This window comes from Hyperolius riggenbachi, chromosome 11, assembly GCF_040937935.1.
Source record: "Hyperolius riggenbachi isolate aHypRig1 chromosome 11, aHypRig1.pri, whole genome shotgun sequence".
Taxonomy (NCBI): Eukaryota; Metazoa; Chordata; class Amphibia; order Anura; family Hyperoliidae; genus Hyperolius; species Hyperolius riggenbachi.
This window is the reverse complement of record NC_090656.1, coordinates 127,886,410-128,030,588: the sequence shown is the minus strand read 5'-3', so window position 1 is coordinate 128,030,588 and position 144,179 is coordinate 127,886,410. Positions and strand designations below refer to the sequence as shown.

The following is a 144,179-nucleotide window of genomic DNA, read 5'->3' as shown; positions in this document are numbered from 1 at the left end:
CAGCTGATTAGCTGGAACGCTGAGCATCTATTTGTTGTTTTCAGTTCTCTTGCTTCTGATTGGTTGGTCCTTGTATTTAAATTTTGTGAGCACGAAGGCGCGTGATAGCATTTAGTTTTGGCTTGTGCTGGGGTATGCGCTCACTCATTGCTCTGATCTCTATTGCCGATTGTGCCTGTATCTTGACCAAGCTTATTTCCAGATTGATCTCCTGTTGACGACTTCTGCCTGTTCCTGACCACACTCTCTAATTAGATAACCCATTGCCGACTCTGCTTGTTCCTGGATATCCCTGATTGCTGCCTGATCAACCCCTGCTTGTTTAAAGGATTATTCCTATGAACCCTGCCTGGACTGAATCGGATTGTACTGACCACGTCTTCTGGAAAGTGTTTAACTACCTACAACCTATCTACCACCAGCCTGTCATCCCCTGGCTATCATCTGGACTGCCTCCAAACACCAGGCCTCAAGTGACTATATCTGAGTTTACACTGCTTTACTCTTAATCCTTGTTTGGTGAATACTGTCTGTAAATCTGTATGCTACATCTGCCTGCAGGGTATTGTAGAATTGTATTAATAGGAGTTTTGTGCAGGTGTTACAGGCTGGGCTATAGGTCAGTCACTTGAGCATACAGCTTGACCTATAGTAATTGTCCAAGCAAGCCTGACAGCTGCGCATTTAAAGTTTGCAAAAGAGGACCTGGATGCACCACAGCAATACTGGCAAAATATTCTGTAGACAGATGAAAACAAAGTAAAGTTGTTTGGAAGAAACACACAACACTATGTGAGGAGAAAAAGGCACAGCACACCAACATCAAAACCTCATCCCAACTGTGAAGTATGGTGGTGGGGGCATCATGGTTTGGGGATGCTTTGCTGCGTCAGGTCCTGGATGGATTGCGATCATCGATAGAAAAAGGAATTCAAAAGATTATCAATACATTTTGCAGGAGAACTTAAGGCCATCTGTCCACCAGCTGAAGCTCTGCAGAAAATGGGTGTTGAAACAGGACAACGACCCAAAGCAACAGAATGGCTTAGACAGAAGAAAATACGCCTTCTGGAGTGGCCCAGTCCTGACCTCAACCAGATTGAGATGCTGTGGCATGACCTCAAGAAAGCGATTTACACCATACATCCCAACAATATTGCTGAACTGAACGGTTCTGTAAAGAGGAATGGTCAAGAATTACTCTTGACTTTGTCTATTGTCGAGAGGTCTAAAGAAAAGGTATTGGCTAAGGGTAGGGCTGCACTGCTGGCTGGTAATGCTCTGGGGGTGCGGGGTGGGGCTGGTGACACCATTACGTTTTCTACAGCATTCAGTATGCAATATTCCTCTGTGATTAAAATTCTTAAAACCCATTTACCTATTCTCCTTGCGGATCCGGAGTTATCATCGATAGTGGAGGGTAAGTGTAGGTTTGTTAGAAAACGGGCACCCACATTGAGAGATACATTGTCCCCTGGTCTATATGAGGATCGGAGTCATGGGGAAGCTTGGCTGAGGTATCAGGGCTCCTATAATTGTGGGGTCAGAACATGTAGGTATTGCAGGGTGCACTCCACCTGAGATACAGCTGTTTCATTTAGTAATGGCAAGACCTTTAGTCTCAAACAATATATTAACTGCAGTACTAAAGGTGTAGTGTACCTAGTGAACTGCAATGCTTGCAGGAAGCAATACGTTGGATGCACTACTAGACCCTTCAGGGCCAGGATTGCTGAGCATTATTGTGGTGCATCCAATTTGAATTGTTTGAATCCCTCCAACGTAGCTAGACACTTTCACTCCTGTCATAGCGGGGATTTGAGTCACTTTTTATTTCAGAGTTTGGAAAGGGTGTATTTAGACAGCAGAGGTGGAGACTTAGAAATTACTAGAACATGAAGTGAGATGGATTTTTGATTTGGGTACTAGAGAGCCTAAAGGGTTGAATTATAGATGGGATGTAAATTTATTTGTGTGAACCGTATGTGGGGACCCGAATTAGAGTCTGAGGAATGGTCTCTCTGGTACTTGAATAATATATATATATATATATATATTTTTTCTTTTCTCCCCTTTCCTTCCCTGTACTTATCCTTTCATCTATTCCCCTCCTCCTCTTGAAACAACTCTCTGAGTAATTCGTCTCCCTGCTCTTTCTTTCCGCCCCCTTCCTTTCCCTTCTCTTTCCCCTTTTGGGGTGTTGTAATAATGGTAATTACAGTTGGGAAATCGTCCCATCAGTTTTTGCTGTTTCAATACAATTTATAGGTTTTAAGATACGTTTGTACGTAAACTATTGTGTAATATGCTGGAGTCCACTCTCCCTCCTCCAGGGGTATTCCCCTTTAAGATTATTAGTCACCTGTGTAGGTGGAGGTAGGTGTGGTCTCTGGGTATTAAAAGACTGCTGGAATCATGTCATATCAGCTACAACTAAGGACCCGGCAGGATCAGAAACGCGTCAGCTTGCATGCTGCTCTATTTTTGCTATTTCTCTACGATTATGTAATAAAGGATTTGGTTTTAATACATGGAAGGTATGCGGAAGAATTTTTGAACATGTGATTGTCTATTGTTGTGATGTAGATGAAGATCAGATCACATTTTATGACCAATTTGTGCTGAATTCCATATAATTCCAAAGGGTTCACATACTTTTTCTTGTTACTGTATGTTGGTCTCCCCCTAGAACCACAAACCTTCCTTTCCTTTTCGGGAGCTCCTACAGAGAGGGGGGGAGAGGCTTATCAGCTCCCAGCATGACTAGCACTGCACCTGCTACTTTAGTGGCTAAATACAGGAAAATTAATACTTGCCTATCGGAAATTTTCCTTTCCTGGTGCATTTCCATGGCAGCATACTATGGGTTTCCTGCCCCGCCCCTGAACCCTATTTGACAACTATAAATTTGTGAGAGTATCACCCACCAGTATTCTAGTAACTATAGTCCTCCCCGTTTTGAGGGTGGGTTCATATGCTGCCATGGAAATGCACCAGGAAAGGAAAATGTATTAATTTTTCTGTTTCCTTGGTGCTTCCATGGCAGCATACTATGGGATTTAACTAGCAAGAACAAACAGGGAGGGTAAATTAGCACTATTTTTTAACATTGGTAGGATCAGAAATTATTGATTTTCCCACATTTGAAGAGCTAAGGACTGAAGGGTCAACAATAATATTCAACAAAAGTATATGTTGAGGACCATCCTGCTATCACGTACCTCTACCGAAGGAGACCAATGTGCTGAGGACAGCAACCCTTGCAAGTTATCAACTGGAGGCCCTGAAATGGGTGCAGTGGCAAGCAGTTGACAAAGGGCAGGAGCGCTAGCAGGACTGATAGCGTGAAGCTGAAGCGCGTGACCAAATTAGCTCTGGAGCGCCCCCACGGGTCAAGTCTGGTAGTGCAAGGACTTGACCAACCGGCAGGAACTTGGTTCTGGAACAATCCGGTAGACAGGTGAGTAGACAGGCAACAGGATACTAGCAACGGAGCAGAGGTTCGGTAATAGAGTGTACGTCAGAATCACTACCATTAAAATTGCCCAAATAGACAGGTTTTTGTGACCCTAGGCTATGACGTCTTCGGCCTAGGGGCCCGAAACTCACCAGTTATGATCCCCCTAACAGTTCCTACAATGCTAGAAAATTTGGTACTGCTGAGCAATTGCCCTTTGAAAAGATGTGAGATTTTGGAAAGTGAAATAGGGAGCCAATGAAAGCCTATGGGGGAGTTTACTACTTTTGCACCCCTGTAACTCTGGTTTGCAGAGATGTAGGGACTCCATCTTTGGAATCCAAGTCTAACAATATGTCTTCTACCTGCATCAGACATTTCTTGAAATTCAGACGTTGCTAACGGCCATGGCTGCGATTTATGTACGTCAGAATCACTACCATTGAAATTGCCCCAAAAAACAGGTTTTTGTGACCCTAGGATATGACCTCTTCGGCCTAGGGGCTTGAAACTCACCAGTTATGATGCCCCTAACAGTTCCTACAATGCTAGAAAATTTGCCACTGCTGAGCAATTGCCCTTTGAAAAGATTTGAGATTTTTGAAAGTGAAATAGGGAGCATAATGGAAGCCTATGGCAGAATTCAGCACTTTTGCACCCCTATAATTCTGGTTGGTTATCATCACCCGCCGACTTTAGCAGTTAATAGCAAAGGCCCCTTACATCCTAGCAACACCAAATTTGCAGGATATGTTAAAAAGATAGCAGGAAACAATATTTAAAGGACTTCCGAGGCCACAAATGTGAAAAAAGTTAAATACCTTTTCATAATCCAGATCCATGGAGGACGCCATCCGCGCCTCCTGTTCATTCCCCCATGGCTCCCGCAGTAATACCGGCCCCGGTCGGGTCCCGACTCCCAACCCCTCCTAACAGGTCGGGTTCTCATTCCCCACTCAATATGGCCGCCACAGATTGCCGCGGCTGCGCAGTCCGCACAGCCGCGATTGCACCTGCGCAGCTCTAGGGCCTCCTCCTGCCGCATCATCAATATGCGTGCATACATCGGACGCATCGGGAGGAGGACCTAGAGCTGCGCAGCCGCAATCGCATCTATGCGGACTGCGCAGCCACGGTAATCTGTGGCGGCCATATTGAGGGGGAATGAGAACCCGACCCGTTTGGAGGGGTCGGGACCCGACCGGGGCCGGTATTACTGCGGGTGCCATGGCGGAATGAATGGGGGGCGCAGATGGCGTCCTCCATGGATCTGGATTATGAAATGGTATTTAACTTTTTTCATACTTGTGGCCTCCTTAAGTCCTTTAAAAAAAAAAAAAAAAAAAAATATGGTTACGCTTTAACGCGTTTAAGCTCACCAACTGCGCCAAAGTGTCCCCGATCTGGTGAGTCCTACTCTAACCAGGCAAAAATGCTAGTTTTTATCAGCGTTCTAGTGGGTGCGTTTTCACCAGATCGGGGACACTTTGGCGCAGTTGGTGAGCTTAAATGCGTTAAAGCGTAACCAAGAGCCCCTGTCACTGTTTTCCTGTTGTGTGCTGCAGCACCCTCTGTATTTATATATTTCTTATGGAGATTGGGGTTCTCCAGTGCTGCGTGCATGCTTTGCATAGTATTGCATAAAATTCGGTTTGTGCTGTTCATCCCTTGGCTTATGTTATTTTCCCCTGTGAGCGTGCATAACCACACCCATCTCTAGCACAGTTAAGCATATAACTGTTCCTGTTGTGTGCTGCAGCACCCTCTGTATATATATATATATATATATATATATATATATATATATATATATATATATATATATATACAGGATCTTCTCAAAAAATTAGCACCTGAGCAGTGCCACAGGCTGATTGCCTCCATGCCACGCCGCATTGAAGCAGTCATTTCTGCAAAAGGATTCCCGACCAAGTATTGAGTGCATAACTGAACATAATTATTTGAAGGTTGACTTTTTTTGTTTTAAAAAACACTTTTCTTTTATTGGTCGTATGAAATATGCTAATTTTTTGAGATAGGAATTTTGGGTTTTCATGAGCTGTATGCCAAAATCATCAAGATTAAAACAATAAAAGGCTTGAACTACTTCAGTTGTGTGTATTTGAATCTAAAATAGATGAAAGTTTAATGTTTATCAGTACACTACAAAAAATAATGAACTTTATCACAATATGCTAATTTTTTGAGAAGATCCTGTATATATATATATATATATTTTTTTTTTTAAAGGACTTAACGAGGCCACAAGTATGAAAAAAGTTAAATACCATTTCATAATCCAGATCCATGGAGAACGCCATCTGCGCCCCCCCGTTCATTTCGCCATGGCACCCGCAGTAATACCGGCCCCGGTCGGGTCCCAACACCTCCAAACGGGTCGGGTTCTCATTCCCCCCTCAATATGGCCGCCACAGATTGCCGTGCCTGCGCAGTCCGAATAGATGTGATTGCGGCTGAGCAGCTCTAGGTCCTCCTCCCGATGCGTCCGATGTATGCACGCATATTGATGACGCGGCAGGAGGAGGCCCTAGAGCTGCGCAGTCCGCACAGCCGCGGCAATCTGTGGCGGCCATATTGAGTGGGGAATGAGAACTCGACCTGTTAGGAGGAGTCAGGAGTCGGGACCTGACCGGGGCCGGTATTACTGCGGGAGCCATGGGGGAATGAACGGGAGGGCGCGGATGACGTCCTCCATGGATCTGGATTATGAAAAGGTATTTAACTTTTTCACATTTGTGGCCTCGGAAGTCCTTTAAATATTGTTTCCTGCTATCTTTTTAACATATCCTGCAAATTTGGTGTTGCTAGGATGTAAGGGGCCTTTGCTATTAACTGCTAAAGTCGGCGGGTGATGATAGCCAACCAGAATTATAGGGGTGCAAAAGTGCTGAATTCTGCCATAGGCTTCCATTATGCTCCCTATTTTACTTTCAAAAATCTCAAATCTTTTCAAAGGGCAATTGCTAAGCAGTGGCAAATTTTCTAGCATTGTAGGAACTGTTAGGGGGATCATAACTGGTGAGTTTCGAGCCCCTAGGCCGAAGAGGTCATATCCTAGGGTCACAAAAACCTGTTTATTTGGGTAATTTCAATGGTAGGGATTCTGACGTACATAAATCGCAGCCATGGCCGTTAGCAACGTCTGAATTTCACGAAATGTCTCATGCAGGTAGAAGACATATTGTTAGACTTGGATTCCAACGATGGGGTCCCTACATCTCTGCAAACCAGACTTACAGGGGTGCAAAAGTAGTAAAATCCCCCATAGGCTTTCATTGGCTCCCTATTTCACTTTCCAAAATCTCACATCTTTTTAAAGGGCAATTGCTCAGCAGGGGCAAATTTTCTAGCATTGTAGGAACTGTTAGGGGGATCATAACTGGTGAGTTTCGGGCCCCTAGGCAATTGCTCAGCAGGGGCAAATTTTCTAGCATTGTAGGAACTGTTAGGGGGATCATAACTGGTGAGTTTCGGGCCCCTAGGCCGCAGAGGTCATAGCCTAGGGTCACAAAAACCTGTTTATTTGGGCAATTTCAATGGTAGTGATTCTGACGTACACAAATCGCAGCCATGGCCGTTAGCAACGTCTGAATTTCACGAAATGTCTCATGCAGGTAGAAGACATATTGTTAGACTTGGATTCCAAAGATGGGGTCCCTACATCTCTGCAAACCAGAGTTACAGGGGTGCAAAAGTAGTAAAATCCCCTATAGGCTTTCATTGGCTCCCTATTTCACTTTCCAAAATCTCACATCTTTTCAAAGGGCAATGGCTCAGCAGTACCAAATTTTCTAGCATTGTAGGGACTCTTAGGGGGATCATGACTGGTGAGTTTTGCCACTGCTGAGACATTGCCCTTTGAAATGGTGTGAGATTTTGGAACGGTAAATAGGAGGCCCAATGAAAGCCTATGGCGGATTTTTACAAATTTTGCACCCCTGTAACTCTGGTTTGCAGAGATGTAGGGAACCCATCTTTGGAGTCCAAGTCTAACAATATGTCTTCTACCTGCATGAGACATTTCGTGAAATTCGGCCATGGCTGCGATTTATGTACGTCAGAATCACTACCATTGAAATTGCCCCAAAAAACAGGTTTTTGTGACCCTAGGATATGACCTCTTCAGCCTAGGGGCCCAAAACTCACTAGTTATGATTCACCTCACAGTACCTACAATGCTAGAAAATTTGCCACTGCTGAGCAATTGCCCTTTGAAAAGATTTGAGATTTTTGAAAGTGAAATAGGGAGCATAATGGAAGCCTATGGCAGAATTTAGCACTTTTGCACCCCTATAATTCTGGTTGGTTATCATCACCTGCCGACTTTAGCAGTTAATAGCAAAGGCCCCTTACATCCTAGCAACACCAAATTTGCAGGATATGTTAAAAAGATAGCAGGAAACAATATTTAAAGGACTTCCGAGGCCACAAATGTGAAAAAAAGTTAAATACCTTTTCATAATCCAGATCCATGGAGGACGCTGTCCGCGCCCTCCCGTTCATTCCCCCATGGCTCCCGCAGTAATACCGGCCCCGGCTCGGGAGCCGGTATTACTGCGGGTGCCATGGCGGAATGAACGGGGGGGGGCGCAGATGGCGTCCTCCATGGATCTGGATTATGAAATGGTATTTAACTTTTTTCATACTTGTGGCCTCGTAAGTCCTTTAAAAAAAATAAGAAAAATATATATATAGTGTGTATATATATATATATATATATATATATATATATATATATATATATATATATATATATATATATATATATATATATATATATATTTTTTTTTTATTATTATTTTTATGTGCTGAGTGTGGGAAATAAATGAAAAAAAAGATGTGGGGTCCCCCCTACCGAGCCTCTGTAACCCCTTGTCCCCCATGCAGGCTGGGATAGCCAGAATGCGGAGCCCCTGCCGACTGGGGCTTCGCACCCTGAGCTATACCAGCCCGCATGGTCCATGGTATGGGGGGACGCTGGGGGGGGGGAGGGGCGGCCAAGCCTTCCCCTCCTCTCCCCCCCGGAGCCCTTGTCCAATGCATGGACAAGGGGCTCTTCCCCACCTCCGGTGCCCCAGGAGGAGGTGGGGGCGACGACTCCCTGGGGGGGGGGGTTCATGGTGGCATCTGGGAGTCCCCTTTAAGAAGGGGACCCCAGATGCCCACCCCCCTCCCAGGAGAAATGAGTATAGGGGTACAAAGTACCATTTACCCATTTCCACAAAGGGTTAAATGAAATAAAAACTCAACCACGAGAAAAGTATTTTATTATTCTAAATTAACCATAAATACTTACCTGTACCTTTAAAAAAGTTTTCCCATGCCAATATGCACGGTAAACGATTCAACGAACTGTATCCTCTTATGTTGCGATCTTCAATTAAGTTGATTGAAGATCTCCGATGCCTCCCACATAGCAGAGAATGCCTCCTTTTGGACGCATAGCTGCCGGCTCCTGCTGGCTCTCCCCACTTCCTCACCTGTCACTCTCACCTAGCCTGGCACCCATGGGTGCACTGGGTGCCAGGCTAGGTGAGGGTGACAGGTGCAGGCAGGTGGGGAGAGACAGCAGCGAGCCGGCAGCTTCACGTCCTGCTCAGGACGCATTCTCTGCTATACTAACGGTTCTTGAATCATCCGGTTATTTTTAATGAATCGGTTCTTTTTTTATGAATCGGCTCATTTTACTTTGAAACTTTAAAATTGATTTTCTCAAAAAGTATAAGGTCTTTTTGAAAAAAATTGTTTTCCTCTTGTTCCCACTATTCCACTTAACATTCCCAACAATTTTGGTGTTTCTACCATGTAAGGGGACTTTGCTATTAACCGTTAAAGTCGGCGGCCATTAAAGTCTATGGGCGAACCGAACTTTGAAAAAAAGTTCCCGGTTCTCTGCGAACCAGAACCACCAAAGTTCGCCTGGAACCGTTCGCCGGCAAACCGTTCGGCCCATCTCTATTAAAGACAGAAGAGTTAACTTTAGGTTTGCCTGAGGTAAAATGTTTCCTGAATACGACATGCCTCATCACCATGGTGACCACTCTAGAAACGTTATTAAAGACAGGAGATAAGCTTAGTGAATTGAGGCCAATGCCTCCTGTGATCAGAATATCTTCATGAAGAGTGCGAATGCTGACGATGCAGGAACTTTCTTGAGAACGTCAATCTTCAGTGTTATTAGGTCAAGAGGGGCTGAAATGGAATACAATTTTGTATTTGTAACACCCAATGACCCTCCTTTTTTTTTTTTTTTAAACTTCGCCCTAGAGCCCTTTCTATGGGCTTTTGCCTGGTCTTTAAAGCTGCGTGCCATATTTCTAGCAGGAATAGGCTGAAAGAGTTAAATAATAATAAGTTATATAAAAAAATAGGTTTTTGTTTTTTTTAAGGATATTATTGTAAGATACTTTTAAAGAAAACCTATACTGAAAATTAAAAGTCAAAATAAACATACACAAGTCATACTTGCCTCCCGTGCAGTCTACTCCTCAATCTATTTTTCCTCTCCTGCGTCCTGTTTTTCCACTGTGATCAATAGAATTCTCCATCCTCCATTTTGAAAATGGCTATTACCCCATAACAGCTTCCTGGTCAGCACACTGTTAAACTGTAACATCGCCCACTTGAGCCATAGGGAAACATGGACACATCACTTCTCCTCTCAGCTGTAACTGACAGCAACTGATATATAACTGGCAGCAACTGATATATTTCAGTTCTGACAAAATGTTGTCAGAACTGGAAGGGATCACTGTAAGAAGAAAATGGTGAGCTTCTGAGAGGAACTGATGGCGAGGTAACTATGTAATGTTCATTTGAAGTTACCTCATGTGTTTATTTTAAATATTTTTACTCAGTACAGGTTCTCTTTAAGAAGAGTACATTAATCCTTTGGGAGAAAATGACTTCTCACAGGAGTATTAGCAGTGTCCTAGCAGCTTTAAAATATAAACAGTTCTCTAGGCTAGACACTCCTTAAAAATGCTGATCAGAAGCAAGCTTCCCACAAGCAAGATGGTTGTAACATCAGCCAAGTATGGGCAGAGAGGAAAAAGCTACTGGCCTATATAAGGAAGTGCACACTCGCGTGTGCTATATACGCCCGCACGCTCGTGAACAACCCCCACCAATCCACACTGTCCTGCCTCTGCTGAAGGTAGATAACCAGCGTTTACCAAACCATGAGACTACTCCAGCCAGGAGATGCTGGAAGCAGCCAGCGAGGGAGAAAGGATGGAAGGAGATAGAACCAGATAGAAAGCAGGGAAGAAAAGGACAGACAGGCAGAGGTAACTAATGCAGCCATTGCACACCTGTATGCATTTAGCACAGGAACTAATGCAGCCATAGTTCAAGTAAGGCAGCCATAGTTCATTTGTATGCATCTTGCACATGAAAGTAATGCAACCATCAGGGGCGTAGCTAGAAATGACTGGGCCCCATAGCAAAAAAAAATTATGCCCCCCCCCACGACCTTCCAACCCCACGGACTTCAGACCTCCCACCCAAACATTTTGTGGAGAAATCTGATTTCCCCACAAAATGCACCCAGATTGTCGGCAGATTTCCCCACAATATGCACCCAGATTGTCGGCAGATTTCCCTACAATATGCACCCAGATTGTCGGCAGATTTCCCCACAAAATGCACCCAGTTTGGCGGAAGATTTCCCCACAAAATGCACCTAGATTGTCGGCAGATTTCCCCACAATATGCAACCAGATTGCTGGCAGATTTCCCTACAATATCCAACCAGATTGTTGGCAGATTTCCCCAATATGCAACCAGATTGTCGGCAGATTTCCCCACAAAATGCAACCAGATTGCTGGCAGATTTCCCTACAATATCCAACCAGATTGTTGGCAGATTTCCCCAATATGCAACCAGATTGTTGGCAGATTTCCCCACAATATGCAACCATATTGTTGCCAGATTTCCCCACAATATGCAACCAGATTGTTGCCAGATTTCCCCACAATATGCAACCAGATTGTTGCCAGATTTCCCCACAATATGCAACCAGATTGTTGGCAGATTTCCCCACAAATTGCAACCAGATTGTGGGCAGATTTCCCAATAAAATGTAACCAGATTGGTGGCAGATTTCCCCACAAATTGCAATGAGATTGGTGGCAGATTTCCCCACAAATTGCAACGAGATTGGTGGCAGATTTCCCCACAAATTGCAACGACATTGGTGGCAGATTTCCCCACAAATTGCAACCAGATTGTCAGCAGATTTCCCCACAGGGTAGGCAGATAGGTAGACGGGCGGGCAGGGTAGGCAGATAGGTAGACGGATGGGAGGGAAGGCATATAGGTAGCCAGGTGGTCAGTTAGGTAGCCGGGTGGGAGGGTAGGCAGTTAGGTAGCCGGGTAGGCAGTTAGGTATCCAGGTGGGCGGGTAGGTAGCCGGGTGGGTGGGCAGTTAAGTAGCCGGGTGGACAGTTAGGTAGCCAGGTAGCCGAGTGGACAGTTAGGTAGCCAGGTAGCTGGGTGGCCAGGTGGGTGGACAGTTAAGTAGCCAGGTAGGTGGATGGACAGTTAGGTAGCCGGGTAGGTGGACAGTTAGGTAGCCAGGTATGTGGACAGTTAGGTAGCCAGGTAGCCGGGTGGGTGGGTGGACAGTTAGGTAGCTGGGTGGATGGGTGGACAGTTAGGTAGCCAGGTAGCCGGGTGGGTGGACAGGTAGGTAGTCGGGTAGGTGGGTGGATAGTTAGGTAGCCAGGTAGCCGGGTGGGTGGATAGTTAGGTAGCCAGGTAGCCGGGTGGACAGTTAGGTAGCCAGGTATGTGGACAGTTAGGTAGCCGGGGCGGGTGGGTGAGTGGGCAGACGAGTGGCTTAGTGGGGTAGGGCCTCCCTCCCTCCCTGCCTTACCTCGGGGGCCCCCCTCCTCCTATTATGAGCGGCGCGGGAGAACGGCATATAGAGCAGGCTCCAGTGGGAGGTCCAGCAGGCTCAGACGCTAGAGGTCCAGCTGCCTCCGGGCTACGGCGTCTCCTCTCTCTGTATGCTGCTCGCATTCGAGCAGCATACAGAGGAGACGCCGTAGCCCGGAGGCAGCTGGACCTCTAGCGTCTGAGCCTGCTGGACCTCCCGCCGGAGCCTGCTCTATATGCCGCTCTCCCGCGCCGCTCATAATAGGAGGAGGGGGGCCCCGAGGTGAGACAGGGAGGGGGGGGGGGGGGGCCGGGCCGGAGCGCCGGCATTATTATAATAAAAAAAAAGTCCTCTCTTAGCTGAGGGCGGCGGGCCCCCTGTGACGTAGGGTTGCCGCGGGCCCTATAGCAACGCTATGGTTGCTATAGCGATTTCTACGCCGCTGGCAACCATAGTTCATTTGTATGCATTTTGCACGTGAATGTAATGCAGTCATAGATTATTTGCATGCATCTTGCACATGAAAGAGATGCAGCCATGGTTAGTTTGCATGTATCTTGCACATGAAAGTACTGCAGACATAGTTAATTTGTATGCATTTAGTACATCAATGTAATGCAGCCATTGATCATTTGCATGTATCTTGCACATGAAAGTAATGCAGTCATAGTTCATTTGTAAGCATTTTGCACATGAAAGTAATGCAGTCATAGTTCATTAGCATGTAGCACATGAAGGTAATGCAGCCAAAGTTCATTACTATGCATGTAGCACATGAAGGTAATGCAGCCAAAGTTCATTACTATGCATGTAGCACATGAAGGTAATGCAGCCAAAGTTCATTAGTATGCATGTAGCACATGAAGGCAATGCAGCCAAAGTTCATTAGTATGCATGTAGCACATGAAGGTAATGCAGCCAAAGTTCACTAGTATGCATCTAGCACATGAAGGTAATGCAGCTGATGTTCATTAGTATGCATGTAGCAAATAAAGGTAATGCAAAGTTTATTAGTAGAGATGGCCCGAACCTCCGATTTTTGGTTCGCGAACTTCCGCCAAAAGTTCAGTTCGCGAGAACTTCCACGAACCGCAATAGACTTCAATGGGGAGGCGAACTTTGAAAAATAGAAACACTTATGCTGGCCACAAAAGTGATGGAAAAGATGTTTCAAGGGGTCTAACACCTGGAGGGGGGCATGGCGGAGTGGGATAGATGCCAAAAGTCCCGGGGAAAATCTGGATTTGACGTGAAGCAGCGTTTTAAAGGCAGAAATCACATTGAATGCTAAATTGCAGGCCTAAAGTGCTTTAAAACATCTTGCATGTGTATACATCAATCAGGGAGTGTAATTAGAGTACTGCTTCACACTGACACACCAAACTCACTGTGTAACGCACCGCAAACATCTGTTTGCGTTGTGAAGGCCGTGCTGGACTGATGCGCACCATGGCGAGTGTGCAGGCTGTGGTGGTTTTCAAGCCTATATGGTCGCCAGGCTGAGGTAGCTGAATGACAGAACAGTGACTGTCCAGCTGATCAAATTTGGTCTGTCCACAATGAAGCAATGACCTTATTATCATGGGGTGTGCTCCCCCCCCCCCCTCCGGAACACTCATATAGCCGTCGGTCATAGCTTCATTGTGATACGCAAGCCTCTTCATTGCGGCAAGGTAATGCTCACGAAGGGGAATTGGCACATGTACATGTCTTTTGATTTGTTGTTGGGGCTGCAGTGCAGCCAGAAAAATTAGACAGGCATGTACACGCACCAGAAAAACTATTATAGCAGCCTTAAAAATTCAGGAATCCGCCTGGAGTCCTGGACCCTGTTGGTGGCGGAGAAGGCAGTCAACCAGCCTGTGGGCAGAAATGCTGCGTGGGGACTGACTTAGTCTTGGGGCAGGCAGTCACACGGCGTGCAGGCAGAGATGCTGTGTGTGGGGACTGACTTAGTCTTCGGGCAGGCCTGAGCGTGCTTTGCAGACCAGGTATGCGTGGTCAGATGGACCCTTGACCCAATGCTGTGTGCCAGAGATGTCACCACTTGCCTTTCAACATCACAGTACAGTTTCGGTATCGCCTTTTTTTTAGAAAAAAATGCGGCCTGTTATCTTCCACTGCGGTGTGTGGCTTTGCTTTTGTGTGCTGCTTTTCCTCAGGTGGTCATCCCATTGCAGTTTGTGCTTTGTAATCATGTGCCTTCATAAGGTAGTTGTCCCTACGCGGGTCTTGGTTTTTCCACAGCTCAATTTTCGGTGGCAGAGAGTACAGATGTCATTGCTCTCATCTGAGGCAGACAAACACAAAAATTTCCACACCGCTGAGCCCTGGGGTGATGGCACTTTGGTGGTGGCGGCTGACTGAATGTTAAGTGGGGTGCCAGAATCAGAGCAGGAGGAGGAAGATATGTCACGTTTCCGTGCGGAAGCTGAGAAAGATGAGGTGTTCTGTGTTAAATAGTCAACTACGTCCTGACAATATTGGGGGTTGATGGCACGTGCCTTCTTCTGAACACTGTACTTTGGTCGAGGGCCGCACGAAATCACAACAGCGCAACCTCGAACAGACCTGCCAGGTGGCCTGCCTCTGCCTTTTGTTTTGTCCATATTGGTGGGGATGAAGTGAAAGGTATGCACTGACTTGACTAATACAATGTGCAGTCACACAGGTGCAGTTAACAGGTATGCACAGAGTGGTATATCGCACTGCGTGCACTCACGTAGGTAGGTGGGTGCCCTGAACACAACAGGTAGGTATATGCAGTAATGAGTATTACAATGTGCACCTGTCTCACACAGACAGGTAGCGGACAGGCACAGTGACACTGCGTGCGCTAAACTCATGTAGGTAGGTGGGTGAACTGTGAACAACAGGTAGGAAGGTAGGTATATGCAGTATGGGTATTACAATGTGCACCTGTCACACACAGACAGGTAGCGGACAGGCACAGTGACACTGCGTGCGCTCAGCTCATGTAGGTAGGTGGGTGCACTGTGAACAACAGGTAGGTAGGTATATGCAGTAAGTAATGGGTATTACAATGTGCACCTGTCACACACAGACAGGTAGCGGACAGGCACAGTGACACTGTGTGCGCTCACGTAGGTGGGTATACGAAGTGATGGGTAATGTGCACCTGTCACACACACAGGTAGTCACTGTATGTGCTGGGCCTGGCAGTGGCACACACACAGTATGAATTATCAGGGCTGTCTATGCAACACAAGTGTCAGTGGGACACACAGAAAAAAAAATATAAATCACAAGAACAAAATTAGCTTTCAAAAGAGCTGTTGTGGGGTGCTATTTTAGCAATAAGAATCAGCAAGGAGCAAGCTAAGAAGCCTACAAGAGCCTAACTAATCTCTGAGAGTCTGCAGCAGCTGTCCCTTCTCTATTTAGTGCAGGCACACGAGTGAGTAAAATGGCCGGCGATGCTTGCCTTTTATAAGGGGGAATGGCTCCAGGAGGGAGTGCAGCCTGATTGGCTACAATGTGCCTGCTGACTGTGATGTAGAGGGTCAAAGTTGACCCTAATGGTGCACTATGGGGGCGAACGAACTTCCAGTAAAGTTCGCAGTTCTCCGCGATCATGAACCCCTGGAAGTTCGCCTTGAACCGTTCACCGGCGAACCGTTCAGGCCATCTCTATTTATTAGTATGCATGTAGCACATGAAGGTAATGCAGCCAACGTTCATTAGTATGCATCTAGCACATGAAGGTAATGCAGCCAAAGTTCATTAGTATGCATGCAGCACATGAAGGTAATGCAGCCAAAGTTCATTAGTATGCATCTAGCACTTGAAGGTAATGCCGCCAAAGTTCATTAGTATGCATCTAGCACATGAAGGTAATGCAGCCGATGTTCATTCTATGCATCTTGCTCACGAATGTAATGCAGGCAGCGTTCATTTCTGTGCATCTAGCACATGAAAGTAATACAGCCATTGCTCACCTGTATGCATTTAGCACGGGATACTGATGCAGGCATTGCTCATTCGTATGCATTTAGCACACATGGATATCTCCGGGACCAGAAGACCGGGCTCTCTGTGTAAGGTACATTTAGTACTTATGCAGAGACTTCCCTGGGAAATAACATTTTGACTCTGTGGTGGGTTACTCTGGTGACTGGGGTTGTGGAGGACATGTGAAGCTTCTGGAGGATACTGTGGCTTTCCTCTTTATACTTACTTTTCCTCACGTTGTATGTCAATTCAGGTACACTTTACGACACCATTGTAATGTGCCACTATCTCCAATATTTGTAGCTATTCTCAGCAGCTTAAAGGAATTCTATCAAAGATTGCATTTATGAGAAAACATCTTTAATCAATGTAAAATAAATGTAAATAAAGAAGTCGACATATATTTTTTTGTGTGAGCTCTGTCAGAACGGAACACTTCCGCCCTCCTTTGCCTCAATGGCAAACATCCATTGACTCTGCGGGACACTGTGATCAATGCGCATATGGAAGTGCAACCTATTTTCCGGGCATAATATGAGCAGTACGGATGGCTCGTTACTGCGGCGGCCACGTGAGTAAAAAACTCCTACGAGTGGGGGAGCCAGGGAATAGCCGGCAATGCTCTGTTTCACACCTGGCATCACCTATCCGCATGGACTATTCCAGTGCCCCGTCGGCGTTAGTGTGTCCTCAAAGCTCACTGTCTTACACAAACATGTTCAAAAAAATGACAGCACACAAAAAATATATGTTGACTTCTTTATTTACAATTATTTTACATTGATTAAAGATGTTTTCTCATAAATGCAAACTTTGATAGCATTCCTTTAATGTTTTTCACATATAAAACAGCAGATTTCAAAGCTCTGATGTAAGCCAGCTTATGTTTTGGTTTCTTCCCTGGCCTGCATTGACTTCTTCCCTATGACGAGAGTGTGGCTTGGAACAGCTGGAGAATTCCCTGTGGCTTTGACTTTTACACTCTGAAGTATGGAAAAACTGAACTTATCTGTGTTCTGAAGCCTGTTACATACCAAATTTCTGGAACTGTATCCTGATTAGTGAGAAGTTCATCTGTTTTTTGAGAAAAAGTTTTGATGTGACTTTTGCATGATGAGGCCATCTGACATCCATTAAGTTCCGAGAATATTATGGGGTTCAAAACAAGTTAGGAAGGTAATTTATTCAAGATGAGCTGATAAATAATCATTTCTTAAGACTTGGATGGGATTGATGTCAGAGGTACATATGTTGAGAATGGGCCATATGATGGGGCTCGTGTGTATGTGCCCTGCTTTTCAGACGTGGATCCACAAGATCAGGCAGCAAACTCTTGTTACATGAATTTCTGATTTGTTCAACTCATTCTTATGGCATTTTCAAATGTAACTGAAGTCTACCACTATCTAAAAATACATTTATTAACTCCTTTCGGACCAACGCAGTTTAAATCTACGTCGGGCGGGTGGCGCTGCGTTTCTGACCGGACGTAAACTCTACGTCCCATTCACCGCGCGTCCCCACCCGTCCCCACCCGTTCCCACCGCTCTCGCCGTTTTGTACCCGCCGCAATGTGCTGCCCTGCCGCCTCTATGACGGCAGAGCACTGCGAGCTGGGCAGGAGCTGTTTTCATTGGCTCCTGGCCCTGTCATTATTGTAAGCCAATCCCATTGGCTTACATTGAGTGACAGGGTCAGAAGCCAATGAACGCGTCTTCGGACCGAAAGCAGCCTGCGGCGGGGACAGATCGGCGTGACCTGCGGGAGCAACGGATTATTGCGGCGATTCGTCGGTATGCGCGTTTTAGTGTACCAGAAGCCTCTGGTCCTTAAAGTAGAGTGACCATATTTTTGTGGGTCCAATTTGGGACGGGGAGGGGGGCGTGGGGGGGGGGGGGGGGGGGCGGCGCGCGTGCGCGCCACGTCGAAAAGCGAGGCATAAGAAAGCAGTGTTTACGCCATGATGTGGACAAACGAGACTTTGCATCATGGGTGTGCAGAAACTGTGTGATGCTAATAGTATACCGTAACCACAAAGCAGCAAACATAGCCATCTATGACCATTAAATAATAAATGTAGTAACAGTTACCCCGGACACCAGAAAATAAACGCAATAGGCAACATGTCAGCACAAAATAACCGCAATGCGGGCAACATGTCAGTACAAAATAAACGCAATGCGGGCAACATGTCGGTACAAAATAAACGCAATGCGGGCAAACATTTCACCAGAAAAGAAACGCACTGCGGGCAAACATTTCGCTAGAAAAGAAACAATGCGGGCAAACATTTCACCAGAAAAGAAACGCACTGCGGGCAAACATTTCGCTAGAAAAGAAACAATGCGGGCAAACATTTCACCAGAAAAGAAACGCACTGCGGGCAAACATTTCGCTAGAAAAGAAACAATGCGGGCAAACATTTCACCAGAAAAGAAACGCAATGCGGGCAAACATTTCGCTAGAAAAGAAACGCACTGCGGGCAAACATTTCGCTAGAAAAGAAACAATGCGGGCAAACATTTCACCAGAAAAGAAACGCAATGCGGGCAAACATTTCACCAGAAAAGAAACAATGCGGGCAAACATTTCGCTAGAAAAGAAACAATGCGGGCAAACATTTCACCAGAAAAGAAACAATGCGGGCAAACATTTCGCTAGAAAAGAAACAATGCGGGCAAACATTTCACTAGAAAAGAAACGCACTGCGGGCAAACATTTCACCAGAAAAGAAACAATGCGGGCAAACATTTCGCTAGAAAAGAAACCTAATGCGGGCAAACATTTCACCTGGAAAAGAAACCTAATGCGGGCAAACATTTCACCTGGAAAAGAAAGCATTTACTCACCTGGCAGAAGTGTCCGGCCTCTGGCGCGCTGCTCCGTCCCGGGACCGTCTTGTTCCTCCTGCTCTTCTCTCCCGCGCTGGCAGGGCTACGGCAAGATGGCGCCCGAAGCCCTGTACTGGAGACACAAATAGGGCTTCGGCAGCCATCTTGCCGTAGCCATGCTCGCCTGCCGGTGTCGGAACAGACACCGGAAGGAGGAGGCTGGAGCGGGGCTGCGGGCAATGAACTGGCATGGCGTCTATAGACGCCGCTGCCAGTTCATTGAGGAGAGAGTGGCCAGAGTCCTGAGGCCGGGACGTCCCGCTGCTGAAAGCGGGACGTTTCCCGGGACCTCATTAAGCCTGGGACAGCGGACCCCGAATCCGGGACGCGTCCCGGGCAATCCGGCACGTCTGGTCACTCTACTTAAAGAGAATCTGTATTGTTAAAATCGCACAAAAGTAAACATACCAGTGTGTTAGGGGACATCTCCTATTACCCTCTGTCACAATTTCACCGCTCCCCGCCGCATTAAAAATAGTCAAAAACAGTTTTAAAAAGTTTGTTTATAAACAAACAAAATGGCCACCAAAACAGGAAGTAGGTTGATGTACAGCATGTCCACACATAGAAAATACATCCATACACAAGCAGGCTGTATACAGCCTTACTTCTGAATCTCAAGAGATCACTTGTGTGTGTTTACCTTCTGTCCCCAGCTTCTCTCATGCACTGAACATTACAGGCTTCCTGCAGACAGCTCTGCCTATGTCGTTAATTCCTCAGTATTAGAGTTGGGCCGAACGGTTCGCCTGCGAACGGTTCCAGGCGAACTTTGGGGGTTCGCGTTCGCCTGCATCAGGCGAACTTTTGCGGAAGTTCGATTCGCCCCATAATGCTGTATTGAGGAAAATTTTTAACCTCTATTTCACTGTCAGCAGACATGTTATTGTCAAACACACTGCTTTCAGTGTTAGAGAACCCGCCCACCCTCTCTTCAAGCTAGTTCCTTTATACCATTTAAATCAGTTGTCTGCCTACACTAATTAATTATGGGACAGCTGGTACACACTCTGCTAGGGAGATTTTAATTCCTCCCACCTCCCACCTCCCCTTCTACCGGAGGGAGGAGGGTCTCTTCTGCCAGGGAATTATACTATTTTAAAAACCAGTATACATCATACCATAGCTGGTACATCATACCATAGCTGGGAATACATACATGAGTATACATCATACCATAGCTGGGAATCGAACCCAGATCTCACTGTGTGGTGGACACGTCACCCTAAGCACTGTACCACTACAGAAGTAAGTGAAGCTAGCCTAAAATTTAACATTTATGCTCAATGCAATAGAACCATTAGGTTGCTTAAAGGAGAACTGTAGTGAGAGGTATATGGAGGCTGCCATATTGATTTCCTTTTAAGCTATACCAGTTGCCTGGCAGCCCTGCTGATCTATTTGGCTGCAGTAGTGTGAATCACACCAGAAACAAGCATGCAGCTAATCTTGTCAGATCTTACAAAAATGTCAAACACCAGATCTGCTGCATGCTTGTTCAAGGTCTAGGGCTAAAAGTATTGGAGGCAGAGGATCTGCAGGATAGCCAGGTAACTGGTATTGCTTAAAAGGAAATCAATATGGTAGCCTCCATATACCTTTCACTACAGTTCTCCTTTAAAGGAAACCTTAAAGAGACTCTGTAACAACAAAAACCTCCCCTGGGGGGTACTCACCTCGGGTGGGGGAAGCCTCCGGATCCTAATGAGGCTTCCCACGCCGTCCTCTGTCCCACGGGAGTCTCGCCGCAGCCCTCCGAACAGCCGGCGACTGTGCCGACTGTCAGTTCAATATTTACCTTTGCTGGCTCCAGCGGGGGCGCTGTGGCGACTTTCGGCACGGAAATAGACGGAAATACCCGATCTCCGTCGGGTCCGCTCTACTGCGCAGGCGCCGGAAACTTGCGCCTGCGCAGTAGAGCAGACCCGACGGCGATCGGGTATTTCCACCTACTTCGGCGCCGAGAGGCATCAGAGCGCCTGCGCAGGAGCCAGGAAGGTAAATATTGCGTCACGGCTGTACGGAGGGCTACAGCGAGACCCCCGAGGGACGCAGGACGGCGTGGGAAGCCTCATTAGGATCCTGAGGCTTCCCCCACCCGAGGTGAGTACCCCCCAGGGGCCATTTTGTCGTTACAGTTCCTCTTTAACTGAGAGTGATATGGCTGTTTCCTGTAAACAATACCAGTTGCCTGGCAGTCCAGCTGATCTTTGTGACTGCAATAGTGGCTGAATCACACCCTGAAACAAGCATGCAGCTAATCCAGTCTGACTTCAGTCAGAGCACCTGATCTGCATGCTTGTTCAGGGGCTGTGGCTAAAAGTATTAGAGACACAGGATCAGCCGGCAATTCAGGCAACTGGTATTATTTTAAAAGGAAAAATTAGCTGCATGCTTGTTTCTGGTGTGATTCACACTACTGCAGCCAAATAGATCAGCAGGGCTGCCAGGCAACTGGTATAGCTTAAAAGGAAATCAATATGGCAGCCTCCATATACCTCTCACTACAGTTCTCCTTTAAGCAACCTAATGGTTCTATTGCATTGAGCATAAATGTTACATTTTAGGCTAGCTTCACTTACTTCTGTAGTGGTACTGTGCTTAGGGTGATGTGTCCACCACACAGTGAGATCTGGGTTCGATTCCCAGCTATGGTATGATCTGGTGTTTGACATTTTTGTAAGATCTGACAAGATTAGCTACATGCTTGTTTCTGGTGTGATTCACACTACTTCAGCCAAATAGATCAGCAGGGCTGCCAGGCAACTGGTATAGCTTAAAAGGAAATCAATATGGCAGCCTCCATATACCTCTCACTACAGTTCTCCTTTAAGCAACCTAATGGTTCTATTGCATTGAGCATAAATGTTAAATTTTAGGCTAGCTTCACTTACTTCTGTAGTGGTACTGTGCTTAGGGTGACGTGTCCACCACACAGTGAGATCTGGGTTCGATTCCCAGCTATGGTATGATGTATACTCATGTATGTATTCCCAGCTATGGTATGATGTACCAGCTATGGTATGATGTATACTGGTTTTTAAAATAGTATAATTCCCTGGCAGAAGAGACCCTCGGGAATGGGTAAAAGGGAGGTGGGAAGAATTAAAATCTCCCTAGCAGAGTGTGTAGCAGCTGTCCCATAACTAATTAGTGTAGGTAGGCAAATGGTATAAAGGACCTTGCTTGGAGGAGGGAGGATGGGTCCTCCAGCAGTGATGTGTATTTCACTCAATTAGGTGTGGATCCAGGTATTAGAGCTTTTGAAACATGTTTTCTATCATTTTTCCAGTTGATAGAATTTTTTAAAACTTTGAAAGTTCGCCTCCCCATTGAAGTCTATGGCTGTTTGCGAACTTTTTCGCGAACCGAACCTTTCGCGGAAGTTCGCGAACCTAAAATCGGAGGTTCGGCCCAACTCTACTCAGTATGTGACAGACCAGCTCCTTTCACAGCCTCCGGAGGAGGATTTTTATCCAGCTCTCTTCTATCACTGATAAGATAGCAGAGAAGCTGCTGGCTTATGTAAATAAAACACACACTGGAGTGTGCATAGAGGAACAGTTCAACACTGAAGAACTTGGCAGCCTTCCAGACACAGGCCGACAAGTCTGACAGGGGAAAGATACATTGATTTATTACAGAGCTGGTTATAGTAGAAAGAGCTGCAGTAAGCCAGAACACATTAGAATAGGTTTAGGAACTTGTAGGATGGTAGAAAAAACGTTGTGATTTTTGTTACAGAGTCACTTTAAGGGGGCAGAGGCTGCCGGTACCGAAGTGGTTAAGCTAAACATGGCACAATTGTTGTTGTGTTTTATTATAAAAGTGTTGACTGCTATTTATCCACCTTAGCCAATGAATACTTACTAGATCTCCATTTCCCTGCTCTGTAATATCTTGCTATATTTGTGTTTAGCTTCGGTCCACAAAACTCCATTACTGATCAGTGGGTTCCCAGAAAGAATAGCTGGTACATTTTTTACAATGTTTTTAAATGTGTACAGGCACCTACAGTGGCGTAGCTAAGGAGCTGTGGGCCCCGATGCAAGTTTTACAATGGGGCCCCCCAAGCACTCTATACATAACAATTGATATGGTGCACCAACACCTGCCAATGGTAACTACAGTGTCAGAGGTGCAAGAAGGGGATGGGGAACAGTTTGTTAATGATTACCACTATTCAAAGTATCTATAGAAGTGATTATTATGAGCACAGGACCAATAGAGAGCTAAAACTGTAGTTGAGGGAGGGCCCTTCGGGGCCCCTCTGGCCCAAGGGCCCCGATGCGGTCGCTACCTCTGCAACCCCTATTGCTACGCCACTGGGCACCTAAAACAGTTCACCAATTGACTTTGTGAAAAACATTGCAAACTATTGCAAACCAAAGCATGTGATTGCTAATGACCTAAAAACTACACTGCTCAAAAAAATACAGTACATAAAAATAAGACATCCTACATCTTAATGAATGAAATAGTCTTATTAAATAATTTGTTCTTTACATAGTTGAATGTGCTGATAACAAAATCACTCAAAAATTATCAATGGAAATCAAATTTATAAACCCACGGAGGTCACACACAGAATGTAAGTGGAAGAAAACACTACAGGCTGATCCAACTTGATGTAATGTCCTTAAAACAAGGCAAAATGAGGCTCAGTAGTGTGTGTGGCCTCCATGTGGCCTCCATGTGCCTGCATGACCTCCCTGCAATGCCTGGGCATGCTCCTGATAAGGGGACCTGGACTAAAGCATCCACCAACTCCTGCATGTAAGGCTTGACAGGTTATGTCCTCACTCAGTCTCTATGCCCCAATCTATTACCGTGGCTCTGAGCCTGGCCAACATCTTCTCCTATAGACAAGCCCCCGCGTGAACAGGACACGTTAGTTGTCTCCTGACTACGGTTACCCACAGGTCTTGACGTGCAAGGCATACAGACTGAAGTAGAGAGGAATAACCTGTTAGAGCCCTAATGAGGCTAGTAACACAGTTCAACAGTTCAGCAGTATCGCATAGGGTTATTACCTTGATTCAGAGGGATGAGGCTGTCAGCGTCGTTTGTCAGTAGTAGCAGAGTTGACAAGTGCAGATTTCCAGATATCAGAGAAGGGATAAAGCAAGTCCACATGCAAGATTTCAGGCAATAGGTAATCCAGGTATGACACAGTTCATGCAAGATTATTCAACAAGCAATGGATGCTCCAGGCAGTATGTGATATAGTACATATGAAACTGCATACAAAGTTGTTCAAGTACTGATAGGGATTAGTATAAGCATACTTATCGTCCAGTCCAGGTAGCATGCAAGAAGTATCCAGTAAACAGGCAAGGGTCGGTCCAGGCAGCAAGCAAAGAGTATCCAGTAAACAGGCAAGAGTCAGTCCAGGCAGCAAGCAAAGAGTATCAAGTAAACGGGCCAGGGTCGGACCAGGCAGCAGGCAAGGATATCCAGGAATCAAGCAAAGGTTAATCACAACAGACAGGGATAGTCAAATAAAAGCCAAGGTCAATATCCAGCAAATCTTAACAAGAGAGTGCGCACCCAGCAACTAGCCAAAGCTATGCTTATCACGGGCCATGACCGGGAGCACTCTGCAGGTTTTAATGCAACTCTTCATCCAATCAGTGGCCGGCCACGCACTACACATCCAATCACACAGCATTGGAAAAATTTTTTTGAGGAGGTGCCCTTGGAATATAGTAAGATATATGTCTATATATATATATATATATATATATATATATATATATATATATATATATATATATATACGCGCATTTGGTGGTTGCAGGATAGCAACCCAACATTGTGAGTATATGATCTCACAAATACAAGCACCCAACCATATTAACAATACTGCACCATCAGGCTCCTGCTCTCCCTCAAATCCACAGGTCCTGAGACACCCAATCGCAGAGAGGGATTATCAGATTGACCCAACCCGCTACCTAATCACACAGCATGCCCTACTTAGGTGTCAGACTGTAACGTCAGCTGACACCGCTCTGTCAGCTGACTGGAGTCAGATGACTATTGTTTACCTTTGCGGAGGGAGTACTGGGAACGCGCCCTCCGCCTATCAGAATGCGCGGCCTGTACACTAGAGACACTAGTGACAGCGCTATCGGCGGGGAACAAGCACCGAGACCCCGGAAGTGGTGGATTCCGCCCTGGTCTCGGCGGAATTACCAGCAAAAAAAGGCAGGTTCCTTATACTGGAAAGTCTGTGGTGCAATGTGGCATTGGTGAATAGAACGAGGCATGATGTCCCAGATGTGCTCAATAGAATTCAGGTCTGGGGAATGGACAGGACAGTCCAAAGCATCAATGCCTGCTGACACACTCTGCAGGCCAACCACACCAGCATATAGGCTCACAAGGGGTCTGAGGATCTCATCTCCTAATGGCAGTAGGGCTACCTCTGGTGAGCAAATTAAAGGCTGTGCCCCCCCTAAGAAATGCCACCCCACCATTACTAAACCACTGCCAAACCAGTCATTGTAAGGTACCTTGAGGGTTGGAGACCGATGTGCTGGAGGTAGCAGCTCTTGCAACTTACCAACGGGAAACCCTGGAGTGGAAACAGGAATCTCCAGTTGGCACGGGGCAGGAGCGCTTGCAGGAAGTCACTGTAGCGCTCCCACAGGTTGAGTCTGGTACTGCAATGACTCAAACACCAGGTAGACTTGAGGACTGAAGCAGATCCAGGAACGGGCACAGGTCTGGCAGCAAAGCGGATACTCAAACAGGCGGTGGTCGGCAGCAGAGAGGGTAGTCGTACTTGGCAGAGGTCGGCAACAGAGCGGGTAATCAGACAGGCAGTGGTTGGCAACAGAGAGGGTAGTCGTACTTGGCAAAGGTCGGCAACAGAGCGGGTAGTCAGACGAGCCAGGTTCAGTAACATCAGATCAGGGCAGAGCTTAGTCAGCACACGGGAACACACACACTCACAGAACTTGCTGCAATACTACAGCAACCAGAGTGTGGTGCTCTCCAGGCTTAAATAGGCCGTTTGGGCGTGCCCAGCGTAACGTACGACGCGCGTGCGCAGAAACGCACGGCGCCACGCAACGCCCACGTCAGAGCAACATGTACAAACAGACGCCCCTCACGCGCGCGCGCGTGCATGCGGCACTCACAACAACGCCTTCCGGCGCCATTGCCTGCGCCGCCCGACGCGACGCGCATGAGCGCACCACGCCAGGCCGCCGATTATGGAGACCGGCCGAGATGCCCCCGGACGCCTGCCGACATCCGTGCGTGCCAGCCGCCTCGCCTGGACAGGTAACTGACCGTGACAATGCCCCCTCCTTAAAGGCAGCCTCCGGATGCCCTCTGATACAGGCTTATGAGGGTATTTCCGATGAAACTCCTTAACTAGGCGATTAGCATGAATATTAACCGCTGGCTCCCAAGAGCTCTCTTCCGGACCATAGCCCTCCCATTTGACCAGATACTGGATTCTTCTACCTCTTCTCCTAGAGTCCAGAATAGCCTCCACCTCAAATTCCTCTTCTCCATCAATTTCAATAGGTGCTGGAGGGCCCACATTGCGATCTGGAAAAACATCTGCAACTGCTGGTTTAAGAAGAGACACATGGAAAACTGGGTGGATCTTGAGAGTCTTGGGAAGTGTAAGCTCATAAGCCACTTGACCAATCTTCTTTTTTACAGGGAAGGGACCGATATACTTAGGTCCCAGTTTGCGTGAAGGACCTGGCAATTTCAAATGTGCAGTAGATAAAAACACGGTATCTCCCACTGTTAATTCCAGCTCACCTCTTCTATGGACATCAGCATTTCTCTTAAACGCCTCTTGTGCTTTAGCCATGTTGTCCTGAAGAAGCTTGTTATTGTCAGAGAGGAAGTGGACTAGCTCCCCTGCAGCTGGTACAGATGCTTCTGGAATTAGATTAGGCAAGAAGGTGGGATGAAACCCGTAATTTGCAAAAAACGGGGATTGTTGAATAGCTGAATGACAGGAATTATTGTAAGCAAATTCAGCCAAAGGTAACAGATGAAGCCAATTATCCTGTGTAGTAGTCAAAAAACACCTGAGGTACTGTTCTAAAGTCTGATTTGTTCGTTCCGTTTGTCCATTTGACTGAGGGTGGTAGGCCGATGAAAAATGTAATTGTATATCCAGTAGTTTGCATAATGCTCTCCAAAACCGGGAGGTAAACTGAGTCCCTCTGTCAGAGACTATATCTCCTGGGACACCATGCAGCCGAACAATTTCTCTGATAAAGGTAGTGGCTGTTGTTTGTGCAGACGGCGTATTATGCATGGGTATGAAGTGCGCCATCTTAGACAATCGGTCTATTACCACAAGAATGGTGTTAAATCCTTCCGAAACAGGCAATTCCACAATAAAATCCATGGCAATTGAAAACCAGGGTCTTGGAGGCACTGGTAGAGGATCTAAGAGTCCCCATGGCTTCAATCTAGATCCTTTGGCACAACAACAGGTTCTACAGGCTCTCACGTACTCTTTACAATCCTTCCTTAGATTAGGCCACCAAAAGGAACGTTGCACCAGCTCCTGAGTCTTGGATACCCCAAAATGACCTGCCAGTTGATGGTCATGACACAGTTTTAACACTGATGTGCGAAGATCTTGAGGAATAAAGATTTTATCTTCATGATACCATAGACCATCCTTGAACATTAGAAATGACTCATCTGTATCAGAAAGCCCGAATTTACTCTGCTGAATTTGCTTGACCAGATCAGGTTGTAGAATCAGGAAATTATGACTTGACAGAATTGTATCTGGACAAACTGGTGACACTTCCTCCTCCGGAAACATCCGAGATAAGGCATCTGGTTTGATGTTCTTTGACCCAGGTCGATATGTTATGTGGAAAGAGAATCTAGAAAAAAAAAAGTGCCCATCTTGCTTGTCTGGGGTTCAGTCTCTTAGCAGTCTTTAGATACTCAAGATTTTGATGATCCGTGTAGATCAAAATAGGGTGACTTGCACCTTCCAGTAAGTACCTCCATTCCTCTAAAGCGTTCTTAATTGCCAACAATTCTCTATCCCCGACATCATAATTCCTCTCAGCAGGAGTCAGTTTCCTAGAGAAATATGCCACTGGATGTAGCAGGAATTTCACCCCTTGTCTCTGAGATAGAACTGCTCCCACCGCCATTTCAGATGCATCCACTTCCAATAAATAAGGCAAGGCAGGGTCAGGGTGTCTAAGAATGGGAGCAGTTGTAAACAATTCCTTGAGTCTTTCAAAAGAGGCTTGCGCTTCAGTACTCCAGACAAATCGTTCTTGCTGACGAGTAAGTTGAGTGATAGGTAAGATTATTGCTGAAAAATGTTTGATGAACCTGCGGTAAAAATTTGCAAAACCGATAAACCGTTGAACTGCCTTCTTGTTCGTAGGAGGTGGCCAATCGATGATTGCCTGAATCTTTTGTGGATCCATGGTAAATCCTTCTGCAGAGATGATAAGACCCAAGAACTGAATTGATTCTTTTTCAAACTCGCATTTTTCTGCCTTTACATAAAGTTTATGCAACCTAAGCCGAGACAGAACTTGACCTACTTGAGAGCGATGAATCTCCACTGAAGGCGAGAATACAAGGATGTCATCCAAGTAGACGATAATGAAATGATCCAAGAAGTCCTTAAGAACATCGTTAATGAAGTGTTGGAAGGTAGCTGGGGCATTACATAGCCCAAATGGCATGACCCGATATTCGAAGTGACCAAATCTAGACCTGAAGGCTGTCTTCCATTCGTCCCCAGCCCTTATTCTTTTCAAATTGTATGCACCTCTAAGATCTAATTTGGTAAAGATTTTGGCTTCTCTTAATTTTTGAAACAGCTCAGGGACCAAAGGTAACGGGTATCGATTCTTGATTGTGATCTTGTTTAATTCACGATAATCGATACATGGACGAAGAGTCTTGTCCTTCTTTTCTACAAAGAAAATCCCCGCACCCGCCGGGGAAGTGGATGGTTGTATGAATCCTTTTTTGAGATTTTCTTCTATATATTGTCTTAAGGTTTCTTGTTCAGGATCAGAAAGGGGAAACATACGACCAAAAGGAATTGGTGCTCCAGGATGTAGGTCAATTGGACAGTCGTAAGGACGATGTGGGGGTAGCTGATCAGCCCCCTTTTTATCGAAAACATCGAGATACTTATGATATTGGACTGGGATGACTTCTTGCAATGAGGAGGTGCATAATAATGATCCTGTTGGAGCAGGTACATGACATTGTCTGCAATAACTGGACTCAAATGACACAGAACCAGATGACCAATTGATGATGGGATTATGTGCCTGAAGCCAAGGTAGTCCTAGGATAACAGGGTATACTGGGGAGGATACTAGGTCAAACTTTAAAAGCTCCTGATGATCCTGGTTAATGCTGGTAAGGATGGGTAAGGATTCAACTGTAACAGGACCTGAGCTTATGCCGGAACCATCAGCAAGATGGATAAACAATGGCTCCTTGCGAGGTTGTGTCGGAAATTGGTGAGTAGTAGCATATGTAATGTCCAAAAAGCAACTGCAGGCTCCGGAATCTATGATGGCGTGTGCATTAAGGATTCTTCCTGGGAGCTGGAAAGAAACAGGTATAGACAAAAGATTAGTAAAAGCTACCGTAGGCTGGGTTGGAGAAGCTCTGATGAAAATGTCCTTACCGGAAGGTCGGACAGGGCAAGCTCTAAGGAAGTGACCAGAAGCTCCACAATACAGGCATAGGTTGCATTGACGGCGTCTCATTCTCTCTTCAGCAGATAAAGATGGGCGGATAAGACCTAATTGCATCGGTTCAGGCTGATCAGAAGCTGATGCTGTTGCAGGAGCCGGAGTTACAGAAGATGGAAACCATAGTGGCCGGGCGGTGTTTTTCCTTTCCAGAAGACGCTCTCGAAAGCGGCGATCCAGCTGGATAGCCGCCTTGACCAATTCCTCCAGAGTATCAGGGACTCCTATTCTTGCCAACTCATCCTTGAGTTGGTCTGACAACCCTATACGGTATTGGAACTTTAAGGCAGACTCGTTCCAATCCGTGTCCGCGGCCCACCTTCTAAACTCCGAGGTGTACTCCTCCACCGGTCTGCGTCCTTGACGTAAATTTTGTAAGGAAGACTCAGCAGTAGCAATACGTTGCGGATCGTCATATAATATCGCCATAGCTTCAAAGAGTGATTGTACAGAGGCAAGAGTCTGATGTTTTTGCTCCATCAAATGATGAGCCCATGATTGGGGTTCCCCTTGAAGTAATGATATAATAAATCCCACCTTTGTTTCTTCATTGGCGAAGGTCCTTGGTTGCAGAGCAAAGTAAAGTTGACAGGAGTTCCGAAAGGTACGGAATTTAGTGCGGTCACCAGAAAATCGATCAGGCAGTGGTACTCGGGGTTCAGGAGCTGGTGGCAAAACTGGAACTGAAGCTGGAGTAGGCGGAACTGGCTCTGAGGCCACAGGAGCAGAATGGCTAGGGGTGACTGCAGCTGAACCATTACTGTTAGCAAGTGTGTTGATACGTCCTTCTAGTCGAACATGTCCGGCCTGTAGTTCTTTGAAAGCATCAGTTAAAGTAGCCATTTGGGTGCAAAGAGTGCTCAGAACATTCGCTACCTCGGCCGGTCTCCATTTGGCTGTAGTATTTTGTAAGGTACCTTGAAGGTTGGAGACCGATGTGCTGGAGGTAGCAGCTCTTGCAACTTACCAACGGGAAACCCTGGAGTGGAAACAGGAATCTCCAGTTGGCACGGGGCAGGAGCGCTTGCAGGAAGTCACTGTAGCGCTCCCACAGGTTGAGTCTGGTACTGCAATGACTCAAACACCAGGTAGACTTGAGGACTGAAGCAGATCCAGGAACGGGCACAGGTCTGGCAGCAAAGCGGATACTCAAACAGGCGGTGGTCGGCAGCAGAGAGGGTAGTCGTACTTGGCAGAGGTCGGCAACAGAGCGGGTAATCAGACAGGCAGTGGTTGGCAACAGAGAGGGTAGTCGTACTTGGCAAAGGTCGGCAACAGAGCGGGTAGTCAGACGAGCCAGGTTCAGTAACATCAGATCAGGGCAGAGCTTAGTCAGCACACGGGAACACACACACTCACAGAACTTGCTGCAATACTACAGCAACCAGAGTGTGGTGCTCTCCAGGCTTAAATAGGCCGTTTGGGCGTGCCCAGCGTAACGTACGACGCGCGTGCGCAGAAACGCATGGCGCCACGCAACGCCCACGTCAGAGCAACATGTACAAACAGACGCCCCTCACGCGCGCGCGCGTGCATGCGGCACTCACAACAACGCCTTCCGGCGCCATTGCCTGCGCCGCCCGACGCGACGCGCATGAGCGCACCACGCCAGGCCGCCGATTATGGAGACCGGCCGAGATGTCCCCGGACGCCTGCCGACATCCGTGCGTGCCAGCCGCCTCGCCTGGACAGGTAACTGACCGTGACAGTCATGCTAGAGGATGTTGCAGGCAGCAGAACGTTCTCCACGGCGTCTCCAGACTCTGTCACGTCTGTCACATGTGCTCAGTGTAAACCTGCTTTCATCTGTGAAGAGCACAGGGTGCCAGTGGCAAATTTGACAATCTTGGTGTTTTATGGCAAATGCCATACGTCCTGCATGGTTTTGGGCTGTAAGCACAACCCCACCTGTGGACGTCGAGCCCTCATACCAGCCTCATGGAGTTTGTTTCTGACCATTTGAGCAGACACATGTAGTGGCGTAGCTAGATATTACTAGGTACTCTTGAGCAATACTACCTTCCCCTACCCTATGCATATGAGTTGACTGGCCAACTTACATTCCCATGCAATGTATATCGAGTGTAGTCCTTGGGTTAAAGTCAGAGGATGAAGAAACAAAGGAAAGTTAAAAGTGAACACATAAAGTACAACCCAATATTTAGCATGCTCTCCAGACCCGGACATAGCCAATAGCCACAAAATTGACCTGAGAATGCTGCTGTTGCCGAGAAACACGTTGTCACAGTGCTCATAAAATAAAGTTTATAAAAACCTTTCTATATCATTGCTCTTTGTGAGTTGTTTTTTTCATATAAGATTTTAATTTGGCTCTTTTTTCAATGTTACGCCTCCTACTTCTGTTCTATCCTGAAATACCCTACACCTGTAGGGCTGGTACCACACATTTCTATTGTGAGATATGATTTTTTTCAGAGCAACGATCAGACTTCTACATCTGAAATGCCGAGTGGGGACGGTACTTCTCCACATGCCTTTATGAGTGGTTGCATTTGTTGGCAACCCTCCTATGTGAGTATATTTCTATATCACCGTTAAACATTCATTACAACTAGACGATATCACACCAGATTGGGCTCCCAGTGTCCCCGTGTCTTTTTCTGTTTTTACCAGAGCAAGTACAACCTGGGCCCCTTTAGCTCCAGGGCCCCATAGCGGTTGCTATAGCTGCTATGGCTATTGCTACGCCCCTGGACACATGCACATTTGTGGCCCGCTGAGGTCATTTTTCAGGGCTCTGGCAGTGCTCCTCCTTGCACATAGGCAGTAGCGGTCCTGCTGGTCGGTTGTTGCCTTCCTATGGCCTCCTCCATGTCTCCTGGTGTAATGGCCTGTCTCCTGGTAGTGCCTCCATGCTCTGGACACTACTCTGACCAACACAGCAAACCTTCTTGCCACAGCTCGCAATGATGTTGCATTCTGGATGAGCTGCACTATCTGAGCCACTTGTGTGGCTTGTAGACGCCGTCTCATGCTACCACTAGAGTGAACGCACCACCAGCATTCAAAAGTGACCAAAACATCAGCCAGAACCACTGCTTTATTGTGGATGGCTTGATAAACACCATCCAGAGCCACTCCTTTATTAGGACTGTCTTGCTAATTGCTTATAATTTCCACCTGTTGTCTAGTCCATTTGCACAACATCATGTGAAATGGATTGTCAATCAGTGTTGCTACCTAAGTGGACAGCTTGATTTCACAGACGTGTGATTGACTTGGAGTTACGTTGTGTTGTTTGTGTGTTCCATTTTTTTTTAGCAGTGTACAATTCCACCTGTCATTGAGTTTAAAAATGCATTTTGTGCCAAGACCGTGTCACATGTAGTAAGATCCAGTTCCTTAGCACGAGGAGCCATATCCTGTTCGAAGTGATAAGTAGCTTGTGGCGTGTCAGCTGTTTACCACCTGGCCATCGTTCGAGGAATCCAATTGCTTGTTTCATCTGTGTGATAGCCGAGTATAAAGAGCATTACTCAGGCAAGTAGTAGCAATTCGCCTGAGCGTTGCTCCTATGTGATGTGACCATGGACCAATGGGAAACCCGGCAGGAGGTTCAAAGATGCTTTGCCGGGGCTCCATGTATTCCAGAACTACAGAGTCCCTGGGAAACAGGTGGTGACAGTGCCGGTAGCACGACTGAGCTACGGGGAGAAGTGGTACTGCTGGGGCAGAAACCAACGGGACCGGTGATTCTGGGAAAGGAGCAGTGGTAGCAACGTGCAATGGCGGTAGTCTGGTGGGAACCTTGTTATAGGAAGGGCATCTAGGGGTCTCTGTTGTAAAGGAGGCTTCCAGATGCTAATGGGGAGGCAGACAAGCAGTAGTTAAACTTACCGTAATGGTCATCTGTCTTCATGTTTGATGGGAAGAATTGCTTCCCGGCAACGTGGAAAGGGGAATAGAATGGTGGAAAAAGAACTTGTTTGCCCAAGCAGGTGTTTTTAACACCCTTCCATGTGTCATAGGACTAGGCAAATAGACAACATGATAGGGTCCCAGATGAGGTCCACTCTGTCCCCATAAATAAATGTGGCCTTATTCTATTAGATCAGGTAAACATTAGATTTGCTGCTTACCACCTTGCAACAAAAGATTCCACCAAGCATCTGCCCGAAAACCATTGCATCTCTTCTAGCTTGGAACTACAAGACCAGTACAAATCTATAAAACTATTGACTGCGTACAGCTCCGCAACTGCGCTGCCCCCCTTTAACACTACCTTCCTCTTGACTGCAGTAAGACTGGCCATTTCCAATGTTTGTTGAACTCTGTGTTTTTATCAAATCAAAGTACAATATATTAAAACTGTTTATATGTATGGGTGCTTTTACAGGACTTAAATCCCCAGATGGCAGATAGAAGAAAGAGAGCAGTCAGTGGATGCCTCTGATATCAGGTACACAGCACTGTTTATCTTAAAAAGTAATCATCTCATCATGCTGTCACTAGTCCAAGGTGAAAATGAAGGCAGCACTATTACCTTTGAAGAATCTGAAATATGAGACTGCATTATTGCCAATTCAGCATGCACTGATAACATGGGCAAACAAATTACTGATGTAGTGCTCAGTACTTGTGCTATTGGTCAGTCGTGTAAACAATTGACATATGGCATGTTTAAACCCATTATCTATGTGGCCTGCCAAATAAATACATCACTATAGACCTGAAATTTTAGACTGGAATCAGCGTTCTTGTAAAGAACACATTAATTGTCCTTAACTAAAGCAATAGTTCATTTTATGATGTGCCATCTGGTTGTGTCAGGAACCTTGTATTGTCACTTTCTGCCTGCTGGTGGCAACATGGAACAGGACTGTCCTGGACTTCTTTTATTCCACCAGCAGAGGGCTCTGAGGACTTTGCCTTATCCTGAACCTCCACCATCCACCAGCAGGTGGCCTGTTACTGCCTTCACAAAGACTTGCAGTTCCCTGTTTGGCCTCTGGATGGCTTCATGGGAGCTCTCATTAAAACTGTTCACCACCAGCTGCATCCTGTGGTTGCTGATCACTTGGACTATTTAAGGACTGCCTTTTCCCCTTGCTAATTGCCAGAACTTTATGTTCCCAGGTCTGAGTTCTGGACACCCTGGTTCCTGTTCCTTGCCCTGATTCCTATGTATGCCTTCCTGTTGCCAAACCTGTTTATGCTGTCTGAGACCTTGCTTTTGTCTAATCCCTGGTACTGTGCTTTCTGATAACCTGTTGCTGACTTTGCTCTCCTGTTTGACTCTGATATTCTGCCTGATCCCTGTCTGTACTGCGATTGATGTGAATATATTTCCTGTATATTATTATGCACTTTAGATAGATAGATAGTTAGGTGTTACACATATTTGTCACTGCTTCCCGGGTTATTTGTATATATTGTGTGCTGTACATATGTTTGTGTGATACTGCATTACGCTTGCATGTATGCGTGCTCCATTGCATTTGCAATAAATCATTATTGTTTGCACCTTAATTCCTGGTTCCAGTGTCTGTGTACTGCAAACTGTGGTCAAACCCTGTTTCTCCATTCAGGCTCCTGACAGAAAGTTCTGGCCATACATTTACTGACCACTGCAGTTATACAGGATACTGAGAATCTGTTGTCTGTCAGAATGAGTCCGCAAGATCTGGATTATTATGCATTATTGGCTGAGGATGCAGAGGATGAATGTCGTGATTTCTTTGCAAACTACCCCAGAGAAGAGTTGCTAAAGTTTATTAGCCAAGTGTATGGTTATATTAAAGATGGAGCTTTTTATGCACCTGATTTTGAATGCATAATCAAACTGTGGTATGATCTTGCATTTCCCACTCCAGGAGACCACTACCTGCCTCCATTTACCAATAAAAAGATAACAGTTCTGATTAATTTGTTTGAGAGTGACCGAGCAGGATTTCTTGATTATTATTCAAACAAAAACAAGCAGACTGTTCAAGCTTGCATAGATTCCCTCCAGACTCTGATCAATCAGGGAATATGCAAGTATGGGAAAGCCTCCTTCTTGCTGACTGCATGGCAGAGAATTGTCTCTGCATCATGTTCTGTAGCTTCTGCTTTACCTGCTCAAAACCCAGTTAATGTTGATTTCACATCTGAACAGGTAGATATGTACTATAGATATCTGAAGAGGGATAGAAGTGCTTTCTTTGAATTCTATTCCAGACAATCTACTGATTTTGTCTCAGGTTGTAAGAATAGCGTGGAAAAGTTAATGCATAAGAAAGGTTGTAAGCATGAACCAGCTGCTGCCTTAATTGCTGCCTATTCAGAGATCCTGCCCTTAGATATTCCTTCTGTTAATCCTCTGAATACCACTCACTCCCAGTCCACTGCAGTTAAACAGCTCCAATGTCAGTCTTCCAGCAAGGAAGAATTTAATTTTATTTTTGACTCTGAACTAATTGATGATTTGTTTGATTTTCTGAGAAAAGATAGAGAAGGATTTATTAATTATTACTGTGAGAAAAGTGAAGGTTTTGTGTCTGCCTGTATACATGCAACTGAGTCATTGATGCTGCATAAGCTCTGTAAGCGTGAATTTGCTTCTATGTTGGTTACTGTCTGGCGTGAGATCCTTTCTTCCTGTTTCCACTCTCCTCCTTCTGCTCACCCTCCATATATCTCCAACCATGTACAGAGCTCAGAACCTGTAAAAAGCCTGTAAAATTACAAACTGCCATCAAATCCACACCTTGGTCATGGCAATTTCCGGTTACTTCACAAGAACCTGTTCCTGTTTCCAGATTGGTTCATAAAACAAAACGCAAATACTTTCCAACAGCATCCATTACTCCAGTCAGTTCCTGTCCGGTGCAGCCTCCAGCCGACTCCTGTCCGGTGCAGCCTCCAGCCGACTCCTGTCCGGTGCAGCCTCCAGCCGACTCCTGTCCGGTGCAGCCTCCAGCCGACTCCTGTCCGGTGCAGCCTCCAGCCGACTCCTGTCCGGTGCAGCCTCCAGCCGACTCCTGTCCGGTGCAGCCTCCAGCCGACTCCTGTCCGGTGCAGCCTCCAGCCGACTCCTGTCCGGTGCAGCCTCCAGCCGACTCCTGTCCGGTGCAGCCTCCAGCCGACTCCTGTCCGGTGCAGCCTCCAGCCGACTCCTGTCCGGTGCAGCCTCCAGCCGACTCCTGTCCGGTGCAGCCTCCAGCCGACTCCTGTCCGGTGCAGCCTCCAGCCGACTCCTGTCCGGTGCAGCCTCCAGCCGACTCCTGTCCGGTGCAGCCTCCAGCCGACTCCTGTCCGGTGCAGCCTCCAGCCGACTCCTGTCCGGTGCAGCCTCCAGCCGACTCCTGTCCGGTGCAGCCTCCAGCCGACTCCTGTCCGGTGCAGCCTCCAGCCGACTCCTGTCTGGTGCAGCCTCCAGCCAATGTTCCTGTGACACAAGTTATACAGACTCTAGCCTTTATCTCACAACTCTTGCAGATTTTACATACACCAGAAACCAATCCAACCGTTTGTTCTGCAGAATCTTGCATCCAGTCTACAGAATTTTTGCTCCAGCCCGCACAGGCTCCGCTCCAGCCCGCACAGACTGTATCGGGGTCTCAGCCAACGGCCCAGCCAGGTGCTCAGCCAACGGCCCAGCCAGGTGCTCAGCCAACGGCCCAGCCAGGTGCTCAGCCAACGGCCCAGCCAGGTGCTCAGCCAACGGCCCAGCCAGGTGCTCAGCCAACGGCCCAGACCCCGGAGGTTTTCCAGCCTGTTGCCACCCTGTCTGAAGCTCTCCAGCCTGTTGCCACCCTGTCTGAAGTTACCCAGCCTGTTGCTACACGGCCTGCTACCCAGCCGTCACAGACTTTTGCTGCTGCCCAGCCATCACAGACTTTTGCTGCTGCCCAGCCGTCACAGACTTTTGCTGCTGCCCAGCCGTCACAGACTTTTGCTGCTGCCCAGCCGTCACAGACTTTTGCTGCTGCCCAGCCGTCACAGACTTTTGCTGCTGCCCAGCCGTCACAGACTTTTGCTGCTGCCCAGCCGTCACAGACTTTTGCTGCTGCCCAGCCGTCACAGACTTTTGCTGCTGCCCAGCCGTCACAGACTTTTGCTGCTGCCCAGCCGTCACAGACTTTTGCTGCTGCCCAGCCGTCACAGACTTTTGCTGCTGCCCAGCCGTCACAGACTTTTGCTGCTGCCCAGCCGTCACAGACTTTTGCTGCTGCCCAGCCGTCACAGACTTTTGCTGCTGCCCAGCCGTCACAGACTTTTGCTGCTGCCCAGCCGTCACAGACTTTTGCTGCTGCCCAGCCGTCACAGACTTTTGCTGCTGCCCAGCCGTCACAGACTTTTGCTGCTGCCCAGCCGTCACAGACTTTTGCTGCTGCCCAGCCGTCACAGACTTTTGCTGCTGCCCAGCCGTCACAGACTTTTGCTGCTGCCCAGCCGTCACAGACTTTTGCTGCTGCCCAGCCGTCACAGACTTTTGCTGCTGCCCAGCCGTCACAGACTTTTGCTGCTGCCCAGCCGTCACAGACTTTTGCTGCTGCCCAGCCGTCACAGACTTTTGCTGCTGCCCAGCCGTCACAGACTTTTGCTGCTGCCCAGCCGTCACAGACTTTTGCTGCTGCCCAGCCGTCACAGACTTTTGCTGCTGCCCAGCCGTCACAGACTTTTGCTGCTGCCCAGCCGTCACAGACTTTTGCTGCTGCCCAGCCGTCACAGACTTTTGCTGCTGCCCAGCCGTCACAGACTTTTGCTGCTGCCCAGCCGTCACAGACTTTTGCTGCTGCCCAGCCGTCACAGACTTTTGCTGCTGCCCAGCCGTCACAGACTTTTGCTGCTGCCCAGCCGTCACAGACTTTTGCTGCTGCCCAGCCGTCACAGACTTTTGCTGCTGCCCAGCCGTCACAGACTTTTGCTGCTGCCCAGCCGTCACAGACTTTTGCTGCTGCCCAGCCGTCACAGACTTTTGCTGCTGCCCAGCCGTCACAGACTTTTGCTGCTGCCCAGCCGTCACAGACTTTTGCTGCTGCCCAGCCGTCACAGACTTTTGCTGCTGCCCAGCCGTCACAGACTTTTGCTGCTGCCCAGCCGTCACAGACTTTTGCTGCTGCCCAGCCGTCACAGACTTTTGCTGCTGCCCAGCCGTCACAGACTTTTGCTGCTGCCCAGCCGTCACAGACTTTTGCTGCTGCCCAGCCTCCACAGACTTTTGCTGCTGCCCAGCCTCCACAGACTTTTGCTGCTGCCCAGCCTCCACAGACTTTTGCTGCTGCCCAGCCTCCACAGACTTTTGCTGCTGCCCAGCCTCCACAGACTTTTGCTGCTGCCCAGCCTCCACAGACTTTTGCTGCTGCCCAGCCTCCACAGACTTTTGCTGCTGCCCAGCCTCCACAGACTTTTGCTGCTGCCCAGCCTCCACAGACTTCTGCTGCTGCCCAGCCTCCACAGACTTCTGCTGCTGCCCAGCCTCCACAGACTTCTGCTGCTGCCCAGCCTCCACAGACTTCTGCTGCTGCCCAGCCTCCACAGACTTCTGCTGCTGCCCAGCCTCCACAGACTTCTGCTGCTGCCCAGCCTCCACAGACTTCTGCTGCTGCCCAGCCTCCACAGACTTCTGCTGCTGCCCAGCCTCCACAGACTTCTGCTGCTGCCCAGCCTCCACAGACTTCTGCTGCTGCCCAGCCTCCACAGACTTCTGCTCCTGTCCAGCCTTCACAGACTCTTGTTACCAACGCTCCTGATGGTGCCAAAACCGCTGTCTGCCCTGTTGGTGCCAAGCCTGTTGGTGTCTGCCAGTCTCCTGCTCAGCCTGATGATCCTCTTCAGTCGCCTGCTCAGCCTGATGATGCATGCCAGTTTCCTGCCAAGCATGTTGGTGCCTGCCAGTTTTCCGTTCAGCCTGAGCCTGTCCAGTTTTCTGCTCAGTCTGGTGATCCTGTCCAGCCTCCTGCTCAACCTGATGCTCCTGTCCAGTTTCCTGCTCAGCCTGATGATCCTCTCCAGTCTCCTGCTCAGCCTGATGATCCTCTCCAGTCTCCTGCTCAGTCTGATGATCCTCTCCAGTCTCCTGCTCAGTCTGATGATCCTCTCCAGTCTCCTGCTCATTCTGATGATCCTCTCCAGTCTCCTGCTCAGTCTGATGATCCTCTCCAGTCTCCTGCTCAGCCTGAGGATCCTCTCCAGTCTCCTGCTCAGCCTGTTGATCCTCTCCAGTCTCCTGCTCAGCCTGTTGATCCTCTCCAATCTCCTGCTCAGTCTGATGATCCTCTCCAGTCTCCTGCCAAGCCTGATGCATGCCAGTTTCCTGCTCTGCCTGAACCCTGCCAACCCGTTTTCAAGCCTGATGCCTGCCAGTCCGTTATGTTGCCTGAGACCTGCCAACCTGATACCTTGCCTGATGTCCTCCAGTCTCCTGTTTTATCTGCTTCCTTGTCTGATGATTTCCAATCCATGTTCCAGCTTCCTGAGGTCCAAGTTTTGAAACTTTTCATTGCACAGCTGGTCCAGTTCATGTTTTATTTTTTCAGATTGTTTCCCTCCCTGCCCGCCCAGTTTTGGTATCCACTATCCAGTGTTCTGTTTGCTTTTTTTTGGATCCTGCCTGATACCTACCAGCCTGCTGTTATGTTTGATATTTTCTTTTCCCAGTTTCTGTTCCAGTTTCTTGCAGACCAAGTTGCAAAGTTTTATTTTTTGTTTCCCTCCCTGCCCACCCAGCATTGGCACCTGTTATCCATTCTGCCAAGGTGTTTGCTGCCTGCCACCTCTTGGGACCCTGGTGGTAGGGTTAATAGATCATGGTGGAGCGTCCTGAGGCCGCTCCTTAAGGGGGGGGATATGTCAGGAACCTTGTATTGTCACTTTCTGCCTGCTGGTGGCAACATGGAACAGGACTGTCCTGGACTTCTTTTATTCCACCAGCAGAGGGCTCTGAGGACTTTGCCTTATCCTGAACCTCCACCATCCACCAGCAAGTGGCCTGTTACTGCCTTCACAAAGACTTGCAGTTCCCTGTTTGGCCTCTGGATGGCTTCATGGGAGCTCTCATTAAAACTGTTCACCACCAGCTGCATCCTGTGGTTGCTGATCACTTGGACTATTTAAGGACTGCCTTTTCCCCTTGCTAATTGCCAGAACTTTATGTTCCCAGGTCTGAGTTCTGGACACCCTGGTTCCTGTTCCTTGCCCTGATTCCTATGTATGCCTTCCTGTTGCCAAACCTGTTTATGCTGTCTGAGACCTTGCTTTTGTCTAATCCCTGGTACTGTGCTTTCTGATAACCTGTTGCTGACTTTGCTCTCCTGTTTGACTCTGATATTCTGCCTGATCCCTGTCTGTACTGCGATTGATGTGAATATATTTCCTGTATATATTATTGTGCACTTTAGATAGATAGATAGATAGTTAGGTGTTACACATATTTGTCACTGCTTCCCGGGTTATTTGTATATATTGTGTGCTGTACATATGTTTGTGTGATACTGCATTACGCTTGCATGTATGCGTGCTCCATTGCATTTGCAATAAATCATTATTGTTTGCACCTTAATTCCTGGTTCCAGTGTCTGTGTACTGCAAACTGTGGTCAAACCCTGTTTCTCCATTCAGGCTCCTGCCAGGTTGTTTTGCATCGCCACCTAAAAACTCAAACTTTAAACATAGAGGCCTGACAGTTGCTGAATTACTTAGGAAACACATTAGGCTAGGTTCACGTCTGCTGATTAATATCTGTGTCTCCTGCATTCTACACAGGGGAGGACTGGCCAGGGGGGGAAGGGGGAGGGAGATTTCCCCTCAGGCTGCCTCTCTCATTTAACGATTTAGGGCTTGTATAGTGCCTGGTGCACTCATGTTTTTGTATAAGGCAATGTGAACCACTAGGCTGGATGAGGGAAATAAACGCCCAATTACAGAGCAATTAGAGGGCGGGCAAACTGGTAAATATGCACAGCATGATGCAGAGCAGAGCCTTGCCTGCAGGGTCCATGGGAAAAAAATCTGTCTGGTCTTTCACCATTGTTAAAATGACTACATATTCACAGCTACATAAGGTATTGTCTAGGTTATATTTTCAACAGTCTCTAGACTCCAGAAGGTCTGCTGGCAGACAGTCCCTAGAGGGACTAGTCTCTGACAACAGTGATGGGAGGAGGGGTGCCATAACTTCAGGAATTAGCAAAGCAGAGATCATGGTGCCAGGAGGGAGGTTAGTAAAGATGTGTTGCCCTGAGGGAGATGGTGGTGTGATAAAGAGGGAGAGGGGTATCAGAGATGGAAGAGGGGCATATTTGAGGGATTAGTAGAGATGGTGGTGAAGGGGAGGACATAAATATTAGGAGCCTTGGGGAATTAAAGTGGCCATGCATCTCTCAACATTATGGCCCATCCACCAACCGTTTCGATAATTATCAAATCGGATGAAAAGCTGTGCCACCACAAGCATGCCCAATCAAAGATGTGTCTGATTTCGGGTGGAAATTGGTTGACTGTATCGATCTGAGATGCTGGTCGATCAAGTGCAGTAATCACAAACAATGAGCACGATGGAAACCCCGGCTGTTGTAACTCAAATGTAACTCAAAATGTATTATGTGCCAGTGCATTTATACTTTATCTGTCACACTGTCCCTTGAGCGTCCTTGCTGTATTTCCCACGTGACTACTGGCATGTATGTGATGTCATTTGGACTTGTGCTGCCTTGAAAATGGACCTATAGTTTTCATTTTCCCTCAAGGCTAAAAGGTCCCAGTCCTCCCCTGATTCTACATTGTGGGCCCTAAGAAGCTAGTTTATACAACCTTCTTTTAACTACCTCCCGAACGCGTCATGCCGACGGGCGTGGCCGCGGCGGCAGTACCCAGGCCTGCCTAACGCAGATCGGTGTATAATTCCTGGGGCTCTGTTTTGCAGAAGAACGTGTGCAGGCTGCGCGTGCATCTCCTGCTTGGTGGGCAGAGCGGAGCTCCGCCTTCAGTCTCTGAGCAGTGACCGCCGCTGGGGATTAGGGAGACTGTTAGACGGCGAAACCGTCTATTTACCCGTATAGCGCTGCAATCTACAACAGCGCTGTACTGGGGACACGGTTGTCCACTCCAGAGGCACAGAGGTGATCGGCTGTCATAGGCTGAAGCCTAGGACAGTTGATCACGGGGATTGGCTGGTGGGGGGAGGGAGGAAGGGGGGCGTATAGTAGTAAAAAAAGACAAACACATTTTTTATTAAAAAATACACAAATAAACATCTGGGTGGTGATCAGACCCCACCAACAGTGGTGCTCAGCAGAGCTCGAATATTCGAGCTCTTTTTCAGCTATTCGAGCTCGGTATTCGAGCTCCGAATAGCTAGAGCTATTCGAATGGGCTATTCGAGTAAACTCGAATAGCCCATTCACTATTCGAGCTATTCGAGCAAACGGCGCTATTCGAGCTCGAATACCGAGCTCGAATAGCGTCATAGCCCAGATTGATGTCCTTAGAGCCAATCAGAGGACTCCCAGGCCCTCTGACGGCAGCCAATCACAGAGGGGGACCCTGGCCAGCCCCTACCCTATAAATAGCGGCCGCCATGTTCCGTTTTTCCGTCCTTGCCTGAGACTTGTACAGAGAGAGATCTGCTCCTTTGTGCTTTGGCTTAGCAAGAGCTCTATTGTGGTCATTTACCTAGCGTTTTTGCTCACATACACCTCCTATACACACCTATATTGTTAGTTAGATAGACATTGTATTTTAGTTAGTAGCTTTTGTGTTACATAGAGACAGCTGCTGCAGGCTTACAGCTTTAGGCCTCAGGGCCTTGCCTGTGTGGGCAGCTGTTCTCTCCTGTCCTCTGTTTATTTCTCATCTATACCAGTATTTCTGCTGTCCTTTACTACTGATTGATTGTATTTTGTATTGTAGTTATATACTGTAACTGTACTAGGACAGTCACTCAGTCACTGTTCATAGGCTACTAGCTCCTGCGTGTGCGTGCACTCACTGTCTGTGTACACACACTCTATTTCCTTCTGATTACTGATTGATTATTTTAATTTCTAGTTGTACTTCCTGACTGTTACTACTTACTGTACTAGGGACACTCACTCAGTCTCTGTTCATAGGCCAGCTCCTGCGCGTGTTTGCGCGTGCGTGCACTCACTGTCTGTAGTGTACACACACTCTATTTCCTTGTGATTACTACTGATTATTGTAACTGCTAGTTGTACTTCCTGACTGTTACTACTTACTGTACTAGGGACACTCACTCAGTCTCTGTTCATAGGCCAGCTCCTGCGCGTGTGTGCGCGTGCGTGCACTCACTGTCTGTAGTGTACACACACACTCTATTTCCTTGTGATTACTACTGATTATTGTAACTGCTAGTTGTACTTCCTGACTGTTACTACTTACTGTACTAGGGACACTCACTCAGTCTCTGTTCATAGGCCAGCTCCTGTGCGTGTTTGCGCGTGCGTGCACTCACTGTCTGTAGTGTACACACACTCTATTTCCTTGTGATTACTACTGATTATTGTAACTGCTAGTTGTACTTCCTGACTGTTACTACTTACTGTACTAGACACTCACTCAGTCACCTCACCCAACAACCCACTCCATTAAAGTACCCCACTTTTCACCCGCCCTTTTAAAAAACTTTTTGTGTTTACGCCCAAAACATCGAAGATGTCTGGAAGTGGCAGCCAGCGCAGTTTGGGCAAGGGGAAGGGCAGCAAGGGAATCAGGAGGAGAGGGAGCAGCATTGTGGCAAGCCGCGGGCGCGGCCGCGCCACCATGCACAGTTCCGCAGCAGCAGCAGCAGCAGCAGCGTCAGTGGCTAACATTCCTCCTATAGCCACTGGCCGTGGACGCCTTGGGCGCCGCCCAGCAGGAGCATCTGCAACTCACGCTGCAGAGACACAGCAGCAGCAGCGTGTAGCACCTGCTCCGATTTTCCTCCAGCCGGGTCAGAAACGTCCCATTGAGGAAAAGGATGCAGACACTGTGGTGCAACTGATGACGGAGGATGAGCAGCCCGCCATCAGCTCTGCATCCGAGGCCTCCACCCTCACCACCACCACCACCACCACCACCCCTGTTCGCAGCAGCCGCCCAGCAGGGCCTGGGGAGGAGGCCAGTTCACCGTCAGTCGCCGACCTGTCACTCAGCACTCTTTTGACCCCAAGCATGATGAGTCAATTGTCTGCTGTTGTTGGCGATTTGGAGGAGGAGATGCTGATGGGCACTTTGGGGGATGAGGGATTGGACAGCAAGACTGTGGCGACAGTCAAGCAGCCCATCCATGCATCAGGAGAGGAGTTTGGGGGGTCATCATCCCAGCAGGACATGTTTCAGGAGGGGGAGGATGATGATGACACGGTGACAGACAGAGACTGGGTGCCACCAGCTCCAGGGGATGTCGTCATCAGCAGCTCAGAGGAGGAGGATGCGCTTGTGGGCCTTGCAAGGAGGCGCATCATTGCAAGCATTGGCAGCAGTAGGCAGGTCCCACAGCCTGCTGGTGTCTCAGGCTCAGCAGCAGCATCTGCCAGTACCACCACCAGCCGCACCCAAGCCCCCCCCCCAACCACCACAGGGAGACAGGCAGCAGCGGTTCCATGCCGTAGGGGGTTGTTTTTGTCACCAATCTGGCGTTTTTTCACCATGCCCACAGTGTACAGCAAGTACGCCACTTGCAACCACTGTCAGCGGAAGTTGAGCAGAGGTGCAGACCCCTTTAAGTTCAGCACGAGCTCGCTCATCAACCACCTTGCTGCGAAACATTTCCCCCAGCATGAGGAGTTCTAGAGGCTGAAGGCATCTGGTGCTGGCAGTGGCACCACACCCATCACTGTACAGCCTTCAGCAGCAGCAGCAGCAGCAGCAGCAACAGCAGCCACCCGCCCTCCTGCTCCTCCAGCAGCACCAGCAGGAGTGCGGAAACGCACTGCTCCTCCCCCCTCTGCAACTCCTGCCGCCGACACTGAGGCCTGTTCTGGCAGCCAGTCCTCAGTGGCCTCCTCTGCTGTGTCTGCTGATTCCCGTGCCAGCAAAAGGCCACGCCAGAGCCTTTTGAGCGAGTCCTTCCAGGGGGTGGTTAGGGCTCTGCCTCCCAGCAGCCGTCGCGTGCGGCAGCTGAACGGCTTGCTGGCACGGGCCATGTGCTCCCAACTCCTGCCGTACACGCTCGTGCAGGAGGGGAGCGACATGCGTGCGCTGCTTGCTTGCGCAGCCCCAGACTGGCAGCTCCCCAGCAGACACTTCTTCGCCCGCAAGACAATTCCCGCACTGCACCGCTTTGTGATGGCCAATGTGGAGCGAGGGCTGGAGCACGCGGTTGGTGAAAGGGTCCACGTCACCATGGACTCCTGGAGCAGCCGCTTCGGGACAGGCCGCTACCTGTCTTTCACTGTCCACTGGGTCAGCTTGGTGGAAGGGGGTGAGGATGGGAGAGCAGCAGCGGGCACAGCAGCAGCAGCAACACAGTGGGTGGTGCCCCCCCCCCGCAGGGTCAGGGGAACTGCAGCAGTTTCCTCCGATCCTCTGCCATCCTCCGGCACACCTGGCCAAACCCCCCGCCTCAGCAGCAGCGTGAAGGCCCGCCACTGCCAAGCGCTGCTGCAGTTGGTCAGCCTTGGGAAGACCAAGCTGACGGCAACCCATGTGTTGGCCAAACTCTGGGAGCAGGAGAGGATTTGGCTGACCCCCAGAGGCCTCAGAGTCGGAGAGGTGGTGGCCGACAATGGGGCCAATTTGGTTGCCGCAATAGACAGGGGAAACCTGACCCACATCCCCTGTCTTGCCCACGTGCTGAACCTGGTGGTGCAGAAGTTCTTGCGCACCTACCAGGGGATGGGCGAACTGCTGGAAACGGCAAGGGAGGTTGTGCGTCACTTCCGGCGCTCGGCTGCAGCCTGTGCGAGCCTGGAAGACGTGCAAAAGGAGCTAGAGCTGCCACGCCATCGGCTGATCATTGACGTTCCAACTCGCTGGAACTCCACCCTGGCGATGTTGGAGCGTCTGGTTGAACAGAAGCATGCTGTCAACCAGTACCTTGCCCTGGCCACTGTGTCCGCCGCTCAGAAAAGGGACAAGACCAGCAACATCCCGTCCATCGTCCCCGATGACAACTGGAGGCACATGCAGCAGGTGTGCTTAGTGCTGGCTCCCTTTCTGCAGGCCACCAACATGGTGAGCAGGGACCATGCTATGGTCTGCGAGTGGGTGCCCCTGGTTTGTCTGCTTAACAGGGCCCTCGATGCTTTGCTGGAACAGGGAGCGGCAGCCTTGGACCAGCAGGAGCGGCAAGCAGCTGCACAGTCCACCTCTGAGGGGGAGGAGGAGGAGGACTTGGTGGAGGTCCCTGACCTTGCTGCTGATGAGGGGGATCAGCACAGTGCAGCTGAGTTGGTGCGGGGGTGGAGAGAGGATGAGTCAGCAGAGGAGGAGGATGAGGACAGCACTGTCGTCGATGTGCCAGCACACGTGGCCCGCCTCTTCCCAATGGCAGCGCACATGCTGACGTGCCTGCGCAAGGACCCCAGGGTGATCCAGATGAAGCAGAGGGAGGACATCTGGATCAGCATGATGTTGGACCCACGCCTCAAGGGGAAGTTGAGCCAGTTCCTGCCGCCTGCAGGAGGAGACCCAGCGCAACAAATAAGGAGCTTGCAGCAGGCCCTTGTTGAGCGCTTGGAGGAAGCCTTCCCCCAGCCTTCCACCCCCACTGTCCAGCCAGCACAGAGGCAGCAGCAGGTGCCTGCATCCAGCAGCAAGTGCCCCACAGACCTGCTGTCTCTCAGCAACGAGCTCTACAGGACTGTAGAGGCTCCGGCAGCAGTGACTAGAGAGGAGGTGCATGCAGCAGCCTCCTCCTCCGGTCACAGCCAGCGCCTGACCCGCATGGTGGCTGACTACATGGGGTCCTACAGCGGGCTTGACAGCGATGCCCCTGTTGATCCCATGGAGTATTGGGTCAAGCGCCTGGAGATCTGGAGCGAGCTGGCGCAGTACGCCCTGGAAGTGCTGTCCTGTCCCCCTTCCAGCGTGCTGTCCGAGCGCTGCTTCAGTGCAGCTGGTGGCGTGGTCACCAAGAAACGCTCACGTCTGTCTCACAAGTCTGTGGACAGACTGACGTTTCTCAAGATGAACCAGGCGTGGGTGGAAGGCGAGTTCCTGGCCCCTGTTGTCAGCGAGAGGGGGACATGAACTGGCTGCCGGAACTTAGAACCATCGTTAATGTGCCTTACCACCCTTTACCACCTCCTGGCTCCTGCTCACTAAGCCAGCCTGGTTCACTTTGACTATTACGTCGCCTGCAGCCACACATTTTACACCTACAGTGGGCTGCTGTGTACTGCCCTTGTGCTGTCTGTCTGTGTTTCCCACTGCCAGGGTACACAGAATTACCTTCTGCTGCCACTCTGCCACCAGCTATTACGTCAAACAATAGCTATATCTGTAATTGGTTGTAAAACCAAAACTACAAAACCATTAAAAAAAAAAAAAGGTTTAATTTTTCTGAGGTGCCCGGGTTGAAAACTGTGTTGTCCCAGTTGTGTATTGGACACGATGTGGGCTGCACGACCGCTGTCTGGGACCTCCTGCCTGCTGTGTTTATTTACAGCCCTGGTATCACCGCTAGGTACCAGGGCTATTATGTCACGCTGCCTGCCTCATTGACTGCCTGCTGCCACACACTCATCCTCCTCCTCCTCCTGCTGCTGAATTTACCTCCTGTTGTCTGGGAGGAGGAGGAGGAGGAGGAGGAGGAGGAGGAGGAGGAGGAGGAGGAGGAGGAGGAGGAGGAGGAGGAGGAGGAGGAGGAGGAGGAGTTCTGGACACAACTTCTCTTTTCACCTTTTTTTTTTTTTTTTTTTAAAGGAACATCCCCACATAATCACTTGCTGTTGTTACTTGGAAAAAAAGATGTTTCTTGCATCATTCACCCTCAAAACAAGTGTTGGAAGCTATTTAAGGCCAATTCGAATAGTCAGCTCGAATAATGAGCTCGAATACCGACTCGAATAGTGAGCTCGAAGTCCGAGGTCGAATCGAATAGTAAAATTTATTCGACTCGAATATTCGACTGACCTCGAATAATTTACTATTCGAATTCGACCAAACTCGAATTTTAAAAAGGGGTATTTGAGCACCACTGCCCACCAACAGAGAACTCTGTTGGTGGGGAGAAAAGGGAGGGGGAATCACTTGTGTGCTGAGTTGTGCGGCCCTGCAGCTTGGCCTTCAAGCTACAGTAGCCAATTTAATGAGATATGGCCTGGTCTTTAGGGGGGTTTAACACTGCGGTCCTCAAGTGGTTAATACTCCTTAAAGAAATTGCAAGGTGGAGAAATAATATGCAGCTTTACTTACCTGGGGCTTCTTCCAGCCCCCTAGAAATCTGTGTGTTCCCTTCTGCAATTCTGCTGTGCTCCAGGGTCCCACTGTCAGCCCTGTAGATAGCTTCTGTGTGTGTGGGCACCTCTCAGCGGAACCGCGGACAGAGGAACTCTGGCGAAGGACCAATGGCGTAGCTAGAGATCACGGGACCCCATATCAAAACTTTCATGAGGCCCTCAGATGTAGGTACTCTTAAAAAAAACCTGAACTGAAAATTAAAAGTCAAAATAAGCATACACAAGTCATACTTACCTTTCATGTAGTCTACTCCTCAGTGTCTTTCTCCTGTCCCGCGTCCTGTTTGTCCACTGTGATCAAGGGAATTTTCTGTCCTCCATTTTGAAAATGGCCATTACCCCATAACAGCTTTCTGGTCAGCACACAGTTAATCTTTAACATCGCCCACTTGAGCCATAGGGAAAAATGGAATTACCTGGTACATCAGTTTTCCTCTCAGCTATAGCTGACAGCAACTGATATTTTACTCACAGCAACTGATATATTTCAGATCTGACAAAATATTGTTAGAACTAGAAGGGATTATTGTCAGAAGAAAATGGTGAGCTTCTCAGAGGAACTGATGGCAAGGTAACTATGTAATGTTCATTTGAAGTTACCTCATGTGTTTATTTTAAATATTTTTACTCAGTACAGGTTCTCTTTAAGCATTGCCACCTGCCCATACCCTATGGATATGAGTTAACTGGGCAATTTACCTTCTCATGCAATTAAAGAGACACTGAAGCGAAAAAAAATATATGATATTATGATTTGTATGTGTAGTACAGATAAGAAATAAAACATTAAGATCAGATACATCAGTCTAATTGTTTCCAGTACAGGAAGAGTTGAGAAACTCCAGTTGTTATCTCTATGCAAACAAGCCATTAAGCTCTCCGACTAAGTTAGTCGTGGAGAGGGCTGTTATCTGACTTTTATTATCTCAATTGTAAGTAAACTGTTTACTTTTTCTCTGCTAGAGGAGAGTTCATTACTTCACAGACTGCTCTGAAAGAATCATTTTGAATGCTGAGTGTTGTGTAATCTGCACATATTATAGAATAATGCAATGTTAGAAAAACCACTATATACCTGAAAATAAAAGTATGAGAATATTTTCTTTGCTGCTAATCTTCTAGTAATTATTCATAGTACACAACCAATTCATTATATCATATATATTTTTTTCGCTTCAGTGTCTCTTTAACACTACACATAGTTCATGGGCACTGAGAAAAAGTCAGAGGGTGTTGAAATGCAAGAAAGTTAATGGTGAATACATTAAGTACCAGCTGGGCCCCCTATGCTCCAGGGCCCCATAGCAGGTGCTATGGCTGCTATGGCTAGTGCTGTGCCCCTGCGAAGGACACATAAACTTATATCGGCTGGAAAATAAAGCTGCATGCTTTCATCACCTTGCAATTCCTTAAATGCCCACTAGGCACCAGGCATCTGCCTAGATTGCCTTGCAGATGATCATGCCCTGGTAAGGTGGCAGATTGCTGAAGGTGCTGATTGAAGCAGCACTGCAGAAAAAGCAAGGATACTATCACAGGTTGTGAACTAATTATTGTCATGCATGAAAGCATAGTAAAGCATGTCTCAACATCATAGCCGTCTGCAGATTCCATGGGAAGGTTTGCTTTAAATGTTTGTTTTCTCTACTCTGGCAACGGCACAATCTGGCAATGGCGCACTGTCTCTAATCTGGCAATGGCACTGTTGCTAGTTGAAAGCCTGCTTACATGACGGGGGTAAATTGATCTCCTATTTTCATGTTACTGGGAACTCTATTTTCTGTGAACATGAGAGACGGAATGTGCAGAGATCTGATGTGGGACAAAAGTTGCCGCTGCAGTGACAGCACACAGGAGACACATTAGGAAGCGCAGCGCTGTCACAGGGAGGCGCCGGTGCCCTCCCCATCTCCGCTCCTCCCTCACACGAGGGTGTTTCCACTGCGCAGCCCTGCTATTGGCCACCAACCTGTTTATCGGGCTTAGCGGGATGCCTGTGATTGGCTGCCATGCAGCGTGACCTCAGCAAGCTGCTTGTGTGGACTCGTATAATATAATAGCAAGAAAGGAATTGGAAGGAGAAATAAATACGGCGAACGTCGGAACACCGGGCACATTAACCAGCTACAGTCTTACAGCAGCCAGCACTACAACTCCCAGGAGCAGGTAGCGTGCTTCCGCTCACACTGCAGGTGTATGGCTGTCACTGCGGGGCACACATAGAGGGGACTGCGGGCAGCGCTGCGGTGGCATGGGAGGGTGACCCATGCTGGGAGGGAAGGGAGCTCTGACTGACATGTTGTCACTTTTCTCCCACAGACACTGTCGCCGGAAGGCTGAGGACAGCTGAATTATGTTCCCCCCGGACACTGACTGGAACATCTCCTTTGCCGGCTGCGGCTTCTTGGGAATATACCATGTCGGGGTCGCCAGCTGCCTGAAGGAACACGCTCCTTTCCTGGTGGAAAATGCCAGAAACATCTATGGAGCCTCTGCTGGAGCTCTGACTGCCACTGCCCTCGTCAGTGGAGCCTGCCTGGGTATGATCAGCATATGCTCCCTCCATATCTAGCCATCTCTTATCTAATCTGCTGCATCTCTCTATGCATCCTTTATCTCACCAATCTGCGGTCCTTATCTTATCTGGCTACATGTATGTTTTCCTGCCTCTTCATGTTTGAACAGTTACAGTGCAGCATTCTTGACAGCAGAACTCTGAACACTACATAAGTCATTATCTGTAGGGCAGGGGTGTCAAACTCAAATGCAAAGTGGGCTGAAATTGTACACAGGTAGTCGCGGGCCAATCTCAATGTCTACTGGCGACCTTCCTACCTTTTCAAGTTCCCTGGTCAGGGGCGTAGCAATAGGGGGTGCAGAGGTAGCGACCGAATCGGGGCCCTTGGGCCAAAGGGGCCCCGAAGGGCCCTCCCTCAATTACAGTATTAGCTCTCTTTTGGTCCTGTGATCATAATAATTACTTCTATAGATACTTTGAATAATGGTAATCATAAACCACCTTCTCCCCATCCCCTTCTTGCACCTCTGACACTGTAGTTGCCATTGGCAGGTTTTGGTGCGCCGTATCAATTGTTATGTATAGAGTGCTTGGGGGGCCCCAATGTAAAACTTGCATCGGGGCCTGCAGCTCCTTAGCTACGCCACTGTCCCTGGTGTCTTATGGCCCCCCTCCAACCCCTATACAGTTCCCTGGTGCCTAGTGGTCCTCCCTCCCCTAAACCGTTCCCTGGTGTCTCGAGACCCCAACTCTCCCCTATACATTTCCCTAGTGTTTAGTGCTTTTCCCATACCTCCCCCATATGGCTTCCCTGGTGATCTAGGGTTTCACCTCCAATATAGCTTCCCTATTGGTCCAGAGAGGGCCAGACATAATGTAAAGTGAGGAAACAACTTGGGGGCCAAATTTAATGGCTCTGACGGCCAGATTTGGCCCATGGGCCGGAGTTTGACACGTATGCTGTATGAAGAATACAGTGTAATCACCAATGTCCTAAGATCCCCTAACAACCCTTCAAGCAATCGAATTGTTCAGATTGATTTAGAAACTAGTTGTGAATCGGATGCCAAATCATTGCATTGCGCTTCTGTCGTCCCAGCAAGTTTTGGCAGGTTTCTACGTCATATTAAATAGGTTGATTGTTGACAGATAAACATTGAATAATATGCTCAACTGATTAATATTTACCATCGCATCCAGTCGCTAAACATTTTACACAGTGATTATCAGTTGTTTCTGACTTGTCTGCGGAAGCATTCACTCCCTGTTCTGATCATTTGATTGGATCATTTTGTTGGATCAGGAGTGAATATTGCCTCATGTATATTAGGCTTAAAGAAACTCTGAAGTGTGGTGGAAAATATATGAAGAGTGAAGTCTCTGGATCCCACAGAGCAGGAGTGTCAAACTCAATCACATAAGGGGCCAAATTTAGTCGTGGGCAAAAACTGTTTATTGATATTTAACATTTATTTAACAGTTTCAAGTGAAATGGTGTAACTATAGTAAACATGGAGGTCTAGTCCCTTCCCCCCCCCCCCCCCTTCTGCAGAGTAGCACAGTGGAGCAGTTCAATACTTACCTGTCCCAGTGCTGCTTTGAAGAAAAGGGACAAGATGAAATGTGGCCCAATGCAAGATGCTAGCCTTCACTTCTCCCATAGTCTTTTAAGTAATTTTAAGATTAGGAGGGGGGCGGTTACTACTTACAAGGATGCATATCTAGCTGTGGAGGGCCACATGAAATGGCAATTTCATCCTGCAGGCCATGTGTTTGCCACATGTGCCATAGATCCTCTCTCCGTACCCTCGTTTCACCACTGACCCCTGGTGAAATCATGCAATCTGCAGTTGGAATATGTCTTTGGCCCTCCTCAGGTAGCCTTTAGAAGTACTCGTGTCCTGATGTACTTTTGAAGACTGGCAGATCAGTTCTGTGCATGCGCGAGTCCAGGCTTGTGCATGGCCAGCACAGATGCGCCGGTCTTCTGAAGCACTCGGGCACACAAGTGCTTTTGTGGCACCACTTTTAAACTGGGGACAGTGGTGGAACTAGGAGTCGGAGAGAGGACTGCAAAGGCTCTATGTGATTCAGAGCCTTCTCTCTTCTTTGGTGAGTATCTGTTTAGTGTTAGGTCGCTTCAGGGTTGCTCTACAGTTAACAATGGCTTTTCTCTTCATTCAAGCCCTAGTCAAGGTTTACTATATATATATATATATATATATATATATATATATATATATATATATATATATATATATATATACTTTCAAGACTGCATGCTATTCTTCATTGTTGCCTATCCTCCCACAGCACGAGGCAGATTACCTGGACCAAGTCCACCTCCTCCTACTCCTTATTGAGATTAACTTTGTCAGTAACACTACCATTACAGTGCAGCAGTTCTTCCCTGCACACTATATGACAAGCATTTAACCCTTCAGACATCTTCCCAAGTATGTTTTAAAATCCATATGTGCCCCTTACCGCTCTGCTTGCAAAAAGAAACCACTTCTCATTGCCCTTTTAGTTAGCAGTTTTTATAAATACATTGGTGAGAGTTTGGGAAGGTTAAATGCTTTATTACACACAAAGCTGGAGTAATTAGACAGACTTAGATGATATAAGACACTGTAGTGCTGGTCAGAAAGAGTTTAGAGAGGAGATGGGCAGTGTGAGCTCTGTAACTTTACCACCAAGCACAGTTTAATCAGCTTGGTGAACAGTCTAAATTAAATCACTTATGAGGTTTAAATCGCATATGATCTGTTACAATAACATTCGTGTGAAAGTGAATCATTTTTGTTGTCCTTGACACAGCCACTGCTTGCTGGGACCCTCGTCTTCTCGGCCACGCTTTTCTCCATGTACAAGCACGGCTGCACTGCGTGAGTCCTGGCTGCACCTGCACAGTAGGACAAAGCTGCTCACACATGAGAGGCTCCATGCTGCTTTGCAGACATGGCCAGGACTTGCACAGTGTGGCCGCGCTCGTACTTCGAGGGGAGCATGGCCGCCAGGGCAAATTCGACAGGCCCATGTTGGATTTTCTTAGAGCAGGGTTGGGCAAACTATGGCCCGTAGTATTTTTTGCAGGGCTGTGGAGTCGGAGTCTAGGAGTAATTTTGGGTACCTGGAGTAGGTGATTTCAATAAACTGAGGAGTCAGTCGGGTGATTTTTGAACCAAATCCATAGCCAGTGTTCTCCCCAGGCTCTTTTAGCCGGGTGCTCCACCCGGCTAGTTTTGGTGACCACCCGGCTAGTTTTGGTGACCACCCGGCTGTAATCGGCTCACCTCCTCCTATGCTGTAAGCAGAGTTGCTCACAGAAGCACTGGCCCTGCATTCTCTCAGCTCGCCCTACCTGGCTACTTTTTCATGCCACCCGGCTACTTTTTCATAACACCCGACTGGAAAAATTTCTGGGGAGAACACTGCTTAGCCTTTGTAAAAATTAGACTTCGGAGTCGGAGCAATTTTGGGTACCTGGTGTCGGAGTCAGTGGTTTCATAAACTGAGGCGTCTGAGTCGGATGATTTTTGTACCGACTCCACAGCCCTGGTATTTTGAATCTGGCCCACCAATCGAGGGCCAGATTACTCTCCTCCCTCCCTGCAAAGTTGCCTGCGGTGCATAATAAGTTACTCACCCAATCACACTTCCCAGCCGTAATATCCATGGCAACAGTGGTGTCATGTGACCTGCCGTCCATATATGCCAGCATGTCACATGACGCTGCTGTGGCCATGGAGATTGCCGCAGGAAGATGTGATTGGACGAATTAACACCCTGTTCGCATCTCTGCAGGGAGGGAGGTATAGAGGGTCTCAGCACTGGATCTCTGGGGTTGAGGACATGACGAAGTCTTAAGGTGGCCACTAATGGTCCAATTTCTAGCGAAAAATCGTTCGAGCGATCAGAAATTCTGATCGGACGAAAAATCGTTCACTACACCATCAACTAACCAATCATTTCTTCCTATCTATCACGACCACCAAGAAAATCCAAATTTTCGTTCGACGAAAAATCATTCGGGCGACATTTTTTTAACTCGTTCATAATCGATTGTGTCCACCAATGGAGATTATTTACAACCAATCCGATCAGAATTTATGATCGCTCGAACGATTTTTCTCTAGAAATTGGACCGTTAGTGGCCAGCTTTAGGACTATGCAGAGGCCTCCCCTACTAAGGTGTCTAGCTTTTTTTTCACTTAGGTTCGCTTTAAGTTATCTTGTCTTATATTGTGACTGTATGTTTGAAAAATAATTTGTAATATGTGAATCTGATGGCTTAATTAAGACTGCTAATTATATTTCTTCAGACTGATCATAAAAATGATGAAAGGACAACTCAATTGAGAGGCATATATAGGCTGCTATATTTATTTCCAGTCAAGCAATACCAGTTGCCTGTTGTCCTGCTGATCTACTGCCTCTAATACTATTAGCCATAAGCCCCATCTACACGATATGATTCTTTGTGCGATTCGATTACGATTATATTTACGATCCGATTAAATCCGACATGTCTGATCGGGATTCGATTCAATTTGATTTGCCATTGCAGAACAATGGCAAATCAAATTGAATCGAATCCCGTTCGGACATGTCGGATTTAAACGGATCGTAAATAGAATCGTAATCGAATCGCAGAAAGAATCGTATCGTGTAGATGGGGCTTTAGACCCTGAACAAGCATGCAGCAGATCAGGTTTTTCTGACATTATTGTCAAATCTGATAAGATTAGCTACATGATTGTTTGTTTCTGGTGTGATTCAGTCGCTGGTGCAGCCAAATAGATCAGCGGACTGTCAGGCAACTGCTATTGCCTAAAAGGAAATACATATGGCAGCCTTCATATCACTCTCTCTTCAAGTGTGCTTTTGAATGCAAGTCTTTCAAGGTATGGCTAGAATTAGGTGTTCTAAGCTGAATGTTGGTGTTTTGCCTGTTTCAGTACAGAAGTAACTCTATAAGAACATTACACTACTATGAATAGTTACAAAACAAAAATACTGTTAATTTGAGGTTTTCCTTGAGAAGTGGTACCTTGCATGCATCTGTGTTTGTGTAATATATGCTATTTGGCTATTATTTGTGGAATGGCATTATGAGGCGGTTACTGATAACATTATCATTACTCATTTGCTAAACGTAGAATCATATTTCACAATACACAAGCTGTGTACTTAGCACAGGGAGTGGCATTTCAGACCTATATGGCGTGGGAGAAAAGTCAGAGTGCTCAAAAGGATGTGAATGTATAGGGGTAATATTGTAGTAATAATAATAGTACTGTTTATTTGTAATACTGCTCATGCTGTAGCATGAAGGCTACAATACACTATTAGATTATAGATCTATAATCAGTTTTTATTTTATTTTTTATCTAATGTTTATATAGTGCTGACATCTTCTGCAGCACTTTACAATGTATATGGTCTTGTCGCTAACTGTCCCTCAGAGGGGCTCACAATCTAGTCCCTACCATAGTCCTATGTCCATTGTAGTCTAAGGTCAATTTAGTAAGAAGCCAGTTAACTTATCTGTATGTTTTTGGGATGTGGGAGGAGACTGAGTGCTTGGAGAGCAGACACAGGGAGAACATACAAACTCTTTGCAGATAGTGGCCTGGCTACATAAATATTGAGTTAACACCTTGCATCCTGTCATATTCATCTGATTTTATCAGAAATCTGAATACTGATTGTAGTGAAGCTCACATTGTACCCTCTAATGCAGGACAAAGGTACGCAACTGTCCATCACACAGGGAATCCCTCCCCATTCCTGCACAGCTCCTTTCTGTCTGAATCAGTTGGGAGGGTGTTCGATTTTAGCATAAGTTATTATTTGACTAGTAAAAAGGCCTGCCCGTTCAAAAATGGGCGCTAGTTCATGGCCTACAACCCCCACCACCACCACCTGCAACGCATGCACAGACATGACCCGCTCACCTGTCCCCCACCACTATCCAAAGTACCGTATATGCACAGAGGAAGATATTGCTTGCTTGGCAGTTGGAAAAAGCTGTTATTTCCCACAATGCAATGAGGTTCACAGACATCAAACTGTCAGGTCTGGAGGCAGGGACACAGGAGGACGCAGAGACACGGGTTTTAATATATAGGATTCAATGTTTCTACCAATTAGTATTTGTAGTTATTTTTGTTATGACAGCCATAAGAGCCGCTGATACTTTCACAATGGTGCCACTACAAATGCACTATATATTAGTAAATGTCTTAAAATGTTTGTTTGGTCCCAAGATCAGCCGTTTGTTGCCCTCTTCTCTAAGATTTGAGCAGGTGTGCATCATTTTAATGTATGCAATGCATTTTTCAGTTCTACTAAAAGTATACTTACTATTAGGTGGAGTGTTCTGTATATACATGTAGATGCTAATTGTAGTAGATCAAGGTCTTAAATGTGAATTTCTAAAGAAGATGATTGGCTTGTGTTATTGGAACCCAAGCTCTGGGTTTAATAATATGTACTGATGCTAAACAACATGCATGAAGAAACCTATAGCAAAGATCTCTCTTGATTTGCACCTCCATCCTGGTTGATGTGCTGTAAAGTGCTGTGCAGGCTTATTAAAGAAGCAAATTTTGTTTAATAATGTAACAATACAAAACATTTATATGCCCTTTACTGCAGACAAAGCATAAGCTTAGCTAGCAGGTGACCTTGCTTGTCTGCCTGACGAAGCAGATCTATATGCAGCCTGCATGTGTACCATTACATACTAATTGTGTCTGCTGTCTTCCCAGCACCTACCTGCTAGAACATTCTGCTTTATAGCATACGCTGAATGAATCACAGACAATATGTATTCATAGGTTAATGTAGGCTGATCGTATAGAAGTAGCTGAGTCAGTTGTTTTACTAGAATGTCATCCTTGGAGGCTGATACATTGTCAGTATGGATGGGAGTGCAGTTTGTACAGTGTCTGACCTCAGTGTATTGATATTTGGGTTTCAATTCCTTGATTGTTTGATGACCTGTTAATTGTATGTCTCTGTATTGTATTGCATTTTGCACAGTCCTACCTACTGCCGTGAAATGTATAAAGGACAGGTCCTATAGCCAGTATGGCTTGTGAGGAAGATTTATCAGCCTCTGTATACAGCAGGCATTGCAGAGCAGGCATACTATGTTGCCATGTCTTTCACATTAGAGAGCAGCCTGATTCATAAAACTCTATCGAGGACACTGAGAAACAGTACTAGTCTAAAATTAATCTGTACAGCATGCAGTGCCAGCCAAGGTCACTGCGGGGATGTGTTATTTAACATTACAGTGCAGACTGATTCATATGCCACCGTGCCTGCCACTCACATATAGCACTATGCTAAAACTAAAGTACTCACTACACTAGATTTAGACACATATTTTCTCCTGCTTTGGCAATGCAACTCTTGTAAAGTTTACATTGTCACATGCAGATGTATCTTTTGCAGAGAGACAGCAAATCTGTTATAGATATGATGCTATAGATATGGATGAGCACCACCATTATCATGACTGTTTTCTGTATTAATGACTGTATTATGTGTTTATATAGTGCTGACAGCATTTTTACAGACTAGGGTATATAGCCATGTCACTGACTGTGCCTTAGAAGAGGTCACAGTCTAATCCTTACAATAGTAATAGTCTAAGGGCTGTTAGGGGAAAATTAAATAACTTGCCAGTAAGTATGTTTTTGGGGTGTTGGGGGTTTCCAGGGTGCCCAGAGAATACCCACACAAACACCGGGAGAACATCCCAACTCCACACAGCTATTGAATATACTCTAAGTCTAGAAATGTAGGTCTGATTCACTTCATAAAAGTATAGGGGTCGACTTATACACGAGTCACGGGCAACACTGAGCACACTGAGTAATGTGTGTACTACTAATAGTGACATTCACATTTTCAGCAATTTACCCAGTGGTAAGTGATACTTGAGGAAAGGAAATACCAAGAAAACACAGGTCTGATAGTCCTGGCCACAACAATTACCAAGGAAAGAGGCAGGGGGGAAATACTGGGCTGCATAAAAGGGAGTGAAATTTGGGTACCTGGAGTCGGTGGTTTCATAAACTAAGGGGTTGGCATCGGATGATTTTTGTACCGACTCCACAGAACTCAGGGTGCACACCATAGGTGATTTATATGCAAACACAAAATACAAACCCAGAAAAATGTCTGTTATCACCAAATTAGTAGAGAAATACTGTAGATATGCAAGCTACTTCATACATACATACATACATACATACAAATGGGATCATGGAACCCTAAAGGTGCCCCCCTCCCCCTTGCTTTACCTCCTCCTACATCCACTACCGCACAATGCGCAGACTTCTCACAAGATGATGAATTTCACTATGTATGTGGTTAAAATAGACCCAGTTGTATCTGTCAAAAACTTGGTAGAGATAAAATTCTACCTCCCATGGTTTTGGCAATGGTTACATAACTTTAGGATTACACATCTAGCAGAAGCATAGGTTTTGCATAGAGTAAGTTCAAAAACAAGTGTTACGCTGGCATGGTTAAGAAAACAGGAAGTCACATTGTTTTTAAGCTGTTAGGGAGCATTGCAGCACCCTGCATTTCACCCAACCTGACACGCTGGTCCTTGTATTCCTAGCAAGCATTCCTACTCATGGTGTTATGTGATTCTCCACCACCACATTCTGTACTCCATGAGCAGTTAGCTTCCAGTGTCTTTTTAACTATGTAAGTATAATATACTGTGCTTGCTTTTTAACAAATAAACCTGAACTTGCTCGCTGTAAACCCTGAGCCTCTGTCTGTGGTGTAATCCATAAATATATTGAATCTCTGCTGGAAGCATGACAGATACCTCTTCCAGTCATCTCTGCCGTACCCACCACCTATCATATAGTGGTCCATACCCTGGTGTGCAGTCTGGGCACTGTGTGCTGACAGATATACAGTGATGTGAAAAAAACTATTTGCCCCCTTCCTGATTTCTTTTGCATGTTTGTCACACTTAGAATGTTTCTGCTCATCAAAAAATGTTAACTATTAGTCAAAGATAACATAATTGAACACAAATGCAGTTTTAAATGACGGTTTTTATTATTTAGTGAGAAAAAAAACTCCAAATCTACATGGCCCTGTGTGAAAAAGTGATTGCCCCCCTTGTTAAAAAAATAACTTAACTGTGGTTTATCACACCTGAGATCAATTTCTGTAGTCACCCCCAGGCCCGATTACTGCCACACCTGTTTCAATCAAGAAATGACTTAAATAGGAGCTATCTGACACAGTAGACCAAAAGCACCTCAAAAGCTATACATCATGCCAAGATCCAAAGAAATTCAGAAACAAATGAGAACAAAAGTAATTGAGATCTATCAGTCTGGTAAAGGTTATAAAGCCATTTCTAAAGCTTTGGAACTCCAGCGAACCACAGTGAGAGCCATTATCCACAAATGGCAAAAACATGGAACAGTGATGAACCTTCCCAGGAGTGGCCGGCCGACCAAAATCACCCCAAGAGCGCAGAGAAAACTCATCCGAGAGGCCACAAAAGACCCCAGGACAACATCTAAAGAACTGCAGGTCTCACTTGCCTCAATTAAGGTCAGTGTTCACGACTCCAACATAAGAAAGAGACTGGGCAAAAACTGCATGGCAGATATCCAAAGCGCAAACCACTTTTAAGCAAAAAGAACATTAAGGCTCGTCTCAATTTTGCTAAAAAAACATCTCAATGATTGCCAAGACTTTTGGGAAAATACCTTGTGGACCGACAAGACAAAAGTTGAACTTTTTGGAAGGTGCGTGTCCTGTTACATCTGTAGTAGAAGTAACGCAGCATTTCAGCAAAAGAACATCATACCAACAGTAAAATATGGTGGTGGTAGTGTGATGGTCTGGGGTTGTTTTGCTGCTTCAGGACCTGGAAGGCTTGCTGTGATAGATGGAACCATGAATTCTACTGTCTACCAAAAAATCCTGAAGGAGAATGTCCGGCCATCTGTTCGTCAACTCAAGCTGAAGCGATCTTGGGTGCTGCAGCAGGACAATGACCCAAAACACACCAGCAAATCCACCTCTGAATGGCTGGAGAAAAACAAAATGAAGACTTTGGAGTGGCCTAGTCAAAGTCCTGACCTGAATCCTATTGAGATGTGGCATAACCCTAAAAAGGCGGTTTATGCTAGAAAACCCTCAAAGCTGAATTACAACAATTCTGCAAAGATGAGTGGGCCAAAATTCCTCCAGAGCGCTGTAAAAGACTTGTTGCAAGTTATCGCAAACGCTTGATTGCAGTTATTGCTGCTTAAGGGTGGCCCAACCAGTTATTAGGTTCAGGGGGCAATTTCTTTTTCACACAGGGCCATGTAGGTTTTGAGGTTTTTTTTCTCCCTAAATAATAAAAACCATCATTTAAAACTGCATCTTGTGTTCAATTATGTTATCTTTGACTAATAGTTAACGTTTTTTGATGAGCAGAAACATTTAAGTGTGACAAACATGCAAAAGAATAAGAAATCAGGAAGGGGGCAAATAGTTTTTCCCAACACTGTATAAGGAAGCATCTTGCTGGAAACATAGATTAACTTACGCATAGTAGTTGCAGCAAATCTTCTTCAAGACTGTAAGAGGTTTGTTAAACAGGACTCTTAAAGAGAATCTGTACTGTCCGATTTATACAATAAAAAACATACCAATCTAGTGACTGTGATCTCCTGGATCCCTCTTTGCAGTTTCTGCTGCTCTCCGTCATGATCCTGGCTGTATATGTGTGCAGTCTAGGATTATTCACAGTGCATGTGACAGGCAGCAGCTCCCTTCCCTCTTAGCCTCAAAAACTGGAATAAACAAAACACACACACACACACACACACACACACACACACACACACACACACACAGCCTGCAGGAGGCGTGGAGGGGGAGTGCATAACTTCTCCCTATCACAGCAGAGGCAGTACATTCCTCTCTGTTTTTACAAAGGCTTGACAAAGGAAACAAAGGAAAGAAGATTAGGTATATTACAGAGACAGTGCAACTAGAAAACGCTGCAGTAATCCAGAACACATTAGAACAGGTATAGGAATTTATAGGATAGAAGAAAAAAGGCTGAACATTTTGTTACAGAGTCTCTAACATGTAACAGACTTTTCCTGTAAGGCTGCAAGCCTTTTTAGGAATTTAAACAGACATATCTCATGCAGCACACTGTACAAATAATTAAAAAAAAAATGATTTTATGTATCAGTGACCTCTTTCGCAGCGCTATTACATAGTGTATGTAGTCACTCTTGTCACTAACTGTCCGCAGGCGGGTTATTAGACGGAACCTTGCTATCGGCTGAAGCGATCCACCAGGCTATTTGCAGGCATCAAGAGCCGCTGGTCTTTATCAGGGATGTGGTTTCGGTAAAAAAAACATCCTACCCAGACACCTCAGTTTATGAAAATTCCGACTCCAAGTACTCAAAATTGCTCTGACTTCACATCCCTGGTCTTTATCGGACCGGTTTCATCTAGCATGTGTACGAGGCTTCACAGATAATAGGCGGCTGTATGCTTAGGCTGAAAGCAGCAGAATACTCAGAGATGCCACAAGACTCCAACATAAGACACAGTAATAAGCCATATAACGCCAAGTGCACACTTTCACTTCCTAAACAATTAATTGTTTTTGAGTGGCCTTTCACTGTACAAACATGCTGTTTGGTTCTCAGCTGAGCAGTGATTTCAGCTCTATGAAAGGTGAAGGATGAGCTTGCCGGTACCTGTGGTATTCCATAACAATAATGATCAGGTATGGCTTTCCAATTTCCCTCATCACTAATGATCAAGCAGCGAGGGGGACTCCTGTACACACTAGTCAGATGTACTAACTCTTCACAAGTGTACACTGCTATAATTCTCAGTGTATAGCTTTTTATTGGATATACTTACAACACATCTGTCTTCAAAAGTAACACATAGAAACATAAGTATCTGACCCGAGTTTTGGATACGTACGTTCAGGGGTTGCTAACTCAAAACCGCCAGCAACCTGCTATATATGCTTGTACCCTTCTTCCTCCTTTTACACTAAGCTCATACTTCTTCACCTTTCTCACACAGTCGGGATACTACTGAAACCATGTCAGAGAGCATACAAACATTGACAAATCGCAATAAAATAATACAACTCATTCCTCTCTAATAAAATAACCTAGGTTGATATCGACATTCAGTCCTTGTAGGTGCAAGGGTTTTTTTTTTGTATTTAGTCTTTCTGCAGGAAAATGTTTAGTAACGATACTGGACTTGTGAACTGTAGTTTTTAGGGCGTAAGCAGGGTCTAATGAAAACTTTTTCATTATAGGCTTGTCCGTTTCAGAGCAGATGTCTGCCTGGTTCTGGTCTGAGTTTGGAGAAAGAGGTCCTTGATAAGGTGACTGGATAGTTTACTGGTTTAGGGCTCGGTCTCTGACACTGGAGACCTGGGTTTGAATCTCTGTTCTTATATAGAACGTGTCCTAGTGGCTGCAGCTCTGGCACTTTGAGTGAGCCAGGAGAAAAGCATGATATAAATGTTATTTGTTTTGTTTGTATAATGATGGGGGTTGTTGCAAATTAACTGTCATTCAGATTTGTTTGGGATCTACCGTAGTCGGTGAATATTGGGAGATGGGTGTGTCACAGGAGCCCTAGTGGCTGACCGCCCTTAGCCTTCTAAACGGTGCCAGCGCACAGATCGTGCGAACTCTGGTCGCAGTCAATGCGCAGGAACCGTTAAGAATTAGCCGCAGACAACTCAGAAGGGAGCCTGTGAGACACGGGTGATTACAACTTCACCCACTGGTTCAGAGTAAACTGCCACCACCGCGGTTATCATGGGACCGTGGAGCCCACTAACTGACTGACTAGTCCTGCGAATAAAACGGTTAAACACACGGTATTCTGTCTAGCCAACAACAAACAAACAGTAGCATATCTTCAGAGACCCGGGATCCGTTCTGCGTGTGCTGATAAGCAGGGTAGCGGATAGTGAATGACTTGAAGAAAGTTGTTTATTCACGCAATATAAATAATTAATATATACAGACAATTATTAAAATTACAATTATTGAGACAGTAATAGCCAGTATAAAAAATAAAAGAAGGGAGAAAAATACTTAGTTCCTGGAAAGATGTCCTTTTTGTGGGAAAACAGAGTTCTGGGTTTCAATTTGAGTTCAGAGTTCAGACCAGGTGGATGCCAGCATATCCTCAAGCTGGCATCTGATGAATTCAAGATGTTTCAGTGTGGAGGACACTGAGTTCGGGTCCTCAGCCATTCTTATGCCCCTGCTTCAGTAGGAGGGAGTGAGGGCGGGGAGCCATACACCCCCTTAGAAGATGAGATGAGCCCTCCCCTTATCCTGGGGGCTAGAAATCATATCTACCCATATATGGGCTCTATCTCACAGAACCGTACAGGTCAGGGCAGATTTATTAACATTTTCAGGTCTGTCTCGATTTACCCAGCGCCCTGATACCAGACATGAGGGGTGGGACCCCTGTGGTATCATCAGGGCATTTTCAAACTGCCTAACTGGCAGTCCTTACCTCAGAATGTTCTGAAACTTCCTCAGAACCAGCACCGGGGCTCATGCTACACTTCCCCCACGTTTGGTGAAGCTGCCATCTCAGGAACCCCAGAAATATTACAGATCTAGGAAGTTATGGATTATGCCATGAGACTTCAGGTTTATTCAGGGTGTGTTCTAGCTGCTAACAGCTGACTTTCCTTTGATCTTTACTAGGGAGCAAAGTGTCAAGACCTCCCGTGGATTCGTAGCCTGCCTGGCTGTACCTAGGCATCCTTTGGTTAATTAACATCTCCATGAGATCAGCTAAGTGTCACCTGGTTCCCAGAACCAAAAGGGGAATTGTGCCTTCCACAGGGAATATGTCCAAGCTAATTAACACCTTCCCCCCAGGCTGTCACTTCAGCTAAGACAGATCCCCCAGCTGTTCCTAGGCATAGGGATACTACACGTCAAATCTTGGTTCTATTGATCTGAGGCGCAATCGATGCAGGAATCGAGTGCGATCGTTCTTTTCTTCACGGGCGGTTCCAGGACGCGCCTGCGTCCCCGCAACCGTCCGTGACAGGGTGGGCCTTACACGCCTCTCCTCCAAGTCCAGACCTGAGTTCAGCAAAGTGAGGGTTAATCAGGACAGCTGCTGCAACCGCAGCTCTCAGTATGCAGTGGGCTATGTGTGGAGCAAGGAGGCTCCTGAGAGACTGTGCAGCAGTCCAAGTAACATACATTGGAGCATGTTGATTATGTGATGTGGTAAACGGTAGAAGGTTGTTGGTCTGTAAGATGGAGTGAAAATTAATTAATTTTTCGATCTCGGCTAATGATAAAAAAAAAAAAAAAAAAAAAGAAAAAAAGCTGAGTGAATGGGTACAAAGGACATTGCAGCTGGATATAAACTCAAAGTCCATCAGATGAGTAAGCCTAAATAAAAGTTACAGCCCTGCTGTCATGGTGTCATGGCAAAGTGATTAGCAGGGTTACCTGTGCAGGATCCAGGTCCTGCCAGTGGTTCTCTATTTGTATTTGTTTATTCACACAGTCCAAATATGTGTACATGAAAAAGAGGGATGATGCCCAAATGTCCTGCTTCCCCAAATACATATGTGTAGCTTAATTGCTTTGGCCTGCTCTGGCTGTCGAATTCTCTCACAGTAAAGTCCTGCTGACACACAAGTGGACATTGTTGCTGAATAGTGATGGTCAAAGAGGTGCTAATCATTTTGAGTTGATGCAGAGGTTATGTACTGTAAATGATGCAGTGTAAGTTTCTACTAATCAAATACAGTGGCTGTAAATTTTTTACAGTCCCAGTCCTACATAGAACTGTTCTGTGTTTCTTTTTCTTGTTTTCTTACTTTGAAGGTTATCAATCAAGGGCTCTAAATTACAGTTTGGCTAAGTTCACACTGTATGCATTGCGTAATGCTCACGCTACAGTTCAGGCATAATGTAATGCACGCATGAAGAATTGCCGTGTAACGTGCACATTATCTTACACGTTATCCAGTAACTTGCTGTAGAAAGTGTGTTTAGATATCCTGTTCTAGTACAATGCGGGGGTGTGAACATGCACAGTTGTATGGGCAGTGAGTTCACATGCAGAAACACAGCTCAGGGTGAACTCTCCCTATCTCTGTAGTTAGGGACGCGCGGTGACACTTCCTTGATGTGCGAGGACACAGCCAAATCCTGGAAGCCATGCCATGCACAGCTATGGGATTCGCTGCCCCCTGCACGAAAAAATACTGCAATGTCTGGCGGCACCATTATCCCCTATGGCAGAGTTTCCCTGCGCGATTTTGCCTGCGGGGAAACTCTGTGGACTCCTAATTTCCGTGCTAGTGGAAACTGTTTCAATTTGAGCCGCACACGTCTGCAAGACGCGCGGTGGCACTTCCGGGTCTACAGGGATGCAGACCAATCCCATCCGCCGTGCCATGCCATGCACAGATATGGGATTGGCAGCCTCCCGCACCATTTCGGATGGAGATGCCGGCCGAATCGCTAGCGCAAGCGATTCGGCCGGCGGCGCTATTGATCCCTATGCCAGAGTTTTCCCGCGTGATTTGCCTGCGGGGAAACTCTGCAGATTCAGAAACCGTGCTAGTGGAAACGGGCCCTTACTGATAACTAGTTACAGGTAAGCACAGGAAGTTTTGAATCGGGGTGAAACCATTTATTGGCTAACAGTCAGAAAAAGGAAAATAAAAAGGTAGATACTTGCTAACTGTAGAGGGAAGACTCTGGATGCTATAGAGGCTTCCCTGATCCTCTTGCCAGCTCGGACTCTTTTCATGTTCACAGCCTTGCTTCCTTGCCGCCATGTATGAGCACAGCCAGCTACGCAGGCTTCAGCGGGTTAGCACCGGCGCAGCAGCACGGAGCCGCTTGTGCATGGAGAAAAATGTGCACAAGTGGCTTAGTGCTACTGCAGGGTGGTACTTTATACCAGCGCAGTGTGGCCGCGCTCCTACATGGAGTGGAGCACATTATTGTTAAGAGGGTACCTGCTCAGGAACAGAGGAATGTAGGAAGAAGCCTCTTACTAAAGTATGTATGTTGGGGTGGGGGTTCTACTACAGGTACCAAGCTTTTAGCTGGGAAGCTTGCTTTTTTTAAGTTCGCAAATAAATGGTATCATCCTGATTCAAAACTTCCTGATTTTACTGATGGCTAAAACAGTACAACACTCTACTGCTTCTACTAGTTGCAGGCAATAAACCTTGTGTGTCTGAGAGCTGAGAAACTAGCATCTATGTTGAGGGAATAGATAAAAAAAAACTGATCTATAGGTCCATTGGTACCCTTAGGGTGCATACACATGCAGAATGATTATTACCTGCAGGAATTGGGACTCAATCCCTCAGGTGACAGTTTGTGTGCTGTATAAATGCTTTGCAAGCCTACAGCCTAGTGACATGTTCTGTTGATATGGAGGGGAAAGGAGGGGCAACAGCAGAGCGCCCAGCTGAGCAGCTACAGAGGGTGGAGTAAAGAGGAATACAAAGCATCTGGCAACGTGGCACAGCTGCAATTGGATGACTCCAGATGTTTAGACTAATCATCGTGCATCCATACATATGCTAGATTCTCGCTAGAGGCAACCGGTCCCAGCTTTCTCAGTAAAGTTTAGACTAACGTGTACGCACCTTTAGAAAACCGTTCATCTCCTGTTCAAAATGGTCAGCTTGGGTGGCAGTAATTTAATTCTGTACAAAGCTTGATAAACTTCTATTGAATACATTATTTTGAAATATGTTTATGTAGCCATCTGAACAGAAAACATTTCATAACAACATATGTTAGTAGAATGTGAGGTGCCAATCAGAGAATTATCAGCAGCATACGTGATTGTTGTCAAGCTTTAGGGTGCTTTTAGTATTCTATATTTATCTTTATTCCTGTATATAGCCCCCCTTATCTGCTATGCCACTGTATATTGCTCTGTGACACAGCAAGGCAAATGAGGATGCCCCAGGTGCAGACTTTGCTCTGCCTTCCAGAAAGCTCTATAGCCTTTAAGATTACATATCAGTTACATGCTAAAGTACATGGATTGTGCCCTATTCACTGTGGCTAAAGGATGAACGCCTACAAGATTAGTAGAGCAACAGGTGGTAACTGGGGACACAAACCTTGGTTGTCACCTGCTTATTGGTGTCCCAAACCGCACTTGTCACCTGCCTGTAACCAGACATGTGACGGTATCTGGAAAGCAGGTGACATGCATTGCCGGGACATTTTATAAACAAGAAAGGCAGAGCAAACAGACAATCCCTGTCACATGATTTCCCAAAGACAGATGAGTATATAGCTTGGCTTCACCAAATACCTAGAAGAATAAACTGCCTAGCAGAACAAATGTAGAAACTGCCACTAGGCTCTGAAGGAATGGTTTAACCCCAGGAGGGTGGTAGGAGATGTAATTATCTCACTGCGGCCTTCATTTTAGGCTTATCTTTGTGATTGACTTGTTATATGTGTAAGATAGGAAGTCCTGTCCTGTACATTCCATACTGTGTGTTCCCTGTTTTTGTAATTCTCAGTGAGTGAAGAATTGTTCGGTAAACCCGTTCGCTGGATCTGTAGGTATAGAGCGAGGATGTTTATCAACAAATGATCTTTACATTGACATGTATGCTAAGTCTGGCTGTGAGTGTGTGCGAGTTCTGTGTTGTGGTAGAGGCAACGTGACATTCTTCTTCCCTTCTTGTTAATCTCTGTAGGCGGCTTACAATTCAGTTTACCAGCAATCATCTAAAATAGGAAAATCATTATTGGGGCTTCGATAGCCAATATCCAAGTTGCTCTTACCCTACAGAGATAAAAGGATAAAACCACTAGGAGCCACTTCGGGCCCATTTCCACTAGGACAGGAATCACAGCTGTTTTTATTGGAGGAATAATCCAGGATGTAGAATGCCTATTTACTCAAGTTCTTAGCTTGTAGAGCACTTTTTTTTTCACCTGTCCCTACACAGAAGTATGGATTACCTCCTTACTTTCTCCCTTGTAAAATCCCGGCTCAAGGCCATTGGCCAAAACCATGCTTGCCCAGTATACTGGAACATAGAAACTTTATAAATGAAGGACGTGACACCCTCCCCCTCAAAAAAAAAAAAAAATAAAAAAAAAAAATAAAAAAGGAATGGTGGAATATAGTGTGGGGTGTAGCAAAGAGGTACTTGCCCCTTTTAAATTACAAACAATCTAATTGTTAATATATAGCTTCACTGGAAAGCACCAACCACGTATCACAGGTTTCTGCTTGCTTTTTCACACACAGGTGCAGATACCCGTCACAAGCTTCCAAATCCAATACAAGTGACTTGAGACCTCCGAGCTGCACTATTATCTATAGGAAAATGAGCCGAGACTTGTGAAACTTGTTGTGTTGATGCTTTCAGTAAAAGCTAATTTTACCAATTAGGTAGTTAGTGTATACCTTTTTGCTATTCCCCTTGCTATTTTCCTCTATTCTCCACTTTTTGTGGGCACCTCCTACCTTTTTAAGAATAAATATTTTTGTGGACAGGATTGCTGACCGTGTTTCGTTGTAAATATTTGTAATGTCTTTCAGAATGTTTTCGTTCACTCAAACAGCTACCTGGACTTGTGCCTCTGCAGGAAAGCCTAACACAGCTATTGACTGGTAAATGGCAAACAAAGACTTTGTCTTTGCATTTGAGGAAGGAAATAAGCTTTAAACTTGAGAGAGGCAATACGCTTTATAAACACTTCCCTGTCTTGATGAACTTTAGCACACTTGCCAGAGAAGGAAGGGTGGGCAAGTCTCCTCACATACAGGGCTGGAAAGGGCAATCTGCTATATGCAGTTACACACCAGCTATTTAGAATGGCTCAGGGCCTGATCTCACTTGTGTTCTTCTGCGCATTTTTTAGCAAAACACTGTTTCAGACTGGTACACGTTGTGAGAAATGCACCAAAGTGCACCCAGGCCCTTACTGCATGTTATGCTGCTGTGTTTTTAAAAAAAGGAACTAAAGTTCCCCAAACCAGTTTTCTGTCAGAGCAGTTTATAAGTATACCTCTTCAGGGGAGCTAAAAACAGGACTCCCAGGGTAGGGAGTTCCAACTGCAGTATAAGCAATAGATGCACATGGACATCACTTGGAAACAATGGTGGTGCAGTTCAGAGATTCACTGATTACAATCTATAATCTTTGTTATTGACTGCTGAGCCAGCTCACTAGAGAAAGGCAGAAAGAGTTCAAACAGCAGGGCGCAGTCAGTGCTATAGGCATGTTTATCAACACATTTTAAAACCAGGCTGAACTTGCTTGATTTTTTTTTTTCTCTGACAGAGGGCAGTCTTTGTAAATTCACTAGCTGTTCCAGCCCACCCGGTCCTGGGGCCTGTGGTGAGCCCATAGGAGGTTTCCTGTATTGTAGTGTATGTATATAATGTTATTACATGCATCAATTCAGGGGGAAAGCTGGCTTACAGTGTTAGTATGTAGGTTTTGTATCTACTTTTTCCTGGACAGGGGGGTTCAATGTTGAGGTTCATTTGGAGACTCCTTGTTTTCACCAATCATCTCCTTTTTAGATCACAGACTGCCAAGCTATTTGGGTGTATCAGCTGCTTCCTGTGCACCAATGAATAGGGTGGAAGGACTGGTCACTGGGAAGGAGAGTGTGTGGGCCTTGGGCACTAGACCCAGACACAGGAATGCATGGGGTATTTGCCGATACACCTTTGCCAGGCTTGCGGCAGATGCACTGTGAAGATGAGGGGCTGAACTGAGTAGTCATTAGGCTCCTTTCACATCACAAACGCGGGTGGCCATGCGTGCGGAACGCAACGCATGCGAACGCACGCCATCCGCGTTTGTGTGCGTTGCGTGGCTGATCCCATCACTGAAAAGTGAATGGGACAGCCACGCGTTTTTACAAAAAATACGTGCAGCATGCGTTCCCGGATCGCACAGGTCCGGAACGCATGCAGTGTGAACATCAGACTGCACTCTATGCAATGTCTGATGTCGTGCGTGTCTGCCTCCTGCACGCGTTTTCAAAACGCGGCTGGAAACGCGTGCAGTGTGAACGGGGCCTTAAGATACTGGTAGGGAAGTTTTGTTTATTGTTTATTTTTTTTTTGTACCTAACCATGTGTACTATCAGAATGATCACGGCACCATAGTAGAATATCAGTTATTTTACTAGTAGCTGTTTCAGAGACACACATATTTCCCCAATGCTCATTTGGCATGTTCACAATAATAGTGAAAGGCCTGGTGCACACCAAAAACTGCAAGCAGATCCGCAAAACGCTAGCATTTTTAGCTGCGTTTTTTTCTTATTATCTTGAAGCATTTTGCTAGCGTTTTGCGGTTTTGTGCTGCGGTTTTTGATACAGCAGATTACAGATATTGTTACAGTAAAGCTGTTACTGAACAGCTTCTGTAACAAAAACGCCTGCAAAACTGCTCTGATGTAGCATTTTTCAGAGCGGTTTGCGTTTTTCCTATACTTTACAATGAGACAGAAACGCCTCCGCAATCCAAAATCTGCAGCAGCCCAGGAGTATGCGTTTCTGCAAAACTCCTCCCGCTCTGGTGTGCACCACCCCATTGAAATACATTACCCAAGCGTTTCCACATCCGCAAACGGATCTGAAAACGCTGCCGAACCGCTCTGGTGTGCACTAGGCCTTAGTGCTGAGGTAATAGTGGCATTAGTGCTATTGCTAAGAAAAAAAACTGCATGTGTTATCTTCATCTAATCAGTATTATAAAACCATGCCCCAACAAGGCTTTCTATATTTAGAGCATGAAATGCTGCCTACAGAACTAGAAGATACACTTTGTAAAAATATAAACAACCATTAGATTTTTTTTAGCAAACAGAAAATTACATTTTATGAAGACAACCCTAGGCAAATGGCTCAGTACAGAGATATCAGTACATGAGAATACCTGCACTAATAACTACCTAACTAATAATGCTATTTTGTTGACCTATTTTCTCCACTCTGCATGTCTAGAAACCTGATTAAACGTATTCCTGCAGTGCTTGCCATTAGGCAATGAATATGATGTACAGAAGACATGCAGTGTGGGAAGCTGTGTTCACTTCAAACATCTAGTCAAGTGTGGGGAATTTTTAAAGAAAGGAAGCTCTTGGCACATTAAAACATTTGATATTGACAGTGCCTGATGATCTCCACACAGAAACAAGTACTCATTGTCTGCAAGTGCCCACTATAATTATCTTAAAGCGGACCTGAACTCGGAACTTCCTCACTGTTTTAAAAGACAGCATAATAACCTGTAAAGAAAAACATGTTAGTTACAGCTGATACAAATCCTGAAATAAATCTACTTCCTGCTTTCATGGAAGCAGACATACTGTTAACATCCTCAGGAAATAGGATCTGAAGAGACCATTGCATGGTGTGTACCAGCCTTTACACTAAGCAGTCATCCTAATGCGCAGTAAACTTCAATCCCTAATATTAGCCATTAACCCGTAAACTCTAACATTTAAAGTAGGCAGCTTAATTATCTCACTAACCTTACTTTGATAATTACCCTTATTAATTAGCTGACCCCCTCCCCCCCCCCCCCCCCCGAGTCCTACATGCATGCCAGCCAAGTTAAAAGCATGCACCGTATAACATGCAGTTCCAGTGAAGCATACATTTTACTCACTTTACATGCTAAATAGTCCAGAGGCTTCCCGTGCACATTTGCGCCAACGATTGCCATGCACGGATCATGGGAACATATACAAGAGCTTGTCGGATATGTTATAGTGTGCCCGTTCTCCTCTTCATGTAGAGTGCGGCAGTACTGTGCCTGCGCAGATACGTTCGTACTCTCGCAGGCGCAGTGCGGCCGCAATCTGCATGAACGGGAGCGTGGATGCAAACTTACAGAGAACCCCGGGCAATGGTGGTGGTGTGCAGGAGGACGTGGGAAGCCTCTGGTGACTCCAAAGACTTCCCTGTTCTTAGGTAAGTATCTAAGGGGCTGATGCACTTAACTGCTGTAATAGCGCAATGCAATATTAGGGTTTGTTCACATCATACGCACTGCCGTGTGCATTTCTGCAGCACGTATGGTGTGCGACACGCAAGAACAGAAGTGCATTCACAGCAGTTCTGCCGTTCAGATCATATGCGCTGCACAGAAGTACGATGCCCTATCGCACTGCTGGATGCATTTGTTGCCCAAGCGCAGCGCTGACCCATTCACAGTAGTGAATGGGATCAGCAGCACACAGAAGTGCAGATGGCGTGCGATCGTGCACATTGTGTCCTGATCACACAGCCAGTCTGCCTCAATGATGTGAACGGGCCCTTACCGTTACTACCAGCAGCAGTGTACTGAGAGTTACACCATTAGCGTCACCCACGGTATTCGAGTAGCATAAGCATTGCTACGGTAACGTGTGTTACTAACAAACATTACCGATAGTAATGTGTGCTACCATAACAACTCTCACGCTACTAGTGTCCCGGGGTCCCATTAATAGCGTAATTCGCAGTATACTGCTGCGGGTAGTAACAGTAATGCTGTGTGTGCACACAGCAGTATTAATGCAATTTAGGGCAACTACACCCGACTTTTTGTATTCATACACCGCCTCAGGTTCTCTTTAAGGACATTTTCATATTTGTAGATACATTCCATTCTTAATAAAGGTCTGTCAGCAGTTGCATGACTGGTAAAATGCCACAATACAAATCTTTCCTCATATATGCAAAATCCAGTAGATCAGCACTGCAGCTACTGTACTAGATTCCTGAGTACATGACTGCGCTGTTCTGCATACCCTGCCTGGGGCCCCATTGTATAACTAGCATGGTGCTCCTCTCTCTCCCCTGACCAAGGTAACTTATGGTTAATAAACTCCTGTAACCTCTCCTTTTCCTCCCCCCTCTCTCCCTATACTACTGCTACACAGAGAGACGCAGTATAACAGTACTGTGTTCTGGGCTGACCCTGATGAGCTATCTGCAGATGTTCACCTGTAACCAAAGACTGATAATTCTCTTCACTATCTACTGAAGAGCATCATGCAAATGCTATACATAACAAAGTACCGTACATGACAAATGTTTGATAAACTAATATTTGATATTAAAGATTTGCTGTAGGATCAAGATTGTAGCGGATAATAAATGTTGCGCCCTGCTGTTAATCCCTTGTGACTATTCCTGATTGCCTCTGATTTTCATCTTTACGCTCTTACATTAGTATGACCATTATTTCATAATTTATTAGCCAAATCCTCTGCATACAAGCGTTTAAAGTGCCAATACACTATGCGATATTCCTTGGCAGGCTGTGATCGGAATATCTGTCTGAAAACTACAGATCGGGCGAGGGTGTGATTGGTAGCGAGGCAGTATCCTTTTTACGCACTAGAGCCAGTGATGAAACAACCCCCCACCCCACAAATTCTCACATGCAAACCCATACTTAGCATAGCAATACACACGTAAACCCGGTAATGCATGTGCCGCTAATGGGGTAATGGGCGGTGCCCCCTGGTGTAAGTACCAGTAAAATTGGCATGCGCTGCCTACTTGTGGCTATCTTATTGCACTTTGTTGAATCAGGACCGGGTGTGTTTTGGCGTTCAAAATCTGTGTTTAATTTTTTTGTCGAAAATGGGTAACTGTGTTATTGGATAAGGAAAATGATGAAGAATGAGTAAAGAGCATTGTCTAGGATGGGTCTCACAAAATATGTACAGTAGTTGCTTCTGGTATGCATGAGTATGACCCAATGCCAAGCAACATGTGTGCCTGTCTCTATTGGAAACCACACATACAATTCTGTACGATGTACTCTCAAAATGTCCATGCTTTCACCCCGTGATTCCAGCAAATTGTCATTGCCATTTGGTTGGGTGTCAAATGCCTTAGTGGTGTCACATGTTCAGATTGGGGCATATTATAACTATCTGGGACAGCACAGACCAAACACTTTTTTTTATTGTATGTATAAAATGTAATACTAACCAAAAATGTTTTTGGAGAATAATGCCTGGTCATGTGTCTTTAAGAAAACCGTTGCTGTTCTGCCAATCTATCAGCAGGTCTGCATTCATAGTAGCAGCTGTGAGTATTTTTGTTATGATAGTGACCCTGAGCTGTTATTGGCAAAAGGTAATACATGCGTGTTGTAACACGTGAATTCTCATGTCACCCTGTGGTCAGAACACGATGTCTAGTTCATGCAAAGCGTACACACTGGATGGGACAACAAATGGAGGGCATTCACTCACACCAATTATAACTAAATGTCAGACTGACATTCTTCATTCAGTTTTTATATGGATTACAACGTAGGCCAACACACTCGCTGACAATGTGTAACGTTTTCCTACTCTCCAAAGCTAAACAAATAGCTGGGGCTCTGCTTCAATAATACAGCACTAAGGCTATAGAGTAGTGTAGTACCCCATAGCAATCAGCCACATCTGCTTTCTTCAACCTCTCCTCTGTAGCATATTGAAAAGGCTATAGAGTTGTGTAGTAACCCATAGCAATCAGCTACATCCGCTTTCTTCAACCTCTTCTCTATAGCATATTAAAAAGGCCATAGAGGTGTGTATTAACCCATAGCAACCAGCCACACATCTGGTATCTTCAGCCTCTCCTCTATAGCATATTGAAAAGGCTATAGATGTGTGTAGTAACCCATAGCAACCCGCCACACATCTGGTTTCTTTAATCTCTCCTCTATAGCATATTGTAAACTGATCTCAAAACAATTCCTGCGAGCTGCTGCATGTTGTGTACAGCGTTAATAACCCAAAACGGTTCCCCTTGACTGCCTGTCAATAAGGGTCCATTCTCTGTGTCATGATCATATGAGTTCTGTTTACATCGCTCTCACACATTCCTGAGGTAGGCGGTAGGGGAGAAGGGACATACCTCTGCAATGAGGCACTTGGCTATCATTTTTCTCTTATCTTTTTAGAAAGCCTGCTGGATGGTAGTGCCAAATACCCGTTTCTTGAACTTGCCGTACTAGTACTTCTATCAAGTGCAATGTGCAGGTCAAGCTTTTGCAGTAGCAAGCTCAGTGCATCATAAAACGCTGTTTAATCTGTCTTCTAAAGGAATCTATCTTTTTTATCACAATGATGAGCGTTGCTGAGGTTATAATACAGTAGGTCTACAGTATATTATGTAATACAGAGAGTATACAATGGGTACATTTACTAGCCCTAACCAGATAGCTGTTCTGCACTCATGTCAGCTTATAGGACAACCGAGTGAGAGGTATATGGAGGCTTCCATATTTATTTACTTTTAAACAATACCAGTTGCCTGGCAGTCATGCTGATCTATTTGGCTACACCAGAAACAAGCATGCAGCTAATCTTGTCAGATCTGACAATAATGTCAGAAACACTTGATCTGCTGCATGCTTGTTCAGGGTCTATGGCTAGGATTATTAGAGGCAGAGGATCAGCAGGACTGCCAGGGAACCTGCATTGTTAAAAAAAAAACAAAAAAAAAACTTGGCTTTATTCCCACCAGGCTGCTTAGAAAGGCATACAAAAATGCATGCTTTTTTTTTTTTTTTTTTTTTTTTTTAATGCATTTGTGGTTAAATGCAAGCGACTGCACCAGCCCCTTGCATAGAGCCGCATGTAGTTTTTCTAGTAGCAGTACATTTGCAATTTAGAAAAATGAAGATCCATTGTTGGTACTGGTTAGAATGGGATCCTACAGAGAACTGGGAACGGTTTGGGTATGCAACTACAGAAACGCACCTATTTTTGCCCAGTGGGAATGACCCCTTATTAGGGCCTGAGCACACTTGTGCACTTAATTTATGTGCATTTTTCAGCAATGCGTCTGTAACATTTATGTACTGCTAAAAAAAATGCACAGAAGTGTCAGTGTGCTCAAAACGTTTAGGGCCCATTTACACTTAATCAGTTGGTGTGCGTTAGTACGCCTTTTTTCCATAGCAGTGCATTGTGAACAAGATTTCAGTTAAAACGCGTTGTGTGAAAGGTACCACAGGGAAATATGGGCATTACTTTGAAAACCAGTTTTCTTTCAGTTATAACTGAGAGCAACTGATTAAGTGTAAAAGGGACATTAGCCATCCAGTAACACACATTCTACAAGAAACATATACTTTGTATGGTACACTATTCAGGTAATTCACATTACATAGTTTGCGTAATGCGTATAAACTTTATTGGTCTTAGTTACTATAGCCCATTGATGTTAGAAATGCAGATTTATTTTTTTTAATACAGACTTATCACTGCACGTATCCCCAATTATGTGTGTTATCATGTGTTTAACTTGAGTTGAGGTTTGTGACTGGTGTTTCTAAGAACTGTTTGCTGCTAATGGAACTCCACCCTTAAGCTTTAGAGAGGAAATATTTGGAATGTCAGTTTTTTTCCTGTCACTGATTTCCTCTCCAGGTGATTCCCTTGCATCTGCTATGAGGTGAGCTTCCTGTTTCTGGTCCTGTAATGAATCTTCCACACATGGCCCCAGGGTATGCCCTAGCTGCTGGGAGACTCTGTATACTGACCATCTGCTAGGCAGCCACAGAGTTCCACAAAAGGTTTTGGTGTTCCATTTGTTTTTTGTTTTTTTTCCCCTCAAGCACTACCTTTTTTTTTTTTTTGGTGGGGTTTGAATATTCCTTATTAATTAGGGAGCATTTTGTTTATTAATGTTTAAACTTCTTTATGAAAGAGTCCTTAAGAATACACTAAACTATTAGTTAATTATATAACACTTTATAAAGGTTTGATTATAACATTTTAAGTACAGTGGAATTAGTCCAGGGTATAATAGCAAATGAGAGATAAATGCCAAGTTGAGTCGAGTAGTGGCATTGTGGATCCACAGTTCATAGTGTAGGATCTGCTCTCATACTGGCTCTAGTGGCTGTTTACAGTATATAGAGCCTTGGCTGGCTGCCAGAAGAGGCGGGGACTTTCTTGGAACTGGGCTTCCTAGAAGTGTTTATGAAACACAGCCTATCACATAGAGCGGGAACCTTTACACTAGAGAGGACTGGAGTTTACTCTGTTATCTATTTTTCCGTGTTTACACTGTGTTTTGTATGACTGTGTTGATATTCAAAAAGCAAGTGTTCTGCATTCTCCTAAGTACATGGCCATTTATTTATATAATGTTAACAGCTTCCAAGAATGTACTGAATGCTTTCTGCCTCTGTGGTGCCCGTACATTTTTGCCAGTCTTTAACTCAGACGTCCAATGGGAGCTGGGCTCACTGATGAGCAAGTGACTGCTCTGGCTGTACACTTGATAAAGTTTTAGGGGGTGCATACACTACTGTAAATTAAACTCAGCTGAGGTGGCCAATAACAAATCTAGCGTGTGTACAGCGGCCCCTGACATTCTGGCCAGCAAACAGCCTGGTAGATGGACTCTGCCAAGCACTGGCCAAGAACACTGTTCTCCTTACTTGCTCTGCCCGGCCCATGACTCTTCTGTTGTGCTGCTCCATCACTCTCATCCCTAGCCTCATCCCCACTCTGTCATCTGAGAGATCAGGTCCCAATCCCTCTCAGGCAGCAGTCCTTGTACGTGTCCACAAGGCTTGAGAGCCATTTACACTACATCACTATCACTACATGAAAGTGATATTGGACAACCAAGATTGTATGGTGTGTGGCCATTACAGTTATACCTCTGTTACTAATTTTTGTGTATAATTTCTGACATTACTCCTTTGCTTAGCCTATCAGTGCTGGTAGCTGGATAATATACATAATGACTTTCATCGACAACAGTGGTCACCCAGTGTGACGCACAAGCACACTTTTTTACAGTTGTAACACAAGGGAATACAATATGAACCTGTTGACAACTTTAGACTTGCTCAGTTGCCATGCATAATCACATTAAATAGGTCACACACATCTAATGTAAAAGTAGTGTTAACTTCCCTGGCGTTATGGTTATTTAGGGTCTAAAAGCTGTGCAATTTTTTCACAAGCTTTTAGACCCTAAAAACAAGGGGGAAAAAACATACCACAGAGAGATCGGCAGCAGCTCCTGCATATAACTCAGTTAGGCATTACCGCTCTGAGCTGCGGATTTCTGCCCCGAGCCTGACTCGGTGCTATACAAGACAGGACCACCTTCACAGTTGCCTGGCTTTATAGGTAACCTCAGGCAACAGGGATATAGAGGCTGACCTAGTTATTTCCTTTTAAACAGTGCAAATTGTTTGATTGTCCCGATGATCCTGTCTAGCCATAGACCCTGTTTCAGATCAGGCAATCTTACTCAGGTCTTACTGGATTTGCTGCATTCATGCTTCAGGTGTGTGGCATTCAGACACTACTGATGCCAGGAAGATCAACAAGACTGTCAGGGGGCTGTTATTGTTTAAAGGGAAATAAAACCCAGTAGCAGCACGTTTGCAGCACTTGCAGATCACTGGTGATTTTGCTAGCGTTAGCATTTTTTTTTATAGCAAAGCCAGCCAGCAGCCAAAGTCAGCCAGCCAGCCCGTGAGTATTGGCCTCATTGAGAACACTGGAGTTTATTCCGTCCTAGCATCTGGGAGGTGTAAAGCCTGTTTCCACTTGTGCTGAATTCGCCACAAATCTGCAGTGTTTCCCCGCAGGTGAGGGGCGGAGAAATGCTGCCTATCTTTTCCATCCAGGTTGCACTGCTGTGCAAATCTGTATGGCAGGCTGCAGATTTCTGCGCCACGAAGCCGACTCAGATAGCCATGCATGCCATGGTTTAGCGATTTGTGTTGTGTCTTCACAGCACAACGGGAGCCATGGCGGAATCAGAAATGGCTGCGGCTCCTATTGGAAACAGGCCCAAAATGCCAGGAATCCCTTTCAGCATGACACAACCGTAAGATGTTTGGTCACATGTCCAGCAGCCTTTACGCTGACCTCTCAGTAATGAATAAACTGTACCGTACCGCCATCCTGCCTATTTATATGCAGGGATACTATTGTGTCCTGTCCGGTATGAAGGTACAAAGTGTTTATTATGTGCTTCTGCTATTTCAGGGTTTTTGCTAAGTAGTCCCCACATGATTTTCCTGAGCTTCATACTATGATAAGCTGTGACAGAGGCTGGTACTGGATCCTTGCCTGCCCTTTATACACACATGGAGCTCAGCCAGTACTCTTCTACAAAGTAGGATGATTGGATGTGCTAAAAGTGAAGTATGTCCTGCAAAATTACAGGTTAGCTCGGCTACGTTGAAAGGTATTTATAGCCCGACTGACTGAACCCAGTATTGAATAAAGCAAATTATTTTAGCAGTCAGAGCATTGAGCAAATATAAACAATGCATAGAAGCAAAGTGGTAGACAGAACACCTGTTCCATGGGCCAAATTCAAAATTCCATCTCCTTTCTTATCTTGACCCCTCATGATACAGCCAAAGGGTGGGTGACCATGTGACGCTCAAATCAAAAAGAACAGTAGGGCCAGACTACATTTCCCAGTTTCACCTAATTTACAATAAAAACAAAGTGACAGATGTAGTGGCACAGAACAGTGACGAGAGCAGTGGCCATGGAAATGGCACTGGCAGGTGTCCTGTGTTCCCTGCTTGTTTCTTGATGGAGAGTCAAGCGCAGCTTCCACATGTTGCTCTAAGGTTTCTTTCACAGTGCGACGTTAAAGTCGCACGTTACAAAAAGGTTTAACGTGGTCTAACGCAGAGCAATAGCAAGTCTGTGCGACATTCACAGTGCACACGTTGCGTTTGTGTGTAACATGTAGCGTTATTAGAAAGTGCTGCATGCTGTATGTTATACACGTCATTAGCTGCGGTGGATTGTTTGCACATGCTCAGTAATGACCTGGAAGCATACTCTTCATTGCCTGTATGCTCTGCTGTATGAGACGATAACAGGGCATAGAGTTGCGTTGTGACATTCTTGGGACGTTGTGTTGGTAGTTTGCATTACGACTTTAACGTCGCATCAAACCGCAATGACCCACTGTGAAAGTAGCCTTAGTAATTTTTCTGTCTGGAATGCAGGTGAGGGTGCTCATATAGATGGGGTAGCCGCACAATAAAGCTGGGAAAGGGAATTGATAGAACAAGGGAACTTTTGTTAACTGCACAGTTCACCTCCTGCCCACCTCATTCATATTTAATTGTATGTACAAGAGGTGGGCAGAACCTCATGTTAGTCCCTATGCTGATACTCTCCCCTCCTGTAGCACGAGTCATGGCTAAAGGTCCGTACCCACGACGCAATTTTTGCGGTGACTTTTTTGCAAGGAACAGTCGGTTTTCACAATATCATGTAACGTTGTTTAACTAAAGTTACTTAAACGATGGTTAGAGATGTGTCAACCGTGGCCGTCTGGACGGATCCCATTGCAGACACTCACTCTGATCCACATAGACTCCTGCGCTAATTACTGCAATCTTTTAAAGTCTTGTTTGCGCCTGTCTGTTGTTTCCACGATATGCGTTTGTGGAAGATGGATTGGGTTTCCGCTCGTATGTCATGTCGCTGTGGATCCCCAATCTACCTTTGAGTATTTAGCTTACTGATCTTAGCACATTTAGTAGGTGAATGCCATTGAACTCAGTTATCCTATGCTTGTGTTACTGTTAGCAGTGTTAGGGCCCATTTCCGCCGAGTGCTAATTCACATTGCAAAAATTCACATTAGTACTGGAACCAATGTAATTTCAATGGAATAGTTTCCATTGGGTGCATTTTTGTAGCAGATCTTTGCACCACACATCTGTTTCCCATGTAATGATTGTCAACTACACTAGATACATATGAAAATGTGTGTAAACATTCACCTACAATAATGTGAAAATTTGCATGCGGAAAAAGTCATGTGAGACCTCATTTCCTTGTGGAAGCGGGGCCTAAGTCTATATTCAACACAGTGCAAATAACTCGTGCAAGATGGCAACTACATTGGGGTAGTTGTTTTGCCATCCATTTAAATCCCAACTAAAAGCAAAGCTGAACATGGAACATTATAATATTGTTCAGATTGATAAGTGAATATAAACTGTATATGGAACTGGTGGACAAAATGCCTTTTCATAAGTCAAATGTTCTTGTCAAACTGCAGTGCTGCCTGTCCTCTGTGGATTTACCTGACGGTTTGGTCAATCAGGACTAACTATGTGACTTGCAAATTACCGGCAGGAAGAACAATAGAGGCTGGACAGGGCTGTGGAGTCGGATCAATTTTGGGGTACCTGGAGTTGGAATCGGTGGTTTCATAAACTGAGGAGTTGGATGATTTTTGTACCGACTCCACATCCCTGGGCTGGATGGCATTTCCCATAATTCTAGTTAAAACGTGGCCGAAGGTGGTGAAAAATGGTTGTGATGGGCGCAGCGTTCATTTAGCTGCACAGATAATTCAGTGCTATGCACACAAGAGTGGTGGGAGGCTGAGTAAGTCACTACGCTGTCATGACCTGTTGTAGACATGTAGATGACAGGAAGTGAGGAAATGGGATTTCAAGACCCCACTTTCTGAACAGCAGGTAGGGGTGGCAAGAGTAGGAGTGGCCTGCCAACTACAGTATTAATAGTACCCATCACAGTATAGGACCTTCCAGAGCTGCCAAGGTGCTTTCCTGTTGCTGAACACAGAGATTAGTTGCTTCTGCATTAGATAAGAAAGTCCGTTATAGTAAGTGTCACTTTGGCCCTTTCCTAATTTGGAATTCACAAACAAGTCCAGACTTGTATAATGTCACAAGGTTTTGGTAGGAAGTGTCATCAGTTCAATTCTAATAGCCGTCACAATCTATCTATTTCTGTAGTACAACAGATAACAACTAGAAGACAGATTGCTATAACCTGTAAGGGACACACAAAGACATACACACCATGAAAAATACAATTCATCTGCTTTAACATTTTTGCTAGGCAAAACTTACATGTTTTACTTTTATATTTTTGCTAAGGATTCACATTATTTTTTTTGTCAACAGTGCACATTGCGTTTACCTCACCAAGTCATTTATGTATAAAATTGAAAATAAAAGTTGCGCAGGAGCTGTGAAGTGATTTAAAGGCAAAGAATAGTACTGTAGCTTCAATTTGATTCTGGGGTGAAGTGAAAACCAGAGTAGGCAAAGAAGAGCCATGGATGAGTAGTGGGGAAAGAGAAGTCTGCTGGCAGCATTTCAGGTTTTGTTTTTGTTGTGGTGGTCAAGAACCTTTATCATGAGTTTCACTTTAAATTAGGGCTGCGGAGTCAGTCGAGCCATTTTTTATTTGATCTTTAATATGTTACAAGTGCATTTAAGTTTTAACTTAACATATGTAATATGGTCAGCTCCGGGAGTGATTCCACATGATTTTCAAACTCCCTTTGTACATTAAATCCATTCATTTGATATATTCTTTAAAGAGAACCCGAGGTGTGTTTAAAGAATGTTATCTGCATACAGAAGCTGGATCTGCCTATACAGCCCAGCCTCTGTTGCTATCCCAAACCCCACTAAGGTCCCCCTACACTCTGCAATTCCTCATAAATCACAGCAGTGCTGTGAGGCTGTGTTTACATCTGTAGTGTCAGTCTTAGCTGCTCCCCCCGCCTCCTGCATAGCTCCGGTCCCTGCCCCCGTCCCTTCCCTCCAATCAGCAGGGAGGGAAGGGATGAAGGCGGGGACTGGAGTTCTGCAGGAGGTGGGGAGAGCAGCAGACTGACACTACAGAGATAAACACAGCCAGCTCTGACAAGCTGTTTGTCAGCAGCGTGGCTGTGATTTATGAGGGATTGCAGAGTGCAGGGGGACCTTAGGGGGGTTTGGGATAGCAACAGAGGCTGGGCTGTATAGGCAGATCCAGCCTCTATCCAGCCTCTGTATGCAGATAATATTCTTCAAACCCACCTCGGGTTCTCTTTAATATGGGTTTATTAGTGTCTACAATGTAATCACAATTATGCAATACTACTATATTCTTTCTATATACACTCCCTACAGAACAGTTGTGAATCTACTGAGATATTGGAACGCAGAGGTGATGTGTATCACCCCTAAACCTGATTCACATCATGCATGAAGAATGTGTAATAGAGGAAGAATCCCCTCATGTCCTTGCAGAGTAACTGCACATCACTGTTAGATGTACTTACAGTGGGACTGCCTAGAGCCTGGTTGGTGTTCAGGGTTCCTATCTGCACCCTCTACATGTACCTCCCACACAGGGCTAGTTTTGAATTGTATTTAAAAGCTATTCTACAGCTATATCCCAAATTTATTTCATATATAAGTTGTTTTAGGTTTTCCAATTGTTTTTTGGTGTGTGTGGCTTAAAGTGGACTCAAACCAAACATTTTTTTTAATTAAAAATATTTAGTTGCACCACTCTGACACATACAAAGATAAATAAATACTCCTTCAAACCTATGAGCATTTCAGTGCATGCTTTTCACCCTTCTCTTTTCATAACTAGGGTTATACTGGGGGCAGCCATTAGCAATTCCTCCATTGCCAGACACCATCTACTCCTCCAGTTTGCCGGATTTTGTCCCGGCAATTTGAAAGAAAGGGAGGGGTTCCTCCAATAAATGATTTGTCATCATGCAGCTGAAAAAAGGCTGCTATTTATTATTATAAGTTAGAAAATAGATTTTATTTCTGAAATCTTAAATTTTTAATTTGGGTCCACTTAAACCACTTCCCAGCTGCCCATCATTTTTGTCCCAATTCCACAGCCCTGCTTCAAATAACAAGTGTGTTTCCAGTGGTTGGGATTCTCATCAGGTGTGATGGGAGGGCAAACTGTCCCTAATAGGATGTCCCTAACATGAAGAAGTTGGGTCTTTTTGTAATGGTATACTGTATTACATGTTTATGCTTAGTTCATCTTATTCTTCCTTTTTTATCTACCTTTTGTACAACTTTCTTTGTTTTGCACTCTTGCCTCATGCAAGCTATTGTAATTTTTTTAGGGGATGCCGGTGCTAACATTATTGAAGTGTCTAAGGAAGCCAGGAAAAGGTTTTTGGGACCCCTGCATCCATCATTTAACCTGGTCAAGATAATCCGGAACTGCCTGTACAAGACCTTGCCAGACAATGCCCATGAAACTTCTTGCGGGCGGCTGGGGATATCTCTAACGCGGGTGTCTGATGGGGAGAATGTGCTGCTAACCCAGTTCAACACCAAGGAAGAGCTTATACAGGTAACTATGCTGTCATGTCAGTGTCTCGCTAGAAGGAGAGGGATTACATTCACCATAACCTATCATATTGCTTCTTAACCATACGGAATCCTTATGTAGAGCCTACCATATTTATTTGTTTATCCTCGTCAGTCTGTGCTCTGCCAATACGTGTTCTGGTAGTATAAAAGGTCTAATAAATTGCAACAAATTTGAATATGAATCTAGATTTTCTCCTCCCATTGCTTGAGATAGATGAATTCTTACCTCTGCAACTACAGTTCAACAGTTCCTTCTCCAGTGTGTTTATAAAAGCCACGTGTGGTTTGAGACTGTAGGGCTGCAGTGTTGGCCACAGTCTGAGGTGCTTGGAGCACAGTCAAATATTAACTGGTGCTACCCATGACTATCTCATGTGGGTAGTGATGTGAAGGGGGTGGGGTTTGGACAGCTCACACACTGCTGTTCGGTCCAGGCAGAATCTGATGCTTACGCAGGAACACATTTTTGCAAATTTGGCACACCAGGTAGTAATTGGAAAATGCAAAAAATAGCCTGAACAAGTACTTGTAATAATGCTCTAGGAAAGTCCACACACATTACAGACAATATCAATAATACAACCTTGTAATAATGCTGCAGGAAAGTCTACACACATTACAGACAATATCAATAATACAACCTTGTAATAATGCTGCAGGAAAGTCTACACACATTACAGACAATATCAATAATACAACCTTATTTTACAAGGTAAGAATGTAGACTCTCTTACTGCTGTGACTCGTAGAATTGGTTTAGCAATGTCCTTATAGCAGGGCCAGCAGTGCAGCTAGTCTCCTGGCCACAGGCTGTATTGCTCACCTTAGTTTGTAGCTTTCAGCATTCCATAGGCTATGCTGCTCGTGGGTCGCATATTAGTGGTAGATGGGGGCCTGGAGACTAGCTGCCTGCACTGCCCTTGCTACCACATTACCATGTGAAACTGAAGGTCTCCATGTAGTATAGAGGAGATGTCTTTAAATTGGCTGACTTGCTGCAGACCAGATACATAGCAGGTGCGGCTCAGTGAGTAAGCATTGCTTTTCCATGTGTTTCTTGCATTTAATTTGGGCAGTAGTGGAGGGGGGTTTCCCTGGTAGTGAGGGCAATGGAGAGGGCTGCCCCCTGTGGTGTAGCATGCGCCTGGGGGTCCAGATCAGTGGTGGCGCCTGGGGGCCCCCACTGTATTGCTCACCTTTGTTTGTAGTGTTAGATATAGGAAAGGGGAGATTAGTGTTAGGTAGAGGAGAGAGTAGTGTTACTCACAAGTGAGAAGAGATTGGTGTTAGGTATAGGAGAGGAGTGGATAGTATTGGGCATCAGAGAAGTTCATGTTCAGTATAGGAGTGTAGAGGGTAGTGTTAGGTATAGTAGAGGAGAGAGGTTAGTGGTAGACACAGGAGAGGAGAAGATAGTATTGGGCATCTGAAGGGTTAATGTTATGTATAGGAGAGGAGAGGGTAGTGTTGGCCACCGGAGAGGTCAGTGTTAGGTATAGGCTAATAGCAGCATCTGCTAGCTGATCAGTTGTGAGAGAATGTATAAATCTGGCTTTGTATGTTTTTATATCAATCTTGTATGGGCAATGTGTGTTCTATTTTTTTCTGGCTATTATATATATAACAATAGTTAAAAATCGCCTGCAAACCTGTAACCATTTGAACAAGAACCTATTCTATTGTAGTAACATTCATGAATACAATGCTCTTTTGTCTGTCAGGCCTGTGTGTGCAGCACCTTTATACCGGTATACTGCGGACTCATCCCTCCATGCCTGCAAGGAGTGGTACGTAGGCTAAGCCTCTCATTGTCCTACTGAAAGCCTGTACAACTGCTTCTGTAATAGTTGTGTTTGTTATATAATATTACCAATAAGTCTCTTTGCAGCTAGGATGAAAGCCATGTTAATCACTGGTTTTTACACATGATTGCTTAGCATGACTGTAGTCACTGTGGCACGCTGTTATTGTACTCACTGCTTTTTATGGTTGTTTGCATCAGTGACAAAATTAAATTGGACAAATGGCTTCTGTATGGCTGAGCTCAGCATTCAGCAGTGTCAGCTTGTATTATTGTTACGAGTCGAGGCAAATATTTGTACTAGTCAGAGGTAGCTATACAAAAAGCCATTTCCAGTTTTTGATAAAGGCACATCCTCAACAAAGGGATGTGCAGTGAGTTTTTTGTTTTAGATTATGTTTACTTCTACTAAATAAGAAAAAAAGTGGGCAAGACATAAAAAAATTAATATTTGACCGGAGCGACATCTGCTGGTGAGATAAGCAACCTCTGCTCACAAAGCATGTTTTAGATTTACTAGGAGGCACTATAAAGAGGCATTGCTATTTTACGCGCAGGAGGGGGGGGGGGGGGGTTGTTAAAGTTTTTTTTGGTTTTTTTATGTGGAAATTCCCTGAAAAGCCCAATTCCAGGAATCTGTTTTGTTTTATTACTGGGTTACATCTTTTGTATTTGTGTTGCTGTCACGTGTCTTCTTCTTAAAAGATTTCCAGTACTTCCTGTCTAGACAGGAAGTAGTAATATCTCTGGCGGATACTTTCGACAGATAAGACATTTTTATAGAATGGAGAAGAGTTACGATCGCCCCCCTAGTATGTATTGCTGTCCCCAGGACGATCAATATTCATGCTAATTTCACAATGCACCATAACCGTTCCAGCAGCAAGAAGTGAGGGGAACCTTTTCCAGTGGGGGCACAGTTGGCAGTAAACCATCCCGGTGATTTTAAAGAACTTTGCACATTATTGAAAACTAAAGTAAAACATTTTCCTGGAAATGAGCTTTAAAGAGTAACTGTCAGGCATAAAATCAAAAATCAATTCTTTATTTTTATCTGGTAAACAAGTAATAGGGATGCTAACCAGGCAATTCAAAAGTTAAAATCACTATTACGTTTCTTGTTGATAAATTATCATTCCCCAGTTTACATGACACTTATTAGGTAAAACACAAAATTTGGTACACAAAAGAGAAGTTGCAGGGCATGCTGGGTTGTCTTTCTTTGCTTCTCTGCTTCCCCTCAGACTTCACTAATGCAGCTTGATTGGCTGAAGCCTCTTTCCCTCCTGTTTTCCCCTCCCACACCTCTGTTCCTCTCTGATTGGCCAAAATTTCTCATGCTGAGATAATGCACTTTCTATAGTGAAGGGCGGGCAAATCAGGCAGAGGAGACTAAGGGCAGATATTACATCACGACTGGCTTCAAAATAGCTACAGTAAATATGGAAACTATCTAGAATAGGATTCTCTACTTTTCCTTTATAAAATTCACAGGAATCATAATGTGGACAGTGCAATACATATGTTATGTAAGTAGAGCAAGTATTTATCTACTTATTTTTTTTTTTTCCTGAGATAGTATGGCTGACAGCTCCTCTTTAAAATACCAAGACTGTTTGGCTGTGATTATACAGTGAAGTACTTTGTACATTGTTACTGTATGTATTTAGTTTCTATAGCAGAATATCCCAGTGACATTTTCTTCTGGATTTCCTATTTCAGCGGTATGTGGATGGAGGAATATCGGATAATCTGCCTCAGTATGAATTGAAGAATACCATTACAGTGTCGCCCTTCTCTGGTGAAAGTGACATTTGTCCCCGAGATGGCTGCACCAACATTCATGAGCTCAGAGTTACCAATACCAGTATCCAGTTTAACCTCAGCAACCTATACAGACTGTCAAAAGCTCTTTTCCCTCCAGAGCCCCAGGTACTGCCCCCTTCATAGGGTGACAAGTAGAAATGATATTTCATCTTCTGTCTGGATTCCTAATATTGTTTTAGCCATGCTATGCAGGCGCATGACTCGTTGCTAAAAACAAAACTGAGCCTAGTGACGGTGCGGGGTCTGCAGGGGGTTGGTGGAAGCCCCAGAAGGTGATTTTTTTTTTTTTTAGTTTTCAATTAAGGTTAACTTTAAGGTGCATGTTTCCATTTTTGCACGAGGTTTTTGTTAGCTTTCTGTGGAGGCAAATTTCCTCTCACAGAATCTTTAATTGGTCTTTATGGCCACCTAGTGGACAGAAAAGAAGACAGCTGGTAAATACTATGCTGTGTTCTTAGAAGCAGTAGAGTACCGTGATAGCAATCAGTAAAAGCAAAACTTCTTGTTCTTGCAGTACAGAAATTACCTTCTTGAAAGATTTGTGTAGTAATTGATGTCCTTACACATGAGCATTAGTTATTTCCACAAAGTACAACAATTCAAGTATCCTTGCTTTTGTAATAGGGCTGAAGTAGAACTATACAATACAATAATACAATACAATAACATTTCTATAGCGCTTTTCTCCCATAGGACTCAAAGCGCTTAGGCTCTCTCAGATTCAGTAATTAGTAGGATGAAGTATTCACACAACAAAAGTTATATTTCTGCAAATGCCAAACTGAACAGGTGGGTTTTCAGTCTGGATTTAAACACGTCCAGGGATGGAGCTGTCCTGATCTGTCGAGGTAAGGAGTTCCAAAACGTAGGGGCAGCATGACAGAAGGCTCTGGGACCAAAAGTTTCCAAGTGGACTCTGGGTATGACTAGATTATTAGAACCTGTTGATCTGAGAATGCGGGGATTGCTACGCAGCTGCAACATATCTTTCATGTATCCAGGGCCTAAATTATTCAGGGATTTAAATGTCAGTAGGCCAATCTTGAATAGGACCCTCCATTCTATAGGTAGCCAGTGAAGGGAATGCAGGACTGGCGTTATGTGGCAGTGACTTGGTTGGTTAGCAGTCTGGCAGCAGTATTCTGTATCAGCTGTAGTCGGTACAAGACCTTTTTTGGAAGGCCAGTGTAGAGAGCATTGCAGTAGTCCAGTCGGGATGTGATGAAGGCGTGGACTAAGGTTGGCAGATCTTCTGGGGGTATGAGGTGCTTGATTTTTGCAATGTTCTTCAGGTGAAAATAGGATGATTTCACCACAGCAGAGATTTGAGTTCTGAACTTTAAATCCCAATCAATTAGAACTCCCAGGCTACGCACATGATCAGAGCTGCGCAGATCTGTTCCTCCTATTACCAGTGGTGAAGACTGCAAGTTAAGTTGTTTTGTTATCATGCTCTGCCCTCCTATCAGGAGGACTTCAGTTTTGTCTGCATTTAGTTTCAGCCAGTTGTCATTCATCCATTGCTGTAGTTCACGTAAGCAGGCGTTTATAGTTAGAGTTGGGTCTGTCACACCAGGCTTGAAGAAAAAATATAGTTGAGTGTCGTCTGCATAGCAGTGGTATGTCAGGCCATGTTTTTGGATTAGTTTTCCCAGCGGTAACATGTAAATCGTGAAAAGCAGGGGAGAGAGGATTGAGCCCTGGGGCACCCCATACCTAAGTGATACAGGGGTGGACAGGAAGGGCCCCATAGACACTTTTTGGGTTCTGCCACTCAAGAAGGATTGGAACCACTGAAGAACTATGCCATCAATGCCGCAGTATTCCTGTAGCCTGTTTATCAAGATGTCATGGTCAACTGTATCAAAGGCTGCAGAAAGGTCTAGCAGTATGAGGATGGAGCACTCTCCTCTGTCTCTTGCCATGAGCAGGTGGTTGCATATTTGGATGAGGGCCGTTTCAGTGCTGTGGTGTTTCCTGAAGCCAGACTGGAATGGGTCATAACTGTTGTTTTGTAGGATTTTGGCTTCTAGCTGGATGTAAACAGCTTTTTCAATTAGCTTGCCTAGAAAGAGAAGGTTAGAGACAGGTCTGTAGCTGGTCATTGCATCTGGGTCCAGGGAGGGTTTTTTGAGGAGAGGCCTGATGATTGCTTCCTTCAGTAAAGCAGGAAATATCCCTGATTTTAAGGAACAGTTAACAATTTTTAGGAATACCGGTACGAACAGGTCGGGGCAGTTCAACATGAACTGTGTTGGGCCAGGATCTAGGTCACAGGTAGTTAGGCGGACGTGAAGGAGGATGCTTGATGTGACTTCTTCATCAATTTCTTTGAAGTTTGACCAAGGTGTTACATTGTCTCTGCTAATGGTCTTCGGCGCTATATTAGGCTCAGATGCTGTAAGTTGGATGTCGGACCTTATAGCGGAGACTTTGTCTGTGAAGAAATGGGCAAATTGGTCACAGAGGTCCTTTGAAGACTCGATGTTAAGTTTTTGACATGCCGGGTTGCAGAGTTTTTCCACTGTGCGGAACAGTTGGGCTGGTTTGTTAACTGCATTTGCAATCTCTATACATTTGATTTCGATATTATTATTAATTGCAAATTCAGTATGATACTGAAGATTATGCAAATGCAGTATTTCCAGTTCTATGATTGCATGTAAAGCAAATACAGCTGCATGTGTGTGGTTACCTGGCCATCACTAGTGTTGCACCAAATATTTCTTTTCTAGCAAAGCTGTTTGAGAAACTGACCGGTCTTGTCTGGATAGTGTACTACTTAAGGGCACCACCTCTGACATAGGACATCAGAATTGAGTTGGGAGTCCTTGGGCAAGACTCCTTCACACTGCAGGGTGGCCTACTGAGCGCACCCTTAGTGGATGCAGCTCTCATGCACTTAGAGTCCGGCAGGAGAAAAGCACTATACAGATGTTAGTATTATTATTATTATTATTATTATTATTATTGTTCAGTTGGCTCTGTTAGCTCCCAAGGCAAAGGACCATTCCGAGTTCCTTAGTATCGCTGCCATGTACGATATTTCCTATTTCAAACGTAAAGAATTTGTAAGCTTTGCTTCTGTGTTATGGCAACACCTGTAATGCGTCACTTCAGGACAGTGGGCAGAACAAGGAGATCATTAATGTAGGCCCCTGTAAGCCAACTGCATACAGAAAGCAGGATTGTAGCACATTTGTAGATTTAGTTTATAGTCCTATGGATAGAGCTTATGAGTGAGGTGTCACAGGATACCTTGTGGAGAACCTCAACAATGCATCCATGTCATGGGTGTCACCTTCAAGCCTTGTACTCACGTTAGATAAAAATCATTTGAAGCAATCTATTTCTGATGACAATCGTTTTAAAAAATTTAACTAAACCAATATCTGGTATTCTGCCCGATGCATCTGGCGGATCAGGTCAGATGACTGATGGGCAGATATTGTGCACTTGAACGTGGTGTACAAGTTCAAACGTCACGGTTACAGAGCATTCACACATGGCGTGTGAAATGTTGCTGGTGCGAGTAGTATTTGTACATACTAATCGTTCGGACTATCTGTGTGTGTGTGTGTGTGTACAACTGTTTAAACTACTTGTCGTTTCTTTTTGCCGGGTAATGTCATTTGAACAGCGTTTCTCGTTTGTGTGTACCAACTTTTATCTAGCATGTATGGACCTTCGGTAAAGGACCTTCAGTCTAGTAGTAGTAAATCAGTCTAGTAGTAGTAAATCCATTACATAAATGAAACTGTGGGATTTTTGCCTTTTCTTATTGCTATATTACATACTGTAAATATTCTTTTGACACATGAGTATGCAATGGTATAATATTAATGAAATGACAGTCAGAGTAGTGCCACATGTACTGCACAGCCAGAATAGTGGCTTGGCAGGAAGCATGCCATTGCTGACGCTTGGTCACTTATTTGCTGCAAAGACGAGTAGAATAGATTCCTTGTTTTCCGGATAATCTATGCTAACACTGTTAAAATCCTGAATAATATATGTTTACGCTCTTAATCTTTCACGGGGGTGAACATGAGGAGGTGAGCTTACTAAGCCTTCCCCACATACATTCCACATTTAAGAACTTCTCCATACTCTGTAAAGGCTTAGCAGGAAGCAAGTGTATTGCCTGATGCAGGCTGACCAATGAGAGGACATGGGGATTTATTTGACAAGTGGCCACAGAGGGTAGCTAGGGGATGGTGTGAGGTTTCGCTTTGGTGTGGAATGTTGGCACCTCTACTGCTTTATAGAATGAGTGGACTTAGTTAGAATATAAGAAAAGTTAGTAGATATCACATCCTCAGTGAAGCTTCTTTTATTTAAGACAGGCCAGTTTGAAACAAATAGTTAACACATTTAAAGTAATAAACTGGAAGCACAAACTTTTCTTATTACAAGCGTTTTCTTGCAGAGGAGTGGCTGCCCATGTGTCACCCCAGATGCAGCTGGGGGTGTCTGGTGATTGGCACATATTCTGTTGTTCCACAGATATTGGTACCTTGAAAGTGAGGAAGCCATTCTGGTGCAACATGCAATCTGGCACTAGTAATTTAAGTCCTTGAAATCTGTTAAAGCAGTATAAATGTTGTTTTTTTACACTAGTTTTATGCAGCGGCTTCTGACTGCCATTGGTAACGTTATGAAAATGCAGGAGATGGCAGTCTTTTATGTGTTGTTGCTTTAGTCAAAAGCAGTGTTAAAATGACAAATTGTACTCTTCACTACTTTAAATAGACCATGGATTACTACTTGCTAGTATGGGTAGATAGTTATCATTGTGTGTGTACATTTCTTTCCATTTTGTGTAGCTCTGTTTTCTTATGCCTGTTGCAGGTACTGAAAGACATGTGTCAGCAGGGCTACAGGGATGCTTTGCATTTCTTAAAGCGGAATGGTAGGTATAGAATTTGTTTTTCCAGTCTGATTGTAAATATTAACTCGGCGCTAAATGTACTTATTTTTGTATTATAAATATTTAAAATCTGTTTGTGTGTGTGTGTATAGATAGATAGATAGATAGATAGATAGATAGATATATCTCTACACACACACACACACACACACACACACACACACACACACACACACACACACACACACACACACACACACACACACACACACACACACACACACACACACACACACACACACACACACACACACACACACACACACACACACACACACACTTACACACACACACTTACACACACACTTACACACACACTTACACACACACTTACACACACACACACACACACACACACACACACACACACACACACATACACTTACACACTCATAAGAAAATAAAATGACTTGTTAGGAAGCATCAAATCGAGGGCACTGTTATAGGGAGTACTATAGTGGGGGTGTTGTAATGGGAGAACAATAATGACCAGCTGTGTAACAGACCCATTGTATTGGGGAGCACTAGAATGAGCACTGTAATGGGGAAGATTGTAATGGAAAGCACATTGGTGGGGAACCTATAGTGGTGGCATGTAGCCCATTGGTACTTTACCATGGCAGCAGGGATTCAGCTATTGGAGCTTGGTGCCCGGCATCCCCAAAAACTTTGCCTCTGCTTGTTCTGTTGAGCAGAGTAGCTGAATGGAACAGAAAAAAACTTCAGTTGTGTTGTAGGAAATGTTTTGGATAATTTAGGACTGCTTAGCTAGTGTATATACGCCATGAGTGGCAACATGTCAATGGTTTATTAAATCTGTCTAACTGTTACAGCCATGGGAATGCAATAAACATGTGACTGTAGTTGTAAACTCATAACATGGTTACTTTACCAGTTTAGTTACTGCGCATAAATAAGGGTCAGTGTTTATTGGCCACTGTGTACATGAAAAAGTCACAGATTTATGACTTTGATAGTGAAAAGTTAGTTTGAGCTGTCTTTTATAACCACAGGACTGTTGAACCGGCCACGACCTAGAGATCTGGCTCTGGCACCCGCTGCCAATCCAGCCAATCAGAATGAAGAGAACAGCGAGGAGGAGGCGCAGCCTGCAGAAAGCTCTGCCGTAGAGGAAGTTGAGAATCATGTGTTTGATCATCTTCCACAGAGACTTAATGAAGGTAAAGCTAACCTGTACAGATTTCCACTTCTTATAGCAGTGAAGGCTGCTCGTGTGGCGAACCCTTAAAGTTGTTGTATTTGCCACTTTTTATTCATTGTCGTATAATGTCCCTACCCTTGTCTAAAGCTGGCCGATTGATTAAGCAGATCAGGAAAATACAACAATGAAACATTTGTAAAGTGCTTTTCCCATAGGACCCAAATTATCAAGATTTCCCTGATATCAATAGCTTCCCTGGTAATATATTTATGCTATGCCTGCATATTTGCTAGGTGTTTTGTTTTAAGCACTGTTTCAGTTTTACATGGAGATCCGTTTCTCTGTCTTTTCAGCTCTTCTGGAGGCCTGTACCGAGAAGCGTAGTATGTTCCTATCAATATCCAACCTGCTGCCTGTGCGCTTAGCATCAGCATTGATGTTGCCATACACTTTACCCGTGGAATCTGCAGTGTCCTTCACATTCAGGTAATGGCCACTATTGGGTTTTACAGTTCAAAACTGCTCACTTTTACTTGAGAATGTTTTAATTTACAGAATGGCAAAATGAGATATGTTTAAGTTGTTATGGAGAGCCAGATTCACCAGGATTCTTTCTGCTTTAACCACTTTGTGACCGGATGGCTCTGGCCCCTTGTAAGACCAGAGCCGTCTGTGCCCTTTTAAGACATGATTGTTGTGATCACAGCAATCACGGGGTCAGATACCAAAAAAATTGTCTCGTGCTTGGTATATGGAAGCTCGGCTTTTAGCGTAACAGCAGAGCAAGCAGTTGCAGTGATGCGGACAGCAAGAGCGAGCAGACAGCGCTGCGGCAGTGATTGAAAGCCACGTCCTGGCAGGAATCAGCGGCCACAAACGAGGTTGGATTTCAATCACCGCCGTTCAGAAGCGGTAGGCAATTATAGTGTATTAAATAGAAAGACAGAAATGTGCCTTCTTAAAACAGAGGATGTAGTAAGCATATGAGGTTTCCCACAGTGCATTACTGCTGAATATGCAATTATCCCTTTGTTGTCCCTGAAGGCTAAACAAAACAGAAATTTGCAGACTCCTAGGAGTTTTGGTTCACCATGTATTAACCATCATTGCGGTAATCCAGAGCTACACTCGGGCTAGCCACCGGGAGCTCCATACAGAGTATAGCGCGCAGAGGGTGTTTTTACTCGCCTCCCGGGGGATACAGATGTCTGTAGCGGTTCTCCTTCCTGTCCTCCGAGGCTCTGAATCACTCTGGTGAGATCGCCATCATCGATCTCACCAAAGAGTTACAGCGCCACCTGGATGATGAAGGCAAAATTGCAGCGCTGGTGCCCAGGGAAGTGAGAGAGCAGGGGCTGCTGCAGGCATTTTGGCGGCATGATTTTTTTTATTTTAGGGTCCAAAACATTTTTTAAGAAGACCCTAAAATCCGGAAATAATCATACCGCACTAGGCTATTTTGTATACCAGTAATTTCATTAAGAACTGTAGATGCCATAAATTGTACCTGGACTCAGGGCTGCAAACCAGCTATGGTGGAGTTCCCCTCACAAAGACAATACTACACCTTTTTTTCACATATGATGCTTTTTAAAAAATATATATTTGTAAAGCAATTTTTTTTCCTATATTGAAAAGCTGTGAATGTGAACAATACTGCACGTTTACTTGATGTTTCTGTGCCCCTCATAGGCCTCGTTCAGACTATGTGCGATGCCGTGCGCATTTTGGCAGCGTACATGGTGTGCGACACGCAAGAACGGTAGAAGGGCATAGACCGCTTTTCTACCGTTCCGATCATATGCGCTGCGCAGCAGTGCGATGCACTATCCTACTGCTGCATGCATTTTTCGGGAGTTGCAGCGCAGATTCATTCACTGTAGTGAATGGGATCTGCAGCACAGCGCATAGTAGCGCAGATGGCATGTTTGTACGCGTTGCGTTCCGATCACACACCCATCTGCACTAAATGATCTGAACGAGGCGCTACTCAGGCAGAGATATTTTTTTGTTTTTGTTTTTTTAAAGGGCACCTGAACAGAGAGGGATATGGAAGTTGCCATATCATTTTCTTTTAACCACTGCCATTGCCTGGCATCCTTCTTATATCTCTTTTGCTGCAGTAGTATCTGGATCACTCACCTGAACCAAGTCTTGAGTGGATTAGCCCAATGCTTGGTTCGGAAACATCTGATCTGCATGCTTGTTCAGGGTCTATGTCTAAAAGTATTGGAGAAAGATGATCAGCAGGGCAGCCAGGAAATGTGCGTTGTTTAAAAGGAAATAAATATGTCCGCCTCCATATCCCTCTCACTTTTAGTGTGCTTTAAATGTTACTTAAAGGGATCCTGTAGGGGGGTCGGGGGAAATGAGTTGAAGTTAAGCGGGGCTTCTAATGGTCCCCCGCAGGCATCCTGTGCCCGTGCAGCTACTCCCCAATGCTCAGGCCCCGCCTCCGGTTCACTTCTGGAATTTCATACTTTAAAGTCTGAAAACCACTGCGCCTGCGTTGCCTTGTCCTCGCTTCCCCTGATGTCACCAGGAGCGCACGGCGCAGGCACAGACCATACTGGGCCTGCGGCAACGCAGGCGCAGTGGTTTTCAGACTTTAAAGTCTGAAATTCCAGAAGTGAACCAGAGGCGGGGCCGGAACATTGGGGAGTGGCTGCGCGGGCACAGAATGTCTGTGGGAGACCATTAGAAGCCCCGAGTAACTTCAACTCATTTTCCCCTGACCCCCCTACAGTGTCCCTTTAAAAATCTCAACTCTGCAGGTAAATGTATTTTTAGAATTCCATTATCTGCAGCTCTGGCCAGTAAGGTGTTATTTATAAATGTAGACCAAAGCAGAGAGTAAATGACATGAAGTAAAGTTTTTAGGTCAGGATTCCTCTAATTCACATTTTCCATTTTGGTTAATCAATTAGAAAAAAATCTTTCTGATTTTATAGCAATATGAGGCAGATTCAGCAGGTCCTTTTTGCTGACGGATGTTTTGTGCAGCAGATTTATTCATGCTTTCTGTCCACCTCCTTCTGTGTTTCTAAACTGCGCTGCAACCATTTTGTCACAACTGAAGTATGCCAGTATAGGTGTCAAAGGTTCACGGAACAAAGTCTACTGTGCATGGTGCCAGAAGCAGCCTGGGCAGTTGCCATCTGCCCTGATTTCTACTATTTTTCTCTGGTCTCTGGTGCTTATATTCTACTTCCCGTTCTGAGCGTGTCTTGGTGGTTAGACTGACAGCTGCAAGTAAGAGGAGGAAATGCAGCATGGAGAGACGTACAAGATGTAGGACTAGTATAGAAGTTTCAGCATACGGGAGAATTGTTGGCGTGAGTCAAGCTCAACAACAAAATCAAGCATTAAAGGAAACCAGAGACTAGTTTAACTAAGAGTTCCTGGAGAGATACGTAGAGGGCGCACTTCTCTTACCCAGACTGGACACAACTGGCTGAAGTTACGGGACCCAGTACTGAAGAGGGAGAAGACTGAGGATGGCAGCGTGGGAGTGTTCCGTGCATGTGGGGCTGGAGGAAGCCCAAGGTATGTATAAAACTTTTAGTTAAACTCGTCTCTAGTATACTTTAAAGAGCATTGTTTCCTTACTTTGCTGCATGAAACCACCAGGTTGGGGAGCAGACCTTCTCACCATAGTTGAGATGGCTACTAGGTTACCTCGGGTGGCTTAGCTGTGTGTATGTGGAGATGCATGCACGTGGACAGGACTGTCTAGGAGTTTATGTATACACCTGCTTATGTTTCTTAAACTCTAGTTATGTGTGTGTTGCTACTTTTTTTCTTTAAAGCTACCCTAATTATGTCACACTGCACCGAGACGTCTTTGCATCACCCCCTCCCCCCGCCTCCCCCCATATTTATTTCCTTTTAAGCAATGCCAGTTGCCTAGCTATCCTGCTGATCTATCTGGCTGCAGTAGTGTCTGAATCACACCAGGAACAAGCATGCAGTTAATCTTGTCAGATCTGACAATAATGTCAGAAACACCTGATCCGCTGCATGCTTGTTCAGGGCATATGGCTAACCTTATTAGAGGCAGAGGATCAGCAGAATAGCTAGGCAACTGGTATTGCTTAAAAGGAAATAAATATGGCAGCCTCCCTATCCCTCTCGCTTCAGTTCACCTTTAAAGAATACATAAAGTGACATGATGAGATAGACGTGTGTGTACAGTGCCAAGCACAGGAATAGCTATGCTGTTTCTTTATCTTTCTCTGCCTGAAGGAGTTAAACATCAGGTACACAAGTGACAGTTTCTGTCTGGGTCCAAACTGGGTCGGACTATACAGAAAAGAAATAAAAACGGCCAATAGTTCGTAGAAAACTTAAAGAGCAGATTTAAAAATAAAATAAAACTGTGGGAGATCTTAAAAAAAGGTCATTTTTAGGAGAAGGAGAATAGATACAAATATTTATCCCATATTTTTTTTTTTAATTGTGTGTTTCCTTTAAGACATGATTATACCCTGGGCAAATTCCCTATTTTTTGTCTTTTATTCTTGGGATTCATTTCTGTGCAGTCTTTGTGTTAATGCATCAGATCAGTAATGCAGCAAATGTTTTGGTCTCCATAATACATTTTACCACAACCTGTTGCTTATTTTCTGTTTTTAAAACAGATAAGAAACAGGATATTGTATTTCTAAAGCTGTTAAGGCTTCTTTAGGTAATATATGCAATAAAAGTAACCTATGTGCACATCAACATCCATTCATGCCCAGATAAATCCTTTACTTCAAATTCCTGCACACTTACAGTAACTGGATGTTTGATGTGGACACTGGATCACATGACTGATCATTTCTAACATGATGCTGTACTGCAGAAGACGAGCACCTCGTATGAATTACTGTAGCATTGTCTGGTATTAATCTGTGCTGTTATTTGTGCTTTACAGATTGCTGGAATGGCTTCCAGATGTCCCTGAGGATATTCGGTGGATAAAAGAACAGACACGTAAAATCTGTCGATATGTGCTGAGGAAAGCCAAGAAGAAGCTGGGCAGCCAAATATCAGCCAGGTATACAGATTATATATGCTATATTTCAGAATCGTACTTTAGTAATGTTATTTGTCTAAATCTAAATGCTCACCTGATGATAGATCGGGGACCTCACCGTAACGCCTCCCGGCAAACGAGGTTCTCCCACCTTCCTGCCCACGGGAACATGTGACTGCACATGACAGGCGTGAACAAGAGTTCAAACGATCGTGGCACTTTGGGTGGGAATCATCAGGGATCTTAAAGATCCGAACAGCCATGACAGTTGTTATCACCGTGTGTCGCAGAATGCCATTTGCTTTGTCGCACAACTGAACCCACGTCCCAATATCACGTAAACGATTGCTCGCCACTCAAAGAAACGCTGGTCGTCGTGTGAAAAGCAGTAGGCAATCTTGGATAGATACAGTAGGAAGTTTCTGGAAAGTGTCTGCAACACCTCAACCAAATAACTGTGTGTGCTAGGGCTCAAAACAAGAGCAATTATATGGTAGAGGAAGAAAGCCCTTAAAAAATAGCATCTCCCACAGCAAAATTTGAAAAAGTATAACAAAAATCTTTATTCAACATTAGGTATAATAATAATCACAATATTGATCATTCAATAAAGAATAAAACCATTTAAAAAACAAGCAAATATTCCAACATGATCCCTGCTGCATATGAAACAATCACTCTAAATGCAATATATTGTATAATGACACAATGCTGCTTTCAGATAAAATACCCTACAGTAGGCTCAATATTGAGCCCAACAGGGGGAGAACTCGGGTTCAGTATGTAACCTAGTGTGATGCAAGACCAATAAACACCTGTGCAATGAGAACTAAAAAATAAACACATGAATAAATATCACATATATAAAAAAATAAAGTGCTCAATTGCTATCCAGATATTTTTTAAATGGTTTTATTCTTTATTGAATCATCAATATTGTGATTATTCTAACAGCCTGTAGCGTGGATCAGGGGGGGGGGGGGGAGGGGGTAGGCCCTAGAACTGCGCAGCCGCACTAGCGGCTATGCGGACTGCGCAGCCGCGGCCAGCTCATGCGGCCATGTTTGTAGAGGCAGGACAGCCTGACCCGGGCCGTGCGGTCGGGAGCCAGCCAGGGGGGTATTGAGCGGCGGGGACCCGGCGGAACGGCGCGGACAGCGTCCTCCGTGCATTCAAATGTGATGCAGGTATTTAACTTATTTTTTAGATTTGGCCTCGGAAGTCCTTTAAAGTACAACTGAAGTGAGAAGAATATGGAGGCTGCCGTATCTATATCCTTTTAAACAATACCGGTTGCCTGGCAGCCTCCATATTCTTCTCACTTCGGTTGTTCTTTAAAGCAGAGCTAATATTTGTATAGGGATTGTAAAATATTGAATATTTTTTCTTTTTCTACAAACATGATTTGTTTTCTTTTTTTGCTTAAATTCATTTGAGCAGAAACACATAAGAAATCATTTTAAGATGTCCATACACTCTTCACTTTACATTCTTATTCTATCTTACAGACTAAGTATTCCTATAACACATTATTTACTTAGCTCGTCATGCTATAGAGATCTAGTAGGATTGTTTGATGTATGGCCAGCTTTAAGACCAAAGGGGAAATCGTACATGATTGCAACCTTGTTTATAAAAAATCTGTGGCTGTTTCCCTTTTCTCTTGTTAAAGTACAACTGTAATGAGAGGGATATGGAGGCTGCCATATTTATTTACTTTTAAACAATGCCAGTTACCTGGCTGTCCTGCTGATATTCTGCCTCTAATACTTTCAGCCATAGACCCTGAACAAGCATATGGCAGAACAGATGTTTCTGACATTATTGTCAAATCTGACAACATTATCTGCCTACTTTTGTCTGGTGTGATTTAGACAATACTACTGCCAAATAGACCAGCAGGGCTGCCAGGCAACTGGTATTGTTTAGAAGGAAATAAATATGGCAGCCTCCATATCCCTCTCGTCAAAGTTTTCCTTTAACATAAACTTTGGAAAAAAATTCAAGTTAAATACTTACTAAGATAGAGGGACTTCCCATGTCATCCTAGACCCCACCACTGCTCGTTGGGACTCTCTTCTAACTCATGGCCGAAATACCCTCCATGTATGATCACAGCTGCTCTGTGCCTGCGTGAGACCTGTCTGCTCTGGCGCATACGAATGGAGCCATCACACATAGAGGAGAGAGCCGTGCTCAAGCAGCTCTGTGATACTGCGCAGGTGCAGACAGGATTCTTGCAGGCGCAGTTGCAAGAGCAAATCCAACAAGGGTCAAGGATGATGGGGAAGCCTTAGGCCTATCCAGTGGCTGCCCTCTACTAAGGTAAGTATCTAACTTTTATTAAATAATTTCCCTTAGGTTTAATTTTAACCTCACCCTTTTTCATCTATATTTCCAAGTGTGATGTTTTGTTACAACATATGGTATTATACTTTTTGTTGTAGACTCCACTACCACCTGGAGTTGAGGAGATCTCAAAGCCTTCCCATGCCTTTGGTCCTTGGTGCCGGTGAGTCTTTGCCCAGGTGGATTAGAAGTAGCGCTTCCGTAATGGATTTGATGCAAAAATGGGATGACTATCAGAGGCATCTGATGCCTGGACTCTTCTGCATCAATGTAGACATGCAGGCTACACTGTACCACCATCAACAGCCACAACAGCCTGCACTTTCCATGGACCTCATGGACCCCAACAGTCTTCTAATGGTGGAGGTAGCCAAACCCAACAGCTTGGAAGCATCATGAAGACCATATTCTGACATGAATGAATACCAAAGCTCTGTGTTCAGATAAGGACCTTAACTGTCATTGGTAATTTTACCAAGTTGCGTTTGATCAAGGTCACTTATAGGTATTATGTTTCTGAGGTAAAAAAATAACTTTGTAAACCAATTGTAATTGGGCTTCTAGTGTCCATTACTGAAAAACTGTGAGTTTTCAAAAAGATAAGGACTTATGGGACCGGACTGAGGTAGCCACAGACAATATTGTACTTATCAGTGTTCGTAAACCGAAGATATTCAGTGGCTGTGAAATGGGTCATCTGGATGATGAACTTCACCAAAGCAATGCAATAATGGACCTTAAGAAGTGAAGTAGCAAGGTGCCAAGTATTAGGCGATATTTCACTAATGTGTGATTCTTATCAGGTACATCTCAGCACCAGACAACTCCTGTCTACGTTATACTGACATGTTGTCAGCATTAAGTGGTAGATGATTTAATATAAGTTTACTGTTGCTTAAGCAGAGTATTTCTTTTTTTTTTTAGTTCTGTTCAAAGTCTACTCAAATCTTGCTTATTTTGTACATTTAAGGGAGCACTGTGTTGATGCTGTAGTAATAGGCAAGGATAATTGTGTCAGGTGTTCAGCCAATAATATGAAAAACATCAGTGAAGATAGAGGTCCCTCTTCTGTCCAGAACAGCTCTTACGCCCTAAAGCATGGACTCCACAAGAACTGTGAAAGAGCCCTATGGTATCCGGTACAACACATTAGCAGCAGAAAAGTGATGAAAGTCCTCTGTTGACATGTAATACTATTGCCACACAGGGGTGTATGTGGACTGCAATACTGTTCAGTTAGGTGGTACATGTCAGGCACACAATCATGGGATCAGACCACCTCCTTCTTTCGCTCCATGGTCCTGTCCTGACCCAAACATGCTCATTCTAGGCACTTTGTGCGGTGGACGGGTCAGTGTGGTCTCTCTGACTCATCTGACCTTTTTCTCTCATGACAAGCATTAGGCGTTTATGTACTGAAGCTCTTCTGTGGGATCGGACCCAAAAGGCTATCAATCAGCCTGCTGCACTCATGACCTTGATGTCAGTTCATCAAGCTTCAGTTGTAGGCTCATCCCATTAGAAGTGAGGATTTTTCTGTTTATGCCCTCGTTGGGCTGTGCAGTCTAGCTGGGATCATGCCAGCTACAGAAAATGGAAATGCATAATGTAATTTTAACTTCCTCCATAAAACACTATAGAAAACATTCAGCTAAATGGGTTGCTACAGGCATCACACACTTTCATCTGCTTCTTTTTTTTTTATTCTTCTGAGCGTCAATTCTTTTAGGAAGATTGTCAGTCAAATCTATTTAGAAGCCTTATGCTTTCCTCAAATTAAGGAATAGACCTTTATATCTATGATATGTGTTAATGTTATGTAAGCACTGTGGTTTAGTAAAGTAAACCTGATGGATAATATTACTCGTACCAAGCAGCGTGCAGTGCTGCAAGTGGTATTAGCGCAGGGGACAAGTGTAGCAACAACTCACTGCAGTTTAGGCTAGTACCAAGGAAGGTCCTTTGAAAGGGCACTCAGTGATTGTGACCCTTTGCTGTGTGTCTGCCTGCAGAGAGAAGCCCTTTTTAAATATTTGGCTGTGAAGAGTTTGTCTCTCACATGTCAACACTCTGCAGGCTCAGCCATCCAATCCCTGCCAGGCAGCTTCCTGAAACTTCTATCCCGGCTATTGGATAGGTGAAGCTCTACTCCCAACACATCCTGGCCAAGGTCACTAGATAACACGTTATCCCCTGGAAGGTGGCAGGAGAGCGCCCTCACTTACATACTACTATCTATATCGATTATGGTTTGTTTATGTTTGAGAAGGCTTCAGCATGTTATGACTTTTGGGATTTGAATGCAGATATTAGTGCAGTGTGGAAAATTCATGCCAGTATTACATACGTATTGCAGAGTTACAGCAAATAATCACTATTAAAAGACAACTGAAGTGTGAAGTATACAGAGGCTGACCTATTCATTACCTTCTAAACAATACCAGTTACCTGGCATCCTGCTGATCTTTCTTTCATGCATTACCTGATCAGCATGCTTGTTCGGGGTCTATGACTAAAAGTATTAGTGGCAGAGGATAAGCAGGGCTGCCAGGCAATGTGCGTTGTTTAAAAGGAAATGAATATGGCAGCCTCCATGTTGATGTTCGAGGCTTTTCTCTTCCTCATTTCATACGTTTTGTGGTAGGCAACCGGAAATGTCAGTGTTTTTGTCGCTAAATGCTAAAGCCAATGACTTTACATCGCCCTAGCTCTGCTCAACAACGTACAATCACAAGGGCTGATTCACAGTACAGGGAGCCACATTGTACAGCACAGCTCCATCCACTGTCATATTTATTACACTGTGGAGACCAGTCTATAGATATGCAGTGCAAGTGGAAGCTTCAGACATTGCCTGTATGGGACACTTATTGTGAATGGGCCCTTATAATGTGGCTGGAGAGTGTAATGGTTAAGGGCACTGCCTCAGTCATGTGAGACCAGGGTTTGAATCTTGGCTTTTCCTATTCAGAAAACCAGTACCTATTCAGTAAGGAGTCAGTGGGCAAGACTCCCTCGCACTGCTACTGCCTATGAAGTGCTTTAATTCCACCAGGAGAAAAGCGCTATACAAATGTTAGAATTCTTCGAAAGAAAAACACCTGGTGTGATTTACAGAAACGTTGACATGGAAAATGACACAGTATGTTTTTTTGACTTGGACTTTATAAGATGTGGTTTGGAAGGTGCTGTCAGCAGGTCTTCTCTATTGGTAAACCCGTGTTCACAAAGTGCTGCCTATATTACCAGCATCGTTGATATATGTTTGGAAATTGAGGGCATCTAATCGAGTTCCAGAAATAAATTTCCCTGACACCTTCTTTATACCTCTACCCATGTCCTAGTGTCAGTTCTATAGATCCCCTGAAACGAGTCCCATTTGTCAGAACATTTGAGGGAATAGGAGTCTGTCCAGCATTGGTTAGCTCCTCCCCTTCCTTGGTGCAGTGGGAAAGTAAGCTTAAGGAATTATTACAGCAGACCCTTATGAGGCCCTTGTGGTTTCTGTTGCATAGTAATGCTCTGTGTTATGTTTTTCTTTCACTTCTGGAGGCTTCACAATCTTTGACGTGAAATTCTGTTTTCTGTATTAATTTATTCTAACGTCTATGCATACGCTGCTTATTTTATGCTTTGTACAAAATGTACTTCTGTTGAACTGTTGCTGCGTTTTTCAGATGTACACTGCCTTATGTATAGTCTGTTTTGTTTTTATTAACGTACCTCAAAATGGGTGATGTCAAGAAAGTGAAGCAATTTCTCATGCACCCCTGGGACTTGAAGTCCACAAAAACATATTGTTCTACCTCAGATTGAAGCATGGCTGCTGTAGATTGCCTATATTACAAAGGGCTGTCTTACAGGCAGTACATTTTGGCTAAACTTGTATTGAATTTATGTTCTACATCAGAATCCAACTAGAAAGCTTACGCTTGGCCTGCAGGTTGTAAGTGTAAATCAGAGATGGCTGCTTCTGTGATATTCTCTCTGTATTGGGAGGCGGAGACACACATCTGCTACATGGCTGCACAATAAGCTTATTTATAGGTGTCATTTAATGTTAAAGGGAACCTGAGGTGAGCGGGATATGGAGACTGCCATATTTATTTCCTTGTATACAATGCCAGTTGCCTGGCAGCCCTGTTGATCTTCTACCATAAGTAGTGCCTGAGTCAAAACCCTGGAACAAGCATATGGCTAATCCAGTAAAACCTGCATCAGCTGAGTCAGAGTACCTGCTGCATGTTTGTTCAGGGTCTATGGCTATAAGTATTAGACACAGGATCACGAGGACTGCCAGGCAACTGGTATTATTTAAAAGGAAATGAATATGGCCGCCTCCATATCCCTCTCACCTCATGTTCCCTTCAAAGCTGAACTTCAAGCAGACGCGTAACTACAAAACATGGGGCCACCTTAATGTTCACAACCCTTCCCTTGGCTCCCCTCACATCATGGGGGTCCATCATACAAGGGTCATGAAACAAGTGTGGCCATCAGGATCTTTACAGCCACAAAACCCTGATCTATCAGAGAAAGGGAATGTTGGGCCCTCCCACACCTCTGGCCCCCCTGCAGTCACAGGAGCTGCTCCCCCTGGTTACGCCCCTGACTTCAAGCTAACCGTTACATTAACACCTGAATGCAGTAAATGTGAAATTCCACAAACAAATTTATAGTTCTATAATAAATGTTAGCGGGATGTGTCATCAGTTTAGTGAGTAGCAATGACTCCCTTTGCATATTTATGAAGTGGGGACAATTACCACTTTACACATCACCCTGCACCACTGCATAGCACCGCAGTGCACAATGTCATCCCTGGCCAGTAAATAATAGGCTGCTGTCACAAATACCTCTGTGATAAGCAATAATGCTCTTCCTAATGCTGCTGATGTCTTGGCTGACCAATGGAAGAGCCGATAATATCTTGCTCCCTCATTGAGAAAAGGCTGTTAGTAGCTGTGAGTTGACTGAAGACCAGCTACCCTCACTGTGGATAGAAAGCTCCCCGGAGGCTTCTATTGACTTGAATAGTGCAGCTCTGTATGTGTATATATATATATATGTGTATATATATATATATATATATATATATATATATATATATATATATATATATATATATAAGTACAGAGGGGCTGCAGCACACAACAGGAAAACAGTGACAGGGGCTCTTGGTTACGCTTTAACGCGCTTAAGCTCACCAACTGCGCCAAAGTGTCCCCAATCTGGTGAGTCCTACTCTACCATGCAAAATGCCAGTTTTTATAAGCAGTCTAGTGGGAACTAAACCAAAAACCCTAAAATGTCAACTAGATGGGAAAAAAGGAAATTAAAAACACCTCACCCTTCACCTAGCTACCAAACGAACTCTCTTAACATGTGCAAAGCACTCATTTATATACTTAACTGTGCTAGAGGTGGGCGTGGTCATGCAGGCTCACAGGGGAACATTATATATATATATATATATAATGTGGGCGAAGTTTTCCAAGTTCAGTGGCCATTGCTGTGCTGCACCCTCTGGGTGTATGCGATCCTCTGGAGCTGCATTCATGTTGTACAGTCTACACTGTATATAGAATCAGCCCCAGGACGTGTACAATGCCCTACTCTCACCAGAAGTCTGAAGGCACCAGTGCAAGCAGTACAAGTGCCCGGCCTGGGCTAATCGAAGCACCAAAGAATTAATGACTTTTTTTTTTTTCCATGGTAGCGGACTTTTACATATATTGATGGACATACTAGCTGATATTAATTGTACAGATGATGGTAGATTTTCAGCTATGGTGACAGAGTAAAGTTGTCCAGCCTGATGATTGCTTTACCCTCTCAGCATCAAAGATCAATGCTGGGGAAACTGGGCCACTGTTATTTACTCAATGCTGTTTATAGCGGTGTTCCTTTCACAGGACACTATGTAATGATCAGTGACCTTGGATAAGTACAGGTCTGTGTTACTGGGGTCATCAGCGCTGAACTGCTTATTACAAATAGCTTTAGCATTAGTCAGCTCAGGTTGGTGACATAAGTTGACAGTAAAACTGGGCGTGGATATAGGCCTGTGTGCTACCAACATATGTATAGGATGTACTGTGTAGGGCTACCATTATGTACAATAAACAGATTTCTGTACAATCCATGCATTCATTAAATCTTCCATGTTCTTCAACAAATACAATCCTTATCTGAGACATATCAGCCCACAGCCATTGCCCCTGAAATGATAGTGAATTGGCAGTCGTGCTGTTGCAGACACATGCATACCCTTGCTAGAACTTTGTGACTAAATGCATGACAACCAAACAAACTGTATTTATCATTGAAACAGTAAAGCAGCTGGCAGTGTGATGTGCAACATTGAGATGTGACAGCAAATGATGCTATGTAGAGCCCTTCCTTACATCTCAGTCATGCTAGCTGGCTTCACAAACGTAGTCCGCTACAAGTTTCTGTCTTCACCTTACTGCTAACAGCCTTATGCTGGATACACACCATGCGTTTCCGCGTTCGATGCGTCCGTTGATACGCATCGATTCGATTATTTCCGACATGTCCGATTCAAGCTTCGATGGATCGTTAGGTCGATTTGCCATACTTTACATGGCAATCGACCTAAAAATCATCGAAATGCGTTCGGAAATGCTCGGAAATAATCGAATCGACGCGTATCGACGGACGCATTCGACGCGGAAACGCATGGTGTGTATCCAGCATTATATACAGATAACCCACAATTCAGAGCAAGACATCCAATAATTGAAAGGCATAGCTTGGTTAGAAATGCCATTGTACTGAATCAGATCACTATTTACTGTCTATGTAGAAAAAGTAGCATTGCCCCAAGGAAATGGCAGATGTCATTCCTGCAGTGTGAGAACAAAGGCTGCTTTTGTCTGTTATAGGCCGCATCATTATTTCCCCACAGTTATATATAGAGCCAATATTTAGCATCTCAGAAATTTCTGTGATGTAGTATTACAGTTAGACTTCTTTTTTGCTATTTATAGACTAGACTCAGTCTAACTGTAATACTACATCACAGAAACTTCTGAGATGCTAAATATTGGCTCTATACATAACTGTGGGGAAATAATGATGTAACAGCTGTCTGTGTCCTCCCTGTCAGAGTGGCTTCCCTTAGTGCTGTCTACATGATAGGCATCAGGTAATATATGCAAAATAATAAATAATATAGACAACAGAACTTAAAATGCAAAGCACCAAGATATAAGAGCCCTATCAATGGAATATTTAGCGTATTGGTAAAACAAAGTAAGCACACCAGGTTGATCAAATAATGGTGCCATGGTGTAAAATGAAGCATATCTGTGGGGTACTGTATCCAGTCCAGTTTACATACTGCTGTACACTTATTGCTCCTTGGGCATATATTTACCCTTATGTGCCTATTGAGATATTGACCAATGTTTAATTTCATAGTATAGCACCATTCAATCAAGCTGCTGTACTTGCTTTTCTTTTTCTGTATATGTGATAGGTGTCATCCGAACAAGAAGTGAGGGGACCTTCCCAAAGGAGATAGTTTCTTGGGGCATCACGTGATCTTGGTGGAGGATTGGCGGGTTGTGACATCCAGTCCCATTGGGGAATGCGGAACCGGTTTCCTTACATTCAGGGGTTAAGAAGTTCAGTGCAGTTTAAGATTAGCGGATGCCAGTTTTAGGCTTTTGGTGAGTGTTCACATTAATGTAGGGATTTTAGTAATGCAGACATTTTGGGTTAAGTTGGGGTTGGCAATAGGTCAGGTCATACATTAGCATTAGGGAGCCCCTAGAACGGTTTGGGTTGGCTGTGGACATGGGATTTGTTCCTGATTACTCTTTTGAAGGGTTGAGAATAAAGATGGTCAATGAGATACATTCCATTGGCCCATTTTCAAGCGGAATATAATGACCATCAACTTGGAATTATTTGCATGTCATTGACCATCCCTAGTTAATGACTGCCACTTCTGTCTGGCATGCAGTGGTAGGATTTTTTTTTAGTAAGTGAAAGAAACCATTAAAGTAAAACGTGGCACCCTGGTAGCAGGTCATACTGAACAATGCCAAGATGGTGCCACAGTCTTGAGACAAATCACAATCAGTCTACCATGTGCAGCAAGCTCTCCTCCCTTCGTTAATCAGTGGTTTTGACCATTTCTTTCTATACATGAAAGTTGAACTTGATTCACATGTGCTTGGGAATGTTTAGAACCTTCATGATCATCAGGAATATCCATGCAGCTGGGATTTATTTCTGGAAAGTGTGTCTCTTCCTGTTTAGATTTTGTGTTTGACAACTAGCATGTTTATGAAGAGCAAGATTTGTGTGCAAAGCCCTGCAATCTGTACCAATCCACAGTCATCATTCATGGTGGTAAACCACTTCTGGCATGTTGGTGTAGTTGGTTGCTATGGGTATTGCTCTACTAGTATGTCCCGCACAGTACATGTGGAAATAGCCATGATCTAACGTTTTCTCTGCCCAGGGACAGAATAGCTTAAAGCAGTCTTATTGGAGGTTAAAGAGCATAAATATTTATACATGGGGGAGTGTGTTCTACATACATATGATCCTGTGTTGTGCTATATATGTATATATTTATATTTCTCACATGCAGCACTTTCTCCTTCCTGACACTGTCAGCTGTTAAAATGTAACTCGAATTGATTGCTTTTTATGTATGTTTGAATATAAATAATAAATGCTTATGATTGCGTAATACCTCTGTCTCTGTTCTCTCTGTTATGGGCATGCCACCTGTGTCAGTTACTGATTGTTACTACAGCAGGAAATCTCAGTACATCCTGCTGTATTGTACTCTCTGGAGCTGCATCCAGCAGGAAAATGGGCAGTCTGCGCTCTGAAGGGCCTTTCACACTGGGCAGTGCAGAATTTTTACCGCACCTCACCGCAGGGCAATGAAAGTCTATGGGGCCTATCCTACCGATGAGGCGCGATTTGACAGAAGTGACATTTTCACCACATCCCCGACGCGAGGGCAAACCTATGTTATCGTGTGGCCCTGTGCACCGCACCACTACTGCCAATTTTTAGCGTGAAACCGGTCTGAGGGGAAAAAATTAATTAAAACCGGGAATCTGTAGTAAAGCTGATGGTGTAGGTAAAGCCGGGGCTGTGAAATGTATGCAGACCAGAAGGAAGTCCAATGACTTTTATCTCGCGTTTCTAAGCTCTAGAATTAGTGAGATGCAGAAAATGCAAATGTATGATACTTAAAAATCATTCAGTGAAATGCTGAAGCTGCTGCATTCAATTGGTCTATTTTGAAGCTGCCTAATTTTGCATAATATTAACATAATATTTTCTTCAACTCAGCATCTCATTGACCATGCCAGCTACAATGCATGAAAAGCTTGTGCACACTTGCAGTTACCGGTAGTTGCCTGTTACAGTTGCTTGTGTTTCCGAGGTGAGTAGAATAGTCACCTGACCTATGCAAGCTGCTCATTAGTGGTCAAGCATGATTCTCCATGTTCTAACACTATAATTTTCCATAGTCTAGCACTATAAATTACCCAGAGAAAGCGCTGGGTAAATAGATCTTCTTTTTTTTAAATTGGAGTTTGAATTAATGATGAAAGTATATTTCATTACTGATCAAGATTTTGTTTTAAGACAAAATAAACACAATTGATTATACACTTTGACCATTCATCGCATGGGCTTTCATGCTATTTTCAAATCTACCTGATTATGAAATGCCTGTTTTGTGTAATGATGTTGTCCAGCATGCTGGTGTCTGCATCCTAACCGCTATTCCTATTTCAGCAATGCTTATGCCTCACTAGTGTACAGAAACATATCAACACTCCCATTGTTCAGGTATCTGGCATCGTGAAGGCATTCCTATGACAATGACAGGAAAGTGCGCTTGTTTTATACCACAAGGGCATAAAAATAATCAGTATTTATAGTCATACAACACATCACTTTCTGAGAATATAATAGACCAAAAGGACAATGGGGCTTGAGACTTGGCCTGACATATTAATGCCCCTTTAACCTCCTTGGTAGAATTTCCAAATGTAGCCTGGGGTCACTATTCATTGCAAATAGCAGTAACCCCAAGCTACACTCATGGAGACTGCAAGGAAGACAGCGGAGCCTACCTGGGATCTGGCTGCAGCAGCGCATCTTCTCTGTGACCTTCCAGGGACCCATCACTACGCTGAGATCACTGTCTGTCACATGACAACAGAGTAACCAAGCAGCTCAGGGTGACCCAAACCACTAGGAATGTATAGGGAGATAAACAACAGAGGGTGATCCCAGCATAGATAGAGAGCTCCCTGGAGGACAGGAGGGAGATAGCAGACTGTGGCCGAGTTACAGGGAGGTGAGTGATCTAGGCTCCAATGCGTTCTCTGCTTAGGGTATGGGGGGGGGGGGTGGCGGCTCTTGGGTGACTTCAACTGAATGGGGAGGGGGGATTTTCTGGCCAACAACATGGGTGAGGGCACTGCCTTGCCACCCATAAGGGGGGGGGGCGCTCTCTACCTACCTATACTCTGGGAACCTCTTTGGCTATCTATACTGGGTGCACTCTCTGGCTACCTGTACTGGGGTCACTTTCTGGCTACCTAAACAAGGGGGGATAAACTCTGGCTAGTTGCACTCGGGGGTCACTCTCTGGCTAACTAAACTAGGGTTATTGAAACTCTTACACAAAAGTAGTCTTTGGTCCTGATATCATAAATGATCCTACAAAACTGACCTGACATTTATTTTTTTTTTTTTATTTTCTTACATATTTTCTCATTCAAATATTTTATTAAAATTTTTTTTAAGAATGAAGAACAGTAGAGAGATGCATATTCAATTGAGTCAAACAGGGTGACTGTCAGTAAGTACAAAAAAGTAAACATCACATCATTCTACACTTCAGGAGTCATCCTGAGTAACCATATAACAGTGAATGCTTACATATTTTCAACTTCTAGTTTTCATGGTCTAATCCAGCGTTTTTCAACCGCTGTAGTGTGCCGCGGGATGTTGCCTGGTGTGCCGTACAGGTCTGGCCTCTCGCTCCTCCCCTCCCCGCGGCCGCCGCTCCTGTCACCTTATCATGAGCGGGCGGCCGCTTGTCCGATTAGATTCTTAGATTCCCCTGTAGTAGCCGCTCTCCTCTGTGGCATCTCCTATTACAGCAGCGCGCTCTGCGGCTGCTGTGATGACCAGGAAGCGGTACAGCGGTTCCCATGGTAACAGCGATGCATGTTGCCGCTACAGGAAGCCGCTGTACCACTTCCTGCTCATCACAGCAGCCGCCGAGCGTGCGCTGCTGTAATAGGAGATGCCACAGAGGAGAGCGGCTACTACGGGGGAATCTAATCTGACAAGCGGCCGTCCGCTCATGATAAGGTAACAGGAGCGGTGGCCGCGGAGGGGGGAGGGGCACACCTACCCATACTAGTAAGCTATATTGGGCACTATACTAGCTATACTGGGCACTATACTGGGGCACTACCTACCTATACTGGGCACTATACTAGCTATACTGGGCACTACCTACCTATACTGGGCACTATGCTAGCTATACTGGGCACTATACTAGCTATACTGGGCACTATACTAGCTATACTGGGCACTTTACTGGCTATACTGGGGCACTACCTACCCATACTGGGCACTATACTGGGGCACTACCTGTAACGATTGGTGTCAGCACGCAGAGAGAATCTAATTATTGGTGATCTGCAGTATCACCAAGAATACAGATATATACCTGATTATTGATGATCTGCAGAATCACTGATAATACAGATATATTGCTAACCTCTGGACACCTGAAGCGTGTAAGTGTTTGGTGTAACAGTAGTAATTGGACCACCGGGGTAGCAGGTGGTCCAATGAGTAGAGACAGACTCTACTGCAGTCAAGGACTCCAGGAGAAGGAGACCCTGACTGATTTTGCAGCAGTGCCCCCTCTGAGGAGCAGGGGGCCCCTGCAGGAAGGCTGAGAACCCAAGGGGTGGGTGACAGCCAGAAAGGTCGGGCAGGCCGTGTCGGCAACACACAGACAGATAAAGTACAAAAACAGGAAGCTGATTCGGTATCCAAGGCAAGCAGGGTTTGGCAACAGGTAATCAGAAATGCAAGGTACCGAATCAGAAAGCAGAGGGAAAGTCAGAAAAGCAATAAGTCATAACAGATATCAAACAATGCCTAGTCTGGGTGTGAGGTCTGTGGTCTCTACACCCTGGAACTAGTCTGATGTATAACAGAATGATAACACAAGTTCCCTAGTCTGGGTGTGAGGTCCGTGGTCTCTACACCCTGGAACTAGTCTGATTTATAACAGAATGATAACACAGGTTCCCTAGTCTGGGTGTGAGGTCCGTGGTCTCTACACCCTGGAACTGGTCTAAGGAATAACACAGATGATACACAGTATTCCTAGTCTGGGTGTGAGGTCCGTGGTCTCTACACCCTGGAACTGGTCTAAGGAATAACACAGATGATACACAGTATTCCTAGTCTGGGGTGTGAGGTCCGTGGTCTCTACACCCTGGAACTGGTCTAAGGAATAACACAGATGATACACAGTATTCCTAGTCTGGGGTGTGAGGTCCGTGGTCTCTACACCCTGGAACTGGTCTAAGGAATAGCACAGATGATACACAGTAAACTGGCTAAGTGTGGATTCCCAGGTCCACCTGGTTCCACCACACTGAAAGATCTGACTAAGGTCTGAGTGCTAACACATAGGTATTTGCAACGCCAGACAACCAGCAACTAAACAGCAAGCGATATATATAGTGAAGCGCTCTCCAGTGCTGCCCAGCTCCCATCAACCAATCAACTGCTGAGCTGGGATCAGCTGACCGCCTCGATCAGCTGACCCTTCTATTGGCATAAAGAGCCTGTCTTGCGGCGCGCGCGCGCGCAGCTCTCCATCTGTGTGCACTACTGGGTCCAGACAAACTAGACGCATGTTGCTGTGGGGAAATCGCCGATCTGTGCGCGGTCACCGCCGCCTCACTGTCAGAATGCGCGGCGGCTTCTCCGCAATCCGTCACACTACCTATCCATACTGGGACTATACTAGCTATACTGGGGTAACTATACTAGCCATACTGGGGCAACTAAACTCCCTATACTGGGGCAACTATGCTAGCTATGCAGCCACACCACAGCCCCCCCCCCCCAACAATTGTTACCAAACAATAGAATGGCAATTCTCCGGTCCCTACTGAACTCTGCTGCTCATCTCATTCACCTCTCTTTCCGTTCCCCTGATGCCGCCTCTCTCTGCCAATCTCTCCATTGGCTGCCAATCACCCAAAGGGTCCAAATAAAATTAACATTATCATATAGAAGCTATCCCCTCCATACATTTCTTCATTAATCTCCAGGTATTATACCTCCCAGAAATATTTGCTCCTCTCACAAGACCCTCTTGTCATCCAGCTCTGTTACCTCCTCTCGCTTCCAGGACTTCTCACCTGTGTCACCTCTCTTTTGGTACTCTCTCTCAACGCCTGTCCGTCATACTCAAAGCCTGGAAATTTTCAAAGGTACCCTCAAGACACACCTGTTCTGACACGTTTAAAGCTAAAATTTGTCACTCACTGCCTCATCCACTAACCCCTTCATCTATGAACAAATGAACATGTATCGGTACATACAACAACACATCAGTTGTATGTACAGTATTTGTACTTGTGTTGCAGGGTTTTGTGGTTTTATTTTACATTTTGAGAAAAATCAATCATAAGTGAATGGTAATGGTTTGACTTTTAAAATGTTTTGCTCAAATAGATAAATCAATTTCTCTATCAAGTCTCCCCCCCCCCCCCCCTCCTGCCTCCCCACACCCCCAAAAATGTTTTCATCAGGCATAGAAACTTTTAGGCCACAGTATGGCACTGATGCGACATAACTGACACATCGTAATGCGGAACGTCGCACTGCAATGCAAAACCTGGGCAACGTTCACAGTGCATCCGTTGTGGTGCATCCCAATACACTGCACGCCCTGCGTTACCACATAACGCACGTGTTAACAGCGACAATGAAGCATACTGTTCATTGACTATATGCTTCATTGTATGCGAATCAATGGTCTTATAACTTGCGGTGCGACGCTTTCATTCAGCTGCATAGAGTTTCTGTTTTTACAGGGAATCCAATGCAACTCTCACTGTGAGCATAGCCTTTAGTGAATCCTTTTAGAAAATATTCTCAGCCAGCTGGGAATCAGAGTAGAAGCTGTGTGAGAAGCCCTACAGTCTGCTACTATTCCTCCTTCCTTCCACTCTCTTCTCAGCTGACTACTTATGTGTCACATTCACTGTTCATTCTAAGCCAATTACATCACTGAGGAAAGGATTGAATCCAGCTGCAGCCAATAAGATACCTTGTTCAACTCAGCCTGTTACATCACCCACCTGAGCAGGTTGACTGATGTCAAGATGTTTATTCCAGAAGTGTGTCTGAGAGTGTCCTCTGACGTGACTTCTGTGAGATGGAGGCTGGAAAACCAAACAGCCATAGCGAAGATTATGTAAAGCAAAACCTCCAGCATCTGTAACCCACAGTCCTGTATTTCCATATGTAAATGTCATCTTGAGCACGCTCTATGCAAAGTTTCCTGGTGAGTGGAGAATACGTGGCTCTGCTGAGAAAGTAGTTGTTTACAGATTCTTTGGTAAATCTTTACTTTAAAATGTGTAAACTATTGGCACAGAATTTGCTAGTATATACCTTCAAGTAAACTTTATCAATTGTCCTTGGAGAATAATATGCACTTTCATCTGGATCAGTTTTGTCCCTTATCACCTCAGGGGTATTGAAATCAGACATAATAAGGAAGTTATGACTCAAGAAGTCGGTGTAAGTATACAGGTGCCCATTGATGGTACATTTTTTCCTTCAGATTCAATTGTTTCACACAGCTTGAATGATTGAAATTAAGGCAATTATTCATTGTTCCCATATACGGAATGATTGAAGAAGGTTTTACATTTTGATACGATTATAAATTCCAACTTTCGGATGAATATTTTTTCCTTTTCCCATCGACCAAAGAATCGCGTTTCATCGATTTGTGCGACACACGGTGCAGTTTTCTATACAATTCAATCATAAAAACTGCGTTGAAAGATGAGATCTGAAGGAAAAATTGTATTGTTAATGGGCACCTTACTGTAGCTTTCCTAGGTAGTCAGCATTGGCAATATTGGCAAGCTCCATCTTTTAAGGGAAGTGGCACCTGTATAAAGAGAAGCTAATGAGAAGTAAAGATATTGTACACAGTAACTTTAAAATGTAATGGCAACACAGATGTATGTCAAAGCTAACCTGTGTGTTAAGCCTTTGTAAACAGACACAGCTGCTTAAAGAGAATCTCTAACCTAAAAGCCTCATATAAATAAACATACCAGCCTGTAGGTTTTCATCTCCTGTCCCCCTCTGTCACATCTTCGCTGCTCCCCACCAGGATCCTGGCCCAAAAAAGCAGTTTTATAAACTGTTTTTGTAAACAAAAAATATGGCTGCCAAACAGGAAGTTCATCATAATATTGCATGTTCCTGTAAACTGCATTACAGTTTCCGTGAAAGGTTATATTATGGAACAATAAATTCAGCCTTTAAAGTCTATTTCATAGTTTAAAAGAAGTTTTACCTTGTAAAGAATGCTGCAATCTTTAGTAGTGATTACTGATAGCAGGTCTGTGTCTGCATTCTGCAATACGGTAGTCTATGAGCTATGCTTCTCACAATTATCAGCTTTTATCAGTAGAGGATACTGAGTTACTGAGAGCAGGGAATGTGTGAGCTCTGCTTTTCACAGTTTTCAGTGTGTGAAAGACTCAAAGAGACTCAGAGCAGGGCTATCAGTGTAGCATCCTCCTGTCTGTAAACAATTACAGCCACTTCCTGTTTGGGCCTGACAAAGGAGAGTAAATTTGATTTATTACAGCAATGGATCAACTAAAAAAGGCTGCAGTAAGCCAGAGCACTTTAGAATAGATATAGGAACTTGTAGGATAGTAGAAAAAAGGCTGGAAATTTTTGTTACAGAGTCTCTTCAAAGCTGACCTAAACTGTAGAAAAATATAATCAGACTGAATTAAATGCACCCTTATCTACCTATGGTGGCAGCTTTGCTCTCCTCATACATCATCCTCCATCCTCTACAGCTATGCACAGGACGGGGCTGTAGTATGGGGAAGGGGGCGAGGCCCAAATCACCAAAACCTGTACTGACTCCTTCGGGCTAAGAGAGCTTTTTCAAAAGCTGCTTCCACTGAAAGTATATCTACATACACACTTCAAATAAATGTTACCTAAAATGATCTTTCATGATAGGAGGGACATGGTGATTCATTGATCCATTTAGAGAGTAGATTTTTGCTCCTTTGTATTTTTACCCTCTGGATTAAGGTAAGAGTTGAACTTGACAAGCAGGGGGTTTCCCATTGCAGCTTACAATGAGATCTTCAATAGCAGCTGGCCAAGTATTCTCCAACGCAGCAGATCACTGAAGTGGAGGCTGCTAATATAGCAGGACAGTCCTGTACTACTAGACTGACAACTGAAAAGATTGCAAAAGATCATTTTAAACAAGGAAAATCTAACGTGTACATAGCTTTGAGTTGTTCTTACTGCAGTCTTATCTTTCTATTTAGTTTTTTTTACATTTTCTTTTCAGTGTGAAGCTGGCTTCAGTTATTTTTATCATGCTCTAAATTTGTTGCTGTGGGGGAGGGAAAAATCATACTTACCTTGGGACTGGGAAGCTTCTTCCTCCACCAAGCCATTTGTGAGCAGGGACGCCTGAAGCAGGCTGCTTTGGCGGAAAAGCCAAGCCCAATCAGGTCCATGCTACTGACCAGACGCAGACGGCTATTGCATGTGCAGTAGCACAGGCCCGATTGGGCTCAGCTTTTTCTGAGTTGTCAACAAGGGTCGGCAAGCGGACTTTCCGAGGGGACAGCTGAGGAACAGTGAGGAAATAAGTACCCAAAATTGGGCACTTTTTTCCCTACAGGTGTAATTTAAGGTACCCATACATTACTCAGTTTGTGGCATCAATATCCGGTCAATTCGTTAATAATGATCAAATCTAGCAAAAATCGATGCCCCAGCATAGATCGGAATCAAGTTTATCAGAATCAAGTTTATTTCGCCTAGCATGACTGGATCATGCCCGGAAATTGGGTTCGGCACAAAAACAGAGAACTCAGCGGCAAAAAAAAAGGTAACAACAAAGACATTAAAAACAACCATGACAACTTACAACAAAAACAGTAGGTAGATGTACGCTAAAAGGTGTGGCTTTACAGAATTAAGGCGCTAATAAAGACAGGGGTGGCAGGAAAAACAAAAACACACAGCCAGTGGATGACCTATCACTCATATCAATGGACCATATGATCTGCCTGCCGGCCTGAGGGAGGGAGCCAGTGAATAGAGTTCAAGAGTTTAACGGCAGCAGGGAAGAAAGAGTTCATATGTCTGGTTGTCTTGGTGGAAATGGTCTGTAGCCTTCTTCTGGATGGGAGCACATTAAAGTAACGGTTGCCTGGGTGTGAGCGGTCATTTGCGATCCTTTGTGCTCTGGAACGCAGTCTGGAGTTGTAGAGGAGCTCAAGTGAAGGGAATGATTTCCCAATGATTCTCTCCGCTGACCTGATGACCCTCTGATTTGTCCCTGTTTAAGGATCCAGCATACCACACCAGGATAGAGGTGCAGATAACGGATTCTGTAGTGGCAGAGTAGAAGTTTGACATGAGCTCCTGTGCCATCCCGAACTTCCTCAGTTGGTGAAGAAAGAAGAGTCTCTGTTGGGCCTTTCTCTGTGTGGTGCTCGTGTGAGTCTTCCAGCTCAGGTCCCTGGAGATCTGGGTACCGAGGAGGCGGACACTAGATACCCTTTCCACCTCAGTGCCTTCAATGAAGATTGGAGGTGGGGTGGGGGCCTGCTTCCTGAAGTCAATAACCATCTCAACGGTTTTGGCTGTGTTGAGGACCAGCCTGTTTTCCTTGCACCAACGGCAAACTCTGTCGACTTGTTGACAATAGTCTTGCTCATCATTTTTGGTCACAAGACCGATGATGGTGGTGTTATCCGCGAATTTGACGACCTTGACCGAGTCTGCTGTGGATCTGCAGTTGTTGGTGTAGAGGGAAAACAGGATTGGCGACAGGACGCAGCCCTGTGGGGCACCTGTGTTAGTAGACCTTGCTTGGGAGGAGATCTTGCCCAGCTTGACGACTTGTGATCTGTTGGTCAGGAAGTCCGTGATCCAGTGGCGTAGGGACGAGTGGACGTCAAGTGCCTCCAGGTTGTTCTGGAGGATGCAAGGGCAGATTGTATTAAATGCTGAGCTGAAGTTGAGTAGGAGGATTCTGGCGTATGAGTCAGGTTTATCCAGGTGGTCACTGATGAGCTCTAGGCAGATGTTGATGGCATCATCAGTGGACCTGTTTGCTCTGTACGCGAACTGAAACGGGTCTAGTCGGGGGAGCGTGGAGTTCTTGAGTTCGGACAGGACTGCTTTTTCTAAGGTCTTTATGATGACCGAGGTGAGGACCACAGGCCTGTAGTTATTTAGATCGGACATGCCCAGCTTTTTGGGAACGGGGATGATTGTGGACCTCTTGAAGCATTTGGGGACTTTGCCCTCCTGTAGGGACTTTTCATAGATGGAGGAGAGGACGGGGGCTAACTGCTGCGAGCAGGATTTTAGGGATGCTGGTGACACTCTATCCGGGCCTTTTCTAGGGTTGAGTGAGGCCAGAAGGCATCTGACCACGGCCTCGCTTGCCCTCGGTAGAGGTGGGCTCGATTCTGACTCAGCATCTGCAAGGGGGGGGGGGGGGCGCAGGGTATTTGGGGCCCAACTGATTCTGGCTGGTTCTCGAACCTGCAGTAGAAGGCACTGAGCTCTTTGGCTAGCTTGATGCTAGGTGTGGCGTGCTGAGGGGGGGGGGGAGGGCTTATAATTGGTGGCAGTCTTGAACCCCTTCCAGACGACTCGTGGGTCGTTTGAGCTAAGATTGTGCCTCAGCTTCTCAGAGTATTCTTTCTTGGCTGCCCTGAGTTCCCTGTTGAGGTTGTTCCTTGCTGCTCTATACTCGTCCAGGTTACCTGACTTGTGCGCTGTTTCTTTGAGTCTCCGCAGTTGCCGCAGTTTATTGGAGAACCACGGCTTATTGTTCGGGTAGACCTTGAAAGACTTAGTTGGAATGCAGGAGTCCTCGCAGAATGCGATGTATGAGGCGACGTTGTCGGCCCACTCATCCAGGTCTGGTACTTCCAGAGCCCTCCAGTCTGTGCTGTCTAAGCAGGCCTGAAGTTGGAGCTTCGCCTCGCTTGACCACACTTTAGTTGATCTCAGGACTGGTTTCGCTGTCTCCAATTTCCGTTTGTAGGTTGGAATCAGGAGGATGAGGCTGTGGTCCGAGGAGCCAAGAGCTGCGAGCGGAACTGCTTTGTATGCGTTTTTCAGGACCGTGTAGCAGTGGTCCAGAGTGTTCAGATTCCTAGTAGGGCAGTCAATATGCTGATGATAGCGCGGGAGCTCTTGGCGGAGGTTGGCCTTGTTGAAATCCCCCATGACAATAAACAGAGCGTCTGGGAGGGACGCCTCCCACTGCGAGATGGTATCGCTGAGGTCACTCAGGGCTTGTTTGATGTCAGCGTCTGGTGGTATATAAACACCAGCCAGGACGAGGGAGGAGAACTCCCTAGGTGAGTATGTGGGTCTGCAGTTGATTAACAGAAGCTCGAGATCCGGCGAGCACAGAACTGGAGGGACACCATAGTGAGCTGATGTAAAAGCAGATGCCACCTCCCTTCTTTTTCCCAGAGAGGGCGGTGTCGCGGTCAGCCCGGGTGAGATTGAAGCCTGGAAGTTGGAGGGCATTATCCGGGATGCTGTTGTGCAGCCACGTTTCCGTGAAGCAGAGGATTGGTGTGTGACTGCTGAGGCCCCTCTTGTCGCTGAGAAGGCTGAGTTCGTCTAGCTTGTTTGGGAGGGAGCGGACATTTGCAAGGAGGACTGAGGGGATTGAAGACCTCAGCCCTTTCCTTTGAAGTCTGACTCGAGCTCCTGCACGACAACCTCTCCTGTGCGGTCTTGCTCCAGGGCTATGAGTAGAACCTGCGATCATTAGAGCATGGCTCCACACCGAGTTGTACAGGTGCCAGTCCTTTGGGTGTAGGGCAGAATGTGCTTCCCAGGCGGTAAGCTGAGACTTGCTGAATGTGATGACAGGGGTGTTAGGTGGTGTGGAACGTGCAGGAGCTGGGGGTAATTGTGTAGGAGTAACCATTTCATCTGCAGAGTAAGTGGCTCTGAGAGGCAAGACAGTATGTCATCTGTGCAATGAGCAGCGCAACACAGACCGTCACCTGAGCTCTGTAACACAAACCATCACCTGGGCAAACAGTCCATCACATAAACAGTGCAAACACAGTCCATCACATGAGCAATGCCACACAGACCATCCCAATGAGCAATGCAACACAGACCACCATATGAGCAGCGCGGCACAGTCCACCCCTTAAGCAATGCAACACAGTCCATCATATGGGCAATGTGTAACGATTGTGGAACTTTCTCCGTGATCAGCGCACAACGCGTGCGCTGATACGGCGGAAATCCTCCACAAGCGTATAATTGCAGGCACCCAGCAAAAGGTGCTACGCACCCGTAGAGGGAAATTCCTGTCGGCAGATGGCGCTGGGGAGTGCAGAGGAACCAATCCTCTGTACCTCCACAAATGCCAGACAGGAATTGTACGAAGCGCAGAACGCAATCGCAAGAGAGGCGATTGCGAATGAGAACGAGCAAAGGGACAGGTTGTATGTGTGTGCGCCAACCTAGTCGCCACCCCGCGACAGTGCACACACAACAGCAGATATGAAATAGGAACGCGATCGCGAGAGGTGCGATCGCCAGACGTGACACAAGGCAGATCAGAACAGAATACGAGGTTAGCAAAGGCACAGCAAATAATACAATGAGAATAACAAGGAAAATAACATACGCTAACTGAACGCGAACACCGCACTCATTCGCAACAGTGCACGCGTTCGTGCGTGGTCTCCACGTGATAAGCACAATAGAGACAAGCACGCCTAACTAACCATTGACAGACAAACATGAAACAGAGGACGCGAGCGCTTGCTTAACGGTTACCTCACCGAGCCTCCAGCAAGCGTTCGTAGCAGACAAGACAAACACATGAAAACAGGGACAAGCGAGAGATAGGATCCACAGCACTAGCGAAAGTGGCTAGCGCGATCCAAGTACAGAGTAGCAGAAGGATCCACAGCGCTAGCGCAAAGTGGCTAGCGCGATCCAAGGAGACAGAACAGAAGGATCCACAGCGCTAGCGCAAAGTGGCTAGCGCGATCCAAGGAGACAGAACAGAAGGATCCACAGCGCTAGCGCAAAGTGGCTAGCGCGATCCAAGGAGACAGAACAGAAGAGATAGCTGGTAGCAACCGCTGCACCAGCTATACTCCAAGAACAGAGATCAGAACGATTTCCTGTCGACCACCATTGGGACAGGACAATCGCAACAGACAAACAAAACAGATAAACAATCCTAACTGCACTAGGGAACCTGCCTAGCACAGTTTCCAGGAATTACTCTAAGCTGATCTTCAAACAAAGAGCATGGCTGACACTCTCCAGAGTGTTTCACAGGAAGACTCCTTATGAACAGCCCAGCATTGTGGGAAACACATAGTACTTATAGTACACGCCTCCAATGAATGTGGCCAGGCAATTTGCATGACAACGTATGCAAATTCCTCAGCAAGCACAACCTGCAAAACTGACAGAAGCTCTTCTTTCCAGAGTCCTGCAGCATGCAAACCTAAACAATGGTCAAAAAGCTGCCTGCCTGCACAGGCAGCTGAGCAGATCATTACACAATGCCACACAGTCAGTCCATCACATGAGCAATGCGGGAGAGATAATCTCATGGGGGGGGGGGGGGGGCAGTAGTAGTGCTCACCTGATGGTGCTGTAGCGGGGGCTCTGTGCGCTGTGCGATGGAGGGGTTTGTCTCTTTGTTAAGAACTCTTTTACAGCTGTCCTAAACAATGAGATGGATGAAGATTGCAAAGATGTGGAGTCCGTTTGGGTAAATATTCATGGTGGAAATAAAGGTTGCCAATTGCTTATTGGGGTATGCTACAGACCACCTCATATTCATGAAGCTGCAGAACTGCAATTATTACAGCAGATTGAAAAAGCTGCAAGTAAAAATGAGGTCATAGTTATGGGTGACTTCAACTTTCCGGACATTGACTGGAGTATTGAGGCTACCCATTCTGGTAAAAGCAGCAGATTTCTGGCATCACTACAGGACAACTACTTGACTCAAATGGTAACGGAACCAACTAGGGGGAATGCGTTACTGGATTTTCATTTCAAATAGACCAGATAATGTATCAAATGTACAGGTTCAAGAACATTTGGGAAATAGTGATCACAACATGATAACGTTTGATCTGGTGACTGATAGGTCGCGGGGGCAGCGGGACCACTAAAACTATGAATTTTAGAAAAGCAAACTTCAATCAACTCAGTCAGGCACTAAATTTGGTGAACTGGGATAATGTACTACAAGGGGAGGACACTGGAGGAAAATGGGATATTCTCAATCAATATTGTAGTAGGTATATCCCATATGGAAACAAAACGTCTAGGAATAAAAAAAAGGCCTCTATGGATGAATAGAAAGGTTAGAGATAAAATGAAGGGGAAAAAGAATGCCTATAAGGTCCTAAAACGGGAGGGGACCGAGGCTGCATTAAGCAATTATAAGGAGTGCAATAAAAGTTGTAAAAAAAAAAATTAGGCTGCCAAAGATTGAAGCTGAAAATCAAATCACTAGGCATATCAAATCTAACCCAAAGAAGTTTTACAAGTACATCAACTGTAAAAAAAAAAGAAAGGTTGACTGTATTGGACTCCTAAAGGATGAGGGTGGGAACTTAATGGTGGATGACCAAGGTAAGGCAGAGTTATTAAATGCTTTCTTTGCTTCTGTCTTCACAAGGGAAACTTCACTGTTGCAAATTACAGATGCAGAAGAGTCTCAATCTTCCAATTGTAATATTAAATACTTAAAGTGACTCCGAGCTCAGAGTAAAAATAAAATTTGAACTTACCCGGGGCTTTCTCCGTCCCAGCCCTGGTCGGGACGTCCCACGCCGGCCTCCTGGCTCTTCTCCCGGCGGCTGTCCGCATAGCGCGTACAGGCCGGTCCCCCGGGCGACACTGGCGAGTGTCGGGCCTTCTCCTTCCGTATACGTCACGAATGACGTCACACGCCGGCCGCCGCGCGTCATGACGGCAGCCGGCGTGACAGCACGGTGCATGCGCGGTTTAATCGCACATGAGCCGTGCTGTCACGCTGGCCGCCGTCATGACGCGCGGCGGCCGGCGTGTGACGTCATTCGTGACGTATACGGAAGGAGAAGGCCCGACACTCGCCAGTGTCGCCCGGGGGACCGGCCTGTCCGCGCTATGCGGACAGCCACCGGGAGAAGAGCCAGGAGGCCGGCGTGGGACGTCCCGACCAGGGCTGGGATGGAGAAAGCCCCGGGTAAGTTCAAATTTTATTTTTACTCTGAGCTCGGAGTCCCTTTAACGCAGAAAGAAGTGAAGGCAAGACTAAATAAATTAAAAATAGACAAGGCACCTGACCCGGATCGCATGCATCCGCGGGTCCTAAGGGAATTAAGTTCCGTTATAGATAAACCCCTTTATCTTATCTTTTGTGACTTTTTCAACTGGCAGAGTCCCAGTGGATTGGCGTATAGTCCACGTTTTTCCCATTATTTAAGAAAGGCAGCGCTGCGTAATATGTTGGCGCTTTATAAATACAATACATAAATAAAATAAATAAGGCAAAAAATCTGATCCAGGAAATGATAGACCTGTAAGCTTAACATCAGTTGTATGCAAACTATTTGAGGGGTTACTAAGAGATACTATACATACATGACTTCATAGTAGAAAATAATCATATTTCTCAGCATCAGCATGGGTTTACTAAAGACAGGTCTTGTTTGACTAACATGCTCAGCTTTTATGGGGTAGTGAACGCTAATGTGGATATTGGGAATGCTGTAGATGTGATATACTTGGACTTTGCAAATGCCTTCGACACTGTTCCCCATAAATGTCTGTTGCAAAAGCTAAGGATGCAAGGACTGGGGAAGAGTGTGTGTGCATGGATAGGGAACTGGCTAATGGACAGAAAACAAAGAGTTGTGGTCAATGGCTCATACTCAAAATGGGTGACTGTTATCAGTGGGGTCCCACGGGGGTCTCTGTACTTGGTCCAGTGCTCTTCAATTTATTTATTAATGACCTAGTAGATGCAGTAGAAAGCAATGTTGCTATTTTTGCAGATGATACAAAATTGTGCAGCATCATCAACTCTTAGGAAGATAGTGACATATTGCAACAGGATCTGGATAGGATAGCTATATGGGCACATAAATGGCAGATGAAATTCAATGTTGAAAAATGTAAAGTCATGCATTTTAGTCGTACCAATGGGCTAGCACCATACAAAATAAATGGGATACAGTTGGGAACATCATACTTGGAGAAGGACTTAGGAGTACTCATCGACAACAAGTTAAATAATCGTATTCAATGCCAAGCCGCTGCAGCTAAAGCTAATAAAATTTTGGGATGCATTAAAAGGGAATTAAAAACTTGAGATGCTAGCATAACATTGCCCCTGTTTAACTCTCTAGTAAGGCCACATCTGGAATATGGAGATCAGTTCTGGGCACCACATTACAGGAAAGATATTGCAGTTTTAGAGCAGGTGCAGAGACTAGCAACAAAATTGATACGTGGGATGGAAGGTCTCACTTACCAAGAAAGGTTAGATAAACTGTGTTTATTTAGTCTTGAGAAAAGACGCCTTAGAGGGAATCTAATTAACATGTATAAATATATCAGAGGGCAATATAAAAGCTTGGCGGATTTTTTTCAACCCAAATAACTATGTAACATCATCAAAATGATGATCCAGCATGCTGGAAAAAGCTTGCTCAAAAGGGCTCGGTCAGGTGCGCCCGAGGTCGCGTCGTTCGATATCCCAATGACCAATGAACCTGACAGACCCCCGGCTGATTTCTCCCAAAGTAAAACATGTACCCCCCAGGCCTGTGGTGAGTGCTCACCTGTCCCCTGGCACACCTCCTCCTGTGTCCTAAGTCTATCTCCATGGCTGCCGGGGGCACTTGTACCACGTGACTCCGCACCATTTACTGATGTCAAGTACATGTGTTGGGGTCACGGGATACAGAAGCCCTTGGTAGCCTAGAGCAAAGCCCTGCAACACTCATCACAGGCCTGGGGGTTATACAATACATGGGAAATACCTGGGGGGCTCAGCAGGCAAAGGTGGCTGTACAGATTTCCAATAGAATTTATAGGAAACAGTAAAAATGCTAAGTTAAAAAAAAACGATTTCTCACTGGCTGCAATGGAATTCATAGTACAAAATATGTAGCAAATACTATTTTATTGTTACTGCATCCAGAAAAAAATCAAATACCTCTGAAAGGCACAGAAGGACAGCTATGGTAACTGCAGTTCTGAGTATACCTGTATGTATTGTTTATTTACTCCCTTGCCAAAATGTATTTGCCTGTGACCTGCCCCTGGTGATAAATGTTTAGTTAGCACCTTCTACACAAAGCACGTACAGTTTCTTTGTACATAGTGATGCATGACACAATGTGAACATACTTATTACTGTAGACAGACTCGACCAGCTCCTGGGAGGCCTTTGTGAAAAGGAATCACTGCTATAATCTACCAGGTTCTTTCAGGCTGCAAAAACTGATTTCCTCTGTTTACAACACCAGGTAATGGCCACAAATGCATGCTCGGTGTTACAACATGAGCAAGTGTGCATCTTAAGTGTAGAAACTTATTCATATCCAATCAGAAGCATACCTGAAGGTGGAAAAAATAAATATAGATACATCAGTAGAGAGAAGCCTCTGGGTAATACAGAGCCTTCCCCAATTGTCCTGTGGCCCACCGTTCCAGCGCGGTGTCCTTCTAAGCATATTCGGTGAAGCTTGCCAAATACGCTTTCATGGTCGTGCTCATACACAAATGGTACAGTGTGCTTTTTTCCTCCATGCACAAGCGGCTTTGCAGTACCGTTGAGCTCATACATGATCCTGACCAGAAGCAGTGGTTTTGTGGAAGACCTGGAAAGCCTTTGGAGCATCCAGAGGCTTCTCACTAGATAGGTAAGTAGCTAACTTTACTTTAAAGCAGGAGTGTCGAACTCAAATACAGAGTGGGACGAAATTGTACACTGGGAGTCTGGGACCTAATCATGGGCCAATCACAATGTCTACTGGCCACCTTTCTCCCTTATAAAGTTTCCAGGTGACCCCCAATCCCTCCCCTATACAGTTCCCTGGTGTATAGTGCTTTCCCCCTCCCTCACCCATATGGGTTTTCTGGTGATCTAGGACTTCACTTCCGATGTAGCTTCCCTGGTGGTCTAGAGTGCTCCAGACATCATGCAACATGCAAAGTAGGAAAACAATTTGAGGTCTAAATTCAATGGCTCTGAAGGCCAGGTTTGGCCCGCAGGCCGGAGTTTGACATGTATGCTTTAAAGCAAAGCTCCTACTCACTGCAGTTATTTATACTGGAATTTGCGGATGTACAGTGGTTTGCAAAAGTATTCGGCCCCCTTGAAGTTTTCCACATTTTGTCATATTACTGCCAAAATCATGAATCAATTTTATTGGAATTCCACGTGAAAGACCAATACAAAGTGGTGTACATGTGAGAAGTGAAACGGAAAACATACATGATTCCAAACATTAAAAAAAAATAACTGCAAAGTGGGGTGTCCTTTGGTCTGAGTGCTGTCAGTTGCCTATAGACATTGCCTGATGAGTGCTAATGACTAAATAGAGTGCACCTGTGTGTAATCTAATCTAATGTCAGTACAAATACAGCTGCTCTGTGACGGCCTCAGAGGTTGTCTAAGAGAATATTGAGAGCAACAGCACCATGAAGTCCAAAGAACACACAAGACAGGTCAGGGATCAAGTTATTCAGAAATTTAAAGCAGGCTTAGGCTACAAAAACATTTTCAAAGCCTTGAACCTTCCACAGAGCACTGTTCAAGCAATCATTCAGAAATGGAAGGAGTATGGCACAACTGTAAACCTACCAAGACAAGGCCATCCACCTAAACTCACAGGCCGAACAAGGAGAACACTGATCAGAAATGCAGTCAAGAGGCCCATGGTGACTCTGGTCGAGCTGCAGAGATCTACAGCTCAGGTGGGGGAATCTGTCCATAGGACAACTATTAGTCGTTCACTGCACAAAGTTGGCCTTAATGGAAGAGTGGCAAGAAGAAAGCCATTGTTAACTGAAAAGCATAAGAAGTCCCATTTGCAGTTTGCCACAAGCCATGTGGGGGACACAGCAAACACATGGAAGAATTTGCTCTGGTCAGATGAGACCAAAATGGAACTTTTAGGCCAAAATGCAAAACGCTATGTGTGGCGGAAAACTAACACTGCACATCACTCACAGTCAAATATGGTGGTGGCAGCATCATGCTCTGGGGTTACTTCTCTTCAGAAGGGGCAGTAAAGCTGGTCAGAGTTGATGGGAAGATGGATGGAGCCAAATACAGGGCAATCTTGGAAGAAAACCTCTTGGAGTCTGCAAAAGACTTGAGACTGGGGACGGAGGTTTATCTTCCAGCAGGACAACGACCCTAAACATAAAGCCAGGGCAAAAATGGAATAGTTTAAAACTGTTTTGCAAAGAAGAATGGGCGAAGATTTCAGTCTCTAGATGTGCAAAGCTGGTAGAGACATACCCTAAAAGACTGGCAGCTGTAATTGCAGCAAAAGGTGGTTCTACAAAGTATTGACTCAGGGGGCCAAATAATTACGCACACCCCACTTTGCGGTTATTTATTATTATTTTTTTAATGTTTGGAATCATGTATGATTTTCGTTCCACTTCTCACGTGTACACCACTTTGTATTGGTCTTTCATGTGGAATTCCAATAAAATTGATTCACGTTTGTGGCAGTAATGTGACAAAATGTGGAAAACTTCAAGGGGGACACATACTTTTGCAAACCACTGTATCTCAAGCATTGAACTGTTTCCTTGATTGCAAATAGGTAAAACTTAAACAACCTGTTGGAAAAATTATTGGAAAACATCCTGGAAATTTTAGAATTTTATAGCTGTCTCCAAATCGAAATGTTACGATAATTTGTATTGGTAATGAATAACAAAATGTGAAATAGCTTACATTGTATGAAGCAGGGCTTTTTGGCATCTGTTTCAGGCCAGGTAGAGCCAAAGCTTGGCATGGCTGTAGCAGTAATGCTATAGTCTGTGCCTCACGCATGGGTAATTAAGGTATTGCCTGAATTACCAGACTGCAAATAACTTCTCCCTCCGAGTTGCGATGACTCAGATGGGGAATAGTATTTAACAACCCCCCGAATTTGTGCAGCAGCAGGTTAAGCTGTCATTCAGCTCCCTCTGCACCGAAATGTACGCACATTGTAAGTAGCGTTGGTTGAATTGCTCCCTGTTCTTTTTTATGGCCCTTCGATTGAATAAATCCAAAGTGTTTGGATCGGTGAATCTGAATGTAATTTTTTTCTTACCTGAACTGCTTTGGAGTCAATGGCACTGACTTAAATTTTCTTGCAATCTCCCATTTTAAAATTCTTCTGAAACAGTTTTTTCCCAGTCGGAATTTACAAGGAAGAGAGTAAATCGCAGTGCACTGCATCTTCAGTGTATATGGGCCATAACAGTGTGCGGCTGAGATGCACTATTTGCTGTTACTCGGAGGAGAAGGGGCCTCTGGTTTCCACTGGCCCTGCACTGCAGTGTACACTGTGCTATGCGGCATCTGTCTCTCTGGCAGCTGATAAAGACGGGAATTTCCATCCTACTGGGATGATTGTCTCTTTTTGCTACTGTGTTTCTTGGAACAAATAGCGAAATCTCAGCAACAGGGACACAAAGAGCAGTAGAAACCTCACTACTGATAAGTAAAATAAATAAAAAATAAATAAAGATTGCCTTGACACCCACTTTAAAGAGGGATTGTAGTGAAAATATCATAATGAATAAAATTGCTTATGGTTTGCAATATTCATTTATAAATTACTTAGTCAGTGTTTTACCATTGTAAAATCTTTCCTCTCCCTGATTTACCTTCTGAAATGTATCACTGGAGGTGACATCTTTAATCCTGCCAGGTGATCTGTATGGAATGTTCGTTACTGAGAGTTCTTTGCACATAGTGAGATATTGCTTGCTTGGCAGTTGGAAAAAGCAATTATTTCCCACAATGCAATGAGGTTCACAGACAGCAAACTGTCAGGACCATGGTCATGACAACACACTCTGGGAGGGGTATCACCAAAATATCAGCCCCCTGATTATCTATTCCAGAAAAGGTAAAGATTTCTTATGGGAAAGGGGGTCTCAGCTACTGATTGGAATGAAATTCAATCCTGGGTTAAAGTTCCTCTTTAAATTGTATGAAAGTCAGACTGCATCCAACATGTGACTATTTGATTCCATCTGGCAACAGCATGTTACTTGTGCACCTATTTTACTATGTTATTAAGGTTAAGTACTAGATTTGTTATGGGAAGGTGCCTACATCCACCCAGAGACCAAAATATCCATCACGTCTTCACACACGTTGACTGTAAACAGTCTGCTAAGTACAGCATTTCTGCTATCAGTGTAATTGCACGGTTTCCTGCACAGCACAATGGCACATAACAGAAATCTTATTACCATTCTGCTGTTTCATACCACTCCACCTACCTCTTATGAGATCAGAGCGTAAAGTAGCCATAAGGCTCTGTTCCCACTTGAGCCAAGAATGGACATTTTTTTTGTCTGTTTTTGTCTCATTGCTAAACAGACTTTGAATGGCTCCTATTTTATAAATAGGAGCTGTTCACACTTGTCATGCTGCAACGGATCGGTGGGATCCGTTGCAGTAAGCGGACCTCACTTCTGTGCAGTCTGCGATAATCCCGGACGATCCCTTTGGCGACAGAGCACTGCCAATGCTGTACAGATGCGTCATCAGCCTCCAGGCTAGTGATACATCTGTTGGAGGGGATTCCTGCAGGCTGGACAGAAGGTAGTACTATACAATCAGGCGTCGGTTATCACTAAAGATCCAGCATGCCGCAGGCATTGTGCGGTCTCTGTACACACGTTGGTTTGAATCCCGAGTATCAGCCGAACTGGCTTTATTGTCCACCACAGCCGAGTTCAAACCAGCATGTGTACTACAGAAATAAATGTAGTTTCAGATAGGGTAATGTTTGTGAATCCTTATCTGCAGTGAGCAGACACCTAGCAGTGTCTAGGCCTCCAGGACAATGCAGCTTTACACTAGTTAGATATTTACAGAGAAAACTCCAATACCATTGGTTTTAAACCGTTGACAATTTAGCAGTAGGAACATTATGTTGTGGGTTGGGGTGAAAACTTTCTCACGGAAGTGGCATGGACAATATTGTGGGCAAAGTATTCACCGGTGGCGGTCACCTCCACAAGGAGTTTTGTTTTGCTGTGTGACACTGCCAGGTCACAGCTACTGGGTGTACCTAACTTGTGACATAAGAAAGATAACCAAAGTGTAAGCAGCATTGTTGGGCCAGAGCACTGGACATGAACAGGCAATAGTTCAGGCGTGTGACATTCAAACAGCATGCTACGCACAAAGGCTTAGATCTGAAGCAGAGTAGCAGGTAGGATATTCTTATTTTTTAACAATAAATATTTGTGTTATTATTATTAAGGACTTTTATAACAACGTTTCCCATAGCACTGTACAAAACAAGAAAGAAGCATCTGTGCATAATACAAAAGTAATAAAGAACATAAATTTGACAATAATACAGAAAACATTCAACAAATCATGCAGCAATTACAAAAAAACAATAGAAGAAAGAGTCCTGCACTCGCAAGCTTACAAACAGAAGTAGGCATGTTCAACCTTTTTTCGCTTGTGAGCTACATTCGATATTTTCTGACACGTGAAGCGACTAAACATCCAAAGCATATTGTAGTATATGTAGCACAGTAGCAATTTATGGGCCACTACATGGAGGAACTTAGAAAAGGGCAGGGGTAGATCTACTAGAATTGCCCTGGATGAGCCAGTGGGCCAGAACTTGACTTCATGTGTGTTTGACAAGCTGCTAGACAAATTCAGTGTCCAAATCCTACAAGATCATTTTCCAACAACTTATGTGACAAGATACCCAGCATAAAGCAGTAATGGAGCTTGAATCCTTTGACACAGATGCAGCTGTTGCTATACCCAGAGATGCTGTCCAAATGACATCCTAGTCTGCGCAATAACAGTTTAAGAGATCCTATCCTACTTGTACAGGACCACTGCTCTGCCTGCAGAAGTTTCTGGCTGAAGTCTAATGCTGGGAATACACGGCTTGATTGTGAGCCATTTAGATGGCTGGATAGATCATTTCCGACATGTCCAATCTCCGGCCCGATCATTTCGCACTCGATGCCGCATTGAAGACAATGCAAAAAGATAAGAAAAATGACCGGAAGATAAGAGAATCGCCTGCGGAATCAAGCAAGGAATCGATCGAGCGGGAAAATCAAGCGGCAAAATTGAGCCGTGTATGCCCAGCATTAATTTAGCCATAGACCTGACGATTATGTGCAGATTCAACAAAGAGATACATTTATCTCTAATTGAGTCTGATTAGAGATAAATTTGTCTCTTGTCAAAGCTGCTCATATACTACAGGCCGATTCCCGTCCGATTTCAGCATGAAATCTTCAGGGAATTGGCTGAGCCCGTCACGTCCAACCCACAGCTGCCCCCCTAATGTATAAATGTGCCCCCCTCCCAGTGTGCGCATTTATACATTACCTGTCCTGTAGCAGCCTCCGCACGGTGACCATCCATCTCGCCGGGTTCTATCAGCTGCATACACGCGTACACGCTAGCAGCACATATCGTCTGACCTCAGACACTATGCCCTGCTAGCTTGTATGAGTGTATGTGGAACCCGGCGAGATGGATAGACAGCGCGCGGAGGCTGACACCGGACAGGTAATGTATAAATGCACACACGGGGGCATGTTTATACATTGCAGCGGTAGTGGCGGGGGGTTTGTTGTTTTGTCGCTCGTTCCAAAATCGTCCGCCGTACCGCCACACACCCGACCAACCAACTTCAGCCTGACACCTTGCAGCATGCGCGATCGACAGTGCAACCAATTTCCGTCCCAAATTTGTCAGTCGGGCATGCATTTGGCGGCACCGATTTTCATCCAATTCGATTATAATAATCGAATTGGATGGCCGATTGGTTGCCAAGTCACATAATATATGGCCACTTTAAAGTGTAACTGTCGCGCATAATATAAAAAAATCAATTCTTTATTTTTATCTGGTAAACAAGTAATACGGATGCTAACCTGGCAATCCAAAAATTAAAATCACTATTACTTTTTTTGTTGATGAATGATAATTCCCCACTTTACCCGACTCTTATTTGGTGCACACAAAATTTGGTACACAAAAAGGAAATTGCAGGGCATGCTGGGTTGTCATCTTTTGCTTCTCTACTTCTTCTTCTCTACTAGAGAAGCAAAAAAGGACAACCCAGCATGCCCTGCAACTTCCTTTTTGTGTACCAAATTTTGTGTGCATCAAATAAGAGTTGGGTAAAGTGGGGAATTATCATTCATCAACAAAAAAAGTAATAGTGATTTTAATTTTTGGATTGCCTGGTTAGCATGCTTATTACTTGTTTACCAGATAAAAATAAAGAATTGATTTTATGCCCGACAGTTATACTAGCTGTGATCTGCTTCATAAAGCGGATCGCAGGCGTTTTGCCGATCGTAATGAGCACCACGATAACATGTAAAATCGTGGACCTCATTTTCCACTACTGCAATCCATTTTTTCTCAAATTGCAATCTTTGCGATTCTTGCAGCTGTCGCCCTCCATTCACGATGACTACGGAGCAAACGCAGCGAGAGGAAATTGCAGGTTGCTCGATCGCACTGCAGCATAATTGTGGTTGCAATCGTGCTTCCCAGTGGAAAACTTGCTGAATTAGCAGCATGCTTGTTTCAGGTGTGATTTAGACACTACTGATGCCAGAAAGATCAGCAGAACAGCCAGGCAACTAGTATTGTTTAAAATAAAATAAATATGGCAGCCACCATATGCCTCTAACTTCAGGTGTGCTTTAAAAGCAAGATGGTTTCCTAGTTAACTCTATGCATACTCTTTTGCAATCAGTGGCGTAGCTAAGGAGCTGTGGGCCCCAATGCAAATTTTACAATGGGGCCCCCCAAGCACTCTATATACAACAATTGATTCAGCGCACCAAAACCTGCCAATGGCAATTACAGTGTCAGAGGAGCAAGCAGGGGATGAGGAGCAATTTGTTAATGATTACCACTATTCAAAGAATCTATAGAAGTGATTATTATAAGCACAGGACCAATAGAGAGCTAATACTGTAGTTGAGGGAGGGAACCTTGGGGCCCCTCTGGCCCAAGGGCCCTGATGCGGTCGCTAACTCTGCACCCCCTATTGCTACGCCCCTGCTTGCAATCTCAAATAGGTACCCTCTCAAACAGGCTTATTGCCGTAATAAATACAATCATTATAACTAAGGCAACGTTCACAGTGGTGCATTGTGGCATAATGGCTGCTTTGCAACGTGGCTTTACACACTGCAGTGCCCCACCTATGCTATGCAATGTTCACAGTGCGGTGGATGCAGGGCCAGTTCTAGACTTTTTGCTGCGATTTGGAATGATCGTACAGCACCCGGCAATTTGCACAGCACGTTATACAGTAGCTGCAGTGTGAGTTTTATTACATAATGCTATTGTGCCATGTAATATTTCTGCTTCATTAAATGTTCTCAGTCAGCAAGGGAGCATATGCAATAGCCTGAGACATGACATGCTGCAGCTCAACGCAATAACACACTGAGGGCCCGTTTTCCGCCTTTTTTTAAGCACAGGGGATTTTTAAAATCTCCCAAAAATGCTTGTGAAATGAATCTCTATGAGAAGGTTCATATCAGCACGTTTTGTCCGCTGTGCGTTCAGCAAAGCGGTGCCTGTTCCATTTTTGGGGCGTTTTTCGTATAATGGAAGGTATAAGAAGAGCGCTAAATGCTAATAAAAATGCTTTGTGCAGTGATTGCGTTCACGCTTTTAAGTATAAATACATTGTATTTATCCTTTCCGGAGTGAATTACAAAACCGCTCTGAAAAAATGCTTAGAAAAGTGCTTTTTACCAAAACGCAGTGCGCAGTGGAGCGCCGGGAGGGGGAAAAAAACAGAGCACAAATATGTGAAACGCTTGCGCTTTCGTTTTTAGGTGTGAATGGGGCCTGACTGGCTGCGAGTCTGACAATCAAACTGCTCACCCTCAGCCACTCGGCTGTCCTCAATCCCTCCTCATTCAGGACAGCAGTGCCCCCTTCTCCCTTCTGCTGTGCAAGTCAAATGAAACACTGCTGCTCTCCTGTCTCCCCCTCCTAACTCACTGTCAGACTCCTCACACATCACAACAAGCTGCTTTTCCCCAATGATGATCTCTTCACGTCACTTATTCTCCTCTCTCTTCTCCTCCTACTCTGACTGCATGCTGTAAGTGTAAACACACAGTACAAACATGCTGCTCATGTAATCTCTGTGCCTGATGCAAACATTTCCCTTTGCTTCATGAGAGAACCGGTCCTAGATGGGTGGGTTAGCCCTGCGTGCAAAGCGTGCAGTCACCGGGGTTGCCAGATTGAGCGGCAGGAGGGGGGTGCAGCGGTGGGGTTAGTGGGCTTAGTAGTTATAACTCACCTTCCTTCCGCCAATCCCCTGCAGCCTTATTCTCCTTCCTCTCCCGGCGTCTGTCACATGGTAACAGCGCCCCCTGTGATGACATGACCGCATGTCATCACCGGGGCGCTGTTACTAATGAGACAGATGCCGGGAGAGGAAGTAGATTGAGGCTGCGCGGGATCAGTGGAAGGAGGGTGAATTATAACTGCTATGCTTGCTCCCCCCACCGCTGCGGGGCACTTACCTATCTAACCTATACGGTGGATTTTTACACCCTCTGCCTGGGTGCAATTTAGCCTAGAAACTGCCCTGGTTACGATATAATATGTGACGCAATGTGCGGATAACACGCAATGCCACTTTCCCGATCTGTTGCGTTCACCCCTGATGAAGTCGCAACCTCTGCATCCCCTATTGCTACGCCACTGCCAGGGGCGTAACTAGAAATCACTGGGACCCCTGTGGAACTTTGGATGGGGCCCCCACCCCCCTCGCTTCTGCACAGGTAAACTAAAAACCACTGTTATTCAATTGGCTAGTGCGCACTTGAATGTATTTTCCCCATGCAGATAAAAACAGACAGCAGTGAAGTACTGCAGGTATTTTCTCTATCAATTACATTAGCTTCTGTGATAAAACATGCATGTTTTCACACATACAGACAGGCATGGTGTGCAGAAAACGCATACAAAAAAAAAATGACAGATGAGTGTGCTCCCAGCCTCAGCTTATTACACTCACTCTGCCCATCTCTGATGTCTGATGGAGCAGAACTGGCTCTGCAGACTCATCCAGCATCACTACAGTACAGAGCACTTGAGGAGGCGTTGAGAGGTTGGGGGCTGGGCGCTGTACACAAGAGCCTGCTGAACACTGAATAGAGACTACAAATCTTTGTCTGCAAAACTTTGTATGGTTTGTTATCAGTGGCCGAGTAGATGCAGTCATTAGAACAATTGTGCAGAGAGAAGAAAGGCTTTTTTCTTGCCCTTAGTTGTCAGTCTCTCAAGACAGGGAAAAGAATTTTCTTTCCCCAAGGGCCCTTCCTGCGGCTTCTGGGCCCCCCTGCGACTGCATCCCTTGCAGGGTCTATTGTTAAGCCCCTGCACTCACCTCTTCCGATCTGCAGTCTCCTGGCATGTATGTCTTTATGCTAACAGCGCCCTCTATTGTCATGTAACATGACAGGAGATGGCGCTGTAGTCATGGAGACGGAAGCCAGGAGCTTTGAATGATTGGACATACTAGGGCATTGATTTCTAACATATTCAATCAAAGTGAATGAATTTACCAAAAATCGAATTGTAAAATCGATAAGTGGGTAGCTACCTTTATATGAAGGACATGAAGACATTTTAAGGTAAATCATAGTTTGAAGCTAGCACTGGCCATTGAACATACAATTGGTAGTAGATCAGGTAAAACATTTCTTCCCGATATCAATCATTTACTGTACCTGTTGTACCATTTTTCACAAAAGGTGCCCACTAATGATACAATTTTGATTACACAATCGTACCAAATTTATATAGTGGAAGGGTAAACTGAGTGAATATATTGAATGAATACTTTAGGTGTTCCCATATATTACATAAAAACGGTAAGTTTGTACAATCAAGACTGTATTATTAGTGGGCACTTATATAATATTAGACAAGATTGCAGTTGAAGGTGCCCATTAACGGTAAATGTTTTCATCACATGCGATCTTTAGATACACTTTACAATCAAATTGTACAGAAAACTGCGCAGTGAGTGATGAAAATTACTATGGTAGATTGGAACAGAAAATGTAATCGATCTGAAAGTTGGATTTTGCGATTGTACCTGAAAAGAGCAATAATTTACCTGTTTATGGAAACAATTGATAATTACCTTCCAAAAAAAAAAAAAAAGATTCGGCGAAAGGTCGCATCTGATGAGCACCTTATACTCTATACCATATACCTATTGATCAGGAGAGCCTTTAGGCATAGGCAGTACAGGCCATTGCCTGGAGTGCCATTGGTCCTGTGGTCGCCATGTTGCTGTATTAAGCCTCGCCCCCCAAATGAAGTCCCGCCCCTGGACTAAGCCCCATCCCATGGGTGTTCTTTTTCTTGCATCTCCAGCATCTACTTAGCGTAAGTTGCAGTGCATCCTTCTTTCCCCCTTTGTGCCTCCATCTGTCCTTTTTGTGCCTCCTTCTGTCTCCTTGTGCCTCCTTCAGTCCTTGTGCCACGCCTGACCCCCTGGTTGTCCTTCTGTCTCCATTTATGCCTCCTTCTGTCTCCCTTTGTGCCTCCTTCTGTCTCCATGCGCCTCCTTCAGTCTCCCTGTGCTTCCTCTGCCTCCTTCTGTGCCCCTTTGTGCCTCTTTCTGTCCTCCTGTGCCTCCTTATGTCCCCTATGCCTTTCTTTGTCTCCTTGTGCTACCTCTGCCCCTGTTCCTCCTTCAGTTTCACTCTGCCTCCTTCTGTCCTCCTGTGCCTCCTTCTGTCACCCTTTGTACCTCCTGTCTCCATGTGCCTCTTCAGTCCCCACGTGCCACCTCTGTCCCCTGCGCCTTCCTCTGCCCCCCTGTGCCTCCTTCTGTGCCTTCTTCTGTCTCCCTGTGGCTCTGTCTGTCCCCCTTTGCCTCCTTCTGTCTCCCTGTGCCTCCTTACATCCCCCTCTGCCCTCTTCTGTCCCCATTTTGTGCCTCCTTCTGTCCCCCTTTGTGCTTCCTACTGTCTTCCTGTGCCTCCTTCTGCCCCCCTCATGCTTTTTTTCTGTGCCTCCTTCTTTCCTCCTGTGCCTCCTTTTTCCCCCTTTGTGCCTCAATCTGTCCCCCATTGTGCCTCCTTCTGCCCTCCACCCCCCAGTGCCGCCTTCTGCCCTTCTTTGTGCCTCCTTCAGGCCCCCTGTGCCTCCTTCTGGCCTCTTTTGCACCTCCTTCTGGCCCTCATGCCTTCTTCTGTCCCTCTGTACCTCCTGCTGCCCCTCTGTGTACCTCCTTCTGTCCTCCTGTGCTTCCTTCTGTCCCCCCTGTATGCCTCCTTCTGTCCCCTTGTGCCTCCTTCTGTCCTCCTTTTGTGACTTCTTCTGACCCTTGTGCCTCCTTGTGTTCCCCTGTGCCTTCCTATGTCCCCCAGTGATCCTTCTTCAAGTCCCTGTGCCTTCTTCTGTCCTCCTTTGTGCCTCATTCTGTCCCCCTTTGTGGCCCATTCTGTCCCCCTTTGTGGCTCATTCTGTCCCCCTGTGTTCCTCCTCTAGTCCCCCTTTGACTCCTTTTTGACTCTTTGTGTCACCCTTTGTGCCTCGTTCTGACCCTCTTGCAGAGGCGTCTGGTCCACCAGGCTGACCAGGTGATCACAAGTGCTGTGCGGGGAGAAAGGCACAAGGGGGACTGTGACCACCACCCCACCAGATGGTGTGTCCCCAGGTGGTGAACTGGCTTGCAGCGTCTAATAGACGCTGCGCCAGTTCACTGGCCGCAGCCCATAAGCTCCCTTCTGCAGTCTGCGGAGTCTGTGGGTTCCGGCAGGCAGAGTAGGGCTACGGGAAAATGGTGTTTGTAGCGCTGCACTGGAGACTATTTGTGCACCATTTTCCCATAGCCCTGCTCTGCCTGTCAGCGTGGGAGTTTTGCACGAAGATCAATGGGTAGCTGCTGCGCACCGGAGGGCCGGGAGAGGAGTCTTCTGCAGGTGACTAAATGTTTTTTTTTCTTATAGGTGCAGGCAGGTATCAGGGCTATTAGGGGAAACTAATGAGAAGGGGGGACAGGGGACTAGGAGCCCTGCCTATGTGTATTTTCTGGTGAAATGCTACCCACATTACGCGTATTTTCTGGTTAAACGCTGCTGTAATAAGTGTAATTTCTGATGAAATGCTTCCGCATTACGATTCTCTAGTGAAATGCTGCCGTATTACGATTATTTTCTAGTAAAATGCTGCTGCATTACGATTATTCTCTGGTGAAACGCTGCCGCATTATCTTCATGGTAGGGCCCCACTGGGCGGGGTTGGGGTGTCACAGGTTTTCTCACCTGGAGTGACAAAAAGGCTAGAGGTTTCCCTGCTATTGATCTAAATTACGTATTTATTTTCTGGCACTGCAGTCAAAGCCAGTTAAGAGTAAAGGTAACAGTAAATTCGGGCGCCTGAGGCTAGTGGACAAATCGGGCGCCGCCATTCACTCCTATAATAAATATCGTTTAATGGGCGCCCGATAGGAAAAAAGGGCGCCGGTGAAAAATAACGTTTTAAAAGCGGCGCCCGGAGACTTAATGTTTTATTACTGCTTCTCATGATTACACATTATTTAATGATTTATACATTTTTAAATATTATTTTTAAACGAAAAACAGTACAATATTTTTTTTCAAACATTATTTTTAAACGAAAAACAGTACATTTTTTTTGTTTTTGTTTTTTTTTTACATTATTTTTAAACGAAAAAACCAACAGGGGGGTCTTAGGTTTAGGCACCAACAGGGGGGTCTTAGGTTTAGGCACCAACAGGGGGGGTCTTAGGTTTAGGCACCAACAGGGGGTCTTAGGTTTAGGCACCAAAAGGGGGGTCTTAGGTTTAGGCACCAACAGGGGGGTCTTAGGTTTAGGCACCAACAGGGGGGTCTTAGGTTTAGGCACCAACAGGGGGGTCTTAGGTTTAGGCACCAACAGGGGGCTCTTAGGTTTAGGCACTAACAGGGGGGTCTAGGGGTTAGGGGTAGGTACAGGGAGGGTTACTTAGGCACCAACAGGGGGGGTCTTAGGTTTAGGCATCAACAGGGGGGTCTAGGGGTTAGGGGTAGGTACAGGGAGGGTTACTTAGTAATTTTTTTTTTTAACGTTATTATACGTTTCAGTATTTAAACGAAAGATTAACGTTTTTACAATTGCCGATTTAATGCACATTATTTAATGATTTATAACTTTAAAAAACATTAATTTTAAACGAAATACAGTACAATACATTTTTAAACGTTATCCATGCTTATCGTTAAAAACCCAGCGCCCTTTTTTCCCAGCGCCCCTTTTTAACGTACGCAAGAGTAAAAGCCACTATACAGTGTATTATCACCGTTTAAAAACAAAAAAAACAAATATACTACACATTTATTCAAAGTTCGACAAGCAGTATATATGTATAATAGCTAGCTATACACTGTGTATAGCTAGCTATTATACATATATACTGCTTGTCGAACTTTGAATAAATGTGTAGTATATTTGTTTTTGTTTTTTTAAACGGTGAGTGGTCCGGATCAACCAAAAGGCATATGCATACGGTATTGTCACTATGACATCAGCACACAGCGAAAAATTAAATATAAAAAAAACAAACTTTTTATTAGACGAGATTAGAGAGCCATATAAATGACTGGTTTCAGAGCAGCCAGTGTAGCGTGCAGGGGGCAGAGCCTGACAGCCTCGCATAGCTTCACAGCACATGCAACTCTGTACTACTCTTCACACAGGCTGGAGGGATGAATGTTGCCGCCCCTCCCTGAAGCCACGCCCCCTGTGCAGTTGTAGGACTAGGATCCTGGAAAGGCTCATGCAATAGCAGCAGGTGCACCTGGCAGGTAAGCGGACGTCATTTCTAATCACTGGCTGCACGGGGGTCTCACTGCTGATGGGGGCAGGACGGTGTCTGTAGCTAGCAGCTAGAGATGGAGGAGCTCTGTCCTTCTTATACATGGGATTGGATAGTGGATCAGTGTCTCTTTCTTTTGTGTCAGTGTCACGTTATGTCAGGAATCACTTTACTTAGAAGCACTTTACAGCTGGTATGAGAGGATGACGTTTACAGAAGGTCTTCCCCCAGTGAAAGTGACCCCTTCCTATCATATCAAAGCACTCACAAAGTAACCTATTTCCAGGCTGACAGCATGCACTAAGGGCTTGTTCACACTAGGGGGGGTTTTGCCCTTTTTTCGAGCGCAAGCAATTTTCAAAATTGCCCCCAAAACGCTAGTGCAATGAATCTCTATGAGAAGGTTTATATCAGCACATTGCAATCGCTTTGTGGTCTGCAAAGTGGTGCCTGTACCATTTTTTGAGGCGTTTCCGCCTCAATGGAAGGAATAGGAAGTGCGCTAAATGC

General features: G+C 45.2%; 2 protein-coding genes across 2 annotated transcripts in view; both read left to right on the top strand.

Moving 5' to 3' along the window:
- The first annotated feature begins 51,341 nt into the window (after positions 1-51,341).
- PNPLA2 (patatin like phospholipase domain containing 2) lies at positions 51,342-109,914 on the top strand. Its single transcript, XM_068260775.1, has 10 exons — positions 51,342-51,480; positions 51,634-51,854; positions 85,823-86,055; positions 87,797-87,862; positions 89,599-89,808; positions 94,555-94,615; positions 95,647-95,814; positions 96,149-96,281; positions 100,714-100,836; positions 103,263-109,914. Exons 2-10 carry the CDS (start codon positions 51,668-51,670, stop codon positions 103,561-103,563), a joined length of 1,482 nt encoding a protein of 493 aa, XP_068116876.1. The 5' UTR covers positions 51,342-51,480; positions 51,634-51,667; the 3' UTR covers positions 103,564-109,914.
- A 33,714-nt stretch (positions 109,915-143,628) lies between these two features.
- CRACR2B (calcium release activated channel regulator 2B) overlaps positions 143,629-144,179 on the top strand; it is a 181,675-nt gene continuing 181,124 nt past the window's right edge. Inside the window, exon 1 of the mRNA XM_068259635.1 lies at positions 143,629-143,658. The gene's annotated coding sequence lies outside the window, so the exon portion shown is untranslated. The remainder of the gene's footprint in view (positions 143,659-144,179) is intronic.

Coding starts and splice junctions, on each gene's coding strand:
- PNPLA2 (XM_068260775.1), top strand. CDS start 51,668: ATGTTCCCCCCGGACACTGACTGGAACATCTCCTTTGCCGGCTGCGGC. Junction 51,855..85,822: donor CGTCAGTGGAGCCTGCCTGG/GTATGATCAGCA, acceptor TAATTTTTTTAG/GGGATGCCGGTGCTAACATT. Junction 95,815..96,148: donor TCCACAGAGACTTAATGAAG/GTAAAGCTAACC, acceptor CTGTCTTTTCAG/CTCTTCTGGAGGCCTGTACC.